The 137,758-nt window shown below is 36.7% G+C and overlaps 17 protein-coding genes, 1 long non-coding RNA gene and 1 pseudogene across 33 annotated transcripts in view; 11 read left to right on the top strand and 8 right to left on the bottom strand.

Moving 5' to 3' along the window:
* LOC110753388 (Glycosyl hydrolase family protein) overlaps window positions 1–1,127 on the top strand; it is a 4,659-nt gene extending 3,532 nt beyond the window's left edge. The window contains exons 5-6 of the mRNA XM_088246932.1: window positions 1–179; window positions 414–1,127. The exon at window positions 1–179 is cut by the window's left edge and continues 586 nt beyond it. Of these exons, the coding sequence (XP_088103058.1) occupies window positions 1–179; window positions 414–1,006 (772 nt within the window). The 3' untranslated portion in view covers window positions 1,007–1,127. The remainder of the gene's footprint in view (window positions 180–413) is intronic.
* Window positions 1,128–2,151: 1,024 nt separating this feature from the next.
* LOC110752954 (uncharacterized) lies at window positions 2,152–5,004 on the bottom strand. Its single transcript, XM_021953732.2, has 4 exons — window positions 4,685–5,004; window positions 4,039–4,598; window positions 3,730–3,816; window positions 2,152–2,510 (listed from the first exon to the last, which is right to left on the bottom strand). The coding sequence occupies exons 1-4, from the start codon at window positions 4,928–4,930 to the stop codon at window positions 2,234–2,236; spliced, it is 1,170 nt and encodes a 389-aa protein (XP_021809424.1). The 5' UTR covers window positions 4,931–5,004; the 3' UTR covers window positions 2,152–2,233.
* Window positions 5,005–9,229: 4,225 nt separating this feature from the next.
* On the top strand, window positions 9,230–17,056 carry LOC110752912 (P-loop containing nucleoside triphosphate hydrolases superfamily protein). Of its 3 annotated transcripts, none has more exons than XM_088246531.1 (10): window positions 9,233–9,389; window positions 9,520–9,690; window positions 10,252–11,685; window positions 12,706–12,894; window positions 13,056–13,151; window positions 13,247–13,406; window positions 13,521–13,653; window positions 13,736–15,496; window positions 15,620–16,405; window positions 16,570–17,056. In XM_088246531.1, the coding sequence occupies exons 3-9, from the start codon at window positions 10,323–10,325 to the stop codon at window positions 16,046–16,048; spliced, it is 4,131 nt and encodes a 1,376-aa protein (XP_088102657.1). In that variant the 5' UTR covers window positions 9,233–9,389; window positions 9,520–9,690; window positions 10,252–10,322; the 3' UTR covers window positions 16,049–16,405; window positions 16,570–17,056. The 3 variants fall into 3 exon arrangements, with proteins under 3 accessions (XP_021809367.1, XP_088102657.1, XP_021809373.1); XM_021953681.2 differs by having other exon boundaries at window positions 9,520–9,694; XM_021953675.2 differs by lacking the exon at window positions 9,520–9,690 and having other exon boundaries at window positions 9,230–9,389.
* Window positions 17,057–18,899: 1,843 nt separating this feature from the next.
* On the top strand, window positions 18,900–23,824 carry LOC110753111 (uncharacterized). The gene is made up of 6 exons (XM_021953925.2): window positions 18,900–19,281; window positions 21,105–21,196; window positions 21,343–21,519; window positions 22,008–22,106; window positions 22,484–22,726; window positions 23,166–23,824. The coding sequence occupies exons 2-6, from the start codon at window positions 21,122–21,124 to the stop codon at window positions 23,583–23,585; spliced, it is 1,014 nt and encodes a 337-aa protein (XP_021809617.1). The 5' UTR covers window positions 18,900–19,281; window positions 21,105–21,121; the 3' UTR covers window positions 23,586–23,824.
* A 311-nt stretch (window positions 23,825–24,135) lies between these two features.
* LOC110753121 (ubinuclein-2-like) lies at window positions 24,136–26,925 on the top strand. Its single transcript, XM_021953936.2, has 3 exons — window positions 24,136–25,648; window positions 25,758–25,805; window positions 26,236–26,925. The coding sequence occupies exons 1-3, from the start codon at window positions 25,445–25,447 to the stop codon at window positions 26,335–26,337; spliced, it is 354 nt and encodes a 117-aa protein (XP_021809628.1). The 5' UTR covers window positions 24,136–25,444; the 3' UTR covers window positions 26,338–26,925.
* Window positions 26,926–27,292: 367 nt separating this feature from the next.
* LOC110753088 (F-box protein At3g26010-like) lies at window positions 27,293–30,207 on the bottom strand. Of its 2 annotated transcripts, none has more exons than XM_021953899.2 (3): window positions 29,798–30,207; window positions 29,227–29,386; window positions 27,293–28,977 (listed from the first exon to the last, which is right to left on the bottom strand). In XM_021953899.2, the coding sequence occupies exons 1-3, from the start codon at window positions 29,991–29,993 to the stop codon at window positions 27,585–27,587; spliced, it is 1,749 nt and encodes a 582-aa protein (XP_021809591.2). In that variant the 5' UTR covers window positions 29,994–30,207; the 3' UTR covers window positions 27,293–27,584. The 2 variants fall into 2 exon arrangements, with proteins under 2 accessions (XP_021809591.2, XP_021809606.1); XM_021953914.2 differs by having other exon boundaries at window positions 29,227–29,349; window positions 29,798–29,929.
* A 5,481-nt stretch (window positions 30,208–35,688) lies between these two features.
* On the bottom strand, window positions 35,689–40,413 carry LOC110754015 (2,3-bisphosphoglycerate-dependent phosphoglycerate mutase 1). Of its 4 annotated transcripts, none has more exons than XM_088247657.1 (9): window positions 39,571–39,714; window positions 39,071–39,342; window positions 38,605–38,828; window positions 38,120–38,238; window positions 37,869–38,025; window positions 37,625–37,726; window positions 37,399–37,518; window positions 36,825–36,917; window positions 35,689–35,917 (listed from the first exon to the last, which is right to left on the bottom strand). In XM_088247657.1, exons 1-8 carry the CDS (start codon window positions 39,621–39,623, stop codon window positions 36,873–36,875), a joined length of 1,092 nt encoding a protein of 363 aa, XP_088103783.1. In that variant the 5' UTR covers window positions 39,624–39,714; the 3' UTR covers window positions 35,689–35,917; window positions 36,825–36,872. The 4 variants fall into 4 exon arrangements, with proteins under 4 accessions (XP_088103783.1, XP_021810706.1, XP_021810713.1 ...); XM_021955014.2 differs by lacking the exon at window positions 35,689–35,917 and adding an exon at window positions 36,484–36,717 and having other exon boundaries at window positions 39,571–39,713; XM_021955021.2 differs by lacking the exons at window positions 35,689–35,917; window positions 39,571–39,714 and adding an exon at window positions 40,196–40,413 and having other exon boundaries at window positions 36,484–36,917.
* Window positions 40,414–43,054: 2,641 nt separating this feature from the next.
* LOC110753363 (Pollen Ole e 1 allergen and extensin family protein) lies at window positions 43,055–44,593 on the bottom strand. The gene is made up of 2 exons (XM_088247360.1): window positions 44,317–44,593; window positions 43,055–43,589 (listed from the first exon to the last, which is right to left on the bottom strand). Exons 1-2 carry the CDS (start codon window positions 44,468–44,470, stop codon window positions 43,264–43,266), a joined length of 480 nt encoding a protein of 159 aa, XP_088103486.1. The 5' UTR covers window positions 44,471–44,593; the 3' UTR covers window positions 43,055–43,263.
* Window positions 44,594–48,442: 3,849 nt separating this feature from the next.
* LOC110753178 (putative glucan 1,3-beta-glucosidase A) lies at window positions 48,443–51,806 on the top strand. The gene is made up of 8 exons (XM_021954012.2): window positions 48,443–48,866; window positions 48,966–49,085; window positions 49,194–49,391; window positions 49,458–49,619; window positions 49,885–50,054; window positions 50,396–50,551; window positions 51,064–51,416; window positions 51,571–51,806. Exons 1-8 carry the CDS (start codon window positions 48,681–48,683, stop codon window positions 51,753–51,755), a joined length of 1,530 nt encoding a protein of 509 aa, XP_021809704.1. The 5' UTR covers window positions 48,443–48,680; the 3' UTR covers window positions 51,756–51,806.
* A 5,869-nt stretch (window positions 51,807–57,675) lies between these two features.
* Window positions 57,676–59,107, top strand: LOC110754115 (FCS-Like Zinc finger 5). Its single transcript, XM_021955138.2, has 2 exons — window positions 57,676–58,129; window positions 58,697–59,107. Exons 1-2 carry the CDS (start codon window positions 57,786–57,788, stop codon window positions 58,824–58,826), a joined length of 474 nt encoding a protein of 157 aa, XP_021810830.1. The 5' UTR covers window positions 57,676–57,785; the 3' UTR covers window positions 58,827–59,107.
* A 7,548-nt stretch (window positions 59,108–66,655) lies between these two features.
* LOC110754042 (uncharacterized) lies at window positions 66,656–68,268 on the top strand (annotated as a pseudogene). The gene is made up of 3 exons (XR_015833661.1): window positions 66,656–67,369; window positions 67,478–67,501; window positions 67,989–68,268. The product of XR_015833661.1 is annotated as an uncharacterized LOC110754042 (transcript).
* A 2,404-nt stretch (window positions 68,269–70,672) lies between these two features.
* Window positions 70,673–84,920, top strand: LOC110753236 (acetyl-CoA carboxylase 1). The gene is made up of 32 exons (XM_021954097.2): window positions 70,673–71,325; window positions 72,091–72,469; window positions 73,486–73,692; window positions 73,781–73,942; window positions 74,115–74,207; window positions 74,313–74,408; window positions 74,587–74,760; window positions 75,138–75,231; window positions 75,332–75,519; window positions 75,611–75,661; window positions 75,766–75,805; window positions 76,055–76,179; window positions 76,294–76,410; window positions 76,499–76,573; window positions 76,649–76,705; window positions 76,833–76,937; window positions 77,092–77,178; window positions 77,256–77,447; window positions 77,525–77,713; window positions 77,879–77,989; window positions 78,076–78,162; window positions 78,279–78,455; window positions 79,107–79,184; window positions 79,288–79,410; window positions 79,751–80,020; window positions 80,104–80,441; window positions 80,729–80,966; window positions 81,072–81,424; window positions 81,515–81,719; window positions 81,884–82,060; window positions 82,178–84,328; window positions 84,417–84,920. Exons 2-32 carry the CDS (start codon window positions 72,092–72,094, stop codon window positions 84,471–84,473), a joined length of 6,795 nt encoding a protein of 2,264 aa, XP_021809789.1. The 5' UTR covers window positions 70,673–71,325; window position 72,091; the 3' UTR covers window positions 84,474–84,920.
* A 1,230-nt stretch (window positions 84,921–86,150) lies between these two features.
* On the bottom strand, window positions 86,151–89,654 carry LOC110752980 (tRNA modification GTPase). Its single transcript, XM_021953771.2, has 9 exons — window positions 89,123–89,654; window positions 88,894–89,032; window positions 88,625–88,746; window positions 88,279–88,482; window positions 88,134–88,193; window positions 87,771–87,909; window positions 87,110–87,228; window positions 86,759–86,983; window positions 86,151–86,552 (listed from the first exon to the last, which is right to left on the bottom strand). The coding sequence occupies exons 1-9, from the start codon at window positions 89,612–89,614 to the stop codon at window positions 86,358–86,360; spliced, it is 1,695 nt and encodes a 564-aa protein (XP_021809463.1). The 5' UTR covers window positions 89,615–89,654; the 3' UTR covers window positions 86,151–86,357.
* A 1,156-nt stretch (window positions 89,655–90,810) lies between these two features.
* On the top strand, window positions 90,811–93,283 carry LOC148298054 (uncharacterized). The gene is made up of 2 exons (XR_015826359.1): window positions 90,811–91,689; window positions 92,053–93,283. It is a non-coding gene; the product is annotated as an uncharacterized LOC148298054 (long non-coding RNA).
* SULTR1;3 (sulfate transporter 1;3) lies at window positions 92,767–99,561 on the bottom strand. Of its 8 annotated transcripts, XM_021954171.2 has the most exons (17): window positions 99,130–99,390; window positions 98,953–98,990; window positions 98,725–98,827; window positions 97,389–97,533; window positions 96,719–97,075; window positions 96,553–96,601; window positions 96,240–96,447; window positions 95,936–96,110; window positions 95,735–95,800; window positions 95,533–95,646; window positions 95,311–95,427; window positions 95,093–95,219; window positions 94,490–94,776; window positions 94,212–94,402; window positions 93,678–93,763; window positions 93,501–93,577; window positions 92,767–93,377 (listed from the first exon to the last, which is right to left on the bottom strand). In XM_021954171.2, exons 5-17 carry the CDS (start codon window positions 97,058–97,060, stop codon window positions 93,234–93,236), a joined length of 1,983 nt encoding a protein of 660 aa, XP_021809863.1. In that variant the 5' UTR covers window positions 97,061–97,075; window positions 97,389–97,533; window positions 98,725–98,827; window positions 98,953–98,990; window positions 99,130–99,390; the 3' UTR covers window positions 92,767–93,233. The 8 variants fall into 8 exon arrangements, with proteins under 8 accessions (XP_021809863.1, XP_088101941.1, XP_088101934.1 ...); XM_088245815.1 differs by lacking the exon at window positions 99,130–99,390 and adding an exon at window positions 99,401–99,561 and having other exon boundaries at window positions 96,240–96,601; XM_088245808.1 differs by having other exon boundaries at window positions 96,240–96,601; window positions 99,130–99,392.
* A 12,255-nt stretch (window positions 99,562–111,816) lies between these two features.
* AST56 (STAS domain / Sulfate transporter family) lies at window positions 111,817–116,468 on the top strand. The gene is given in 13 exon segments (XM_021953650.2): window positions 111,817–112,191; window positions 112,293–112,341; window positions 112,444–112,651; window positions 112,795–112,972; window positions 113,253–113,318; window positions 113,414–113,644; window positions 113,731–113,857; window positions 113,953–114,239; window positions 115,340–115,533; window positions 115,641–115,729; window positions 115,939–116,015; window positions 116,115–116,252; window positions 116,255–116,468. Coding segments are annotated over 13 exon segments (1,998 nt in total). The 5' UTR covers window positions 111,817–111,858; the 3' UTR covers window positions 116,276–116,468.
* Window positions 116,469–117,101: 633 nt separating this feature from the next.
* LOC110753025 (zinc finger CCCH domain protein) lies at window positions 117,102–123,583 on the top strand. 2 transcript variants are annotated; one of them, XM_021953822.2, is made up of 3 exons: window positions 117,102–117,274; window positions 117,829–117,964; window positions 118,661–119,047. In XM_021953822.2, the coding sequence occupies exons 1-2, from the start codon at window positions 117,182–117,184 to the stop codon at window positions 117,961–117,963; spliced, it is 228 nt and encodes a 75-aa protein (XP_021809514.1). In that variant the 5' UTR covers window positions 117,102–117,181; the 3' UTR covers window position 117,964; window positions 118,661–119,047. The 2 variants fall into 2 exon arrangements, with proteins under 2 accessions (XP_021809514.1, XP_021809529.1); XM_021953837.2 differs by lacking the exon at window positions 118,661–119,047 and adding an exon at window positions 123,197–123,583 and having other exon boundaries at window positions 117,103–117,274.
* On the bottom strand, window positions 119,215–124,452 carry LOC110753007 (uncharacterized). Its single transcript, XM_088249591.1, has 11 exons — window positions 124,390–124,452; window positions 124,093–124,299; window positions 123,585–123,691; window positions 123,451–123,490; window positions 123,206–123,324; window positions 122,610–122,678; window positions 122,133–122,246; window positions 120,088–120,190; window positions 119,765–119,854; window positions 119,526–119,632; window positions 119,215–119,449 (listed from the first exon to the last, which is right to left on the bottom strand). Exons 1-11 carry the CDS (start codon window positions 124,450–124,452, stop codon window positions 119,347–119,349), a joined length of 1,122 nt encoding a protein of 373 aa, XP_088105717.1. The 3' UTR covers window positions 119,215–119,346.
* A 4,400-nt stretch (window positions 124,453–128,852) lies between these two features.
* On the bottom strand, window positions 128,853–132,783 carry LOC110753726 (agamous-like MADS-box protein AGL104). Its single transcript, XM_021954684.2, has 12 exons — window positions 132,437–132,783; window positions 131,693–131,746; window positions 131,545–131,577; window positions 131,415–131,433; window positions 131,242–131,303; window positions 130,909–130,936; window positions 130,665–130,726; window positions 130,476–130,575; window positions 130,328–130,378; window positions 129,884–129,993; window positions 129,607–129,802; window positions 128,853–129,206 (listed from the first exon to the last, which is right to left on the bottom strand). The coding sequence occupies exons 1-12, from the start codon at window positions 132,619–132,621 to the stop codon at window positions 129,066–129,068; spliced, it is 1,041 nt and encodes a 346-aa protein (XP_021810376.2). The 5' UTR covers window positions 132,622–132,783; the 3' UTR covers window positions 128,853–129,065.
* Between the last annotated feature and the right edge of the window lie 4,975 nt (window positions 132,784–137,758).

The raw sequence follows: 137,758 nt of genomic DNA, 5'->3' as shown, positions 1-137,758 counted from the left end.
TTCCAGTGTGGCTAAAGCTGCTAAAAAACCTGTTATTCTTGTGATTCTTAGTGGGGGTCCAGTTGACATAACTCCAGCCAAGTATGACAAAAAAATTGGAGGCATCTTGTGGGCTGGATATCCTGGTGAAGCCGGAGGAATTGCCATTGCTGAAATCATCTTTGGTGATCACAATCCAGGTAAATTAATTGACAATGCTTAGAAGAACCAATTGACAAAGCTGGATAACCGTTCTCTTGCCAGATATCTGACATCATGGCAAGAGAATATTTGACATCATATGTTGTCAAACTGTGAATATGGAACACTTACTTTTACGAAAGTCCACCTAATGAATTTGTTCAAATTCTAGATTGACAGATGATAACATTTTCTTGACAAAATGCTTGAATTATTTAATGTTTGCTATGCAGGTGGAAGATTGCCAGTGACTTGGTACACACAAGATTATGTCAAGATACCAATGACAGACATGAGGATGAGGCCTGACACAAAAACAGGTTATCCTGGGCGCACTTACAGGTTCTACAAAGGCGGAAATGTTTATGACTTTGGTTTTGGCCTCAGCTACTCCAACTACATTTATGAGTTTGCCTCCTCAATAGCTCAAAACAAGCTTTACTTAAATGAATCAACCATTAGTCCCAAAGTTGAGTCCTCAGACTCCGGCCGTTTCCGGTTAGTCCCAGATTTAACTGAAGAACTCTGTGAGAAAAAGAAGTTCCCAGTCAGAGTTGCGGTCAAAAATCATGGGGAGATGGTTGGAAAGCACCCTGTGTTGCTTTTTGTGGGTCAGAAAAATCCCAACAATGGAAGCCCAATGAAACAGTTGGTTGGATTTAAGAGTGTGATATTGAGTGCTGGGGAAAGGGCTGAACTTGAATTCATTTTGAACCCTTGTGAGCACCTCAGCCATGCAAATGAGGGTGGTTTGATGGTAGTGGAAGAAGGTTCTTATTTCTTGCAAGTAGGAGATGTAGAGTACCCTCTTGATATCATAGTTTGATTTATGAAGGGTTGCATCTTGCAACTGCCAATTTAGAATGGAAGTATGATTTCATTTTGAAAATGAAAATCTTTAATTATGGAAGCATAAATGGGAAACCAACCTTGAGCTGTTTATAGCTGTTCGTTGCCCTCCATTGTGTTGATTGAATTACTGCTTATCTCCCATGCACAATAGGGACAAGACCAAATTAAAAAAATATGTGCAATGGAGAGTAAATTGGAATTGAACTACTTGTATAGTACACTAGAATATGATACGGTACATATACGATGGAACATACAAGATAAGTACGTTAAAAAGTATGAGATATGTGACTTGCAAGTGAAGATTGAACGTGAAGAAAGTTTTGTTGGGACCCTCATATTGGTAAGACTAACCACTTAAAGAAAAATTAATTGCTTTGAATATCAAGAATATTAGGTGCAACAATAGGTGAAAGAGTTTTAAAGAGAAATTAGAGCAAGGTCGTCCAGAGTTAATAAACCAAGAAGAGGAGGTGTTTGGAGTGACAGAAATAGCATAAGAGGACTAAAAGAAAGGCAACAAAGTACTGAGAATATCAGTCAAATTTAATGAAATGATGATGTCTAGATAATCATTTTGCATAAAGATGATTGTGCATTGCTGATACATATAATTGCGAATCATTGATGCATGTGAATTCCATAATGAATTATGTATATAAACATCGCAAAAAGCGACGTGTGTGTCAAAAGTGAAGCTCTAGTTGGTAAATGATACCAGTATATATAGTCTAAATAGTAAAAACCAAATGGAGCTGGTTGATTGGTGCTGGAAAGAGTAGCAAGAAGTACTTCATGACTTTGCTGAACAGCACTCGTATATTTCTTCAAAAACCAAATCAATTAGTAGCATTGTCCAAAAGGCTAAAGGACTCGATGATCTATAAATATGCTCAAACGTTGATTTATACAAGGCATCTCACCACGTGACACATGTCTCAGGATCACAAAAGTTTTTCAAGTAGGTTTAGTTTCAGGTTGGTACAATATTTACGAAGTTTGTATTTACCTCTGTTTTCTCCAAAAACAATGCAGCTGGGGATTCATTGTTAAAATAAGTAGGATACGGTCCAATAGACTTTGGCAAACAGAAAGTTTTATCCTTGGTAGGATTCTGGCTTGGCCAAATACAACACAGTATTGTACGTATAAAATTGTAGGGAAAATAATGCACAACACAAATTTTAGTATACATATAGCGTCAACTTTGTGTTAAACATCTTAAATTAGGCGTGCTTGGGAAAACCATCATTGATACTAAAAGAATCAGAAGAGTTACATAGGCAATTAGAGCGTGAGATTCCCTAGCTAGAGAGCAATAGCTGACGCTTACTTCTCCTTTGTTCCTTCGGAAAATGGCAACAACAAATCCAGGATCATCCCTTGCATTCCATGTCATGGCTGGAACAGTCACCTCACGCGTCCCATCTGGGTGGAAGTGATCATGGAATTCCTGAGTGTGGGCACTAAAAACAATCCTGCAAACAAGGAAGAAATAAAACTGATTAGCTTACAGGTGAAGATGTGAATTCGGCATTCGAGGTACACTGTGAGTTGTAAATTGGAGAACGCATTCATGGATTAATATTAGAAGTGAAGCGCTGGAAAATTAAACATTGGAAACCCTAATTTAAATTTTCATTATGAGATTTGCCCATTTCACTTTTACACATGAGGAGGATCAATCAATGCCATAACATCAAACTGGCGTTACCCACCAGTCTGACATATGCGGACACTAGCAAGGGATACGTGTTAAACTGAGGAATATTAGGTGATGATTAAATCAGTAATTTGAAATGCAAGTGGACCATGAAGCAACATCTGATTGGCACATCAACAAGAATATTTTGGGAGGAATTCAGGAAAAGGTCACAATAAAAATGTCAAAAAGAAATCTGTACGAGCATAAAGTAAACTGAGGAACATTTCAGTATTAGAAACTTTGGTAACAGAAAATTAGTGGAAATCTGGGAAAATGGAACAATTCATGGATATACCAAGCCTGGTTAAACAAAGAGAAAGCCAAAGCGTCATTAAACCCCACCCCCCACAGAAAACATAAAAAATGAAAGTTTACTCCTGAGATTTGTGGAATTTATCCCCTCAACTTCAGAGCATAATATTGTACCATACCCCACCATCACAGCAATGGAAAGTCTGAGAAGGTTCCAATAAGGAACTTGCATAGAAATTTCTCTTTTAAACCCTATATGTTTTGCAAAACAGATCATGACTTCTTTCCTTTGTTTTCCAGTGTTTGGCGTGTGAATGGACAGTTCTGTACAAGCAGACACTGTGTTTTTACAAGGACAGTTCTGTACAAGTTTCATTTTTTGTTTCTCATACATGCAATTATTTTGTACTCTATAAATCAAGTTAATTATATTCTCCTTCTCTTATATCAACCAGAGAAAACAGTTAATCAGAAATTAATACCAGACCTAGAAATATGAGATATCAGAATACTCTGGAATGGTGACAAGTTAAGACCATTGCATATGTACACAATACACACAGAAGTTATGACAATCAGAGGAGTCATCTCCTTGAAGACTAAATCTGGTCTCGCTAACATGCTTTATTTAAGAACACACATGCGGCATTCACTAGACGATTGTAGAAAATGGAAAAACATGGTCCTAATAAGCAAGAATGACAGTATCATAAGAACTCTTCCCCTGAACATGAACTCACCTTGGTTTGAGAGCTTGAAAGATATATTCAGTAGCATTCGGAGGTAGCTTGTGTAACAAATTGTATGGCCCTGTACCAACACGTCCCCTAGAATCAAAGGGTAAACAATTTACAATTAGCATGAAGTAAAACTTCCAGCCATTTTACAAACTGAGAGTAACAAAACAAAATAAACAGCACAAACTGATAGCCAGTCTTTTACTACAGCTTCCATGAGGTCAAATGTAAAAAAACGCATTTGAACTAATTCCTATCAGACATAAAAAATGGAAGTGAAAAACAGAAACACAAACAATTGCTTGCACCTACCTGCCGTCCAATATGCTTGAACTCCTACTCCTATCATAGTTAGCAGCAGCTAAAGTTTGGTTTAATGGGAAGTGAAGCAAGAGCACAGGACCAGACCCAGATGACATAGCATTCTCTCTCCACCCAAACTCATAAACCTTCTTCCTCACTCGACCATTCTCATCCATTCCCTCAAGCTCGCTTCCCATCTGAAAATCCATGCTTTCACTCTCCACCACCTTCTCCACACTGAACCTCAGCTCATTGTTCCCGCAAAGCAAAGCCACGGCATTGAGCGACACGAAACTCACATTACCGATTTCGAAGGCTCCGCAACCGGCAGAGTCAAGACCCGGAAATCTACCCGAAACCCAACTCACCAAATCCGCACTTAGCTTATCGCACTCTCCGATATCTCGGTCGCCAAGAACAACGTGAAGTGGCAGCCGGAGAAATGGACCCAATACACGCTGGAACTGGTGAATCACCGAAATGTACTTGGAATTCGGCAATTTGTAACCTCGGGCCGAGATATCGCCCAACACTAACAGCATATCGGGCTTCAAAGTTCGGAAAGAATTCTGCTTGATAAAAAGTTCAGTCAACTCAGTAGTAAATAAATGGAGAAGGCGAGGGCAAAATGGGGAATTGCGTTTGCTGGTATTACCGTGAAGAACCTGGACAAGTAGTAGTCTCTGAAGAGGAGGTTGAAGTAGCCGGCCTCGGAGCCCAAGAGGAGGAGATTGGCGACCATCATGACCTTGAGGTCGTCTGGGTGGTCCTGGTTGGGTTCATGGCCATGGAGGTTAGGGCTAGGTACCCTTTTGCAGGAAGGAGATGAGACCCACTCTTCGTAGATGAACAGAGCTGAGACTGCGATTAGGGGCAACAATGGCTTCCACCCAACCGCCATTGTTGCTGCAAATTGAGGGCTTTGGGAGTTTGGACGAAATTGAGCGCTTTGGGCCTTTGAAAGCAAGCCAGGGATCGGTCCATAAATTTTTAATTCGTAAATACTTTAAAAACTAAAAAATGATAATATTTTTACTCGAACACAATATTGGACTTTTATATTTAAATCAAAACGTTGAAACGTTACATAACAACTAAGACTTTAAGTTACCAAAAAAAAAACAACTAAGACTTTACATTTCATTAAGAAATTAAGATGACATTAACTTTTAGGTCACAAGATAATATTAATTTCAACTATAAGGATGACACATGCTATGCATTTGCATGGAAGATAAAGTGTAAAAAAAAATAAGTGGATTGTCAACGAGTAATTGGTTGAAATAAATAATGAGAGTTAATGACATATTTACGTATTAGTATCGGAATGATTTCAATTCATGTTTTTCATGTGTTTTCTATTATATGGGTATTGGAATGATTCTAATTCATCTATTTCCCTACGTTTATTAATATATATAAGGAATCAAAAATTATGTGAGTTCTATATTAAAATCCATAATCAAGTACTCTTAAAATCATGAATGAGATCAACTAGGGGAGTAGTTGATTGAGTTCCATTCCTGATAAGTAAACATGCCAATTAAAAATTGTTAAAAAGAATGGAGGGACTATTTTATATTTTCTCATTGTGGTTGACAATAAGAGTTCTCCTAAATTAAACATTCTTGTAATCTCCATTGTTGGAATTAGGAGAAGAGATGTAAATGAGTCATTCTTGTTTTAAGTAATCTCAGTATTTACTATCAGTTAAGAACAAAGATAAAGGCGAGGCCCACACAATATTAACAATCGCCTTCCCAATTTTCATAAATCAAATTAGCTTTGACTCCAATTCCAACTAAACAATTAGTAAACATACTAATTATAATTAGCCTTGTTACCATTACACTTCCAAAGACTTAATAAACACTCTAATTTGGGTATGCATGTTTCAGTTTGCTTCGTCATACTCCAAGTCTTTTTCACCTCGTCTCCCTATTTCAATTCTAGATAAAGTAAACATGTCAATAGCCATGATATAAAATTTCAAATTTTAAATAAATACTTCCTAAAGCCTAAAATCTAAACTAAAAGATTTGTCATGTTATACAAACATGGCATATAATCCAAAACATTAGAGGGGCCAAAGCGCAATTTCCACATTTGTTGTTTTTGACTAATTTAATATATTTTCCTCGTGTGGGCATCCAACAACCACAATGTGTCACCACCAAACTATACGGTAGTTTTGTCACGCTCCAATATCATATTATTCTTAAATTGGCAATTACTAGTTACCACCGACCACCCTTACCATATATAAGATAACCCTGCTAAGAATTTAACCTTCCTTTATAATCACAATTTATCTTTCTGTTCGTAGCCACGTGCTATCTGAGCTAAAAAACAGTAGAAGGAATAGAAAAAGGTAGGAAATTTATTACAGCTGAATTATTTTTCTTTCATAATTTTTTATTTTATAATATGTCATGTTAGAATCGATTTATTTGTGGAAAGCGCTTTTGTTATTATAGAAAATGTTTTATTATATTTGAGATGAATACTGTCTTTTACTTGAATAATTCGCATGCGCCATGCATGTATGTAGACAATGTGATGAGAATTAGAAGTGAGAAAAGAAAGTTGAAATTCAATGTGATGATGACAATTTTAAGTGGGGAAAAAAAAGTTAGGATTCGGAGGAGGAGGGTGAGTTGGTTAAGAGTGAAAATAAAAGTAAAGGTAGGAAATGGATGGGAAGTTTTGCATACATAGAATTATTACTATTATAAATTTATTCTCTCTTTTTGTTTCAGTCGATTCTTAAATTTAATATCGAAGCTACTTTTCTCTAAAGAAATGCCAAAGTTACTTAAAAGAAAATGTTACTCATGGACTATATGGAACACTTAAAAATGGCCAAATACGATTAATTAGGGCTTGAGGCATTTGATACGATTAATTAAACATATCTGATTAGAGTTAACTATTTTTGAATAAAAACATGAAATTACATGACATCTAAACCCTAAGAAAGAGAAAGACTATACCGATTATACAAGGCTATATATCTATTTATGAAAGAACATAGGCATCAAGGATTGGCATTTGAAAATATTCTCTTTCCTGTACAAAAATTGAGAAAGAAAGAAGAAAGACATCTTCATTCATTGAAAAAAGAAAGAAGGGCTGCTGCTTTTATAGTGATCACATTACCTAAAGTGTTTATTCGACATACATTGTGGTGTTCTGTTTCTAAAATTTTAACAGGTTATACAAACTTATGGAATCAGGTTGCTTCTTTGAATAACGTTTAGAGTTACAAGAAGTTTTGCTGATCATCTTGTTGCTATGGGGGCACAACCGTCTTTGGGTTTGCATAGTTTTGATGTCTTCCCTATTTCTTTGGCTCTTATCTTGGATGATCATACATTAAGCTGAGTATTGACCCGAAGTATTATTTGTTAGTTTTTTTTTTTTTTTTGGGTTTTGGGATTCGTCCCACCTTATTTTAAAAAATAAATTAAAAGAGTTACAAGAAGTTTCATTACAGAAATATGAGAAAAACTTGCATACACCTTCGTTAATGAACGTTATGAAACGAGTGTCTCACATGTAGCCCATGCGTGTCTATAGCAAATGTGAAGCATACGTTTTATGAGTACATAGGACATGATAGGGTGGGAAAAATAATATAGAGTATGGTCCAAGGGGTGGCTGAGGTCTGCTCTGACCCACCCTAAATCAGAATAAAATTTCCCAAAAAATAGCCTAGTTGCTAGTTCCAAACCTCCAGACCTAAATGGCTCAGCCCCCCCAAACTGAGTTGCCTCAATTTTGGTCCATATGTCCATATGGTTTGTTTGAAAAATCGTAGTTGTAATTTCCTAAAAGACTTTTTATAATGTTTGAATTTATTATGTCAAAAAAAATATATATTTCCAATTGCATCTACAAAGATTCCTAGATTTCATTTGGTGCAAAGAAAAGAGTAATGCTATTCTTATCCCATTTGTACATCACATTTCCATACCACCTTATGTGGTAGATGATGTGGACATCCATATCAATTTAAATTAATTTAACATTTTTTTTTATTTTTTATGATTTATTGACACATTTTAATTGATGGTATCAGAATGTGGTATACAAATGTGGTAAGAGTAGCATTACTCCAAACGAACTTAATTGAGTGCAATATCAATAAAATCTGAACCAAATTTTTGTTAATATTTTTTTTTGGGTATATAAAGTCAACCTTTATTTATTTTAAATTTTGCTTTAGCAGCATGAAATAGTACCTGTTCCATTCTAGAACACGTTGAGATTCTTGAGTTTTGGTCACTGCTACCAATATGAGATATGTGGGTGTCTAAATTAATTGAATATGTAACCACCCTCAACAGTGCCATCATGAAAGTACAAGGGCAGAATAGTCATTTACCAATATTTTCCTCCTATTTATTATGGTCCAAATTTAGCTTCTTGCCCATAAAATCCCATTTTCTATAATAACAAAATTTAATGGATTCATGACATTTATACACGTTTTCAAGTGAACTTTAGTAATTTAGGTGTTTTTTTATCTAAATTTATCAACCAAGAAAAAAAGGACACATCCACTGCCTTCCCACGCGCCTCGCTTTGGCGTGTCGTACACACAATGCTACACTGTTGCCGTACCATGGGTCTGTGTTTTCCCTCCGCTTTAAAAGCACGTGGGATCGTCCTCCCTCCTTTGTGACAATGACCTTTATACCCTGCTGATTTCATAAATATTACACCGTTCCCTCCGCGGCCATTAAAATTAAAAATGAAATACCGCATAAACATCCAATCAAGGAATCATGCGTCGATCACAAAATCTCTGCCGTACACGTGGCTATTTGTTGGGGCCCACGGCCGAAACTGACCGAACTGTCGCTACTACTGCCTTGGAGCGTAAGATTCTTACGTGCGAGCGTGTTGCACGTAAGCTAAACCCTCGGATTACCCTAATCCACCGCTGTTAAAATCCCGAAATTACCCTCCACCTTATCCCTGAAGCTATCCTAGTCAAATTCAAACCCGCAAAACAGAGTCGGTTATAAGCAGGAGAAGGGAGGGCGGTTTTGGAATTTCAGATTCTCGAAGCGATAAATAAAATAAAATAAAGGGTAGAATTAAAAATTGCCGGGAACAAAATAACGGTGGCCGGAGAAAAAACCGGTCGGCGAAGGCTTTGATATTTCCTATATAAACCCGTCACCAGGCCCTTGTTTTCTCTCATATTTGCTATCTGTCTCTCCTTCTCTCTCTCTTGTTCTCTTGTTGCTCTCTCTCAAACCCTTACCCTATAGAGGCTTCCTCTGTTATTTATTTTATTTTTGGTTAAATTATCTTCCTCTCTTAAATATACACACGAAGCTCTAAAAGAGGTAAAAATTCTATCCGCTATATTTTAAAATTTAATTTTAATTTGTAAATATTGTTTGTTGCGATGCGGAAGATCAGTAGCATGAATAATGGAATTGGAGAAAGACTGAATCTTTTGGCTTGACTGATTAGATGAATGCATGAACATTTGCTGAACGAATTGTGGGTTCGATCTGTTTGGGTGCGAGTTGGATTTGAGGGTTGGTGTTGGGATTTGGAGTGTTTGGTTGTGGATGAAACCCTAGAACAAAATGCTAGGTCAGTTGGTGAGGATTGGGATTGCAATTGAGATTTCAATCTGAAGTAGGTAATTTGAATTTAATTGGATCAAGCACTGTGTTTTTAGATTTGGGTTTTTTCATTTTATCAGTTTTGCGAGCTCTGCTCTAGTTTCTGTTAGGGTTTCCTGTATGTATTGTCTCAAGTGATCGGTGCTTAAGTTTTCTGGTTCCATTTGTTGCCCATGCTGCTAGACATGATCTCTTTATATATGCTTATTTGACTATAAGTTCTATTGGGGACTTAATAGAATCAAAAACCATTTTCTTGTTCTTGAAAAACCAGTTTACGCATCTCGAATCCATTTTAAGTTTTTGAAATTAATGCGTTTTATGATTCTTTTTTATTCCTTTAGGCTTGATAACTGTATATTTTAACATGCAATGTGTGTGTCTTGTGGCTTGGTTATAATTAATTGTTTGATGCTGGATTACCATTGTTGATGGATTCTTATGCTTGTAGAAGTCACTAGACTTCTTGAACTCTTTCATTGTAGAAGTCACTGATTGCATTTAATGTGTATGCTTTGTCTGTGATGATTTGCTATCACCTAACTGGTTGCATTTCATTTGAATGTTTTCTTAGAAGGAAATCACGAAAAGCTCCGTTCAACTTTCTTGGAAATATAGTTTAGTTTGTATGTATTTACATATGAGATGGGTTCTCGAGGAAGGCCATTATTTGATCTCAATGAACCCCCTGCCGAGGATAATGAAGAGAATGATGGTGTCCGTTTCCAGCCACAAAAGGCACTTCCTTCTACAAACCCCCACAGTTCTGAAGTGCTTGCAGTAGCAGCTGTTGCACCAAGAATTGTTAATAATCATGCTTTTTCACACGCATCATCTGTGTCAGGTTTTCAACCTTTTGTCCGGCCTAAATATGCTCATGGCTCTGAAGGTGGTGCTGAGCAGAAGGCAAGAGATGATAATCCCAACAGTTCATCAATATCTAAGTCAAGTAAGGATGAGGATGTAAAACCAGTACCAACTTTAGCTTCTGCTTCTGCAAATGCTCCATCTGCGGAAAGAGAAGAAGGAGAGTGGTCTGATGATGCTGAGGGATCTGCTGAAGCATATGGAAGTGGCAGTTTGCATGAAGGTAAAACTTCACAAGTGCAAGGAAAATCTGGAGTGATTGTTGGATGTGCTTCTGCTGTTTCTCCAGATGGCAGTTCTTGCAATATGAAGATTTCAGAAAGTCTCAAGGATGAAAATAGCAGTCATACGTCTTTAGGATTTGATCATGATCAGAATAGCAACAGTAGCCGCAACTTAGACAGTAATGCTAAAGGTCAGGCATCCATGGATTGTCAGGAGGAACCTGGCTTGGTTCCAAAACAAGAGAAAGTTAAAGGCATTGAAGCAATCCATGCAGTCAAGTGTGCAACCAATCCAATGAAGAGGAAGATAAACCAACTAAATGAAGCAAAGCTGGGAAAGAAACGTAATAGACAGACAATGTTCCTTAATTTGGAAGATGTTAAGCAAGCTGGCCCTATCAAAAGTTCAACACCAAGAAGACAACCCTTTCCCACACCTGTAACAACTCGCACTTTGAAGGAGGTTCGTACAATTCCTCCACCTACAGAACGCGTTGGGGAAAAGCAGTCACAGTCGACAATAAAGGACCAGAAACAAGTTGATGTTGTGTGTAGTGAAGGAGGGACTGTGGTAGAGTCCAGTGAATGTAAGTCTGAATCTAATGGGGATGCTAATTATGGATTACTGCCCAGGACTAGAAAGCAAAATGGCGACACTGATCCTTCTGCAGAGGTCTTACCACCAATTCCAAGACAGAGTTCATGGAAACAGCCCACAGATATGAGGCAGCTGAAGAATTCACAGGTTGCTAATAGGAAGCCAGCTCTGGTCACTCAAAGTTCCATCGATTCCAAATCGGGAAACAAGAAGCCTCTTCCTGCAAAGAAGCAAATAGCAATCAGTAACACGTACCAAGACACATCGGTTGAGCGTCTTATACGAGAGGTTACCAGCGAAAAGTTTTGGCATCACCCAGGTATAAAGTAATGTTGTTTTTCTGTTTATGTTCATTAATGTTGACTAGTTCTTAGTGACATGGTTCCCAATTTTGTTACTCTTGGGAACTTTGGGCAATCTGTGTTGACAGCTTTCCTGATTTTCTTATGCCAGTGCTCCATGGCCCTCCAATTGTTACATTATGAGACTCATAGCACACAAAGGACTTGGAAGGTGATGACAATTATAGTGTGAAATCGAGATTCCAAATTGACATAATTCATTGATTTTCTCAATTTCACTTTGTAATTCTTATCACCATCACATGCCCTCTTGTGTGCAAAGTTCTCATAGTGTACGTTGTTGTTTGTTTTGGTGGATAGGGAGGGGTGGGGGGATGTTTTGATTGAAGTGTTAATGTTTTGATATATATATCTGCCGCCTTTGTTTGGTTTGTATTTTCTAATAAACGTGAATTTGGTCAACTGTGATTCCTTATATTAGTTTTTAAGAAGTGAAAGTTGATATTGTATTGCCCAGGCCCACATATAGTGGAGGGATCTATACAGTTTCATGTGGTGGGTATTCAATAATCAGGATGTCCTCTTGGGAGAGTATTCCTTCGTACTGAACCTATTGTTATTGGGACAACATACAATCTTTTCTGTAGGAATCTCCATCTCATGAGGAGAGCAAACAACACATTTACTATTTCTGGAAGGATATTTTCCTGTGATTGTCGGTTTCTTGTTTGTAAGTACATGAAGTATAAATTGAAATCCATAATTTGGCTTAGTAACTTGTGCATTTATATGTTTATTTATTTTCTAAACCTTGTCTTTGTGGAAAGGCTTGAAAAGCTTCTATTAATATGGAATATTTCATTCCTTGGTAGGCAGCAATGGTACTTAAGCTGTTGATTTCTTTTATGTTATGTATTCTCATAGCCTGGTACATACAATATTCGTCTTCTATTCCTTTGGGTTTTAACCGTTTTTTTGTGTGTGGTTTCTCAAACTTATTTTTCTTTCCACTGAATTTGCATTTTCTTGTGCACCAGGGGAGACTGACCTCCAATGTGTTCCTGAAAAGTTTGAATCTGTTGAGGAGTATGTCAGAGTATTTGAACCCTTGCTGTTTGAGGAATGCCGGGCACAGCTTTACAGCACATGGGAGGAATTAACTGAAGGTGTTTCTAGAGATGCTCATATGATGGTCCGTGTAAGAAGCATTGAAAGGAGAGAAAGAGGTACTGAGCCCAACTCCTAGTTTATGGATACACCTCAATACAAATTTTAGAAAAAGTAAAACAGGCTAACCATAGTTAGGTTGGCCTGTATAGCTGATAATACCTATGTTTTCTCTTCCTGGTTCTGTTAACTGATTAAGGTGTAACTTTTGCTGGCTTAGGGTGGTATGATGTAATAGTCCTTCCAGAAAATGGATGCAAGTGGACATTTAAGGAGGGCGATGTTGCAATTCTTTCAACCCCCAGGCCTGGATCAGGTCTGACATGTGATCATGTTTCTTGTCAAATTATTTCTATTGGATATTAATGTTCTGACGGCATTACTAACATTGACTCTTATTATGTCATGCAGTCAGATCCATAAGGAACAACTTGTCAGCTGAGGACAATGAGGAGCCTGAAATCAGTGGGCGTGTTGCTGGTACTGTGAGGCGACATATTCCTATCGATACTCGTGATCCCCCAGGAGCAATCCTTCATTTTTATGTTGGGGACTCCTATGATTCTAACAGGTTGCTTCATAATTCTATTTTTTTTTCTATGATTTTCCTCTAGTATTATTTTAGTAAATATGCTGAAATTCTTCCTCTCTTTCTCTTGCTTCATCTTTAATATTATTTTTCCAGCTTCGTTGATGACGATCATATTCTAAGAAAACTACAGCCCAAAGGAATTTGGTATTTAACTGTGCTTGGTTCTCTTGCAACCACCCAGCGGGAGTATGTTGCACTGCATGCATTTCGCCGTCTGAATTTGCAGGTGACAAATTTTTGGATCAGTAATGGCTTTGAATATTCTGTTTTATTTGCATGAATACTAATTTGACAGATCACTTTCACAGATGCAAACTGCAATACTTCAGCCCAGCCCAGAACACTTCCCAAAATATGAGCAGCAGTCCCCTGCTATGCCTGAATGCTTCACACAGAATTTTGTTGATCATTTGCATAGGACTTTCAATGGACCCCAGCTAGCAGCAATCCAATGGGCCGCAATGCATACAGCAGCTGGTACAAGTGGTGGAAAGAGGCAAGATCCATGGCCTTTCACTCTTGTTCAAGGACCTCCTGGAACAGGTAAGACACACACAGTGTGGGGAATGCTAAACGTTATCCATCTGGTGCAGTACCAGCAGTACTACACTTCTTTGCTTAAGAAATTAGCACCCGAAAGCTATAAGCAAAATAGTGAGAGCAACTTTGATAATGTTTCTACGGGATCAATTGATGAGGTTCTTCAGAACATGGACCAGAATCTCCTTCGTACACTACCAAAGCTCTGCCCAAAACCTAGAATGTTAGTTTGCGCTCCTTCTAATGCTGCAACAGATGAGCTTCTTTCCCGTGTTCTTGACCGTGGATTCATTGATGGTGAGATGAAAGTTTATCGGCCTGATGTTGCTCGAGTAGGTGTTGATTCACAGACCCGCGCTGCCCAGGCTGTGTCGGTTGAGCGGAGAACTGAACAGCTTTTGGTCAAGAATCGTGAGGAAGTCTTAGGGTGGATGCATCAGTTAAGAAATCGTGAAGCTCAGTTGTCAGTGCAGATAAGTAATCTTCAAAGAGAACTTACTGTCGCAGCTGCTGCGGTTCGCTCCCAAGGATCAGTTGGTGTTGATCCTGATGTTCTGGTGGCTCGGGACCAGAATCGAGATGCATTGCTGCAGAACCTTGCAGCTGTAGTTGAAAGCAGGGATAAAACTCTAGTGGAGTTGTCTCGCCTGTTCATTTTAGAAGGCAAGTTTCGTGCTGGTAGCAATTTCAACTTGGAAGAAGCTCGTGCTAATCTTGAGGCAAGTTTTGCCAATGAGGCTGAGATTGTTTTCACTACTGTTTCAAGCAGTGGTCGCAAGTTGTTCTCTCGTCTTTCTCATGGTTTTGATATGGTTGTGATTGATGAGGCAGCCCAAGCCAGTGAAGTGGCAGTTCTTCCTCCCCTTTCTCTTGGTGCTGCACGATGTGTTCTTGTTGGAGATCCTCAGCAGCTTCCCGCAACAGTTATTAGCAAGGCTGCTGGGACCTTGTTATACAGTAGAAGTCTTTTTGAAAGATTCCAGCAAGCGAAATGTCCGACGATGTTGTTATCTGTGCAGTATAGGATGCATCCTCAAATCCGTGATTTCCCTTCAAGATATTTCTACCAAGGACGCCTTACTGACAGTGAAAGTGTTGCTAATTTACCTGATGAGACCTACTACAAGGACCCTTTACTTAGACCTTACATATTTTTTGACATTACCTATGGGCGGGAGTCCCACAGAGGGGGATCTGTCTCCTATCAGAACATACATGAAGCACGGTTTTGTGTTCGGTTGTATGAGCATCTCCACAAGTCATTGAAAGCGTTTGGGGTGGGAAAAATTTCTGTTGGCATAATCACACCATATAAACTGCAACTTAAATGCCTTCAGCGTGAGTTTGAGGATGTTTTGAATTCAGAAGAAGGGAAGGATCTATATATTAACACCGTAGATGCTTTCCAAGGCCAAGAGCGTGATGTGATTATCATGTCCTGTGTGCGTGCTTCAAGTCATGGGGTTGGTTTTGTTGCAGACATCCGCCGCATGAATGTAGCTCTCACTCGTGCAAGAAGGGCTCTTTGGGTATGGATTTCTTTCTTCATTATTAGTCATTTATGCTTATTATAGTCAAGTTCACACCATCTACCTGCACATAGCCACCTACATATTATTAACTTTTTAATTTGAAATTGGATCTTTTAACAGGTGATGGGGAATGCAAATGCCTTAATGCAGTCTGATGACTGGGCTTCATTGATTACCGATGCCAAGGCCAGGAACTGTTATATGGACATGGAGACTCTTCCCAAAGAATTTCTGGTACCAAAGGGACCTTCTTACACTCCATTACCAGGAAAGCCTTCCTCTAATATGAGGGGTTTCAGGTCTGCTGGACCAAGGCATAGATCGCTGGATATGCACGTGGAATCCAGGTCTGGAACACCATCAGAAGATGACGAGAAGTTGGGTGCATCAGTAATTTCTAGGAATGGAACTTACCGGCCTATGAAACCTCCATTTGAGAATTCCTTGGATGACTTTGATCAGTCAGGTGATAAATCCAGAGATGCCTGGCAATATGGTATACAAAGGAAACATAGTTCTGCTGGGGTTGTTGGAAGGAGAGATATTTAGTTATTAATTGTTGTTTTTGAATCCTCTTTCTGCATCATGAGAGCTTTGTGGCATTCTTTATTTTTCCTATGGTGCAAGGGTTGCTCTTGGTCTGCCAGAAAGGTCTTGGGGCACTAGTTTCCTGTGCTGATATCTGAAGCTGGACAAAGGCTGAACTTTGTGCCAGATATCTTTCAGTTAATTGAGAAGTTCGGCATTAAGGGGGACTTGGCAGGGGCTATCGGCCTGTGCACAAAGTTGCTTTTGCAGAAGAACCGTTTTCGTTGACTCCATTCCTATGATTGCTTGCAAGGGGCTGGATGCTTTTGGGTAGATGGTGGAAAATCGTACCCTACCACCAGCTTACAATCTTCAGTGGTAAGAAATGTTTATTTATTTATTTTTATAAAAGAAATGTCATTTGATGTGCTGAAACTGAAACATAGATTTGTAATTGGAGTAATGCATATAACTCTGTAAATTTTCTTTTCCGTGTCATTGTTCATGATTTCTTCTCATTTATTGGATACCAAATAACTCAGGAATCCAAACAATGGCGTCAACAAAGCTTTTCCTGTGATGGTATTATCGCCCGCGCTGCTATTCAATTGTTGCTACTAGGAGATTAGGGGAAAGCTTCCTGATGATTCAGTAGCTCACTTCTCACAAACATACCGACTCATTCGATCTTGCTACAACAAGAGTTAGTGCTTCGATGTAGAAAGTTCCCATTTGAATGATGCTATGTACATTTTTGGACGTGCAGAATGCACATGATGACCACATAATAGGAAGGGGAATGTAAAGGTCTGGTGGGTTTTACTGAATGTTTTTTTCTCCTGTTGTTTGAAATGTTAGTGGAGGCATAAACACATGCCAAAAGATGGCATTGCTACAATTTTCTGTATAGATATGGGGGAGGAGTACAGAAATTGTATTAGAAAGAAAAATCCATTCATAGCTTGTAGTGTCAACTAACTTTGTACATACATCTTTTAATTGTGGAATCATATAAATTCTTTTGTTCTATGCGTCCTTGCCTTCAGTTTCTTTTACATCTCTGACCAAAGAACATGAGAGTTTCTCAGCTCAGTAGTTTCCGACTATTGATAAAGTTTGTTGCAGTACTCATTTGTAATTTATGAGTATTGATCAAACGTGGGTTTTATGTGTGGGTGATTTCTACTATTGATCCAATGTGTCTGTGTGGGCGATTTTTGAAGAAAAACTTAGTTGCAATTGGGATAGCATTATATGGTTATCCTTGGTTAATAATGCTATGCCACATGGAAGTGTTATCATGCGTGTCATAGTGTTATTGGTCGCGGATAGCAAAATAGTGCTATTTCCATTTCATGAAAGCCGTTCAATGATTTTTTTACTATTGATTGATCAAACAGCGGTACAAAAATCGTTTCTCCAGTCATGTGATGTGTGGACCAAATAAAAAGGGGACCCTGATTACATCATGGCATGTGAGGACCTAACTAGGATAGTAGTGTCACCCTTTGTCTTGTAAAGGACAGCACTGGCATATGGCACATGCAAGAGTAGCAACATGTTCATGTTATGGAGCATTTTTACTTTGAATGCAACCCCTGTGTTTACTGAATTACCAATCCCTAAAGTACTTCTTGTGGGCAATGGGCAGTTTGGGCCTTGTTCCTTGTTGAGCTGTTGTATTATTACATATTCAGATAAAATGAAAATGGGGTATATGTGTCTGATTAGGTGAATTATTGAAAAAGAAGAAAGAGAAAAAAAAGAGGGTTAAATGATATTTTGATCACTAGGTTTTACATGGAAATTCAATTTGGTCGTTGGGAATTTTTTATAGCCCAATTGGTCACAGTGTTTTCCAAAGTTTACAATTCCGTTATCTTATGTTAAGTGCAGTTTTTGTTTTTGTTTTTTGTATGAAGAACCTTCAGTCTTCTTCCTATAACTCAACGAGTTGGATATATTGTGCTATTAGGGTTTAATGATTGAGAAAAAATTTGGGTTGAAATTGAAATTGTGAGGTATAAGGAAAATAAAAAAGCCAAAGCAAATTAAAATGAAAATCAACAACTTTCGAATATATTTTGGTGCTCTATCAGCTTGATTACGTCTCATTGCCATTCAAAGTCATAATACAGTTGTCACTCAATCGATTCAAGTTTCAATATATCATCCATTTTGTGACCTTATACCTCACAATTCCGATTTCAACCCAAAATTTCCCTCAATTTGTTAAAACCTAATAGCACAATATATGCTAACTCGTTTAAAAAAAAACTGCACTTAAAAAAAAGTTAACATAAGATAATAAAATGTCTATAAATTGTAAATTTTGAGAAACACATTGATCAATTTGGCTAATTTTTTTTTCAGTGATCAAATTACATTTTTGTGTAAAATCCAATAACAAAATAGGTATTTAACCCAAAAAAAATAAGTGATAGTGCAATACTATCTGTTAGAATAATATTACCGTCGCAATTGAGATTTGACTTGTGCCCAAATAATTTTTTCAACATTGACGTCGACGAAAGTATCAATTATACGAAATTACATAAATACTAAGAAAAAAAAGCTTACTTTAATGAAATGTACTATATAATTTTTTTTGAAAGAAAGTGATGTTGTTATCAATCAATTAATAAGGTACAATTCGAGAACGATCCAGAATAATATCTAGGGCCTTCCTAATGAAAATGAATTATTATTTAAGAAAAATATTTTTGTCAACTGAAAACCTATAAAAGGTAGAGAATGCTTATTATACTAATATTTCGTTAATTATGTTTAAAAATATGAGATTTTTTAAATAATATTAAACACCATGATCCACGGCCATGCAGAGAAGATGAGGATTTGCTAAAAGGTCAAACCTACCCTTCCACAGTTTTAATGGCCACAAACACGACCGGGTTCAGGTAAGGATTTGCAGATGCGTCCCCAAAAGGCTAAGCCATAAAAAATAATGTTAACAAGAAGAAAAGGCTTTGGCTTTGGCTTTGTCTAAAAAGCACGTGTTTTTGGTTTGGGCATTTCAATTTTCAACCTGATTTCAGCATCGGCCAAGATTCGATCCGAGTAATATTCTTGTTCAAATACAATCAAAGAACCCACATCTCCAGCTTCTCTCTCTCTCTCTCTCTTGTTTTAAGAGTTGACCCGTTCTGTGGTTTGGGACTGATGAGGAGCTCCGGAATAGTAGCTTAGCTCGGATTTTGTGAGGCCCCCAATTCTTCTTCAATCTGTTTGAAAAGGTGGGATCTTGCCATTTTTTTCGTAGATTATGCCCGTAATTTTAGTGGGTCGGATTGATTTGCATTCCTTGTTCTTAAAAAAACTTTTTATTTACCATGGTATTGCTGATTTGGTATATTGCGTGCATAATTATGTTAGTTAAAAGGCGCTTTTTTGATTTTTAGTCATGTACTTTACCCGAAAGTTGGTTGAGATTAGATACCCCATGGTTGATTTTTTTTATTTGTATGGTTTTATGAAAAGAAGAATATAGATTTAATTTCATGAACAAATAGATAGGACACATTGCAAAAACCCACATGAGCAAATCCCAGCTGCACAAACAGGAGATTTTATGTCAATAGATTTTCCGGCTATTTGTATGTTAGATGAATGCCAATCCAAGACATTCTGATTAGGTAGATTTGGATATTACTACAAGGTACAAGTTAGTGGTGATTCCAGAGTTGTCATGTCAAAGCTATCACAAAAGGGCTTATTAGGTTGAAAATTTTACTTCAAATAGTGTACATTGGATGAGAGCAAATATAGTTCAAAAGGCTGTATACTTGTGAACAATTTCAGTTTAAGTCTGATTGACTAGAACATATGAATCTTAATGACGGATAAGGTTGAGACTGAAGGTTTTGAGTAGGATTTCAGTGCTTCCGAATGGTGACACAAATTCTTGTTAGTCATCTCGTGTTTATAGAAATGACTAAGCATATGCTGCTTCCAGTTAATAAAATAATGCCAATGTAATTTTGTTCGTAATAGAAAGGAAATGCATATATTCTTGGAAATAGATACTTGGAAACCATAGGATTGAATTATGGATTGACATTATTGATCGAATCGTGAAAATGTTGAACGACATAGGTTCGTTTACTTTTGCAGTCAGAAAAGTGTTTGTTCCAAAAAGGAGATGAAGGTGAGGCGTTCTATTGAAACTGTCTTATGATCCCATGTGTAATTTCTGCAAAGGTGGGAAATAGAGGATAATCTTGAGGGGGGAGGAGAAATTTAGGAATTTTGTGGTCCTGTCAGCTAAAAGGTCCATGCTAAGTGATGTAATGTTGTAATCCAGCATAAGTTTTATATAGAATGAATTTGTGGAACTCTTGGCAAGGTTCAGGGTGATTTGTAAATCTGACAGCTTGAGAGCAGAGAACTAGGTTTCAACAATGTAGTCATTGATGTTATTTAGATTCTTGGAAATAGATACTTGGAAACCAATTTTTTTGTGTCTGTGGAAACCAATTTAATTTTCTATAGTAGTTGGATTAGTAACTTCTCGGCTCTAAAAATGATTGAGTAATTGGCAGATGTAACTAGCATGTAAATCTAAATAACTTCTGACGAAATTAAAACATAATATAAATGAATGTGATCCCTCTTTTCAAAAAATGAATGTGATCCCATACATGATGAATTCTGTCAGAATGGCTATTCTTGAAAGGTGCTAGTCATTCTTGAATCATGCTTTTTGTTTTTTCAGAATAAGATTGGTTTAATTGTTTTCATTGCTCATTCAAGTGTTTTGTCGCTTATAAAAATGTGTATTGAGCCATGAGTTGAGTTGACCGTTCAATCTTAAAACAATAGTATAAATATGTTGATGTACTTCGTGATTGCAATATGCTAGTTTCCATAGTGTTCAAGTAACAAATTTAATTCTGGTTCTCTAGGGATAAGCTTAAAATAATTGTTTTGTTTTTGTAGGATAGAGATTGTGCCTTTTGTTTTAGCAGATTTTTGTATATGTAAGTGATGGTGAGGAGAGACTGAAATGGGAACAAGACATTAGTACTTAAGTTCTGAAGTCTTCATTGTTGATTTACAGATTCTTCTCTGAGAACTATGAGTACGGGAATAAAGAAATCCCCTTCAAATGGCTCGGAGAAGATTTTATCATTTGAAGAGCAGCAGGCAAAGGTATCTGCAGTAAAAGTGCTCCTTTAGCATTTCTATAAGTGCTTTCTGTAACTTGTTTTAATTCCTTAAGTTGGGGCATGATAATACTATCCTTATTGTTGGGGAGAAAATCTATTTACCCTGCAACACTGTTCATATGTGCACAGATTAACGAAGTGAAGAGGTTGATAGGAACATTGCCTGATAAGTTGTCCATTTATTGTTCTGATGGATCCATCTCAAGGCATCTAAGGGCAAGAAACTGGAATGTCAAGAAAGCTACGAAAATGTTAAAAGATACCTTGAAATGGAGGGCAGAATACAAACCAGAGGAGATACATTGGGTATGCTATCATTTATTGCTTTGTAGTCCGAATTCACATGCAGAATGTCTGCCAGATTCTCATCCTGCTTAAAACAGGTTCCCTACTCCGATAGTGTACTAGTAGTCAAATGAAGCCTGATATATTCTGCAGGTTGCATCCTTTGTTTTTCTTTCTTTGTTTTCAGTGCATCCTGAACTGGCGTATATGGTTGTGGTTCAGTGTACTCAACCTGAGTCAATTGACCTTTCTGGATTTTGTAAAATTTCAACCTTCCACACCTATTAGCAGTTCTTTCTGAATTCAACCCCACCTATCTAGTAAACTGTAAGAAAATTGATAGACACTCAAAGTCCAGCATAGCTATAATTACTTCAAACCCAGATAATTACAAGGGTCATCTGGAGTCGTTAGGGTTGGAGGTTGTGAATCCAGGTCAAGTTCTTCTAGTATATGATTACTGAAGTAACGATAGTCTTACACATTCATCATTTCCATTTGTAATACAGGAAGAGGTAGCTCGTGAAGCAGAAACAGGGAAAATTTACAGATCAAATTATTTTGACAAGCATGGGAGACCAGTTCTTGTCATGAGACCTAGTTGTCAGGTTTTATCTTCAAAGCCCTTCTGACACCTCCATGAATTATTTGTGATTTATAAGTTAGCTATAACTTAATATTTGAATTTGTCTCTGAGCTACATCTGGAATCTTATGTGCTGTAAAACTGTTGTTATTTGTCAGCTTTATTCATCTTATCTAACCAAAATATCCCATATTGAAGCAGATAGTTTTTCCAAAAAGAGATAATAAGCATATTAATCGTAGTGCACAATCAGTGACAAAATCATTGCCCATAGCATCTTGTCGAATTCCTGATAATAGGATATGCTATATATGCCTATAAATGTAATGCTTTGGAGATCTATAGTTCAGAAGAAAACTATTTTTCCTTATTAACATTTTGTAGTTTCTTTTAATTGCAGAACTCAAAGTCGACTAAAGGACAGATTAGATACTTGGTATACTGCATGGAGAATGCTATTTTAAATCTACCTCCAGATCAGGAACAAATGGTTTGGATGATAGATTTTCAAGGTTTCAATTTGTCACATATTTCAGTGAAGTTGACACGGGAAACTGCCCATGTTTTACAAGACCATTATCCAGAACGCCTAGGTCTTGCAATACTGTACAATCCACCAAAGTTTTTTGAACCATTCTTTACGGTAAGCCCAGTTGATTGCAAATTTTATTGTTTAACTTTTCACTAGATCTATACTTTGCAGATGATCATTTTTATAAAGCTGTAACAGTATCTTTTCGGAGTTGTACAGCTTTTGGCCTTTGGTCATATTTCCTTTTGGCACGTGAATTGCGAATGACGACCTAAATTTGAAAGTGGAAAAAAGCCAAACTTTTTTCGTGATAAATTAATAAGATCCATAGTAATAAAATTCGTACACTTGTAAACATGATTTTTTGGCAGTTTCATGTTATCCTGTGCCATTCCAAGGGGCTGGCCATCCCCTTTTCCCCTTTTAGTAAAGTCTCAAATAGAGAGGATGTCGCTTGGTACTTGGTAGATTTGTATTAATGTGGAGAAATCTATAGCCAAATATATCAGCTTGGTGGCTATGGTACTTAAAATAATGTCTTTTGTTGCAGATGGTAAAGCCTTTTCTAGAGCCAAAGACTTACAACAAAGTCAAGTTTGTTTACTCAGATGATGTCAACGCCAAGAAGATAATGGAGGATCTATTTGATATTGATAAACTGGAGGCTGCATTTGGGGGGAATGATACATCAGGTTTTGATATAAATAAATATGCTGAGAGGATGAAAGAGGATGACAAGAAGATGCCTGCAATTTGGAAAAGAGGAAATCCTGCTTTGGCAGCCTCAGAACCTGCCCCTACTAGTGCTGCTCTTACATTGGATTCTATCAAGTTAGATTCAGATTCTGATGCATCTGATAATGGAAAAACAGACAGTTCCTCGTCCCATGGGATAGAACCAGAAGTTGTCTCAGACCATGACGAACTGGTGGCTGCCGGTACCAGAAACGCTACCGAAGATGTACATTGAGTAAAATATTGGCTCAAGGTATATGGTGACTTAACTGAACTGCTGTATCTTGCTGACCCTTTTTGGCTGTCTGGTTAGATACTAAAAATTTAGAGGGATTCTATGAACTCGAGTTATCAATTTATTTGAGCATTTTGGAGACCCGATGAATGTATTCGCCTTGTGTAAGGTAATCAGAACTCATGTAGTCCACAATTCACATAAGAGATATAGTGTCTGTCTCCGTTCTTTGTGCCTTATTGTTCACTCTTCACTTAAAACATTTTCTCCACGCATGTGCATCTTTTTCCTTATAGAAAAAACAAGTTCAATTCAATTCAATTACAATTGGATTTGCTATATTAGAATCCAATCCGATCCAATTAAGTATGTAAAACCAATTCAAAACAAATCCAATTATAGATGGGAGAAAGGTGTCCATCGTACTGAGAACTATGAATCAAAGCCATATATATATATATATATATATATATATAAGTTAAAGCTTTTGCCAGTTGCTGGGAATTGCATCGCATATACTCTAGGTTTGAACACTATCACAAAAGCTTAAAATACCAGCCGCAAAGCTTATAGCACAAAAAAGAAAAAAGAAAAAGAAGATTAAAGAGTCTCATAGGAAACTCTTACACTCAGAATTTAATATCAGATGCTTATACATAGTAATGATAGTAAACTATATATATAATTGTATAAAGAATAAGTTCAATAACTAATAATCTATTCATTCAGCTCTAGCCTCTCCAGGAACCTAGGTCCTCCGCGCCCTCCTCATTGCTACTGAGCAAGATCCAGATCCAGAGCCTCCGTTAGCTCCGCCTGAAGTAACTGTCACTAGGGCGGAACCATCTCCTTGAAAGAGAAGAGATCTCTCATAGTTAGTTCCATATCAAATCATTACCAGTCATCTCAGTCAATGATTACTTAGTGATTAAGTGCAAGCTGTTATTGTTGTTACGGTTAGTTAAGTGATTGTTAGAATTAGTGGAGTTAGCCTATAACAAGTTGTACAGTTGGCAGCTCAGCCTTGGTCTTTATATATTTACAGTGTAACAGTTATTGTTAATTAATGGACAGAATATTCATTTCTCGGTACGGAGAGCCTTCTGTCTCACCGCTGTTCTCCCCTCATTTTCTTTGTTTTCTTGCTCTTTCTCGCTTTTCTAACACTCTGATTTCTTCTTTCTCTGACAATTATTGTTAATGGATTGAGAGAGAATATTCATTTCTTCTTACGGTATCGAGAGCCTTCTGTCTCGTGACTTTTCTCCCCTCATTTTCTTTAGTTTTCTTGATCTTTCTTGCTTCTGAAACACTCTGATTTCTTCGTTCTCTGTACTTTCATGGCTTCTCCTTCTGATTCTGCGGCCTCTGTCCCTCCCTCCACTCCGCTCCCTCCTCAGCCTACTGGTCCTCCGCTCCCTCCTCAGTTTACTGGTCCTCCGCTACCTCCTCAACCTACGTTAGCTCCGACAGCCGTGGCGACATCACCTCCTCGGATCCCAATTGACAGCTTTATGCTGAACTCAATGCCAAGGGATATAAATTTGCTGAGCCAGAGCATCCACCTGAACCCCCAAAGCATTCTTTGTCAGTTTAGGGTTTAGGTGGATGCTCTGGAGTCCAAGGTATGTGTAGCAGGGCCTTACTGAGGTGTGGTGTTTTAATTGCTGTCTTTTTTGCTGGGTGAAAAATGATTTACAAAAGTGGAATAATCATATTGAATAGTGGATTTTTCAGTAACTCGTGTTTTAGGTAGTGCCTTCTGTGGAAGATATTTCATATTTGTTCCGTTGTGAGAAGATTCCGAACCATTTATTTTATTTTTCCATTTCCCCTCGTGATGCTTGCACCATGTCACAATGGAAAGAGTAATAAGAATAACCTTTGTCTGCGGCTCTAATGGAAAGTGCATAATATGTTTTCAGGCATTGCAACAACAATCTCGAGCATCAGATGATTTTCAAGAAATTGCCTCTGGAGCAAAAGAACTTTCTCAAAGAAAATTTAGCATGGATGCTGCATTGGAGGATAAGATTTGTGACCTCTATGACCTTTTTGTTGATGTACTGACTCAAGCTTGCAAATTCCGTCATTGAAAATTTTGTTCCTTTATTTTGCAGATAAATTCCTTTATTGTTGCCTGATTCCCTGGTCTTTATTTCTTGGTTCTAGGGGCTGGATGAAGACGCAGGTCCCCAAATAAGAAAGCTCTATGCTGAGGTACTTCACCCTTTTCGCTGTATTTTTCCCTGTTTTGTGATTTGTATTGCCTGGGCTCTCTTGCAGCTTCCAACATGTTCTGTTTAAAGTTTCTGTACGAACTGCAATGTAACATGAAGGCAGTAGATCTAGGATTTGATTCTTCTTACTGCAGTATTGGGGGTTTGCAGTTTAGTTTTTGGTCGTTTCACTTGAATTCTTCAATTTGAATTACGAGTGCCTGTTCTCTCTCTCTCTCTGCCCCCACACACACACCCCCACCCCTACCCCCAATGTAATATTTTCTTTCACAAAGAGGTGTGATATCTGAATTCAACATAGCAACTTTCAACCAGTAATAGTACATCTCTGAAAGTGTTCTTTTAAAAGCTTTTTGTAATCACCTAAATGTATGAAGCTTTCCTGACTTAATTAGTCTCATATGATTCAGCTAGCAGGATTGTGGCCTAATGGTTTCATGGACAACCATGGGATCAAACGCGCAATTTGTCGGTCAAAAGAAAGACGGAGGGAGCATCAGGTTTTGATATAAATAAATATGCTGTGAGGATGAAAGAGGATGACAAGAAGATGCCTGCAATTTGGCAATTTGGACAAGAGGAAATCCTGCTTTGGCAGCCTCAGAACCTGCCCCTACCAGTGCTGCACTGCTGCTCTTACGTGGGATTCTATCAAGTTAGACTCAGATTCTGATGCATCTGATAATATAAAAACGGACAGTTCCTCGTCCCATGGGATAGAACCAGAAGTTGTCTCAGACCACGACAAACTGGTGGCTGCTGGTACCAGAAACACTACCATAGATGTACATTGAGTATAATAATGGCTCAAGGTATATGGTGACTTAACTGAACTGCAGTATCTTGCTGACCTTTTTTGGCTGTCTGGTTAGGTCCTAAAACCAATTCAAAACAAATCCAATTGTAGATGGGAGAAAGGTGTCTGTCGTACTGAGAACTATGAATCAAAGCCATTATATATATATATATATATATATATATCCTTGACAGATAAAGTTCAGAGTTTTAAGATGAAGAAAAACTCGAAAAATTGAATGATAGTAAACTATATATATAATTGTATAAAGAATAAGTTCAATAACCAATAATGTATTCATTCAGCTCTAGCATTCTTTAGGAAAACATGTTACTGTATTATGTGTATATTTACTATTAATCAACAACGAATCCAACTAGAATGATTGGATTCTAGAATGAAAGAGGAGGTGGTCGTCGTCATCAGAGTCATTGTCGCCGGTGGTTGGTTCGCCGATGGGAGTGTAGAGGAGGAGAAGATGATGAAGGGACTTAGAAAACGAAAACGTAGTGCCATCTTCGGAAGTTCTTCGAGCTTCCGTTTTTCGTCCGTTGGTGATCGTTGAGCCAATGCCAAAATCGAAAGGACCCATTTACCTCTCTTAACCAGAAAAAAATCATAATTTTGTATCCAACATTTGCTGACTCATTCTTTTCTCTTGAGTCTCATGCTAAAATTCGAACAAGTTTCCTCTTGGTGAATAGAAAAAGAAAATACATAACGTACCTAGAGAGCTACATTATTCTTAATTAATAGAATGAAAAAGAGTCAGGAAGGGAAATTAAGATATGCTCTAGATGGCGACGAGCATATATACATATACAGGAATTCCTGAATTCGCCTGCATGAGAAAACTGCAGAAAATTAACCACTCCCAATTAAAATACAAAGTCCAATCGCAAACAAATAAAAGTTTACTACTTTAATTCTTGCAATCTACTAGCTAGCTTCTAGTTCCTCCAGCTAGCAGAGATGGGCATGCTGCTGCTGCTGCTGCTGCTGCTGGGGTAGTCTAGGAATTGAGGTCGGCCACCATGGGAACACAACTGTGTAATAGCCCGGACGTTTTGCCCAGTGTTTAAATATCTTTGACCACTTTCCTGTGTGAACGTTCCACTTGATAATGTCATCGTCCACATGCAGATAAAAAATATCCTTATTACTTGGGTCAAAAGCAATCGGAAACATACTCGATTTGAACGGAATCATTTCAGCTTCAAAGGAATAAACCCCGCGTTTACTCAAATACAACTTTTTGCCAGCAGCTGCTCCTCCATCATCTTGTGATTGTTTCAACTCATATAGATACAGACTTCTGGAGAGCATGCTCATGTTGCACAATAGCACATATCCTCTGCACACACCCAAGTACTGAAGCATAAAACCAAAGTCTAGAGTCTCCTCAAATATGGTGAAACCCAGTTTATGATCAATAATACCATCACCATTATTGTTGCTGCTGCTAGTTCCATCATTGTCGTAGAATGGACCCAAACCAATAACAATAAAGTCGAATTCTGTTAGCCAATATAACATTCCATTGTATGTAAAGGATAACTCCTTGAGGCGACCAAAATCGAAGTGCCGTGGGGACGAGACAACTGATTCTCTCCACTCCCCAGTGTCAGAAGAGAAGATATCCACGTTTAATTTGAATGTATCACATTTCTTCTCACCATTTTCAAATTCGACAGGAGGAAGAATTCTCACAACCGTGTACCTACACTGAACATTATGCTGGAAGTTGTTTCCTTTCCAATCATCTTCCTCGCATTTATAGTCAGGAACATTGCAGATGAATCCTACCCGCACACTCTTGTGGCATTTACTTGGGGTGGGAGGAAGTACAGCATATTGCATGGTGTACGCATTGCAGATGTAGTATATGCGTTGATAATCCTCCGTCATGCAGCACAAAACCAAGTCATTATATGTCGCTACAACAACTGGTTTTTCCATCAAACGGTGGAAACGCATGAATCTATTGAGCGCCCAAGGTCGTAGATTGGGTGACGACGACACCATAGGACGGAATTCCACAGCTCTTTTGGTTATCAAAGTGCGTATCTTTGGAATTCCCTTATAACTTTGGATACTTACAAAGCAGCCAATAAAATAAGGATCTTCAATGAGGGTGCACCAACGCTTGGACACAGTTTTGCATTGAAAAACATATTTAGTGCATGCAAGTCGGCATAGGATTTCAGCCAATATACCATTAGGTAGATCATCAATTGATGTTCTTCTTTCTGCTGATAATGATCTCTTTGATCTTTTTAACTTACTCGAGGTCGGCAATCCAAGAGACAATCGGGTTCTCTTCCTTGCTTTGGTAGCAGTATCGCCTCTCGTCGACCTGCGCCATGCAATATATTATACATATAATTTACGCCCTATAAAGAAAATGTTGCGTGGAATCGACAAATGGTGTTCATTAACTAAAACGAATTTGTATGGCAGAACTAGGCCTGAAAAATTTATAAAGAAATGAGGCCTAGATCACATGAATGTTCCTAAAACTATTTATCCCTAGAAGGGATACAGAAGTGTGAATTCTAATCTGTTTTCAACTCTAGGAATAGAAATTGTGTAATTTGAAAGAAACCTGCATAGAGTGTTGGCCTTGAATTGGTTCTGCTCAACAAATCCAGATAAAAGCTTCATGGAACCATTGTCATGCTTAGAGCTCATAAGAGTATTGGTGCTGAACTCGGGTATCTTTGCAGATCTAGCAACATGTTTAGCATCACTAGATTTCTGAATTCGTGCAAGATTCATAAAACAAGAGTCTAACTACATTGGCCATCAAAATAAAAATAGTTCTGCATACATTAGGAAACGAAAACTACAAGCAGTCCACCCAGCACATAAGCAATAACAATTAAAGCATCAATCTAATGGAAAAGCTTGAACTGGTAAACGGTTTACCAAGAGTTCAAAACTCATAAAACACATCGCACACAACGCAAGTGATTTTCAACAGCAGCAATGAACATACAGACAGTTTCTTCCTGACCATGACTACCAAATTTTTAATAAGACCTATTAACATATGAAAATTCCTATTACCTTAACCGTTAATTCTAGTCACCAATAACAAAAGTGCGTAATGGTCATGAAACCAGATTCAAAAAGGGCACCTAAATTCCACAGATTGGAGAAAAGAAGTTTCTTACCATTGTCGGCAATTCTGTTTCTATTGAAGCTTTTACAAGCATTAACGCTCTGTTTCAAGCATTGGCCGTCGTTGGGGTCCGGCACAGGACAGGGGGCGGGGCCCTTGAAGCGGATGCGGAGCCGGCGGGACTGCGGGGCGGCGCCAGCGTCGGCAGCACAGAATTCATTGAGGAGGGGGTTTTCCGATTCAGCCATGAGAGATGAAATACCGAGAGATAAGATTCAGTTTCAAAAAAACAAATAAATAAACTCAGATATCGGAACAATGGAATGGTGATTCTCACGGCTGGGAGGCTTTTATGGTGGATGAGCTGGCTGGTTCCTTTTAGTTTCGGGTATACTGCAATTCTATTCCTTATTGTTAAGGGTTGAGAGAGAGAGAGAGAGAGAGACGTGAGATAAATAAATGGCTTAATTTCACAGTTCACGAAAATATCAGACTGTGACATGTTTACTAATCCTAATCGGATTAGAGGAACTGAATTGAGCAGGAATGATTAATTTTGAAAAGCCAATATCAATTAAATTGAGGAGGCATATGTGTATCATCATCACTCTTCTTAATACTTGACATGTGTCCATAGACATAACTATGTATAACTTTTTATTTTGTATTATGAAATTATGGTTATACATATGAAGACGTGTCAAATGTTGAAAAAAGTGGTGAACATACACCTTGATTAAAGTGGTGGACAAAAATGCTCTCGCTGTTGAATAGGCTATTGGAGATGCTCTTTTAAGTTGTTTCCTAAATTATCATGAATATGAATTGAAACTAATTTGATTGTTAAAATGCACTTATTCTAAATAAATTATTGAGTTTAAAGCGAATTGCAAATTTGGAATTTTAAAATTTGTATAAGGATATAATGGGTAAAAATTAGGGGTCATCATTAGGCTCGCGAGCCCATGGGCAGATGGGGGCCCGCCCGGCCCATTCAGAAAAAGCTTGGCCCGTTGTTGAGTGGGCCGGGCTTGGGCTTGGGTGTCTAAAGCCCGGCCTGGCCAACAGACTCGGGCCGTTTGAGCCCAAGAAAGCCTGGCCCACGGGCTCACATACGTATAAATAAATAGATATTAAAAAAACCCAAGTTAAATGAAATATGGAGAAAATCATTATCTATTATCATTGTAAGAATTAAAAAAATGAAGTATGAGAAAAAATATGAATTTATTAATGTGGGGTTGTATAACTATATCTTTATATTTATGGGGAAAAAAGGAAAAAGCGAACTATGAAGTTATGAACAAAGAAAAAAATGGAGACATAAACATATAGACAAATGTAAATAGAGAACTATGAAAAAAATGAGGAAACATAGAAACACACCAAAACATAGAAAAAAAATACATATTACAAAAAAAGACAAAATAAAGTAGGCTCATTTAGGCCCGCCCAAGCCCGATGAGATTTTTCAAGCCTGGCCCATGGGCTAGGCTCGGGCTTTAAATTTTCAAAAAAAAAATACGGCCCGACCCAAGCCCATTAAATTTGGGCTGGGCTAGCCCGGTCTAGCTCATTGACGAGGCCTAGTAAAAATGATGGATGCCTCATGGGCTAGTTCTCCAGTAATTAGAATAGGGGTGTGCAAGATCCAATCCAATCCTCCCAAACCGACCGATGATGTTCCCCATTATGAGTTACATTATAAATGTAAATTCATAATGTATGTGACCCTTCATGTACTACATGATTGGATCATATGGCTGATTTGCTTGTGAAAATTTAATCAAATCAAATCCAATCTAGTTAGTTTCATACTTATTTTTCTCATTAGGTAATTTTCATTAAGAAAGTTATAAACATTATAAGTAATTTGATTGATTATGTTTAATATATTATAAAATCAAAATAATTTTCTCTAACATTTCATTTATATTTTACATTGATGTCTATTAAAATGTTTGATTATATTCAACTTGACGATAAATGTTTCATATATCATTATTATTTTTGTTTCATTATGAAAACCGATCATCCAATCTAATCCAATATCAATTAGGTCGGATTGGATCATATTGGATTTAAGCCTCTGCACCTTTCAGAACTACCCCGTTTTATTGCTGACTTAGGCCTTTGGACCTATCAGAACTACCCCGTGTTATTGCTGACTTAGGCATCAGAGGGCCCTTGGCCACCACCACACCGGTGGTTTTTCGATTGATTTATTTTGTCTTGCAGGGAATCTAGAAGGAGGGACGAAGAAGAAAGAAGAATCATCTACAAATATTCTCCCGTGAGAAATTTGCACAAACAAGGAGGACAAAAACTACGTTTTTTACGAGGACCTCTTTGATTTTCCGGAGGGCCCAGAGAGTTTGAGAGAGGAGGACTTGAAGGAGCTATGGGGTGATGGTCCATTGGAGATGACCAATACCGACAAGGTGTACGAGGTCTTCAAGATGGTGGCAACTTGACAAACGACGCTGTAATGCAATTTCCGAAGGCAAAGGGAAGCGAAGGCGTAGTGGGCTGAGTAATGAATTAAGGGAGGCGATGGCGACTTCCAACTTAGTTTCGGGTATACTGCAATTCAATTCCTTGTTGTTAAGGGTTGAGTGAGTGAGAGAGAGAGAGAGAGAGAGAGAGAGAGAGAGAGACGTGAGAGAAATAAATGGCTTAATTTCACAGTTCACGAAAATATCATATTGTGGCATGTTTACTAATCCTAATCGGATTAGAGGAACTGAATTGAGCAGGAATGATTAATTTTGAAAAGCCAATATCAATTAAATTGAGGAGGCATGTTTATTTTAACCTATGTGTATCCTCATCACTCTTCTTAATACTTGACACATGTCCATAGACATAACTATGTTTAACTTTTTATTTTGTATTATGCAACTATGGTTATGCATATGAACACGTGTCAAATGTTGAAAAGAGTGGTGAACATACACCTTGAATTAAAGTGGTGGACAAAAATGCTCTCGCTGTTGAATAGGCTGTTGGAGATGCTCTTTTAAGTTGTTTCCAAAATTTTCATGAATATGAATTGAAACTAATTTGATTGTTAAAATGAACTTATTCTAAATAAATTATTGAGTTTAAAGCGAATTGCAAATTTGGAATTTTAACATTTGTGTAAGGATATATAATGGGTAAAAATTAGGGGTCGTCATTAGGCCTGCAAGCCCATGAGCTGGAGAAATTATAGAATGATACTGTATCACCACGTCAGCTAGTGATACTCCCATTCAAAATCTGCCACGTGTACTTTTTAAAATAAAATTAAACTATATTTTACAACTGGACTTTGGCTTACAACTTTACCCTTCCAACTTTAATGACCCCAACCCTTCCCTCCTCCATCTTCCCTGTGCTATGCCCCTGCTATCAACGCCGCACAACCCTCTTCCCTTCACCCTCTCAGCCACCCACCCCGGCCTTCCCTCCCCCTCCAATATTCCCACCCCCTCTTTCTCTCCCTCTCATTTTCGGTGAAAAGTTAAACCCATTAATAAAAATCCAAAAATCTTAAAAATATGTGCAAACCCATTAAGCATGAAACCATAAATCTTAAAAAAAAAACCCATCTTCTTTAGCTTCAAGGGTGTCTCCAGAGATACAATAGTAGAGTTTGACCGGATTTTGTTTATGGGTTTTGAGTCCTTTGACAATAGAAGTTCTTTAGATTCATTAACTATGAAGACGGTGAAGCCTGAGGTAGGTGGTGAGGGAGAAGGGAAGATGTGTGGTGTCGCAGATGGGAGGCATAGCGCAGGGAAGAAGACGGTGGACAGGGAAGACGGAGGAGGGAAGGGTTGGGGTCATTAAAGTTGGAAGGGTAAAGTTGTAAGCCAAAGTCCAGTTGTAAAATATAGTTTAATTTTGTTTTAAAAAGTACACGTGGCAGATTTTGAATGGGAGTATCACTAGCTGACGTGATGATACAGTATCATTCTATAATTTCTCCATGAGCTGATAGGGGTGATGGTCCATTGGAGATGACCAATACTGAGGAGGTGTACGAGGTCTTCAAGACAGTGGCAACTCGACAAACGACGCAGTAATGCAGTTTCCGAAGGCAAAGGGAAGCGAAGGCGTAGTGGTCGTTGAGCAACAAATTGAGGGAGGCGACGACGACTTCCAACTTATACTTCTTCTATACAACCTTGAGACGACGTCAAAACACTATCTTCTTGTCTACGATTACGCCAAACACCATTGCAAACCCTTTTCTCTATGGCAGTGGTGGTGGTGGGGTTGTACTAGGTTAGCGAAGAGTGCGAGGAGGAGGTGGATCTAGGTGGTGGGTATGGGGAGGTGGGGATGGGGGTTGGACAAGAATACCCTCAAAAGTTGAGGCACGTGGCATTCATGTGGTTTTTTTAAACAAAGACTTGGATGGAATTTGCTAAAAACTGACGTTGGAGGGGGGGGGGGGGTAAATTGGCAATAAAAAAAAAAATTGAGGGCTAAATTGGTAGGAAAAAGAAGTTCAGGGTGATCATTTCAACATGCGTGATAGTTCGGGATGTTTTTCCTCAAAAAAAACCTTATGTTAGGGTTTGTGGGTTGGATCTAATGTGGGGGTCTATTGTGAGTGTGGGTTGAGGAGAGGTCTGGAGGTGTGGATCGGGGGTGCTGTGTATGAGTTGGTTCTACTTTGGATGGGGGAGAAAGCGAGAGAGAGACTAGATTGGGAGGCAAAGAGGGGAGGTGGAAGAGGGAAGGAGAGGTGCAGTTTTTTTAATAAATAAAATACTCTTAATTTTTATTTATTTATGGAATTTAAGTTTTTACCTATATTTTAAAAAAATTCATGTGCCATTATATTATGGGTCATGCTAAGGAGACCAACTTTAGATACCAACTTGTGTACCAACTCTCTAATAGAGGTGGAGCCCACCAATACAATGGGTCCCACGCTCTATTAGAGAGTTGGTACACAAGTTGGTATCCTACATATGTGCCACGTCAACATTTTAACTCAATACATAAAGGAACCTCACAACATAGACCAATTTGATGTATAAGGGGTGTTGACGCTAAATCTTGAACAGATAGAGATGAGTGCAACTTACAAATGGGATGGACGATCGAGAGATCGATTGAATATTGGATGCCGATTCTTCCTGTCCTTGGATGCTGATCCTGAATAGAAAGAAGTCGAGACTCGTAAGGTCTATGGAACCGGTGTGGAACCAGCCTAAGACCCTCCGATGCTGAAGTAAGTTTGTTGTTTTAAGAGCTCTTGCTGTTGACCATATAGAAGTATAAAAGTCAAGCTGAAAAGTCTTACCCCTGTATTGTAGTGGAGGGGCCTATTTATAGAGGGCATTTAGTATGCTCTTAGTACTCATTTCCGATGTGGGACTCGTGGGAGGGCCCTATGAGGTTGACACGAGTATTTAGATATTTCTGGCGGGTGCTTCGAGGCTGATTCTGTAGAATCGGTATGGAATACCGATTGTAGGCTGTGTTGGGCCTGCAGCGGCTGTTCGTGGCTTTGAGGCAATGCCATCGGTGGCCAATGCCGATTGTCCGAGGCCTTGGGTACTTGGGCGAGTTTATGAGATCCACGTGTCGTTGCACGAGTGGAGGGTCAGATATGGTACAAACAGGGGGTACTGTCAAGGACCAACTATGTCACAAAAAAAAAAAAAAAAAAACATAAAGGACCAACCTAATTTCGTAAACTTGAAAGACCATTTATAAAATTAAGCCTAAATAAATACTTGCCTCTTCGCCATGCATGTGAAACATCTTTTTTTTTTCTTTTTTTTTTTTCCAGCAGAGAGCCTTTTTTTAAGGACTCTTTTTTTAAAAGTACAAGCGATAGTTTAAACTATAGGACATGAAGATTTCTCACACACACACATAACAACTATGATGCCATGTGGAACTCACATATCCAATGATATCATGCCATGTGGATTAAAGAAAAACTAATAATACTTTTTTCGTGATAAATTAAAAAGATAAGACCCATAGTAATTGTACATTTGTAAACATGATTTTTTTGGCAATTCCTTTTCATCTTGTGCCATTCCAAGCTGCTGGTTATCCCCTTTTCCCCATTTAGTCATAACTCATCAAGCCTATCATGTAATCGCCTTGTGTAAGTTAGTCAGGAGGAGCTCCTCGTCAAAACTCTCTGCAACCCAAGAACCTGCATGTTCTGTACGTGAGTATGAGTATAGCTGACAAAAGAAATGAGGGAAAACCAGAGTTGCATGGATATGATTAGGTACTATTTATTAACTTAAGAACCAATAGAAACATGATAAGTGATAAAATAAAAATAAAAAACCAATAGAAACATGATAAGTGGGATTGGATTTTAATCGGTTTCGAACAACCTAAAACCAACATCCAATCTGATCAAAAATAAAAAAACCAACATCGAATCCAATTTGGAGTCTTGAAATTAGCATTAGATTAAGTTGGTTGGTTCCATCGGTTTGGATTGAATTGCACAACCCTAAAAGGCAACAAGGCTTTTATTAGGATACTGAATTGATGCGTTTAATTATATCTATGAATAATACTAACAGCATTTAGATTCAGCGTGGGTAATTTGTCTGTGAAATATATATATATACTTGCTATGTAGAGATGATGAACTGCATGTTCTGTACGTGAGTGAGTACTCTCCTTGACAGTGTAACTCAACATCCTTTATTCATTTGCTGCTTGAAGAATAAAATAATAAAAAAAACCAACCAACAAATAAAATGGCCAAAAAGATGTACCCTTATTTCAATCTATCATTACATGATTACAAACTGAGAAGATTGAATAATAACACATGAGCTTGATTAAATTTGCTTGCTACACACATACAAAAAGTATACAGAAACAAGTAGCCAGGTCTCTGAGCTTGAGAGCTGTAATAACAATATATTTCGTATATACGTAAACCTTGAAATAAGCTGACACCAAACGGTACACTACTGAAAGATAAGCCCCCTGAAAAAGCAGAAGCAGAGAGAATGTGCACAAGCATATTCAAGATTTTATAACCAGAAGAAAACCTGTAAATGAGGTTCCCTACTTGAGAATAAATTGTGGGCTACCTAGTAAATGAGGTTCCCCCGAAAAAGCAGAAGCAGAGAGAATGTGCACTAATGAACCATCTCATCTAACTTCTGCCTGTAAAGAGCCAATTTCTGCAACAAAATCCAAATAGCAGAAGCTTTAGCGCCTTATTTTAGGATTAATAATTCTAGAAACTAGAAATAAAGAGAAATATAGTTGCAAGTGATATTAAACTCTGTCCATTTGCTCATGCATATACTGAGAACTATGAATGAAAGCCATTTTGAGATGTACATTAGGGTCTGATTAAAGCCATATATATGAGTCACAGCTTTCCTTGACAGATAAAGTTCAGTGTTTTAAGATCAAGAAATACTTGAAAAATTGAATGCACTAAACAGAACCAGTTGCTGTGTTTTGGGAGCTCCCTTTCTTTACTCAACAAATGGAAGAGAAAATTACACCACATTTTTTTTCCAGCCCAAGTACTCAAGTATTTTTCAAATTGCAACCATTTTGATCATGCTCATGAGTGTGCATGAGGAGACAAGCTATTGAGACTCTAACATTGAACTGCGGAAAAGATCCAACTAAGTGCAGGAAGTTGCATACCTTGGTGTAGGCATAAACCCCAGCCTCAGCAGGTCCGGCAGGACTTCCCCTCCTAATGAATTTCCCCTCTTTGGAAATGTAAAGCATGGGTATTCCAGTTGAAAGTTCTAAACTAATAACCTGCCAAAAAAGAACAAAAAAAATATATGATTCTTGTCTTTTGTTCTATAAAATGATTAGTCCCAAATATGTCGTGCAAATCTCAATGATCAAAATGGTCTGATACCTCTTGAGAAGTTAGTTTGTCAAGATACATTATTATGGATCTCAATGAATTCCCATGGGCAGCAATCATCACATTCTTTCCAGCTAAAAGTTGGGGTTCAATCTGCAGCGTAGTATTTATGCAGTCAGATGTTAGAGAATGGCATAATGTCACCGAGTGTTTTAGAACTACACATAACATATTGAATGTAATACAAACATGAGGACAATCATATAGGTAAGCATATGATCATGGTCATTCTTACTTGATCTTTGAAATAAGCAACAGCTCTTTGAGCACACATTTCCAAACTCTCGCCATTAGGAGGGGGTACGTCATAACTCCGACGCCACTCATGAACTTGTTCCTTCCCATATCTATCTGCTGTTTCCTGTTTATTGAGACCCTGTAATTCCCCATACCTAAAAACAACATGAATGCCATGCGGGAGTAAGTAGAGGAAGGGGATAAAGGGAAGAAGAATAACTAGACAAAAAGCAGAGATGGAATTACTACATTCTTTCATTCAACCGCCAATCTGCTACAACAGGAATGGATTGCTTTTTTGTGTCCTCACTAAAAATCTGACTCCATGCCGTAGCTTGTTCACTCTCATTATGCATTATAACTGGCACCTGCAGGCTAATTGATGGTTAACAGGCTGAAAAAAGAATATAAAATAAAAAAATCATCTCTCATCCAATGTAACATATTTAGGCCAAAAAAAGGAAAACATAGACTTAAAGGAGTTGAGCATTAAAACAACTGTGAAAATGCAGCTCAACTTAATAGTGTAGTTTTTTTCTCTTTTTTCCTACTTCTTTATATAGGATACAGACAGATGTTTTGTCTGCTTACCCCTGCCAATTACAACCAACGGTATAAAACCAATTCAATTATGCATGGACATCAGTTTCCAGTTTTCTACAATCATAAAGCTTCCAAATAGCCATTTAAGTTCTTCCTACTGACATTCAACAAAATCCTATACCCCAAATTACCTTCTTACGACGGTGCTGTGTCATGGCAAGCATGGCAGTCATCTGTGCACGAATCAGCGCAGATGTATAGATCATGTCGATAGGTATGTTGCTGATTCTCTTGCCAGCTTCGATTGCCTCTTCCACACCCTTCTTGGTCAGAGGGACATCAACACAGCCTGTGAACAAGTTCTTTTCGTTCCACAATGACTCGCCATGCCTAATCAAAATCAGAGCTGCTTCACCTGAAATGGATATGGAAACAACAGTTGGAAATTTTCACCAAGAGAAAATGTATTTCAAACTCATCCACATATGCCATATCAATTGTATAAAGTTAACCAATATGGTATTCATTCAGCTCTAGCCTCATAGGAAACGATTTTATGCAAACATGTTATTGTAGAATGAACAACAAACAATTACTATGCGTATATTTATTTACTATTCCCCAATGAATCAAAATAGAATGAGTAAAACTGCTTACCAGATTTCTTCCGAGAATCATTGGATTTGTTATGTGAGGGGGATGAAACTATATCGATCAATGAAGTCTGGGAAGTCGAGGCTCGAATTATACTAAGGTTTCTCTGACTGGAGTTATAGCATCCTCTTTTTGACAGTCCAACATCAACCTCAAAAGCCTTTGAAATCAATCTCACTGAACCTTTCCCAAACTCTTGATGTAGGCCGGAGGTATTAAAATGCCCAAGGGACTGAGAAGCCCCAATGCTTTGGTTAAATACAGCAGCAGCCATGCTGAAAATTCAAAATATCCCAAGTAATGGCGTAAGTACAAAAGTTATACATACGGGAGGACAAAACTATCTTCAAAACCAAATCATCATAGCTTTGGGGACAAAAGAAAAAGAACATCTTCTACATCTTCCTATGGTCAAAAGCAGGGATGAAAATAAAGGAAAAAGATTAACTGAAACAAAAAAGCAGTTAAAAGTATTGTCATGCTTCTAAGAAAATGACAAATACCTTTTTCTTCTAAGAGTTCTTTGGCATTCCAAATTCAAAATCAAAACCCACATTAAGATGAATCATAATCAATCAGCTCCTATTAACTTTGAAGAAAAAAAAATCCATAAACTTAAATACATGTAAGGAAGGAAAAAAAACAAATGCAGCTCTGAAAAGCATGTTTATAACATCATGATCAGGCGAATTTGACCAACACCTGGAAGGTTAATTATTAGAAAACTAGTACTGAATATGTAATAAAAGTTTAGAGAGAGAGAGAGAGAGAGAGAGAGAGAGAGAGAGAGAGAGAGAGAGAGAGAGAGAATGTGCAGATCAATATGGAAGGGGTCGAAGTAAGCAAATTTAATGCTCTCGAATAATCAACTTATTCCCAACGAATATTAGGCGAAACAAAAATACCAGAAAGGAATGGCTTTTCCTTAATTCTTCTAAATGTTCAAACACATTCATGTCAAAATCACAAATGAAAAAACAAAAAGGAAAGGAAAACGGAAAAAAAGAAGAGACCTTTGCAGAGAATCAAGGTATCAGAGAGAAACCCAGAAGCCAAAATGCCCAGAAGCAAATGCAGAACAAATAAAAAAAGCAGTTTAGAGAAGGGTAGTGGGTACTTAGAATTTACCTTGTTATATAAATGAAAAGCGACACAACCGAGGCAGAGAAAGTGCAAAAGAGAAAATGGGGACACAGTTTATTACGAGAGAGGTTGACGGAGAAGAAGATGATGAGTTGTTTGTGCAAAGTTAATAGCTACATGTCCTTCTCATTGATCTCCAAGTCTCTCAACGAACAAAACAGGAGAGGGAGAGACAGAAAGAGAGTTACATGTGTATTTTGTGTTTTATATAAATTTTTATTTATAGAACAAATCGTTGTAGTTTGTCGTCGTCATTAAAAGCCTTCTCAGGGAAACAGTATATTGACAATTACCCGAAGTTGGCAACAGATTGGTGGGCGTTTATGCCTCTGACTAAGTTGGGCTTGTTTGACTTCAATCTTTTGCTTTTGATTTTTTTGATTTTTTTGTCTAATATTAGTGATTTTATTTATTTATTTCAATTGTTATTATCATAGATAATAGAACTTTATTACATGGTTAATATGAGATAAGAGGATAAAGCACGGGCTAATTACTCGGATAACAAATTTCATATCATAATTTGGATAAAGAATATGTTAGAATATGTGATGCGCGTAGATAGAAACTCGTAAAAAAAAAATTGATGTTGATAATAAAAAAGAATTATTATTACCATTATTTTGTGTTTAAACTACATGATCCAAATTAGATTGCCTCATCTACCACAAGAGGGTTTAGCTTTCATGGGGCATGCATGAAAATGAGCCTTGTAATTTATAAATGAGTTAAGAGTTTGAGCGACAAAATGGGTGTCTTATTTTTTTCAAATAAAGCCAACAATATTTTTGTCTTTTGAGTAGTTGGAAGGGCCATGGCTTCCTAAATACATATAACTAGCAGGTGCAGCTAGCAACACAGATTTAAGGGGGAAAAATACCAAACAAAGCAACCCTTCAAAGTCGCCAATTTAAAAGTACCACCTACCTCCACCTCAACACACAACTCTCTCTCTCTCTCTCTCTTGGTCAAGAGCATTTTCTCTCTGGTTTATTTGGTGTTTGCATATATAACACGTGCTTGTTTTTGCTTATTCACACAGCTTATGCATGGTTACACCAAATACATGCAATGCAACCATGTGACACCTAACCCCTCCTCCATCAGCAGCATTCAATTATTTATATCAGATCTGGAAATGGACTGGTTCAATGTTGAACGGTTCCAGATTTAACCACGTGGCAAAATCAACAAGGAAGGAAGAGAGGGGTTCAAATCAGTGCGCTGGGTGTGCAAAGAATATTCTGGCATTGTTCCTCTCTTCCCTAATTGGAGAAACGTGTGGGTTTTATTAGACTTTAGAGTAAAGCTTCAAGTCAAGCTTGCCATCCTCAGGGGTTGTGTTTTAGGTTTAATTATATAAACCATTTTAGCATATTCTCTGGCTATTGTATTCCCGACTAACTCTTGATCTAATGGTACTTTTTTCCCAATATTAGAAGAGATTTCAGATTCGAATTCCTCATTATGCATTAATTAAACCCAAAAAAAAAAAAAAAAAAAACTATTGATGTTGTGGAAAAACCTATTTTGACCACTTAATATAGTTCGAATTTTTGGTAACTTTTTTTATCAACATATTCTAGGCATAAATGATTGAATAGGAGGATGGAAATGGTGAAGTAAACCAAGAATATTAGGGTTTAAAGATGACCAAAAGAGCAAAACTTGTAAGTTTTCCTAAAGGGTCGTTTTTATGTAAGTGTATTAGTCTTCCCCTTGTGACCTTGTTTCCTGCCTAATTGAGTTAGGCTTCAAATGATTATAAATCTCACAATGAAAACCAAGTTGCCCATCTTCATACCTTCTAATGCCTACTGCTTATTAAGGTACGTACGACTAGATGATTATAATCCATTTAGTCACTCAACTGACATTACAACCTCTGCTAAAATATTAATCTCTATATAATCATCAGAAGTTGCATTCAGACATACCATAGATATAGACAATTTTAAACAACATGAGCTGAGCCGTTTATAAAATGGCCAAGGCTCTGCCTTCGGGAGATTTTGGTAAGGGGGTTGAATGTCAATCCAACCATTCAATCATTAAAAAAGTTTAAGTCCAATATTTTCTCTCTTTTATTGTATAATAGGATTGAACCCCTCCCACAATACAACCCCTTCATTATAGCATTTCCATTCTACATTGAGCGCCATCTTTGAAAAAATAAAAGCCCTTTTGTTCATAATTTGGGAAGTCCAACTTCATTTTGAGGGTGTTAGAATCTTTGACCAAGACCCCAATGGCATTGAGACATCATTAAAGACTTCTGTGGAGAGAATACGAAATAGGGTTATGAACAATCATGAACATTATGAATATTTTTGGAATGAATTAAAGATATTGCTTGATATATAACTCTCTGTTCAAATATTTTAAAATAAAAAAACCCACTTGAACTTTAGTCAAGTTGGCTAGAGCAAATGTGCTTCATACTCTGCATCCGAGTTCGAATCCCCCTCTCGTAGTTTAAATTTCATTAAAATTAAATATCGTTTGCATCAAAAAGGAAAAACCCACTTATCCACCCACCGGGGAAAACCATTATTTATTTGTGTCAAATGTGAGACTTGGGCCGACCCATATTTATCAAGGCCCGGTCCAAATTTTAAAGGACTAAAGTCTAGCCGTTGAACCCATATAGACACAATTTACATAGACATTTGCTTGGGACGACTTTTCCTTTGCGCCTTAAAAACACAATTTGGAAAGCTCAACTTCAAGGTGCTAATCACTAGGCTTGGCGTGCTAATCAGATTGCATGCTTTAATCCTTCGCTGACAATTTCTATGCAATGTATCAGTACCATATTCGATTCAAATCCTTTGAGAAAATCAATTTAATCAATAATTAATAATATTATTTAACAGAAGCTATCATTTCCAGGACAGAACAGACCATGTAATATAGTTTAAGATAGTATTAGCAAATAAAATCAAGAATCTCTAGATGTTGAGATAAACAAACAAACAAATAGTAGCAAACATTGGCAGGGCAAGCCGAGCAAAGTATTAAAACTAGACACATTCTAGGAACTCAAACCACATCTACTCGTCGAACTCCTGCAATTGCTTGAGAATCTGGGCACAACCAGACACGGCTTCATTCTTCATGAACCCCATTGCATTGGCAAAACGGTTGTATGATGCAATGCCGTTGTAGCCGGTGAGGATAACACGTGCACGGTCACGCCCTGGGGAAGCTGCCGCACAGTCCTTCTGAGAGCTGCTAACAAGAACAGCATCACAAAACTGGTCCTCATGGTCCTCTGTGACGGGGATCTTGTAGGTTCCTGTTGAGTCAGTTCTCCCTTCTTTGGTGTATCGGATATCCATGGTCTTCCTGTCTCTGCATTCTAGTCTAACAGTGGCACCTGATACGAACATCACCAAATAAAACTTGTCAACGGAAATGTACAAATCATAGATTCATAACAGTTTCTTCCAATTCCTTATAAAATTTCACTTCAAATCATCAATAATACTTAGGATAAATACAACCAATCCCAAGACAATACTAAAGCAGCTATGCACTCTAAATTGATATCCAAAACCAGTTGTCAATTTGTCACTACATACGTCAAATAGGAGAATAAAATTGTATCAATAACCATCGAGCCACCAAAACTTTCCCCAATTTTAGTCACGAATCGATGTCATAGCAATGTGTTAGACATAAACGCAGTTGAGAGTGAACCTAGATATGATGAAACACTGTAGCCATTTGATTTCATGTCGTTAGCATTCTCAAATTGTATGCTAGTATGTACACTCCCACAATGCTTGCGCTTACTTGCAACAATTCTTTTTTCTCAGAACAATTTGATGGGTCTTAATTTTCATTAATTTTTCTGAGATGGGTTCTTTGTTTATCCGCACACAAGAATCCTAAAGCGTCAACATTTTGACCATCTACAGTCCAACAGGTCCAAACCCAGTAAGATCTGAAAGTAAAAAACCAATCTTTCACTTAAAATTACAAAGCAAAGAAAGAACCCTTCCAGATCTAGCGAGTTAGAAAGAAATACTAAACCATAAACAAAAAGACCCACATACCAAAAATCCAAAATGAAAAAACAAAACCAGAGTAAAAATGCTTACCGGGAATGTAGGTGGTGGCTGAGGTCTCAAACCCAGCACGGCAAGTGTCACAGTAGACCCTTCCTTCCACCGTGAATGGGGTCCTCATGGGACGCGTGGCGATGGCCAGAGCCGGAAGCACACACAGAGCAAACAGCACAATCAACTTCGCCATTGAGAAGCTTTTGAAGTTTGAGTCTTTCTTTTGTTTTTACAGAGATTTGAGGAGAAGATAAGAGTGATATATGAAGAGAGGAGAGTCAGGAGGTAACGTGATGATGATATTTGATGATAAAAGGCAACGCAACGAGTGGCATTAGTGGGAAAAAGTTCAGCAATAGACGGACAATTGATTGCCCTAAACCGCGTAAAGAGGGCTCTCCTCTACTTGCCGAAAATATTACACCGCTTTTCGAACGAATAGAAGAGTACCACGTGGTGAACATGCCTTGAAAGTGTCAGGTGGGGAAAGGGTATTGGCGATTGCAAGGAGATATGGGGCGAAAGGGCACAGAGGAAAGAACTGGGCTTGTGATTAAGGGCAGCTGGCGCTGTCGGTGGACACATGGGGGCTCATGCTTTTAGAAGCTTGTGAAAGCAGTAAAGTGGTGAACTGGTAATGCGCTGTGAAACGACCGCGTATTGACTATTGGATTGGATGTAGCGTGTTTTTTAAATAATGGAAATAAATCGGATAAAAATTGGAAATAAATCGGACAAAAACAAATGGAAATTAATAGAAAAGGGCCTGGTGGGCTCTAAAGCCCTTAGTGTGTGGAGCAAGCCCTCACCTTTCACGGTGTTTCAGGCCTAAAACAAACATTATGGGCCACATAATCACTTTTTGAGCACAAATACATTAATATATTCAAAATTTTGAATTAACGACTTCATCAATAAATCCCACCTGTTTGTTTGCATACGTGGGTTAGAATAGTTGCCCTTCTTACGCTAGAGTTTTATCTTTCTCCCAATACATTAGAGTGATTTAGAATATCGCTTTGTTATAAAAAAATCACTCACTTTCCAACTCTGATCACAAATGTTTAAATTTATATATTGCCACAATCGAGGTAAAATTAGAAGTTTGTTTGGTGGATCGGACATCACTGAATCGGACGGCTATTAAAAATTCCCTTATTATAACCCCTTACTATAACCCCTCATTCTACTTTCTCCGCTTATTGAACGCTTTTTTGAGTCCATTTATAAAACCTTCGTGTTATAGTGATGATGAAACTAGCCCAATCTATTTGTCCCAAAAAAAAAAAAAAAAAAAAAACTAGCCCAATAAAAACCGAGACAACCCAGGAAGGATCATAATGTTGATCCTTCTTCAATAGCACGTGCCATATTGATCATTGGCAGCAAATGAGAAAAAACAAAAAACAAAAAACAAAAACAGCATACAAGATTTGAAAATCTATGGAAGTTGTGAACGCTTTGTACAGCAACAGGCTTTACCTTTTTTTATGGATATATTCTAGACGGCAACCTATATCGTGGTGTTAAAGTGGAGACAATCTAATGGAAATTTGGGAAGCCACTTAGTTTTATATATTTTGATGCTGACAAAATGTTCCTGTTAAACAAAAGAAGATAAAAGCAAATCTAAGTTTATTTACTAAAAGATTTTCTTTGGCCTTGATTCCTTCTTCTCATTGATTTGATTAATGATCATGTTTAACAGAAAAAATGATCAATGACCTTGTTCTTTGCATCTTCTAGAGGATTGGCCATTTCAACTTGAACCCTTATACATCATAATAAAAAATAAAAAATTTGAACCGTATACGGCTTTAGTATTAATACAGGCCATTATCCGGTAATATTCACCTATCTCTTAAGAAAATATTTCTCTTCATATCACTATTTTGAACTTGTCAAATTTAATTCACGAGAAGTCACTTTAGTGGTATGTGAAATGAGAATTTGATTGAATGATCAACACCAACGATTTGCTTGCTTGACTTTGTGTTATCAGTTACTTTAGTCGCAAAAAGTGAGTTTGACTTTGTATCGATCAAAGATGATCGATGCTTCATTTTCATTTTCAAACCTCTTCATAATTAAGCAGTAAACAAACACCATTTCCCTTTCCACTCAACTGTCTGCCTATTTGTGATTTTAAATGGAGTTTAAACCCTAAACCTTTATAGTGGTCTAGAAGAATTAGTGGTCTAGAAGAATACATTACAAGTCAACCAAGGAACTTTTTGGTAATTAAGCAGCCAACTAATGAACTTTCCGAACCCACGTTGAGCAAAGCTTGGAATATATTAGAGCATTTCTAATGAGCTTCTAAATTGAACTTTTAGAGAGAATGTTAAAATAAGGAGATAATTAGAAGCTCCTACACATAAAAGAGCGAGAAATGGACTTTTAGTGGCTCCATTTCATTAATCACTAATATTTTAATATTATTTTGAACAAATTTTTTATTCATATTAACTCATATTTGTTATAATTCTCTAAACAAAAAGCATGGTTAAAGTCGAAATTTTATAAAGAACTCACAACTTCAGCATTTTATATAACAGTTGTCAACATCGGATAAAGTAAATGATAATCGGACAGGTTCAACCCCATATAAATGAATCTTAATTCGTTTGCCCTTTTTCCCCACTTCAAATTGGTAGGTTACCACCACTAAAGTTTTATTTATTTATTATTATTAGAAAAATAATAATAATTGTATTCATAAATTAGGCACAAATACCATCAGCACAAGGACAAATACGAATACCCACAAAGCACAATAACCACACATGATTAATCCAGATACAAAATTTCCACCGAAAATATAACAAGTTGTTATAGTTGACCAATTAAAGTCTTCATGTCAATTATTTTGCACAGAATTTCCAAAGATAACAAGTTGTTGAGTATGTGGAAAATAAATATTCTAGAACTAAAGCTTAAAGCATCCATAAGCCAGCAGATAGCCTTGCATTTTGGCTTGGCTAGTATTTCGAACTTGGAACATTATTTTGGTAACATGCAAAAGTTGGACTTTTCTTGTAAGCATGAAAAATAAGTTATCTACAACTAAAGCTAATAAAAGCTTCGCATTAAAGAAAAACACCTCGAATATTGAATATCCTAAACTTCAAACTTCTCCTAACTCTGCTTTGCTTGAAAAAGATGTTGAATCTTAAGGGTTTGGTTGGAAAGCTTCTGATCCAATTGGAATCGCTTTTCATCTCAAAACATAACAAGGAAGAAAAAAATTAGAAGATTCGGATCATACAAATTGACGTCATAGATGAACCCTACAAATGGAGGATTGGCAACCAATTGCGTTAAATTCTATGCATTGTTATATGAAAGTATGATTTGGATGGAGGTCTCTTTACGTTCGAACTTAGGGTGATAAACTAGTGCGCACGTTTCTGTGTTTTCTAATGCTTTAATAGGAAAAACAAAGAGAAGTTTTTTTGTAACCAGTGATTACAAGGTCAAAAGAGAGAGGGAGACTCGAAACAATTCTCATTCTAGATGATTATATAATTTTTTTTATAACAATTGAGGGAAGGTATTCGAATGAGACTTCTTCCAATATTAAATGAGAGAGAGAGAGAGAGAGAAAATCGTTTTGCATACCCGTGGTAAAAAAATTTAGAAGTATTTATGGATTATATAATTACTTTTTAATTTTTGTTTGGAAATCATAGGTGCTCATCGAAAGGGACTTTAAAGTCCGTTTGTAGGAAACACTTCAATTTTTAATAAAAATTTAAAATGCTTTTTTTTTTTTTAATACAATCGATATTTGGTGAATCAAACTTAGGACCTTGAGTGCTCTTAGCCACTTAAACTACACGCTCCTTATATTTTAAGTATTCTTACAAAAGTGGTTTCAGCATATGTGCTTATGAGCCGGCAATGTACTTATTTTTAATTTTTGCTGAAGCACGCTGAAATGCCCTTCAAATTTCTGTATAAACTCTGCTTTCTAGCATTTCTCTGTGATTATAGGGAAACCCTGCGCTGACTTTCTAGAAATCTTTGTTTAGGCACCGAATATTTTGGCTGAAAATGTTGGTTCTAAATGCCTCCTATTCATTCAACAAGGCAAAGTCTAACCTGATAGGTCTATGTACTCTGTATCCATCATTGAATTCTGCAAATATTGTAAAATAATTCAAAATGCGATGCGGCATTAAAATATAGAAAATATAGCAGCTTTCCAGGATTCTAAAATTGCACCTATGGCATCCTAAAAGAAGTTTTCAAAACTCCAAAATATTGGTCAGAGTTTTGTATTTTTTGGTTGATATTTGACTCCTATATATCTATTTCTCATTCCTCAATCTCTTATATCTTATATAAGTTTGCCGGCCATAGAAGCCTGGCATACGACACAAACAAACATAAACAAACCAATGGCTTTCAGCTCAAGGACATGGCTGCTAAGCTCAGTGGTCCTTTTTTCTATCATGTCTCTTTCTTGTGGGAGAGTGCCTCCTAATTCAGGTCCAGTAAAAGCTGTTAATCTTGGAGGCTGGCTGGTCACAGAAGGCTGGATCAAACCGTCTCTTTTCGATGGCATTCCCAACAAAGATTTCTTGGTTATTAATTTCTCTATCTTACTAATCATTTCATATCTTGTATAGAATCTTCAACTTCGGTTATAGTTTTTTTTTTCTTTTTCGTTTTAATTGTTTTAGGATGGAACTGGACTTCAGTTCAAATCTGTGACAACTGGGAAATATCTTGCTGCTGAGTTAGGAGGAGGAAGCACCATAGTTGCAAACAGAACATCAGCTTCAGGCTGGGAAACATTTAGGGTAAAATTTTGACATGTTTTTTTTGGTTGATTTGCATTGTCAATATATTCTAGTATATAGTTTGTGCTCACAGAAATCTACATGGTGCTGGTTATTATTTTGTTGCAGCTGTGGAGGATCAATGAGACCACATTTAACTTCAGGGTCTTCAACAAAGATTTTGTGGGGCTTGATGTCAAGGGCAATGGAGCTCAGGTGGTGGCTGTTTCGAAAACACCGGGTAGCTCAGAGACGTTTGAGATCATAAGGAAGCCTGATGATTCGAGCCGGGTTCGAATCAAAGCACCCAATGGATTCTTCTTGCAGGTGATTGATTTGGTTTGGTTTCATCTTTGTTGAGACAGAATGTGATGGTGTGATTGGGGGATGCAGGCCAAGACAGAGGATTTGGTGACAGCTGATTATGCAGGGAGTGGTAGTGGATGGGGAAACAATGATCCATCTGTTTTTGTGATTAGCTTTTCTGGAAAATTGGAGGGAGAGTTTCAAGTAACAAATGGTTATGGTCCAAAGAAGGCTCCACAAGTTATGCGGGTAAGAGATATTGACAGCACAAAACTTCATATTATGTTTCGTTATGTGAAAACAAACTTATTAGGACATAAGTACAGTAATGTTTTCTTGTCAGATTTATGTTCTCGTACATATGCTAATATGGTTGAACTGTAAATCTCGACCACATATTCGAGCAAGAATCAACATGATTAACGATCTAATTAGTAGTAGAAATTACAACATGTTTTTAGGGATATAATTTATATATATGTGACAAGATTCATTGCCTGAAATGTGTATTCAGGAGCATTGGAACACATTCATAGTTGAAGATGACTTCCACTTCATAAAAACAAATGGATTAAACGCTGTGAGAATACCAGTTGGTTGGTGGATTGCAAGTGATCCAACGCCCCCACACCCTTATGTTGGTGGTTCCTTGCTAGCGTTAGACAAAGCCTTCTTGTGGGCACAGTATGTTTTACTCTTCTCCTTTATTTATTTATTTACTAATTTTTAATAAAATACATATTCTGCATCTTTAACACATTTGCCCAAATATTCTTACTTTTAGAATATGGTTAGAATCATTGTGTCCAAGACCTTTTTAGCTGCATAGGTCCAGGACGAATATTAAAACAAAAACAAAAACAAACAAAACAAACAAAAGTAGTGGTTGTGTTTTTAGACCCAACCCAAAATCCAACCCAAACATGTTGAGATGGTCCAGTCCCACTTTGCAGAACCACTTCCTGTTTCTGAGTTGAGAAAAGTCACGAATTGGCTTAACACATAAATATGTTCACACTTTGCAGGAAATATGGATTAAAGGTCATAATTGACCTCCATGCAGCACCAGGCTCTCAAAATGGTTTTGAACACAGTGCTTCTAGAGATGGCTCTCAGGAATGGGGCCAAACAGATGAAAACATACAGCAGACAGTTGACGTCATTGATTTCTTAACTGCCAGGTAAATACACAAGAACCCAACTAACTTTAGAATAAAATTATAGATTATTATAAATAAACCCAATCCCAGGCATGTATTTATAAAAAAAACTCACACACTATTTAAACATAGAAACACACCCAAAATTAACAATTATATATTTTTTGGGTGTGTTTATAAATGGGTTTTGAGTGTGTGTAATGATGGATTTTGGGTGTGTTTATAAAGTGTTTTGGGTGTTGGGTTTTTTTATAATTTCAGCCCCCATTTTGGGTGTTTTAGTGAAACCCCCATAAAATTATAGGTACCGTCTTTATTTACAATTTTATATACCGTTTATATTGTCAAACTGTAAATACGGATGAATGATTCAGGTTAAATTTTGTATGATCAATGTGTGATGCAGATTCACAGTCTGACAATATAAACATTTCATTGTCTGACAATATAAACATTTATCTGGTAACATAAGTTTGATAAGAGAGTGTTACTCCATATAGCGGTCTAATCTTATCCTATGGTTACAATTGTAGGTATGCTAGGAGCCCAAGCCTATATGCAGTTGAGCTCATCAACGAGCCTTTCTCCCCAGGAGCATCTCTACAGAACGTGACCAAGTTCTACAAGGCTGGTTACGCTGCCGTTCGCAAGCACTCCTCCACAGCATATGTGGTGTTTTCAAACAGGCTAGGACCAATGGAGCCAAGGGAGCTTTTCCCACTTGCCAATGGCTTAAAGGGTTCTGTGATTGATGTCCATTACTATAACCTCTTTGTGAGCGCTTTTGACAACTTGACTGTCCAACAGAACATAGACTTCATCCACACCAATCGGTCCCAGGAATTGAATTATGTTACCACGTCAAATGGCCCTCTCACTTTTGTTGGTACGTGACATGACCTAACCGTAGTGATTTTCGATTTTGGCACTTCTAGTTTAGCTTATCGCATTAAAAAGGGAGTGCTAGCGATAACCCTAATGCTATATTGTTTGCTTGTGGATTTTAGAATGTGGGTTGTGACCAAATTATGGTTTTGCAGGTGAATGGGTCGCTGAGTGGAAAGTTACAGGGGCAACAAAGGAAGATTACCAAAGATTTGCAAATGCTCAATTGGAAGTTTGGGGGAGAGCAACATTTGGGTGGGCTTATTGGACTCTTAAGAACGTCAATAAGCATTGGAGTCTTGAGTGGATGATAAATAATGGTTATATAAAGCTAACTTAGATTGTAACATCAATATATGCATGGCGCCTCTATACGGTAGGCATAATTCAATTTGGGTCCCTCTGACGTCCAAATTATTCAGAATCAATAAGAACCATTGTGCTGCTAGGATCTATTAATTGTCTGACATGACAGCAATAAAAGGCATTTTATGACTGTATCAATAAACAGTAACAGTTTTTCATCAAAAATAAACAAACAGTAACAGTTTCTCAAAACTAAAAAAACATAAACTCATGTTTATGGAATTGAAGGGTTGAAGCATACAGGTGAAGTGTAAAAACCCAGCAAGCAAAGGGAAAAACAAGTAGAATTCTATAGTGCGTTAGATCAAATTAGTTAGTTTAATCCAATAATTAAGAAATAGGGTCTTATCTGAATGACTCGGAAACCAAATTCATTACTCAAAATAGGAGCTCTATTGGGCTAAGTTAGACAGACCCTACCAAAATAGAAGCTATATTGGATTATCTTATGCTCTTTCATCTTATATATGAGTAATTTTTTGGTGTGGTGGTAACACCTAAATTAATACCGTACTCTAAATTTATGACATATCAACAATATATATCGTTTATCTATATTATAATACCTATAGATTGTGTGATTGCGTAACGATCACACCTTATAACGAGACATTGCATCAAACACTTACAAATAAACATGTAGGATCCACTTCTGTTTGATGAACTTTACAGTTTTGTATCGTAATGGTTTGGATATACACAAAAAGGCGACTCACCTAGCAGCTCTATACACAAAAATCTAGCCAAGTTGCCAGTTGGGGCTGTTTTGGATTTGTCATGATTTCAGTTACCAAAATTCTAACATATTCCTTTCTTTCACTCTCTTGGATTCCTTTGAAGTATCTATTTATTTATTGATACCTCTATAAGATCAATCTTGTACTTACTTATATTCATGAGCAGTGGAAATAAATAAAATAGAATAAATAGTTTATTTTACCTAAAGAGAAGCAATTGGCACCCCCAGCAGAGTGAAACATAAGGGGTAATATATATTATATATGGTACTACTGAATCACACATGATGAAAAACTTTAGGTGCTTCCAATTATGTGTTTGTTGTGTGCATCAAACCTTTTACCCCACAAATGGGATTGAAGCAACAAACTCAAGTGGTGTCCCCATTGCAATTGGAAATGACAGTACAGGCAATAATTTAGCTATAGCCTTTACACAGGCATCAAAAAGTTTTTCTCATGCCCAACATATGTTGGTGGGAAACACATCTTTTATTAATCCATCAAAAACCAAATTTAGAATCTATTTCTACTTAAGTTTTTTTTTTTTTTCATCTTAGGAAAATTCATATACATGCAATTATTTATCTGAGATTCAAGTAAACTCCAGATATGTGTAATTATTTGTAAACCACAAGTATAAGATATTTTTCCGTAAGTAGTTGAGCGAAGATATAATTTTGGAATGGTCGGTTTTGGTCCCGTGCTAGTGTTATGTTATGGAGGATATTTTGGTTATGTTGGTGGGTGCTCTACTCTTCTTAGTAGACATTGAAATGGAAGCAACTTAGTTGTAAATGCCCACTTGGTGAAGATATTCGTAGGTGCTAAGAAAGCTCTTTGCTTAACAAGTTTTAGGCCAATTATTAAAAAGAAAACTATAGCTAGCATTTGGACGTCTCAACTTTATGTGAGCTGTTCACATGTTGTGTTAGGCTCCTCCAAAGTTTAGATGGACCACTGGTGTAAATCGGTCCCACATTCAAGAGGCCTGATGTGTATGTTCATAGTGATTTCTACATCTGGCAATGATTATGAGTATTGGTCAATTGGGACACATCCAGCTTAACAGCCATAGAAAATCTGGCACAAAGAGCTACAAAACTTTCTTCCACCGTGAAGTGACAGTTACCTCTTTTGTCAATAGTGCCATTCAATTTCTCCATATATATCGCACTCTTACAAGGATTGGTATAAGACTATAAACCCAATTTCACAAGAGGTTTCGAGGGATAAGGATTTGTTACTATACTTCGAGGGGTATGGGATGAGTAGAGTCAATTCAGTCGTTTTAGGTTCAAATTCACAAAATATCTAAGTTCAATTAATATATAATTAAAATTTTGTAACTAACGAGGGAGTAAACTGCAGTCATTTTTTCTGCTACCGAAATAAAATTAATAATGAATTTATGGTGTGAGATAAATATTCTACCACTAAAGCTACAAATCTTACATCGATTTTTTTTTTATAAATAAAATAAAATATAGAAGTGTTACAAGAAATTCATTTTCAACCCATTAGCAATAAGATCATTTTTTTCTTGGAGATAATTATAATTTTCATTTGTTTACTTATAAGAAAAGCATAGACAGAAACACACTCTGTCTTGGATTAGACGTGCATGAAATGAATTGAGCAATCTTAGAAGTCTCAGCAATAATGCAAGTCAGGGGAAGTCAGAATGTTCTATACAGAATGTTGTCGACAGACAAAGTCATTCCTTTATTAGCTACATTAATTGTTAAAAGAAGAAGAAAAAAAATCCTAAGCAAAACCTTGTTTGTAGTCTGTAGAGCCTTTTTTTTTTTTTTTTTTTTTTTGTCAAGGAAACTCTATTCATTAATAGTGGGAAACATTACAAAATGAGAAAAAACTCAATTTAAATGCAGCCCAACACCAACAAATAAAGCCAGCCCATAGATACAAACCATAAAACAACAAAAGCCCATAAAATATTACACAACGAAACCCTAGATCTAGAACAAAGGAGCCGCCGCACCACTGAGCATGCCAACAACACCACCAAGAGCAGATCCACCACCACCAAGGAGGAGTAACCGATACCAGGGGGTATCAAAGAGGCCAACGGAAGATGGGGGTGAGCACTGTAGAGCTAGAAAGGAACAATATCTAAATGAAAAGTAAATCCTAGAGATATTAATTCCTTAAGAAAAAGTGACCAAATAGAATATTACAATTTTGCATATCTTCCCCTTCTGCTAATTAGGCTCTGGGCACGATATGTAAATAATCTTATTTGAATGTCACTTGCTATAGCATTTTGTGCATTTTGTGTTAAAAGCATATTCTCCACATTAAAAGAATAGGCTGAATTCCCATATAAAATATATGCCACTTTATATTCGATATATCTTCACTCTTCACTCTTCACTGTTCTAATAGAATGCAAAGTATGGAGAAGACTTTAAATGAGACCTAGTCTATTAAAACCTCTATTAAAATGGTGACGATTTCATGAATAATATATTTACTATCGCATCATAATGGTGACGATAATCACACAAACAACAAAAAGCGTGTAGTTTGAACCGTTAATAGCGAATACCGTGCATTTGTGTTCAAATCTCTCTTCCTCAATCTCACTTGTATTAAATGAAGAAAAAAACCCTACAATGATTCACACTTTTGCTCTCCTAAATCCTAATAAATAGAGATAAGATCGATACAACTATTTATGTGTTCATTAAGAAATAAAAAAACTACAACCATAAAAAATAGTTTACATATTAAATTAAACTAGTTAAAGTAAGCAAATTTGTACAAATATCACCCTTTTAGCCCCTTTTTGTAAACCCTAATTCTTAATCTCTCTCTCTCATCCTTGGTCACCCTCTCTTAGTGTCTCTCTTAGGGTTTCCTTATCCTAAAAGTCTTACTTTTATAGGACCTAGGTAACAACTTCAACTGAAGTAGGAAGCTAAATCCTTTTTTAACCACATTGCAATGGTATATTTACATTTTATTGGGACCTCCTTCAAGATTGGTGCATCAGTTTACTTGAATACCACGATATGAGCAGAATTAAAAAAAAAGGTATTATTTTGAGCTGCTTTGATATTTCAATTGTTTGTTGTACATGGCAAGTGGGCAGACCAGGGGTTAAGCAAACCCTGTAAATAATTGGACTGAGCGTGCAAGCTCCGAAAATGACATCATAGGTGTGGTAACTTTTTTTTTGTTAATATTTGAAATAAATGAATCAATAATTTACTACTCTAAGCACCGATAATGTTCTCAACTTAACTATTTGCATAATTCAATAGGTTTGAGATTTTACGACAAAATATATTTTGTATCATGTATTGATAGTGAAACCACATATTATATATTTTATTTTATTTTATCAAATTTTCAATATGAGAATTTACATTATTTGTCGGTATTACATTTTTCAATGAATAAATTTTCGAAATTTTTGCATCTGCATCGATCATCAGCCCATCGGTTCGCATGTAGAAAAGAATTAATATATATTTATAAACTTGTGTACATCATATATTAAGTATATCCAAAAAAATTAGGTGTGAAAAGTAAACACACTTACTCTCTTAAATATATTAATATATACTTATTATACTATCAAGTGAGAAAAGTAAGCACACTTACTATAATGGAACACGTAATTAATTACCATTACTCTATTGTAAGGACAAATTTACACCGTAAGCTCAACCAAAAGGGTAACAATATTGCATATATATATATATATGGAAATATTTTTGCTCACCACTTTAAGCCAAGGTTTACCATCACCATTTTTCTCAACACTTGACATGTGTCCATAAGTATAACAATGGTTCCATAAATACAAAATAAAGTGTTAAAGTGGACACGTGTCAAGTGTTATAGTGGTGATGGTACATCTTGGGTTAAAGTGGCGAGCAAAAATGCTCTCCCATATATATATATATATATTAACCTAAGGCCAAAAACACGGTGATTGGGATTGGATTGCATTATGAGGTAGAATTGGATTGTATTGGATTACAAATGATAACACTAATTCAATGATGTGTTTGGATTACAAATGGTAACAATGTGGCTTAGTAGGATTAGAGACATGCTCCAATCCAACTTATTAATCCCAACATTTTGGTAGGATTCATAATTCTATCATATTTGGCTTTAGTAGGACTAGACATAATCCAATTCGTGTTGCTTTTAGGCCATCAAACATTTGACTAGAATTATAAATTCTATCCAACTACTTAATTCAACTTACCAAACGAGGCGTAGAAGGACTAATACTTTTCTCCCTAGCTAGCATACTTGTTCTTTCTCCACACTCTTATTATTTTCTTTTTCAATTTAGAATGGATGTTTCTAATTTCTGATTAATCAAACACAAAACGTATTCTAATAGTTTGAAGTGAAGGATTAAAAATAAAATAAACTAGCTAGACCAACCACTTTTCTTTGGCCTTTTTTTTATGGGTTTGAAAATGAGTTGTTTTGTGATTATTATTTATTTATTTATTTTTATACAAGTTTGATTGCGAATTCATATGACTATTTCGGAGGCATTGTACAACTACATATAGCATTGAACCTTAAATTACCATGAATCTGATCATTTTAAACCTTAAAATCTTATTAATTTGATTATATTATTGTGTGTTGCATATGCAAGTACTTAGGATAATTCCTTGTGAAAAATACAATTATTCTTTTTTACTGTTTACCCCTCTTCTCGAACATTATTTTTCACCGTCCAATAAATTAACTCCACCATATCCAAAACAAAACCAAAATCCTGACAATTGTCAAGCAAGTATTACGTGTCAAATAGAGAGCATGTTCAGCAGGACCTTTTTAATGTGACAAGCAACAAGTACTGCAGCAGCAGCCAGAAAAAATCAGTGTAAGTGACTGCAAAGCTTTGGAGAACGAAAAGAAAAAAGAAAGAAAAAAAAGCATCCGAAGCTCTCATTTGCCCTAAAAATAAACAAATCAAAATCAAATAAATTATACACTAATTACAATTAGGGTGCTGACGTGGATTTCCCATTTATGCAAACAATAACAACTCACTCACAAGTCACAACTCTCAATCAAATCTCTCTTAATCACTGCAACAACCAACGGTCCAGATTCACTCCACAGTTTCTGGCTCCTCTTTATCTTCCCCTCCTTCACTTCGCTCTAGGCCTTCCTATTTCTTTACCTCTCTCTCTCTCTCTCTCTCTCTCTATAGCAGTTGCAGCCTTGTGGGTTGTTAGAGAAAGCAGCAGAGAAGAGAAAAAATGTTGTTGGGGAAGAGACCAAGGCCTCCAATGAAGAGGACCACAAGCATGTCAGAGATCACCTTTGATCTGAACACCATCAGTACTGAGGCAGCTCAATCTCAACCGTCCGATCCCAACAACCCTTTTAACCCTTTGGCCTTATGGGGGGGTGGTGGTGGTGGTGGAGGAGGTGGGCTTGATGGGTTGGATCAACGGCTCATGATGAAGATGGCCTCACCATCACCATCACCAAGAAGCCACAGAAAGAACTCGGCTGATTTTGTAGAGACTGCCCACTTCTTGAGGGCTTGTGGTCTCTGCAAACGCCGCCTTGTTCCTGGCCGTGATATTTACATGTACAGGTAATAATTCTTCTTCTCAAATGAAATCTTAATTATTGCAACCAACTAGTTCTTAGTCTAGTGGTATTTCTATCGACTTTCTTGGTCGAAGTTTCATATCTAAATCTCTATCCTCCGGTGAAAATAAAAATCTTAGCATCCAATTCCTCTCATACTTTCAGTTTTCAATCAGTCTCGTGTGACCAGTTTTGTGAGAGAAACGTTTGTACCTAAGAATTTCTCATCTTGTTTCTCCTCGGAATTTTTATTTAGAAAGAAAATATTCTAGGAAGTACTTTAATTATGGAAACCCAGTTGGTTATTTTCGGACAAAGTACTTTAAGTACAGGATTTGTTTTTCACTTTCTGTCAAATTAAGTTATTTTCACGGACTCTTCTTACTTGTTGTTTTTACCTTTTTTTGGTACTATTACTTCCCAGATTGTTTTCTGATCTTTTTTGGCTTATTTTGCCAGGTTTTTCAATAAATACGCCAAAATTAGGAAACCCTCTATTTACTTGTGTGTAACTTTTTTTTTTTTGTCCCTTTGACTCATTCTTTTTTTACCTGTATTTTGATTTTTGCAGAGGTGACACTGCTTTCTGCAGCCTAGAGTGCCGGCAGCAACAGATGAACCTTGACGAGAGGAATGACAAGTGTTTTTCCACCGCCGGACGCCAAGTCTCCACCAAAGGCGAAACCGTCGCCGCCTTGTAGAGTCCGTCGTCAACCCGGAACACAGCACCGTGTTTGCGAGCTTTGCTCATATGAATATATAAAATAGGTTTTGGGGGGGGGGGGGGGGGGTGGTTTTAGGTACGTTGCATGAAAATGGGAAAACCTTGAAGCTTTCAGTCTTCATTAATTATGTGCTTGTTTCAAGCAAAATTAACTTAGTGTTGTACTTCATCTTCATGGTTTCCTCCCTCTTGTTTTGTTTTAGGTAGTAATGGAAGTAAATTGCAAATTTACAGAGTTAATTTAATCTTCCTTTAGTATATTATCTCTCTCTTCTTCTTTTTCTTCTCTCTCTTTTCTGGGTTTTTATCGGCATATACATGTTATGTTTATGTAATATATATGTACGAGTGGTGCTGCAATTTAGTGAGTAAATCAATGCATGTATGGCCCTTTTGAGGCTTGAGTTTGGATGGTAAATTTTCTTTTCGTTGGTGATGAAGAATTGGATGGTATTGGATTCCAATGGATAAGTGTACGTTTAAATCAATGGTAATAATTCTTTTTTTTTTTGTGGTACAAAGTAATGTCATTTTCTCCCTTGCACAAAAAAACAAAGTCATGGTTATAGTAAAAATGAAATGAAATTACAATTAATTAATTTCAGGAATTCTTTTCTTTACTCCAATGATCATTTCATTTGTAAATTGATTTACATCGTACTACGAATCATATGCACTTATAATCTGTGTGGCGATCATAATTTCCCATTATATATAGAAGTATATATATTGTATTTTTCTTATCTAACTTTTATTTTCATCAAATAGATCAAATAGAAACTTCATTAGATAAACTTCAATCATCTAATCTTAATGTGACTCGAGTTAGAATTTTATATATGGTCAATTTTCAACCACTAAGTATTTATCATGTTCACAATGGTTGAATTAAAAGGTTGAATTAAAAGTCATGCAGAACATTATTCTTTCTAGAAGGATGAACACATCGAGAAAATCTCATTTAAACTCCGCTTTGACCTCATAAATTTTATTGAACTTGACTCTTTAGAGATTTTATCTGAGGTTCTAAAAGCCCTAAAATCTAATGATGATTCTTCATCATAAACAATTAAGCATATCAATAAATAAGGTCAAAGTTGAAGAAAACTGAATAATCGTTATCCTCCATACTTTAACACAAAAAATAAAAACTAAAACTTAAAAATGAAATGATTATCAAACGAGACCTAAGATTTAAAGTATGCAATTAAGAAAATAATACACTGATGGCTTGAAAATTGATACAAAATGAGATTCCTTGTTACTCTAAGACATAGACGCAGGGCCACAAGTGGTGGAGTTGGGTGAAATTTGATGACCGTAATATTGATATGTTTAAGAAGATTCTGTGTGCATGACATAATAAGAGTCCATCATTAGTGCTTCTATAGCAAGCGAGCGAGGAATCTGTGGCCGAGTCAGCTTTGCATGGAAATGGGCCCACACTTTGCAAAATACAAGAAAATTAACATTACCAAATTGATTTGAAAGAGAGATTCATTTTGAAATTGGAGGCTTTATTATCTCCCACTCCCATACCAGTCTTCTGATTCGATCTGGACTGGGGAGAGGACCCAACCCAAAGGTGGGACCACTCTTATAAATACACTGGTCCCACATTTGTTTTGTCTCGTGGGCCCCAACTATTGGCTCCACATGATTTCTTGATTCAATAAGACCAGCCATGTGAGCAGAGAGAGAGAGAGAGAGAGATCGACAAAAACTCTCTGTTGTGTTTTTCTCGCGATATTTCGGGCCTATGAATGAAGAACGAGTGGATTTACAATGATATGTATGATGTGAAACTACTAAGTTTTCCTTGGGGACCAGGGACAGCTGTTTTTGTTTTTTGTTTTTTGTTTTCATTTTTCTGGTTCAATTTTGAACTTCCTTGTTTGAACATCTGAAAATCAGTATTTTTGGCATTTTCAACTCCAACAATATTGAATTCATTTTGAAATAATATTGATTGGCAGATTCTAGGGTTTGAGGTTATTGTAAGCAAAAGCAACTCATGCAAGGGCATTTGTCAAGTCGTAATAAAAAGTGATTTTAAAAAATTAATGCACCTACGGAATATGTCAAATAACTTACCTCTTAAGTTGTACTCGGTTTAAATGATCTAAAGCTTGCAAATTTAATAGTAAAATATCTAAAGCGCAAAATAAGAGCACGACTCTTTGATAATGTGAGAGGATTCAATACATCACGTCAGTATGTCATGTAGTGTATCTGTTACACATGACCATTTTTCTCATCATCTTCTTTCATGAATTAAAAAAAAAAAACTCTATTTGTTGTATTTTTTTTATATATAGTTCACGTATGCATGACACTATTCTCTAACAAGATATATAAGATATTTATGTTGTTACACTGTTAATATGTAGTTCACATTCGTGTAATGGCCATATTTCTTATTTGTAATCTAATGATCAAAATTCTCTTTCAAGAATTATTCATTGAGAAAAATAAGTTAAATCCACATTTTCGTTTCACTTTATTTAATGAACTTTGTTTTTTGGTTTTTACACATTTTTAAATGATCAAATAACTTCCAATACAAATTATATTATTATTTTTACAGGGTCGAATTAAAATACATACATAGAAAAATGGTTTAGCTTAGTTTCGTGATTCTAACATCTCCTTTGAAGTATGTTTCAATATTCTTTATGGATTAATTTAATCCTTCATATTTTAGCATACATATATTGAGGCTGTCTCTTACCTCAAATCAAAAGCAATAGACTTGATCTTCAAGAAACAAGCTGTTCAAAATAAATTGCTTAGGACATGACACAAGAAGAGTACTTTACAGCAGTTAGTGCAAAGTCACACAAAAAAAGCTCAACTGCAACCCTAATTTAATCTTCAAGGAATGCAATATGCTTTTATATCTAACCCAAAATCTCAAAATCTCAAGTATTCATATCATATACATGACACGTAAAATGTGAATATCGAACTCAAAATCAATTGACAACCGATGACGAGGGTACAAGATTTTTAAGCATACTGCAAAACTTCCATTCTCCAAAGAAGTTTCTTGCTACTCGAATGAACTTATTTTATATCCAAAGAAGTTTAGATTCAGTCAAATGGTAAACTCCAAAGAAGTTAATATATACTTTGTGTACGTACTATAAAGCTAGGGCACCAATTATAAGATGCACAAAGATGCATAGGTGTACCCCAAAATAAAATAAATTATTACTGAACAATGTTTTTATATAAGATCTAGGACAGCTGAAGAAGATATTACTATATTTCTTTTGAAGGGTCAATGGCCCTCAAATTGGCTAAATGGGGGACAGAACTATTGGGATCGAATAATATCAAATGCGTTTTGGAGATATTTTAATGCTCTCTCTCTCTCTTTGCTTGTACACATAAAACAATTGCTTCTCACTCTTCAAGTATGTGCGGCATGCAAGTATACATACCTGTACTTTCATAATTACATTATATTATTTGCTTCCCAAATGTGTGTTTCTGTGTGCTTCTTCACATGACCAATCTTGAAAAACAAAAGCGTAAGCAATTAAAATAAATAAACACACAGAGTGGCAATATTGTAATCTGTCGACACCTCCCTGACCTACTTGATGATCTTTCAAAAAGAAAGTAACATTTGTAATAATGGAGGTTTTAGTTTCTTATGGCAAGTTGTGCCTAGTAGGCATAATCACTCGTAAAACACACATATCAGGTAAATTCAAATATTTTTGTATACGTGAAGTTTCATTTCGTACTTCAAATTTGTTTACAATTCATCCTATATATATTCGCCATTTTATTACTAAACCACCCGTGTTGATTAAGCCTCTTAGAAATCAATTTCCGAACTTTTGACTAGACTTTCCAAATTTTGTTGACTAGATGGTGTGTACAAATGAAAATGTAGTATCTCTATCTATGTTATGAAAGAATGGAATATTGTCACGTGTAAGTATCATAACTTTTATTTAGAATGTTCAATTGAAAAATAGAATAGGGTTCTTCGTTTTGCTTTCAAAGCCCAACGCCAATAACTTTTCTTTGCCGAGAAACAGGAAACCAGAGGCACGCATTGAACAAGTTTTGGAACAAACTATATATATACTTTTGGAACAAGTTTAGTGAAAGTTACTTTGTTCTCAATTTCTTGCATCAAACAGCACCACAGTCCAAATGTTGAAGCATAATAATAATTTAAGGCCATTTGTGCAAGTGGGCATGTGTCTGCATCTCTGTGTCTTTAAATAATTCGACATTAGCATCAATCTACTTAATTAATGTGTTTGATTACATCGTAGTCTTCAATTAAAAAGATATTAGGTGGGTGGTGTTCCAACTGGAGAAGTTTTTGTTGTGACAGTGACACTGGCATGTGGTGTAATTAATCTACTTATATTATAACACGTGTAATATATAGAAAAAAAGATCAGAAAAAACCTAAACACTCTCTGAGAAAACCCTAAAGAAAAAAGTCTTAGTTACCACCCCTTTGGGGTTTGGCGGCCTCCTTCCCAAACTCCTCCCTTCTCCTTCCCTCCCTTTTCCCTCTAGATTGTTAGTTTATTTTGTGATGTGGAAGCAGTCGCCGTGAAACGATGTTGTCATGCATGATATAGTCATTGTATTTTGGCCTACGTACACAAGGAGTTGCTCCCTTCGACATAGTTTGGAGCTCTAAAGAAGGGAAGATGTCTGGTTGCATTGGGTTCGGGTTTAGCAAGAGCAGGACTATGGGTTTAGCCGGTATGACGCTATGATTTTCTTCGGGTTGCCCAGAAAATGTTGAGCGGTGGTTGTGTTTCTTAGTTTTGTTTTAGACTAATAATTTTCAGAAACTCTTTAGTAGTTCTGTGATTTGTTTTCTATTTAGGATTTTTATTTCTTTTTAGCTTTTGACTTTCGATACGGATTTGCCATACCGTTGCTCAGCGGATTTGTATTGTAGGTTTGAGTACATGTGCCTTTGGTTGCTGGATCGGGGATTTAGTCATTGTTTGGGTTATGCGTGATTCTCTCCAGATCAATTCAACATGTTGTTGTGTTTGGTCACTAAAGAAGAATTACCCATATCCGGCACATAGTTACTTTGTACTTTTGTTTGTTCATCAATAATATACTATCACTTATTTTAATAAATAAATAAATAAATAACATGTGTATTGATGTATTAATGCTATACCATAAGTCCATAAAACTATGTCATTTTCACTTATATTAATAACATCATGTTGGAAGGTGGTGGTAAAATGTGACAAGCAAAAAGAAAAAACTTCTTTGAGAAAACCCTAAGAAAAGGAACCCTATCATCTCTCTCCTTCCCCCTCCTCTCTCCTCTCTCCTCTCCTTCCCTCCCTTTTCCTCTTTATTTTGAATTGTTATTTTGTTTTGTGGTGCAGAAGCAATTGCTATGAAACATTGTTATTGTCATGATAATCGTCATCTTTTGGCCCATGTACACAAGAATTTGGCTCCAGTTGTTATCCTTCAACATGGCTTTGTAGTGTGATAATGTTAACAAATGTCTCGCAGATAAGGGACCTAAAAATAGACTTATAAGGAGTTGTGCTACTCCCCCTATTACTAACTGACTTTGTTGTAGAATTTCAACTTCCTTCAATCGACTTTGTTGAAGAATTTAAAATTTCTAAGCTTCTCGTATGGTAACTTTTTAGATTTAAATATTGTTGTTTTGTATTGCATTACATTTACTTGTGGTTTTTGTTAAGTTTTTATTTATGTATAGAGATGCATTTAAGGGTAACAGTCATTACGTTATCTTTTTATCTATATATATAAAGCAAAAGGCAGAGAATGGTGAAACATTCAAAATACCAGAAAATGCCCTTGGTTAATGCAAACATTAAGAATTGAAATTATTAATTAAATGAGGATAATATGGTAAATTCACACTTTTTCATATTATAAAAAATTAAAAATAAAAGAAAAATCAGATAATTGATCCTATTTTAATGGAACACAACTACCCATTATCTTTTGTAATTCTAAAATAAAATTTTAATTTTAAAAAAAAGGCCTCTCGCAGGCGCGGAAGCGCGTGCAGAGAGGCTAGTGTTTATTAATGAAATTCACTTGTATCGTCAAATTTAATATGTAAGTTTCGCTGCCGATTTTCAAATCCTGAATCCACCACTGTTTATCTTCCATAGTAGTGTACCCTCCTTGTGCTCCTTTATTTTGCATTATTATATAATTCAAAATCAGGAAATTAATTTTTTACCACAGAAAAATTTGGTAAAAACAGCAAATTGCTGATTGTTGGAATAATGAAGATCAATGTAAATTTTCCACCCAAATGATTTGTCATTATTGCTCTAAGAATGGGCGTGAAAAGGACATGTTATGGCAGAGGACCCCATGGGCCATGGGGCCTTGAGAGTCGCAAGCAACCATTAATGGCTTTACACGTAAGCACCCCAGTTGCAAGAGTTGGTCGATGATCAACGTCAACCACGGTTTTCTATTAATGCTTTTGGATTTAGGGCTTCCTACTATCTGTTTGGGTGCGGCCCACTTTGTGGACAGCAACTTCCCATGGGGGCATGGACTTTCTGAAATTTGAAGAGTTCTCTCCATTTTCCACTTCTCATTTTGATTATAGTTTCTTGGGATGAATCAATTTTCTCTTTCTTCATAATTATCAGCTTTTATTAGGAGAAAAATCTGGATGAAACCACGAAACCGTACATGTAACATAACTTTTTAATCATACGCCAAATCTTTTCTTACAAATCCGCATGGATGGTTGGTTGATAAAAAGATGAACTGTAAACTCAGACATTCTAAGTCTAAACTCGTAAAAGCATTCAGATTTACCTGATATGTACAGTGCAAGTGATTTTATGTCCAACAGTTTACCTTAAATATTCGTATCAAATCGGTGAAGCAATAGATAATATCCTGTAAACAACTGTTTTGGTGCATCAAATTTGGTAAAAGGTGAGAAGCCGTAAGGGAATGTTGGGTCTCTATCAGTAGGAGGATGGCAATTTTGCAGTGAGACCATCTATTTCTGGGTTGGCAATGAACAATGCATTGAGGCCAAGAAAGTGACAAGTCTTGGAAGTAGGGTTGGGAACAAGGGGGTGGGTGGTTGGAGAATTATTGGCTTGGTGTGATTGGTTCAAACAATAATCTGGGGTCCCAACCACACAAGTTTATGAAATTAATGTTAAGGCCCATGCTTCATTGAGCAAACCCAGCCATAAGGTGTACAGATGAGCAACAAAAATTGGTTGGTCCTCCATGATCAGCATATTGTCCACAATCCAAAAACAAAGTAAAAAAAAGTAGGGCTTTTCATGATTGTATATGGTCCATATAGACTAGAAAGACATCTATCACTCCATTAAAAGACTATATATGTTTTTTTTACAAGCGATATTGAGAATGGGGAATCGAACCTAGGACCTTGGATGCATGAATACATAATACTTTTAACTACTTGAGCTACAAGCCTCTTACCATTATTACAATACTAGATGTTGAAAGTGAAAATTGTTTGACAAAATCTACCAATTACTATGCTGGGATTAAATTTCAATTTTCCATTTGTTTATTTATTATGCATTTCTTTGATACACACCAATATTGATATTTGAGGCCAACCTCGAATTTAGGCAATTCAAAACATCAAAGGTTGCGTGGACATCACAGCCCAAACCCTAAAAACTCGTCTCTTGTATGGTACATACCATTCAAAGGAGATGAGAGAGATTGATGCTACAAGCCCAAATAAAACAGGCCACTGAGATTTCATCTCCATTTCTTGCGGGTTTGGGCAGCTGGGCTGCTCTTTTCTTCTTTTTCTTTGTTTTTGTTTTTTCAAGAGAGTTTCACCTTGAGAAGATAGCTAGCTATAAACAATATAAGATAGTTAGGATGGTTCAAACTGATCTCCCATTTTGAGTGGAATTCAAACACTGCCCGAGCGATTTTAGGGAATTTAAACTTCAAAACAACTTTTATCACCATAACTTATTCAAAACCGAAAAACAAAATATAAAAAAAGAGAGAAATGGAATGCTAGACTCTCAGCATTTGTTGTAGCTATAGACTCTCTCTCTCCCTTCTTCTTCTCGAGAAAAATAATGGAGAGGCTCGTCTTTGTTTCATGCATTCTAACCACATGTCTTGCGTTGGCGAGCTGTGCACGAGTCGTAGATCCATCTGCCCATGCACCATCATCAATGGTCATGGCAATGTCATCAAGCACATCCTCCTCTTCTTCATCAGGCACACCTCCGGGCACGGATGAGTGCTCGGACATCATATTCGGCATGGCGGATTGCGTGCCGTTTATGACCGACGGTTCTAAAGACATGAGGCCAGATGGCTCGTGCTGCCCAGGGCTGGAGATGGTGCTGAAAGCTAGCGATGACTGCATATGTGAAGCCATAGAGAGCTGCACTGATTTAGGCATACCTTTGAATATGACTAAGGCTATGACTTTGCCTGCTGCTTGTGGCATCTCTGCTCCTAATTCTTTTAGTCAATGTGGCAGTGAGTTTTTGATCTTTCTCACTACATAGTTTTGCACATGTTATTGATTTCTTTTTTTTGATGATATAATAACATGTTTGAATGTTTTCCCTCTTATTTGTTTTGCAGTTCCCTTGCTTCCTGGTGTTTCTGGTACGTTTTAATTAGAAATGATAGACGTCAACAAGAAAACAGAATGACTATATTAAATAATTTTGTTTTGATTTTATGCATTCTCATTATCTTCTTTCTCTTTTTTTGGGTTTGTTATGCAAATATAATGCTCTTCCCTTTTCAGGTAAAACAAAAAACAAAGGATCAAACTGTTTTCATCCGGAAAAATACAAAAAAGAAAACAAAAATGATCATATGACTACTAGTTCAATGATACTTCTCTTTTCAATATCCTAATATTCCTTTTTCAAAAATAAAAAATAATGAATGTTATGTTACTTTCTTTTAAAAGTTGCGATTGTACTTTTAAAGAACTATGATTGTCTGATTAAAAGACAAAAAAACTACGATGATATATCGTACCATTGAACAGCATAATATGTACAAAAATCTAACATGACCATTCCTCCAAATGTTTTGTAAAATCTCGATCAGAATTTGTTTTTTTTTAATTTTTAAATTGCAGTGAGCCCAACTCCAAAATCATCACCAAAGAGCCCTCCAAAGAGGGCACCGGCAAGTTCCGACGATGTAGTTCCAGCACCCTCCTCCCTCCGTTGTCACAGCTCCCAACGCGGTCTCCGAACTCGGAACTTATTCTACATCTGCCTCACTTGTGCTTATTCTTAGCATGCTTTTATGCTTCATTCTACTGTGTTTCATTTTAGGCAGAAGGTTGTTCATAGTTGTTTCTTTTTGTTTCTATCCTCATGGCTACTAATCTTTTTTCCTCTTTTTTTGGTCGAACATGGCTACTAATTTTAGTATGATTGTATTTAACTGGATTTGTTTAACTTGGGTTAAGTAGGTTTTGATTTCTAATAATTTCTTTTTTCCTTTTTGCTTGGCCTCCATTCTTTTTCTTGAGATAAGCTCTATCATAATTGTTGTATGTAGCAACAATGATCACAACAGAGGAAGTAAGGAATTGGATCAATCTCATTCCTCATAAGTAAATATCCCACTTAATTACAAGTTATCTTAAACTCTCTATATAGCCGTTTGCTAGAAAACTAACCATTTTTTAAAAAAAGAATTTAAAAACCTAAGATTAAACCATGAAATTCCACTATAATTGACATTCACACAACAAGGCCATTTGATGATCAAAATCGAAGAAAGCCTAGTCTTGTTTGTTGGTAATGTCAAAGTAAGGTGCTGTGATTTTTATTTTATTTTGGTTACAAACGTGCAATGAGGAACTTTTTCATGGTTCGGGACTCTCCCCTAACAAAAAGAGCAATATCGCAAAGGAAAATACTTCCATTCTTACCATGTAAGTAGGAGCTCTTACATTTATGCCAATAGAAATATGATATTTGTGCAAAAAGTTTCTTTTGTGTTTTTTATGAATTATTTATATATATATATATATATATATATATATATATATATATATATATATCAAAATATGATTAGTACCAAGGAGGAGTTATCGACATGTTGGAAAACAAAACGCATTTGACCAAAAGGTTGACCCACTCAAAATAAATATAAAAGACCAAAAAACCATTAACTACGCCTCAAAAATTAAAGCTCTATCTCCCAACCCCCATCTCCCAAGCCCACAATATGTGTGAGACCATCGATCACTTATTTTTAAGATAAAATCATAGTGTTGCAAATAAAATTTGAGAGATTCAAGTGACACATAATAATAATAAATAAAAATAACGGAGTCAACTTTTGATCAAGTAATAACAAACCGATAAATTATTTGATTTTCATATCAATCAACTATTCACAATCGAACAAACCTCGAATAAAATGATCAATCACTTTCGGACAGATTGAAGTTACTAATAGGAGTGACTGGAAGTTGGGACCCCAAGTTCTTAAAAATAAAAAAAAATAAACCACAGTATCATGGACTTAAAGGGACGGGCGGCTGCGTCCTTTAATTCTCTAACCAAAAGGAATAAAAGAAAATTAAAGCAAACAACATCTTGAGTAGGTATGGAGTTAGGTTGAAGCGTGGGTACGTGGGGTTTGACCTGGAAGCATATTTAGCTAAAATTTGAGGCTTCACAAGTTAAGTATGAGAAAATGATCAAAGCTAATTGAGATATACTTAGGTACACGGTTCTTCAAACCCTTGGAACACGTGGTCGTTCAGTAACCAAAATAATTGTCTTCCACGTATATATATATATATATATATATATATATATATATATATATATGTGGCCATAAATTCAGTTTGTACAAATTTATATATGTTGGGTTTTAATGCATGTTAAGTTGGGGAAAGATTTGGGTTTTGAATTTGAGTTGGGGAGAGAAAAGGGTATCATATCATAATCATATTATTTTGAATATTAGTAGAATAGGAAAAGTTGAGAAAATTGTTTTCTGTAATTGTAATCTTCCGTGACATGTTTATAATATGTTATGATTTTATCTATATTATAACACATATACGATTATTAAAAACTTGAAGCTTTGCAACCTAAGATTAAAAAAACGATACTTTTCCTAACTAAATATAGTTCAAAAGAAGAAAAAAACTATAACAAAATGTGAACCAATTGATCAAATCAAAATTAATTGTAACTTACTTTATTCTGAATCATTTCATCAATCAACTTTCTTTGCCCTAGTTCAAAAGACCCCCTAATTCCTTTTCATCATCCAATCTAAGCCATGATTATTCAATACCAAAGATAGTTGAATTATGAAAACATCATATTCATGATGTGAAAGTGACTCTCTTCCATGACTTTTATATTTTTCCAATTTTATTAAATTTAGGGAAACGAAGATAGATAGGGAGGTAAGTATAGCATGGATAGACCTAACCTCCAACCACAACCCAAACACCACCATCCAAAATTAATATCAATCTTTCACCTACACATAAGTATTCTTTCTTTGGTTGTAAATCTATGCTTATGTACATTTCTTTTGGAAAATATATTCTTGATTTTTGTGTACTCTTAGAACTGTGTGTGAGAAAACATATTATATATAAATTTATATTGAGAACAGATTATGATAAAAACTTGGAGTATTGGCATTTATATCGGACAGACTGATTCATCGAAAATAAAGGAAGGGTGAAGGGTTGGTAGACTGCACCACCCAACTCAACTCACAGTCAAGACACGCCAACGCCAAAAATTAATTCCTTCATTCATGAACCGTGATGTAATGTCTGGTTTTGTATTTAGTGGCCTAAACCCATAAAAAAGAATCGAAATTTGGTTGAACCCAAAATCCAAATGGGGATTTAAAGAAAAAAAATTCACACGCAAGAAGAAAGAGAGAGGGGGGGAAATCATTTGACTGCTTTGAGAATAGAAACGAGACCCACCTTGAGGCCTTGATCATAAATTAGTTGAAGAGACGAGAGAGAGAGAGAGAGGAGAGAGGAGAGAGAGACGAAAAACAGAGGGGGTAGCTGGGAGTTGCTGCTAACAAAGGAAGAGGGTGTGGAATTGGCAGGTACCACGTGCAGCTCTTATTAAAGCCGTTAGAATGCAAATAGATACATACAGCAACAGCTCACAAAACCCAAACCCACAAACCCACACACCTACCTCTCTGCAATTCCTTCAAACACTTAAATAGGTTCCCAAGGTTGGTTTTGTGTAGCACTTTGTGTATGTGTCTCTGTGCCAATGATCACATGATCACATTCACATACAAACACAACACACTGAATTGAATTCAACCACATAACGCATTTCTGGGTTTCTGTTTTCTCACACAACTCTGCCTCTTGATTCATAATGCTTTGTACCCAGATAGCAATTTGAGCAGTTCGATCAAGATTTCAGCTCCTCTTTCTCTTCCTCATTAAGGTATGTGAGTCATTTACTTTAAACCCTTTAAAGTAATTGTCTTGTGGGCACTTCTGTTTGAATAACGTTTTGGTGGCTCGGGTATTGCTTGTTTTGGACATTTGTTGTTGGGAAGTAGTTTGAGTATAGTTGGAATTGGTTTTGAAACTTTCAAAGATTGTATTTTTGTGGGTTGGTTGCACTTTTATCAGTAAGGCTGTGTTTGCTGTGGATTTGGGAATCTATTCTGCAGTTTTCTGGAGTCTATGGTTTAACAAAGGTTCATTCTCTTTTTTTTTTCCCCTTCTCTGTAACCTGACAACTATATCCTTAGGCTGTGTCTAGTTGCCTGAACTGGAATTCAAAGTTTCAATTAGTGTAACATTGATTCAGTGTTGAGATTTTGTTACATTTGAAACAAGATTACAGAGAAAATGAGAGTTCATGAATAATGATGGCATGAATCAGATATAAGCATCAACTTCACTTCCATGTAACCAAACGCAGCCTTAGTATAACCAGGTAGATGTTCATATTTGCTATTATCTTGCGCTTAGGATCATGCATTTGGTGTAAGACTAACGTGATAACCACTACACCACAGCAACCCGTTGATGACATTGTATGAAATAAAAGGATCATGCATTTGGTTTAACTTGTATGAAATAAAAGAGCCAATGAAGAAAGGGCCATTTCAGAATTACAAGCTTTATTGAATTAGTTCCAGTACATTTGTTCCCTAAAATTTCATTTACCTTGTTGAGGACATTGTTTCTTGCTCTGCAGCATGTCAGAAGCTCAAAGGAGATTGGTGACAACACCTAGTTTTCCTCGTGGAAATGGGTATGTAAATGGGGTAGTACCACTCAGGCACCCTGCTACAGCATCTGATGTTGATGAGTTCTGCTATGCCCTTGGTGGGAAGAAGCCAATCCATAGCATTTTAATTGCAAACAATGGAATGGCAGCTGTGAAGTTCATACGTAGTGTGAGGACATGGGCCTATGAAACATTTGGCACAGAGAAGGCTGTTTTATTGGTAGCCATGGCCACACCAGAGGACATGAGAATCAACGCAGAACACATTAGAATTGCTGATCAGTTTTTGGAGGTTCCTGGTGGAACTAACAATAATAACTATGCAAATGTGCAGCTCATTGTAGAGGTGTGTATGCTAAGCTCTTCCCTCATATACTTTCATGTTTTCCAGTTTTTTTATTATTTATTTTATCAAAGTGTTTGCGAACAAAGCAGATATTCAACTAAAATCATGAGGAACCTTCTGAGTGAAAGAACTTTGAGTTTATTTTGCCACCATTTCTTTGACTGCAAGAATTGAATTTTAATATAAATAAGAAGAAAGTATAAGAACTAGATACTTACTACAAAAAATGAATTCTCAAATGAAGAGGCTACATTGTTACTTTTCTCAGAATTCATAGAAAATTTATTAGTAATTATGGAAGGTGTGTTTTTATACTTTGAGCTGTATTTCTTGTTGTTACCTTTCAACACCAAAAACCTGGTTTTCTCCATTTGAGCAAAGTTTTTGCTACATTGTTACTTTTCTCAGAATTCATAGAAGATTTATTGGTAATTATGGAAGGTGTGTTTTTATACTTTGAGCTGTATTTCTTGTTGTTACCTTTCAACACCAAAAACCGGGTTTTCTCCATTTGAGCAAAGTTTTTGACCTCTAAAGTGGTAGTTGCTCGCAAATAGATGATCGCAATCCCCATACAAACCTTCTGGCTCTCTTTGTTTCATTAGCTACCAAATCTGGAGCAAACTGAGCTAATTCTGGGAACTTTAATTCATATTATGCCATAGTCATGTCATCCAGTCAGTAAACTTTTACTGAATTAGCTACCAAAAATGTCACTCACATCTCAGGAGATAAATATGTTTAAGTCTCAAGGGATGAAAGTTTACTTACTTTATGGATCTTGTAAATTGAAAATTGGGTCCTTAGATAGCTCAATCCATAAAACGATTACACACACAAACACAAACACTAACCCACTCTCCATTTAGAGTATTTCTACATTTTCATAGAAAAACAAAATAAAGAGCACATGGCACAACCTGGGGTATTACTTTACCTGTAGCTCTGAAACATTTCAGAAATTTCTGTAGATCTTGTTAGTATTTCACCTGAATTTGTTGTTCTGTACTACCCAGATGGCAGAGATAACACGTGTTGATGCAGTTTGGCCTGGTTGGGGACATGCCTCTGAGAACCCTGAGCTTCCAGATGCATTGATTGCAAAGGGAATTGTATTTCTCGGGCCGCCAGCTGTATCTATGGCAGCATTAGGAGATAAAATTGGTTCATCATTAATTGCTCAAGCTGCAAATGTACCCACCCTTCCATGGAGTGGATCACATGTATGAATCCTGAAAATTGTGTCCTATTTTTCTTTTTGTTTCTTTTGCCAGGTAATGCCATCTGATTCTGTTAATGTCTGTTTTCCAGGTAAAAATTCCTTCAGAGAGCTGCTTGGTTACAATCCCAGATGAAATATATAGGGAAGCGTGTGTTTATACGACAGAGGAAGCGGTTGCGAGTTGTCAGATTGTTGGTTACCCAGCAATGATTAAGGCATCATGGGGTGGTGGTGGTAAAGGCATAAGAAAGGTTTGTGTCATGACTCATGCATGACAAAATATATATAGGCAATTTGCGTCTGAATTGTTAGCTGAGCCTGAAACAAGATTCATTTACTTATCCAACATGTTAAGGAATTTGGTTGGACCCTTTTCATGCCTCATTCAAGAGCTTAGCTAAGTTGAATTTCTTAATTTTCTAGGTCCATAATGATGATGAAGTTAGGGCATTGTTCAAGCAAGTTCAGGGTGAAGTTCCCGGATCTCCAATATTTATAATGAAAGTTGCATCCCAGGTCAGATAATCCATTGCCTTTTGATTTAGATGAGCATCATTGCCGAACTTCAGACCAGATATTGCCAATTTTTACAATTTAATTTATTTTCTTTTCTCTCATCAGAGCCGACATTTAGAGGTCCAGTTACTATGTGATCAGCATGGAAATGTTGCAGCTTTGCACAGCCGTGATTGCAGTGTTCAAAGGCGGCACCAGAAGGTAATATTTCTGACATAGTAAACTTAATACTATGCGTTTCCACATTTAGCTTGGTCTTCTAGGGAACTTTTCTTTATCCTTCTAAGATTTTCTTTATCCAGTACTTAGTAGTGCGTAGTCTCGTCTACTGGAGATGTTTCCCCTTGAAAACCTAATTTTCTTGTTTTATGTTCTATAGATTATTGAGGAGGGTCCAATAACTGTAGCTCCTCAAGAGACAGTAAAAAAGTTGGAGCAGGCGGCTCGAAGGTTGGCTAAATCTGTTAATTATGTCGGAGCAGCCACAGTTGAGTATCTATACAGTATGGACACTGGCGAGTACTATTTCTTAGAGCTGAACCCTCGATTACAGGTATGTTATTTCGGTTCTCTTAAATTTTTTTCAGCTTATGATTTTATGAACTCATTGTGTGTTCATTTTTTGAGTTTGTTTTGTTGGCGGCACTGAATAATGCAGTGATGAATGAAATGCGTATGCCTGAAGTGAATATAGAAACAAAAATATGCTTGTTATGTGTTAACCAAGCCATTCAGTCTTCATGCAACCTCTTACAAAAGGGTTGAACATCATATGTTCATATTATCATTTACTGATTAGAATTTCATATAGCTGTTTTACTAATGCCTATGGGCATTGATCAGCTGTGTTAGCTTCTGTTCTTGCATCTGCTTTTCAAGAAAAATAATTTTGTGAGTGAAACTAAATGTCTAAGATTTAATTCAATGTAGGTGGAGCACCCAGTCACTGAGTGGATAGCTGAAATAAATCTTCCAGCAGCCCAAGTTGCAGTTGGAATGGGCATCCCTCTCTGGCAAATTCCTGGTATCATCTTAGTTTCTGGATTTCTTCGAATATGTTTTGATTTACTTATCATATTTCTTAATTTGTTCACATTCTCTGTCTATATGATTCATTTGATTAGAAATAAGGCGATTTTATGGAATGGAACATGGTGGTGGATATGATTCTTGGAGAAAGACCTCAGCTGTTGCCACCCCATTTGATTTTGACAAGGCAGAATCTACAAGGCCAAAGGGTCATTGTGTTGCTGTGCGTGTAACAAGTGAGGATCCAGATGATGGCTTTAAGCCTACTAGCGGGAAAGTACAGGTTAGTTATGATGGTTCCTCAGGCTTACTCTTACTTTATTTGTCCTAATGCAATACATGACTCTATATTGAGTATGTCTTACTTTATGCAGGAGTTGAGTTTTAAAAGCAAGCCAAATGTTTGGGCATACTTTTCTGTTAAGGTAAATATCTTGTAAGTGGATAATGACAACTTCCTCCAGAAAAGAAAAAGAAAGAAAGAAAATATAGTTCTCAGATAAATTCTGATTGATGTTTTGACATGCAGTCTGGAGGAGGCATTCATGAATTCTCAGACTCTCAGTTTGGTAAGTATTAACCTACTGCAACTTGATTTTATTTCTTTTTCTGTCTAAATAGCCAGAATATAATGTGAATAAAATAGGTCCATACAGTCTGAGAAGCTGAGTGACCGTCAATTATACTTGGGCAATGGCCATTCGGTCGGTGGGTTCATATATAGATATTATGCATAACTGGTTTGAGAACTGTTGTTTGTTAAATTAGTCATCCATCCTTGCTACTAACATAGTTAAAAATTCTCTCTTTTTTGGCAGGACATGTTTTTGCATTTGGAGAGTCCCGAGCTCTAGCTATTGCAAACATGGTTCTTGGGCTGAAGGAAATTCAAATTCGAGGAGAAATTCGTACAAATGTTGATTATTCAATAGATCTTTTACATGTAAACTTCACAACAAATCTATGATACAATTCTATACCATTGTTTTAAAAGATATTATAAAGAACATAGAATTTTGATGAAACATCAAGTAATGCTATGAAGCGTGTTCTGCAGGCTTCAGACTACAGAGAGAATAAAATCCACACAGGTTGGTTAGATAGTAGAATTGCCATGCGAGTTAGAGCGGAGAGGCCTCCTTGGTATCTCTCTGTAGTTGGAGGGACTCTGTTTGTAAGTTCAACTATCTTATTAACCGTTAAATTTTGAATATTTTACTTGCAAAATGCATCACTTATTATTCCTATTATGCCCTATTCAGAAAGCATCTGCCAGTAGTGCAGCAATGGTTTCAGATTACGTCGGTTATCTTGAGAAAGGACAAATTCCACCCAAGGTATGGTATTAAAAAAACCCTTCTAGGTACATGTTATAGGTGTCAACAATTAATATTTGTCAATCCTGATTGCAGCATATATCACTTGTCCATGCTCAAGTATCCTTGAACATCGAAGGGAGCAAATACACGGTATGTTTTCCAACGATGTCGTTTCATTCCAAAGGATTTTTCTTTTTTGTCTTGGACACGTTTGGACATTTTTGGTTGGTAGAATATTTAGTTATATATAATCAATGCCATGGAAAACTATTTCTAGATTGACATGGTGAGGGGGGGTCCCGGAAGCTACAGATTGAGGATGAATGAGTCAGAGATCGAAGCAGAGATACATACTTTACGTGATGGGGGTTTGTTGATGCAGGCATGTACAAATTTTCTCTTTATTGTTTTTATGATTCTAACATCACAGATGATTTTACTCTTGCTCATTATTTATTACTTGTTTGTTCTTGGATTTTTAATTTATATGAGTACTTTTCATTTGAGTAAACTCTTGCTCATAACTCTTCTTACAGTTAGATGGAAACAGTCACATTATATATGCAGAGGAAGAAGCAGCTGGAACTCGCCTTCTTATTGATGGAAGGACTTGCTTGCTTCAGGTGCGCCCATTTCCCTTCTTTTGTCTTCCCCCACATTCCCTTCTGCAAGCTGAGTTGTTGACCTTTGTTGAATCTAGAACGACCACGATCCATCAAAGTTAATAGCAGAGACACCATGCAAACTGCTGAGGTACTTGGTTGCTGATGGTAGTCATGTTGATGCTGACACACCATATGCTGAGGTTGAGGTTATGAAGATGTGTATGCCTCTTCTTTCACCTGCTTCTGGAGCTATCCACTTTAAAATGTCTGAAGGCCAAGCAATGCAGGTAAATCATGTTCCAAGTAGGAAGTAAATACATTCTTCTCTTGATAGAAGTTAAAAAATAAAATTGGTTTTGTGTAGGCTGGTCAACTTATTGCGAGGCTTGATTTAGATGATCCTTCAGCTGTAAGAAAGACGGAACCCTTCCATGGGAGCTTCCCAGTCCTGGGGCCTCCAACTGCAATTTCTGGTAAAGTTCATCAGAGATGTGCTGCCAGCTTAAACGCAGCCCGAATGATTCTTGCTGGTTATGAGCATAACATTAATGAAGTGAGTTCTCTTTCAACATAAACATAATATCTTGAACACCTTGTAATCTGTGATTTCTTGCCATTTTCTTGGGCCTTGTAAATGTGGGAATACATTGTCTGGTATCATTTGGTAGATTGTGTTATTCTTAAACTTGTCTTATTGAATAGTTCTCATCTATCTCAGGTAGTGCAAAACTTGCTCAATTGCCTAGATAGCCCTGAACTCCCTTTCCTTCAATGGCAAGAATGCTTTGCAGTTCTGGCAACCCGCCTACCCAAAGATCTTAAAAATGAAGTAAGCAAAAATGGGGTGGTTTTCCATCTGATTTATGCTCAAAATGAGTCTTTACACTCATGTGATTCTCTCATATAATTTTACAGTTGGAATCAAAATTTAAGGAGTTTGAGTTGATTTCTAGCTCTCAGAATGTTGACTTCCCTGCCAAATTGTTGCGTGGTATTCTTGAGGTGAGTTCTATATTTCAATTTCCTTATTTTGATTACTATTTTCTCTTAGGATGATCAAATATATCGAGCCGGCATCCATGGAAAATTCAGACTTATGTTTGTGCATTTTTCTGCAGGCCCATCTATTCTCCTGTCCCGATAAAGAGAAAGGAGCCCAAGAAAGGCTTGTTGAGCCTTTGCTGAATGTTGTGAAGTCTTATGAGGGTGGAAGAGAAAGTCATGCCCGAGTTATTGTTCAATCCCTTTTTGAAGAGTATCTGTCAGTTGAAGAATTATTCAGTGACAACATTCAGGTTAGTCTCTCATTATGGAAGCCAACTTTTTATGCAACTTAGGCTAAATATTTGAGACTGCGGGTACTGTTTTATTTGTATCATGAGACATTCATGGCTTTAGTTGAAACATAAGAATGGAGCGTGGCTGCTCATTACAGTTCATTGATGTAGCTGTCTTCGGCTCATAAAGGGCATTTGTTCTTATAAGTGTTATCCTGACTTAAACTTGTCTCACTGGGTTCTGGTTATTCATCTGCATGTAAAAAAATTAAAATAGAATAATGCTAATATAATCACATAAGCAAAAGGCAAACCTCTCTAGTTGCTGTCTTGTTGCACATCCTGGTGTTACCATAGCCACCTTTGTTTTTGACTGACTTTTATATATTGTTTTTCAGTTGTGCTATTTTCTTTTTCATTTTTTTTGTTTTCCTTAAATCTCTAACCTGACTAATGTTTAATTACGACATAGTAGTTAAAAATTGTCTTGAATACTGGTCATTGAACTCCAAATGTGTATTTAGCTTCACAGTTTTACAGTTAACTGTACCCTGGTAATTAGGAACTTGAGGCTGCTCCAAGAGTTTGAATGTTGTAAATTTGTAATCTTTCTTTCTTTTTTCTTGTCTGAATCTTCGTTCATGATAGCTAATATTTTATCTGCTTCAGGCTGATGTAATTGAACGCCTTCGACTTCAATATAAAAAAGATCTATTGAAGATTGTGGACATTGTGCTTTCTCATCAGGTATTAAAATCAAGTACATGCTCAGTTGGCTTGCCTTCCCAGGTCTCATTTAATTGTTTGTTGAAATTATTTTATACCCATATAATGTGTCTTGTGCTTGCAGGGTGTCAAGAATAAAAATAAGTTGATACTACGACTCATGGAACAACTGGTCTACCCCAACCCTGCTGCATATAGGGACAAACTAATTCGGTTTTCTGCACTTAACCACACAAGCTATTCTGAGGTTGGCCGTTGCACTGAGTTAATCAAATCCAGCTTCAACTAATAACTTTTTATATATGGATATTTCTTTCTCTGTTTATAAGTTTTTCAAAATCCAGACTCAGTTCTCCAGTTATCGTCAACAGTGGTTATGTATGAGCCATAGAACTGAGTTATTCAAACCGTGCTGAGTTATTAGTTTTTAATATGTCGATCTTCCTTCTGCTTTCAAGTTTTACAAAATCCAGTCTAAATTCTCCTCACATCAGCAATCAATGTGTATTTACTTTTCATTAGATTTATATTCTCATCTTCTTTTTTGTTTCCTAATATTGTCCTAATGCTGAATTAAATTTGTGCAGTTGGCACTAAAGGCCAGTCAACTGATGGAGCAAACCAAGTTGAGTGAACTTCGTTCCAGCATTGCCAGAAGTCTTTCTGAGTTGGAGATGTTTACTGAGGATGGTGAAACCATGGATACCCCAAAGAGGAAAAGTGCCATAAATGAACGAATGGAGGATCTTGTGAGTGCTCCTTTGGCAGTTGAAGATGCCCTTGTAGGTCTATTTGATCATAGTGATCACACTCTTCAGAGGCGAGTTGTAGAGAGTTATGTGCGTCGGTTATACCAGGTACCATGGTTCAAACACTTTGAGTTCCTGCTTACTTAATTTTTGACCGTAATTTCCTTGCTTAACTTTGTTTTTGCCATCAGCCATATCTTGTAAAGGGGAGTGTCAGGATGCAGTGGCACCGATCTGGTCTTATGGCTTCATGGGAGTTCTTGGAAGAACATACTGAGAGAAAAAATTCCAATGAAGATCAATCATTTGATAAATCGGTTGAGAAACACAGCGAGAGAAAATGGGGAGTCATGGTTATAATAAAATCTCTTCAATTTCTGCCAGCAATTATTAGTGCTGCATTGAAAGAAATGTCTCATCAACTTCATGAATCAATTCCAAATGGATCTACTGAACCAAGTGGCTTTGGTAATATGATGCATATTGCTTTAGTTGGCATCAACAATCCAATGAGTTTACTTCAGGATAGGTATTGTACCTGCCCTTTTTATAATCATTGAAGTTTCAACTTTATATTCAACATGTGATGAATATTTCGGGACAGGTTTGAAAAGCTAAGCTTGCGCTGTATTCTGATTAGTTTGTAATCTTACCAAGTCTTAGTTTTAATTGGATCTGTCTACACTCCAAATTTACAATGGTCCTATTTCTGATAATAAACAGTTTTAATTATTTCTTTTTATCTGCAAAGACATGCCAAATAGAACCTACAGTTAAAAACCTTATTGACGACCATTGTTGATTGATGCATGGCAGTGGAGATGAGGATCAGGCTCAAGAAAGAATTAAGAAGTTAGCCAAAATACTTAAAGAGCAAGGAGTAGCCTCCAGTCTACACAGTGCAGGTGTCAGAGTAATTAGTTGTATCATACAAAGAGATGAAGGGCGAGCCCCAATGAGGCATTCCTTCCACTGGTCGTCAGAGAAGCTCTATTATGAGGAAGAGCCTTTATTGCGTCATCTGGAACCTCCTCTATCCATTTATCTTGAATTGGTTAGTAATTTTTTGGTTCTAGCACCAGTGTTTTGGGTTAAGAGTGAGAAAAATTATATGCATGGACTCTTGCTATGAAGTTACTCAACTTTTGTTCTGATCCAGGACAAGCTCAAAGGCTATGAGAATATACAGTATACCCCATCTCGGGACCGTCAGTGGCACTTGTACACTGTTGTAGACAAGCCGCTACCAATCCAAAGAATGTTCCTCAGAACACTTGTAAGGCAGCCAACAACAAATGAAGGATTCACTGGATTTCAAAGGCTAGACGTGGAAGCAGCTAGTAAGCAATGGGCTTTGTCATTTACTTCAAGGAGCATTTTGAGGTCCTTATTAACAGCAATGGAAGAGTTGGAACTTAATGCGCACAATGCCAATGTCAAATCCGACTATACTCATATGTATCTTTATATCTTACGTGAGCAACAAATTGATGATCTACTGCCTTACCACAAGTAATTATTTTCCTTTTCTTATTCAATTTCTTTGCTTCTGAGATAATATGGTGAACTTTTTAGAATCTTACATTTGAATAATTGTGCCAGGAGAGTAGATTTAGATGCTGGGCAAGAAGAAACTGTGGTGGAGGCGATTTTAGAAGAACTTGCACGTGAAATCCATGCTTCTGTTGGTGTAAGGATGCATAGGTTGGGTGTCTGTGAGTGGGAAGTGAAGCTGTGGATAGCATCCTCTGGACAGGCTTGGAGGGTTGTCGTGACAAATGTGACTGGTCATACCTGCACTATACAAGTATGTTTATATATGATGCACATTTTATTTATGTTTTCTACCACCCAGTTACCTTTTCCAGCTAAATAATTGTTGAAGTTCGGTAGTAAAGCATATGGAGTCTCCTTTAATAATTTGTATGGATCATGAGTCATGATTGCATTACTGATCAACATGATATTCAGATCTATCGGGAACTAGAGGATAACAGCAAATGTAGAGTGGTATACCATTCAGCTTCTCTTCAGGGTCCCCTGCATGATGTACCAGTGAATGCGCACTATCAGCCTTTGGGAGCTATTGACCGTAAACGTCTGTTGGCACGGAGAACCAGCACCACTTACTGTTATGATTTTCCACTGGTGAGATTTGTGATATGGGTTTGGTTTTTTTTTTTTTTTTGTTGGTAAATCAATTTTATGTTTTTCCGTGATTCAGAAGTATGGTGAAACTAACTGGAGATAAATGTTATTTTGCAGGCATTTCAGACGGCCTTGGAACAGTCATGGGCATCCCAATTACCAGGTGGTAAAATACCCAAGGATAAAGTTCTTAAAGTCTCTGAGCTCAAATTTGCTGACCAAAAAGGCACCTGGGGTTCTCCACTTGTCAATGTAGAGCGTCCACCTGGGCTCAATGATGTTGGTATGGTAGCCTGGTCTATGGAGATGTCTACCCCTGAGTTCCCTTCTGGAAGGAAGATATTGATTGTTTCAAATGATGTGACCTTTAAAGCTGGATCTTTTGGCCCAAGAGAGGATGCATTCTTCTTTGCGGTAACTGAGCTTGCTTGTGCCAAGAAACTGCCTTTGATATACTTGGCAGCAAACTCAGGTGCCCGTATTGGGGTAGCTGAAGAAGTCAAATCCTGCTTTAAAGTTGGTTGGTCCGATGAAACAAGCCCTGAACGTGGCTTTCAGTATGTGTATTTGACCTGTGAGGATTATGCTCGGATTGGATCATCTGTGATAGCACATGAATTAAAGCTTGCAAGTGGAGAAACCAGATGGGTTATAGATACCATTGTTGGAAAGGAGGATGGCTTGGGGGTTGAGAGCTTGACAGGCAGTGGAGCAATTGCTGGTGCATATTCGAGGGCATACAAGGAAACCTTTACCTTAACATATGTGACTGGCAGAACTGTAGGGATAGGCGCTTATCTTGCTCGGCTTGGAATGCGGTGCATACAAAGGCTTGATCAGCCCATAATTTTAACTGGTTTCTCTGCATTGAACAAACTTCTTGGCCGGGAGGTGTACAGCTCTCATATGCAACTTGGAGGACCTAAAATTATGGGAACAAATGGGGTTGTCCATCTAACGGTTGCTGATGATCTTGAAGGAATATCTGCTATTTTGAAGTGGTTAAGCTATGTTCCTGCCCATGCTGGTGGCCCACTCCCCATTTCATGTCCCTTGGATCCTCCAGAAAGGCCTGTTGAGTACTACCCTGAGAATTCCTGTGATCCTCGTGCTGCTATTTGTGGTACTTTAAATGGTAATGGGAACTGGATGGGTGGTATTTTTGACAAAGGCAGCTTTGTTGAGACGCTAGAAGGCTGGGCAAGAACAGTTGTTACTGGAAGGGCGAAGCTTGGAGGAATCCCTGTAGGAATAGTTGCTGTTGAGACACAGACGGTGATGCAAGTCATACCTGCTGATCCAGGCCAGCTTGATTCCCATGAGAGAGTCGTTCCTCAGGCTGGGCAAGTATGGTTTCCTGATTCTGCAAGTAAGACAGCCCAAGCATTATTAGATTTCAACAGAGAAGAGCTCCCACTTTTCATTCTTGCTAACTGGAGAGGCTTTTCTGGTGGGCAGAGGGACCTTTTCGAAGGGATCCTTCAGGCTGGATCAACCATTGTAGAGAACCTTAGGACTTACAAACAGCCCATTTTTGTATTCATCCCTATGATGGGTGAGCTCCGCGGTGGAGCATGGGTGGTCGTGGATAGTCGGATAAATCCAGACCATATTGAAATGTATGCTGATCGAACTGCTAGAGGTAATGTGCTTGAGCCAGAGGGGATGATCGAGATCAAGTTCAGGTACAAGGAGCTGCTGGAGAGCATGGGTAGGCTTGACCAACAGCTGATCCAACTGAAGGCAAAACTTCAGGAAGCCAGGAGCTGTGGGGCACACGAGATGGTTGAACCCCTACAGCATCAGATAAGATCACGTGAGAAACAGCTTTTGCCTGTCTACACTCAGATAGCCACTAGATTTGCAGAACTGCATGATACTTCTCTTAGGATGGCTGCAAAAGGGGTAATCCGAGAAGTGTTGGACTGGAATACTTCTCGATCTTTCTTCTACAAGAGATTGCGTCGGAGAATTGCCGAAGAGTCACTCATCAAGACATTGAGAGATGCTGCTGGCGAACAGCTTTCACATAAATCTGCAATAGATTTGATCAAGAGCTGGTTTTTCAGTTCTGATATTTCAAAATCCAGAGAAGATGCTTGGGTGGATGATGGCGTTTTCTTTACATGGAAGGATGATCCAAAAAATTATGAGGATAAATTAAAGGAGTTGCGGGTCCAGAAGGTATTGCTTCAATTGGCAAATATTGGTGACTCGATTTCTGATTTGCAAGCCCTACCTCAGGGTCTTGCTGCCCTTCTAAGCAAGGTAAACAATAATGTTATATTCTTTTTTAAAAGCATCTTTGCATGTTATATCTTTGCCACCTGGATGTAATGATTTGAATCTAATGCAGGTTGAGCCATCAAGCAGAGTGCTATTGATCGATGAACTCCGGAAGGTACTCGGTTAATACAAAAGTTGGTGCTTCACATCTGACGACAAATTGCTTGTGTTGTATCTGCTTGAATCATAGCCATATCTTGATAAGTAGGTGCATGTTATTTATCTGCCCTTAGCATATGTAAGAACACAATGACTGCTTGCCTATCAGATGCATCAATAGATTTAGGTTGCTGATAGAAGCTTCAGTGTATAATAGAGGCAGAAGATTTGTAGGGAGCAGTCTGGCTCCCAAGTGTAAATTTTGTAAGTCATGAGTAAGATAAAAGGAAATAGATAGTAAAAAAGGAAACAACCAGCATTTGCAGGCTCTGTTTCATTATTTTCCTACATGGCTGATCAATGCTTGGAAACAAAAAATTACAACATAGTTTGTAATATTCTGTGAGAACTGTCAATTATTTCACTTGTAATAGCAGATTCATGCTCATCATCATTGTGTAATTTTATTCATTCATATCGGACTTATAGTCTGAAAAGATCCTTCTAATAACACCATGTCACTACGGTCCATGTCAAGTCATCTTTGTAGGCCAGAATTATTATTATTTTTTTATGCATGGGGTGATGGACGTGGCATCTTGGCAGTAGCCTTGGGTTAAAGTTGAGTCTTCAGAATACATATATATTCCAAAGCTTGATCTCACTATTTCAGCCTCATTTTTAGTTAAAAGTAACAATGTAATTCATCTCAAAATCTAACAAAACTCAAATCCAAGGAGTACCTTGAATGTTTTCCTTTTTTTTATAAAAGGGTACATTATAAACCTTGAATTTGTCACACGACTTGGATTCGGATTTAGACGGATAAAAAGTTTAATGAAACTACTCCAGTATGCATAAAGGGAGAGAAGAAATTGAACACCTTGGGAAAAACAAATAAGCGTAAAATGTATTTTAGAGTGCCAATAACAGTTCTTTCGACCAAAAAAAAAATTGCCAATAACAGCTCTCAATAAAATAAAAGAACTTGGAAGGGGATTGCAAATGCCAGTCAATGCTAGTCACTCGATTATTTCTTCACCTTGTGCTTCATTTTTGCCTTCTCTTTTTCTTTTCTTTTCAACTCTTCACGCTTCTTCTTCTCCTTCTCTTTTTTCCTCTTCATCTCTTGTTCTTGCCTCTTCCTCTCCTTCTCTCTCTCCTCCTTTTCTTCTCTTTTCTTTTTCTCCTTCTCTATAGCTTTCCTTTTCTTTTCTTTCTCTTTAAGTTCCTCCTTGGTCAATTCTCTTCCTATTTTGAAACACATTTTGTTTTAGAGGCTTACAATTCCCTTTGTGAAAGATTTCAGATCAATGAATATATATATATATATATGGTGGCTTGGTTATGTATTTTTCTGGGTTGGTTTTGAGTGACAGCCGTCTCATTTTGTTGTTCTTGCAGACTCGAGGCTTTTCTTGTCAGCTATAATATTTGCCGTCCATAAGGGCATTTTGGTGGTGGCATTGCTACGTTGTATTCAGGACTTCCAAAGCCATTGCTGATGGTCTTTCATGTCCTGATACATTCTCTCTTGATTATTTATAATATTTTATGGTCAATTATCCCAAGATGACCTTGTTTTAATGGCAAAGCCGAAAGCTAAGATCCCACATTGAGCCTATTTTCACCATTTCTTAGAATCTTAGATAGACATTACAGACAACAAATGATTCGGCACCGCAAGCAAAATTAACACTGGAGATTTCATAAAAAAATAATCTTATAAACTTTTCTACTGTGCATATTACATTCCAAGGAGGAGAATAGGGCAGAATCAGGCTGAAGTGTTTCAATGGAGAAAAGCATAATGAAATTTTAACTTGGCTAAGAAAAAGTTTTCTTCCTCATCCTGTCGAATCTAATGTGCTACAAAACTCTCTATGGTTCAATACTTTCGTTTGGCCATATTCTATTTACCAATACAGAACTTGCCAAAAATGTTGGACAAAACCTCCTCTGAAATGTCTTCTCCACTTATTTGACCAAGGGCGATTGCCGCATCCCTCAAATCAATTGTCCAGAAGTCCAAAGGCATTTCCTCTTCTATTGAGGATTTCAACCTCACGAGGGCCTCCTTGGTTCGAACAAGCTGCTCGCATTGTCTCTGATGATTCATCAAAATTTTAATGCAACAATGAATCAACTGCTAATCATAAGATAATTTTTTTTATTCTCATAGGACTAGTCAAAAGATCAATCTGAACCAAAGTGAATGTATTTTCTACCTTCAAATCTGAGTAAACAAGAGATAACAATGCAATTATGGAAGTAAAAAAACAAAACACACACGCTGATGTATAGGTAGCTAACCTGGTTTACAGTCCATCTGCGGCTCCCCACAGAACTTTTGTTGAGACCGACAATGTCTAATATTGCCGTCTCTAAACCTTGGATTCCTTGACCAGTGATAGCAGATGTCAAAACATGCTTACTGAATGAATTGATATATTTTTCAGCCCACTCCATGCAATCAGATGGAACACAGTCTATTTTGTTAATTACAAGGATCATTGGGGTGGAAGATCCAGTTGATTTCTGTAATACCAGACATAAAACAACGATTTATTGTATATCCTAATCGTAAATTTGCATAATCAAACAGAATGATTGATAAACAAAAGGAGATGTGCATATTATATGATACAGAGAGTGAAAGGAAACCTTATTAGATTGAATTCTATTCAGAAGTTCAGAGTCTTCTGGAGTCCAGCCATCAAGAGCACTTATTGCCATAATAATAACATCAGCACCCATAGCAACTGCTTCAGACCTCTCCACACCTGTGATAAAGACAGTCAAGGAAATTCAGATACGCAATACCCAATGCTAGATAAGGTCACCATACATCAAGCAATAAGCATATCATTCCTCAAAACAGAATAAATCTAAAACAAAACATATCATTGGTTGTCTGTGAAAAATATCACCATTTCACTTGGGCAACTGGTCTGTGGTTTAAATCACCAAACTCTATGAGATAAATGTATGGAATGTAAACTATTAAACTAATAAACTAGTAAAGTTTTCAATACAAAATCGGAACTGTAAATGTGCTGTGTTAAAACAAGTATAAGGCAATGCAGATTCTTGAGGGATCCCATGGACAGTAAACACAACAAACTCAACACAGAAGAAAATGAGTTATTTCACTAATTCCCAATGACCCTACTAGTTCAAAAGGATCAATATTGAAAATAACCAAAATCTTATGCTAATGGAAAAGAAACCTAGATATGAGGTGAACTTGGCTTCTTGTGCATCTGGCATGAAATCAACCCAAAATCTCTACACATCAAGATTGTACAAAGATGGATACCCTTACCAATTTTCTCCACAATGTCATTGGTTTCTCTGATGCCTGCTGTATCAAGAAGGGTTACAGGAATTCCATGAACTGTAATACTGGCTTCAACCACATCCCGAGTGGTGCCAGCAATTTCTGTAACTATTGCTCTCTCAGTCTGCACGCTAAAATAAAAAAGTGGCACTCAGTAACATCTCATACATCAAGTAATTACTAAACATAACAAAATATTTTAATGGGATCCTAAATACATCCAATACTTGAGATGGATGCTGCATAACTCCAGCAATTCATTAAGCAAATAAGGACTCATGTAGGAATTAATGGCAATCACCCCCTCCCCCCAAAAAAAATCGAAAAACTAAAATTGCCACCACATACTTTGCTCCATGCATTGAGGAGACTTGACTTCCCAACGTTTGGACGGCCCAGAATTGCTATCTGCAAATTGTATTTAGAATGTCATAAAGTAAAGCCAAATGAGGAAGAAAATGTGAGAATGAGAAATTCATTTTGAAAACTGCACCTGTATTCCAGATTGCAGGAGTTGGTCATAATTGGCTGTCTCGAGTGCACTCTCAACATCTTCTGACATGGAATTTATTTTCATCACAACTTGGTTCGTATCAAGTGGTGGCATCTCATCATCAAAATCCAAACGGGCTTCAATTTCTGTAAGCAACTCAATGCACTGAGCTCTTATAGATTTTACCATGGAAGAGAAGCCACCCTGTCAAAGTTCAAATGTTTTTTTAAAAAAAAATTCCGGGTTAATTATCATTTACCCCAACTAAGGCTAACATAAATATTAGTAGCAACCAGTTTCTGAAAGCAGGAACGTATAAATTATACAGACAAACAAATACACATGCCTGAATTGCAGCCAGTGCTGCATCTGCTGCAGCTACGGACTTAGCCGAAATGAGCCTGTCAACATTTTCAGCTTGAGTTAGGTCCAAGCGGCCATTGAGAAATGCACGCAGAGTAAACTCACCTGAAAGGAAAAACCAAAGCACACATCTTTAGTCTTTCGTTTACTTGTATTCCAAAAGTTCAAAATTTTCAAGCTAAAATTCCAAAAGCTCAAAAATTTAAAGCTGAAATTCCTAAAGTTAAAACATTCTGAGCTAAAAATAACGACCTGGTTCGGCAAGCCTTGCTCCAGCTTCTACACAAGCTCTCAGGACGCGAGTGAGGCACACTTGGGTTCCATGGCATTGAAGCTCAACCACGTCTTCACGCGTATAAGACCTTGGGGCCAACATGGGCACAGCCAAAACCTGAAAGCAACCAAAACCCATGTCCTGTATCATTCACAGAATTCAAATTTCAACTCCATTCAGTGAAAGTGAAATTGAAAAGTACAGTACCTCGTCGATGACATTGCCGTTGGGGTCGCAAACGACGCCGTACTCAACCACATGGCTGGTGGGCCGCCACGTGCCCACCGTCTTCTTCCTCTTCTTCTTCGTCTGACGGAACACGCGGCCAACAATGGCCACCGCAGACGGACCCGACAGCCGCACAATCCCAACCGCGCCAGGTGGTCCCCCCAGTGACGTCACGATTGCCGCGATTGTGGTTGTGGTCTCCAGTTGCCGGGACCCACTCGCTGATCGCTCGTCTTTGCTGAGAAGCAGCGTTTGAGGCTGGGTCTTTTCTGGGTAAGAGCTAGTGAAAGAAGAGCAGTGGCATAAGGGTAAATAGAGTGGGGAGCGAGGGTGGAGTTTGAGACGCTTGGGGGTGAGATGGGAGATTGAGAGAAGAGAGAGTGAAGTGGAAGCTATGGCGAATAGTGGTGGTTTCAGTTTGGGGCTTCTGTGCAGAAAATGGCGGAAGGTGAAAGTGGAGAGCAGAGCCATTTATGTCCCGGCGATTCCGAGTCTTCAGAACTCTGCTAGTTTTCTAGTAGTGGAATTGGATTGGGTGGGTTGATCAAATCCACTAACCCACATGCATGGGCCTTGGTTCGATTCTAGATGAGCCCAAATTGGATTAAGTGGGCCCACTAAAAGTCCAGAATGAGTAGAAATTTTTTTGTGAAACGGGGATAACACTATTTTACTATCCCAGTCAATCACGATATACAAAGTGGAAAAGTTATCATACACCGTGATTGGCGGGATAGCAAAACAGTGTTATCCTCATTCCATGAAAGTATTTCTCCAAAATGGGCCCATGAGTTGTGGAGTCCAAGTCACTAATCATACCAATTTGCACACTTCTTCCTCCTTTTGGAAAGGACAATATGGAAAATGGGAAGTCATCATCAATCATCATCTCCCATTCCTTATCCAAGTTAACTTGGGGAGTTCGTAATCTAGGAGAAGAGAAAAACTTGCATATCTTGGTAGTATGCAATAGTTATGTTTCAGCTATCGATGGTTAATGTCCGGTGCAATAACAGTTGGGTTTATTGGGTTCTTTTTTACCATGAAATGGAATTTTGATTAGCAAGAGTCCGGTTACATTAAAGATTTTCTCTTAAGTGACTATTTCTCTCATTATATGTCTCTCATCATATGATCTAACACGTGATGACATAGATACCATTAAGTTTTACTCATGATCAAGGTTATACATAAAAATTGATGATTATCCCTTATTTATGGGAAGGGCACCATATAAAAATACATGGTTCTAAACTTTTTTCCTTTTCTTTGGTCAAAAGAAATACCAAAGTTTAGGATATTGACTCGTAAGTGAAGAACAAATGCTAGAGAAATCAGCAATACCTTTGACATTGTTGGATTGATGCAAAACCCACCTAATGTGGAAAAGTTGAGTTTCTATAGCTTTTTGTCCAAGTGAATATAGTGGAGGATTTTAGGTGGGGTGGAAATGGGAGCTTAATTTCTTCACAAAGTAGTCTAACAGCTGTTAAGCAGCAGTATAGTTGAGCATTGCATAATTCCATATAACTTACTAATGTTCAAAGCTAGGATTTCTCCTTCCCACAAAATCTAGAACACATTCATTTTTTGGGTTTACTTCTCAAATAACAGCAAGGTTCTTTTCTACCTGAGAGAATCATATCTTTTAAAGAAAGACATAAAAGAATAGTATCTTGTGCTGCAACAAAACCCTCACTTTATATTCCAAGACTTTTCTCATAATTTGAATCAACCCAGAAATGAATATAGCTTCCTTTGCATCTACATTCATCCAAATCCATCAGCCTAACCAAATCCTCTTGTTCCCTTGTGTCCAAATCTCTCAACAACAAAAAAGCACTTTCATTCACTCACTGCCAAACTGCTTGTGTCATCATTCTTTATAAATATGGTTTATAACACTGAAAATGTAGCATCACTTGTTTAATATAATTGTTTATTAAGATATGATTAGCTAGCTAATTAACCCAATTACATGTTGGTGGGTGTTGGATCATATTTAATTAAGGCTTGGCCATGGAGTCAATGGCGCAAATAAGAACTTGGCTTGAAGAAGGGATATTGGGAAATTTCCAAGGTGCAATGTAAGCATAGAGATTCTAAGGATTATCTTATCCCTTATGCAAAGTGCAAAATCATCTTCCTCTTTCTAGTTTTTTATATTTTATTAGGATTATCATTACTTTTTGGGGATGAGGAGGATCCCACTCTCCACTTAATTTACCTGCTGCTGCACTTTTATCCCATCACTTAACTGGACCGATTCTTCTTTCTTATTCCTCATTCCAATGTCCATATATAGACTAGAGACGACACTCTCTTCTTCCATATCTTATTTAATTTCTCTGATGACACCAACTACACTTTTCAATTTCATCAAGCTTGTTCCAGCAATTTGGTTAAATGGGATGAGAGAGAGAGAGAGAGAGAGCCATAGCCAGCTGCTACAAGTTTGGGAGGAAATTTCTTTTTTTCCTTGCCCTGCAATCAGATTTTGCAAAAGTGGAGCAAAATAGCTTGCTAGAGTTCTTCAGAGCATGCAGGTAAGGCAATTTGGTTTGATTCAAAGCATGTATCTGCAATAAATTAGAAAATGAAGATTGTAGACATTACACAGAGTGACTTATGCATTCAGTAAAGCCTGCAAAACAAGCACAAAAATCATAGTTTCATGATCTTTTTCTTTTAGTTTCTGGTCACCTAATTATCTCAAAACTTCAACATGCAATTCAATAATGAGTGAGTCCACCCCTACCCATTTCCAAATTAAAGGATTCAGGTGACAGTTGATTGAAGTTTTTTTGTTTTTTGTTTTTTGTTTTGTTTTTTTCTCTTTTTGTTGAGATTAGATGTAGTTTAGGTTTTATGCAGATAGTGTAATATTCTCATGCCACTTGGAAACACAGGAATATTGGTACATATATCTAGCTTGGTTGGAAAAGCTTCTGCTCCAGGTTAGTTCTTCACCTATTTCCTGTGAAAGCATAATAAAGTAACAGAAAAATCCCAAGCACAGGTAGAAGCCCACCATATAATGAAACAATTTGCATTTTTTGATGACCCATTGGTAGTTTGGCCAAACCCATTTTCTAGTCCAGTTTGGCAACCAATATTTACATATTGGCTCCAAGTATTTATATGGGTTGGACTGAGTTGGGGTTTACTTCTCATTTCTATCACCTTCTGGGCTAATTGCCTAGTCAAATTATTGCTAGTAGAGCTCACATGTAAAGATGTGTATGTTGGGGATGGTTTTTATGTGTTGACCAATACTAGTCCCTCATTGGTTGAGCTAAGTGTCTAATTATGTAGGTATATATAGTTGTAAGTTTTGAAACCTTGCAAGTATGGTGTTAAGTGTGGAGCATTAGCCTCATAGTAATAGTGACTAACAGCCTAGGGTTTTTTGTTTAAAAAAAAATTATATAAACAAGCTATATTGGGGGAGGGAGAAATCGAACCTAGGACCTCGAGTGGAGAGATAAATGCTCTTAACCACTTGAGCTAAGTTTAATTCTTCCCTTTTTTTTTTTTCAAGCAACAGTTTTAGTATAAACTGAAAAACAACACCATTTAGCCAGAAAGGCTGTAACATCCATGCTCTTGAATTCTTGCCCATGTAGAAGAAAAGCATACAAATCTATATTGAACAACAAAAACAAGAGTGTTGGCACTAGATATTTGCCAAAAGTAAGAATGCAAAATGCATTTTATCAAAATTCTTCAATACGTCGGGGATACAAGGCAGTGAACTAGAAATCCAAACTACACATAGCACGATGGTTGAGGTTACAATCTTAACGTAGGGGAGAGAGAGAGAGAGAGAGAGAGAGAGTCAACAGTTAGATACTCATTCTATGCACATTTTCCTGTATTTTAAACACCCTTTACCGCTTGGAGTGCGCACCATTGTGCACCTTTTTATGTTGTTATCTTTTACTTTTTACTTGCATTGGACCCAGGCACGCCAAACCACTTTCATAATTTGATTCCCCACCATGCACTACTCAACTGCACCTCCAATTCAAAAGTGCATACTTGTGCATCCCATTTCTCTCTCAAACAACAATCACATTCCATTTTGATCTCAAGCTTCTTCCGCCAATTTTGGAGAACAGGATGAGACAGCCTCTGCAACCGTGAGAAAAATCCTGTCTTCGCCGATCAAGTTTGCGACATGGGATGCATGAATCTTATCAATCACCACTGGACCAGGATTTGCAAGAACAAGCTGCAGGGCAAGTTTGGAGGTAAGGCAACTTGAACCAATTCATATCGCATACAATAGCAGTGTGATTTTTGTCAACAGAAGTACAAGATGACATAAGATGATTTAAGCATGCATGTGATTTACCTGAATGTCTCTCTTTCGGAGACTACTATGCAACTCTTCTAGGGCATGAATGCCACTGGTGTCGATATCAGTCACGGCTGCAGCAAACACAAGACACCGTGAGAAACGAGTTTATGAAACCAAGAGTGATGAATCACCCAATAGCTGTTTGGTTTTAAAGATCAGAAAACTGCTTACGTGACATTTCAACTATCAAAAACTCAATGCTTGGTAGGTATGCTTCTTTTAGCAGTTCTTCTTCATCCGCCAACCATCTCAATATCCTGCAATTAGGAAGCTGAACTTCAGCACCATAGGACTGGCAGTATGACTAAAAAGATTGTAAAAATCAAATTCAGACTATTTCTAGGTTCTTTCTATGTAAAGGTCATATAGACTACCAGAACTAACATGACTTATATACACCATACTGCAAGTTTTGAGTACAAAATCTTTAATAATTCGAAGAAACAGCTTAGTAACAGTTCAATCTTTAACAGCCAAAGGAAAATATACTCTCTCCTTTTCTCCTTTAACACTTATCTCCCTGTGGGAACTCCCTCAATCTATGATTCTTTTAATCATAATGAATTTAGATCAGCTGCCAATTTAAGGCAATCAGAAGTTGCCTTTACAATAGATGACAGGTCATAGAATTACCTTCTTCTTTTTCAACTTAAGAATTACCGCAAAGAACTAATTGAACCGAGGATACAGAGAGAGCATATGTACCTCTCCTTAATGTAGTTGGAGTTGGAAAAGTAAATTGCAGAATCAACTCTCACAATCATAACGCCTGGAACCTTGGTTGCTTCTGGATATTGTTGGATGTTTCTATACACAGTTGTGCTAGGAATCTTCCCAAGTATTGCAGTCCGTGGTCTGGTAACTTGTAAGAGGATTTTAGCGAATGATATTGAGACCTGGACACAAACATATGTTAACTTATATCACTGATCTCTGCATGATACTATTGGAAACACAAAGTAGTTAACAATGAGGATTTATACCGCTATTAAGAGGCCTATCTCAACAGATGCAAAGATTACACCAAAGAAGGCTCCCATGCAAGCCACAAAATCAAATTTATCAATCTTCCATATTAGGATTGCTGCTTGGAAGTCAATTAGGTTGATCACAGCAGATATAATGATGGCTGCGAGAATGGCATTTGGGGTGTACTTAAAAAGAGGTGTAATGAATTGCAAGGTCAGGAAAACAACACAGGACATCACAATATTAGAGACTGCAGTTTGGCAGCCTGCCATGTAGTTCACTGCCGAGCGAGAGAATGAACCTGCAAGTACGAGCAATTAATCAGTTCCATGTCCTTAGTCACATGTCCCGCTAGGTACTACGTTCCAAGGTTTCAGGTATGCTTATTGCTTAACCCTAGAGTATCATCTTCAAAGTATTATGCATTAACTATATATTATAATCCATCTTCAAAGTTTTTAATGGTCAAACTTTTGCATTAAAAAATATCTTAGCCGGCTAGAAGCCTAGAACAAGAGACTACAGCACAAATATGCGTTCCTAATTATTGGTATTGGTGTTCATCACTGTCCAATTGGTATCTAATTTATATAATATAAATGGTACTTTCTTCTCACCTGTCGACACGTAGCAGGAAGTCATTGAGCCAACAATGTTCATGGTTCCTAGAGCTACCATTTCTTTGTTTCCGTCTAGTTGGTAGTCCTTCATGGAAGCAAAAGTTCTTCCAATTGCTATAGCTTCCTGACAATTCACGCCAATAAGAAAGGGTTAGATTCAAAAAGAGATATCAATTTTTCTCTTGGTAAGGGAAATGGGTTATGAGATTGCTCACTGTTAATGCTATCATCCCAGCCACAACACCAATCTTAAAACCCTTTGCGAGATATTCCCCAGTAAAAAATATTTCATTCACAGATGGAGGATTGATTCCTTTTTCGATATGTCTCACCTTCATACATAGATAAACCATTAGTATTGCTTCTGTAACTGCCAATCAGAAGTACTATAATAGTATGAGAAACGAGGAAGAGAAGATTATAACATAGGGACTTACAATTTCAACCCCCTTCTTTTCTGCATGAGTTATGTACACAAAAAAGGTGGACAGGATAACCGATATCAGCGGGGCAATTGCTGGGACCCAGAAGAGATTCTTCTTCTTCTTTCCCTGCTCCCCAAAACATGTGAAAATCAGACAAGAACTAACAAGCTTGAATCATATTAAGTAAATAGCGGCAAAGTTTGGGAATTCTTACAATATATTTGGCAAACAAAAGAAACGTTAAAAATGATGCTCCAATGACCATTGTCTGCCAGTTCCACTGCAAAATTTTGTCATATAGGATTCAGTAACTTGATGTTGTAGTCAGTCAAAAAGAAAAACTTGATGTTTCAGGTTTCAGATCCTAGTGGAAAAATACATAAACAAATGAGTTAGAGAGGTAGATAGAGCTTACCCCATGATGGGCTGAGTGAAATACTGATTGCATTACAGAGACAATATCAGTTTTCTTTGTGAACTTCCTTATGCCAAGAAAACCCTTAAGCTGTTGGAGTGCAATTGTGATGGCAGCTCCGCCCATAAATCCAACAATGGCAGCATGAGATAGGAAATCAATCAAGAACCCCATCCTGATAACAAAAAGAAAACCAGTATAATATTATCCACTAAAACCGGAAAGCTAAAACACCTTCAGAGATAGAATAAGAATTAAGATGTAACTTCCTTTTGAGAATCAGAAAGCTGAAGTAGACAATTACCTCAAAATCCCAAGGGTAGCTTGGGTGATTCCAGCAAAAAAGGTAGCCGTGAACGCCAGCCTCCGGTAATCATCTGGATTTGTATTGGGGTCAATCTCATTCTGGAGCAAGGTACCCAACAGGAGAGACACCACAGCCACAGGTCCGATGGCTATATCTCTTGAGCTGCCCATGATAGCATAGATCAACGGTGGAACAAAGCTCGAGTCTGTAAAGGTTTGGAACAACAGAAGAGAAGTCTCAGTCTCACAACAAGATCCAAGGAAATCAGTTATAAGAGAGGAAGGTGTTGTTGAGTAGCATAGATGCTTACACAATCCATACTGGGGAGCCAAGTTTGCAAGTTTTGAATAGCCAATGTCCTGATTTTCCAGTTGAGAACAATCATTAGAACCAACCATGAAAATGGAAAATGACATAAATTAGCTATTCTTTTATTGCTCCCTTCTATCTGTTCATCTATTAAGCTGCTAAGTTACCTGAGGGATGCAGAGACTAGCAATAGTCAGTCCAGCAATTAGATCCCCCCTAAATTTCAACAGATTATATCCTCTCCCCCATTCAAATATGGGGAAGATGGCCTGCACGCCAAGGATGAACTTTCGCGACTTTGGCTGATGCTTGAAGGGCCTTAGAGGATCATCTGAAAAGAATGTTTCTTTGATGGTGTTTGTGAATTCCTTGAAGAGTTTTTGCTTCGGGGGAAGTCCTACTTTGTGAATGTAAGGTGTGCCTTGTGAATGATTGCGCGAAGATGACAGACTTCTAGTGTCCATCTCTTTTGTTTCGAGTTCTTCGTTGCTTGAATGAACTGAAGCCATGAATGATCAGTTCACCTGTAATGCAGGAAACAGCAAAAGAAATCATGAGCAGACAGATAAGGACACAGACTCCTATTTATAAACAAAATGATAGAGAAAAATTGTGAAGGGCTGAAATAAACCACTAGGAGCAGTTTTTAGCTGCATGCAGAATGTATTTTTTTGACACCCTCTACCTTCAACGTTTTAAAGATGGTGAAATATTTTTCTGAGTGAAGACCTATTCAGTTAATGCACATATCAAAAGAATCCATGGCTAATAATATGACAACACTTAAGAAACAAAACTTGTCCGCCAAAAGTGATAGTTATAGAAACTGAATCTAACCCAATGAGAAGAATGGATGCCAGAGAAGGCTTTGCGCAAACAATTGTTTGAAAGTACACACAAGGCTTACGTGAATGCTGAAGGAAGCTAAGAAGCTCTTCCTTATATAAGCACTTAAAAAGGGCTTCTGGTCAAACTTTTCAAGCTGAAAGTCACAAGCACAAAAAACGCATTAAGGTGTGAATCTGGATCTCTTACATGACAAATACATAATTAACAACAAAGTTTCAATCCCAACCAGCCGACGGTTTGATTATTCAATTTCTGGTGATTGATGTGAGCAAAGTGATCATCATTTCTTCCATAATTGTAGTGCTTAGGAGTATAATATGTTTTCAAATATTGAAATATGGTGTTGACTTAAGTGCACAGATGGCAGCAGCTAGAAAACCAGAAGCATATATCCATTCTCTTTAATTCTTTATTAGGCCTTGTTTTTCGACCTTAAGTCCATCCCAACAGACACTGCAAGTCTAGAAGTAGATGTTCGGTGTCTTAAAAGAAAAAAACAAAAAATATAGAATCAAATTCTTACTTATGGTCCCATTTTGAGGTAAACCCCTGTTATTCTGGTGCAGTAAACCTATGGCCTAACTTGCTTTTCACCTAATGTTGAGAATGTTGTGAGGACCACAAAAGGGTTTGACTGAACAGAGACAAAATGGACAAGAATGTAAGAAGGGAGGAAAGAAATAAAGGGTTTACCGATCTTCATTGAGAGAAGAGGCCAAGTTGTTGATATAAGCAATACACCTTGTTATAGACAGCTAAATGCATACTTTTTTTTTCATTTTTTATATATATATTGGATTCTTCACACCAAGTTGAAATTACAATCACAATGTTGATTGATGCTGATAAGAAACAATAGAAGCAGCAGCATCCAAGGCTTTAACTTTAAAACTAGTGTCACAGAGGAAATATGCTATTCCCAAAAAGGATTAAAACCCTACTTTATCTCTAAATCTGCATAAAAGTTCAAGAATCAATTATGCCACTTTGGAATTCCTTAAAAGCTAACTTGACCAATTCTATTGAACTGCATAATAATCTTTAAACTATTTGGTTTTGATATTAACATCACCCCAATAAAAATCTTTAATCAGAATCTTTCTTGTTCATGGTATCCACATACATTGCTCATTCAAAAGTTTAGTTTAACAGATTGCAGAAAGAATAAAATCAGAAACAGATGTTGACAAATATGAACCAAAGACCTACATGACATTGTTTTTCCTTCTCTCTCTTTTTTTTCTTTTTTGATGCTGGGTCTTTTTCCAAATTGCATATATGTATTTTGTATGGAGAATAAAGTCTAAATCAGAGTCTCTCTTACCTCCTACATATGCTTCTCATGAAAGCCACTGATAGTGGGGGGTACAATTACACCTATCCAAAAGGTCTTCCTTTCTGAAAAAATGCACTTGAGCTCAAAACTCCTGTACAAAAAGGGCAAAAGAACCAAACAAATGAATAAAATATTGCATTAAAAAAAATGGTTAAAAGCAAAAAAATTACTATATAATAATGCACAAAAAGGCAGAACCCAGCATGAGCTCCCCACCTTCTCTTTCTTTCCCACACTCAACGGTCCTCATGTTTCTGAGAAAAAAAAATTTCAATTTATAAATAATGGGCAATCTTTGAAGAAGCACAAGAGGAAGATTTAGATTGATAAAAAACCCAGTTTTGTTTTTGTCTAGGTTCAATGAACCCAAAAATTGATTGTGAAACTCCATACCTGTACCACCTGTTCAGTGTTCAGGCATTGTTTAACAAAAAGAAAAAGTCCCCCAAAAAAGGGAAGCCCCAGTAAAATAGGAAACTTGTTTGGTTGCCGAGAAAATTATGTAACCAAAGTACCAAACTGAGCAGCTAGGAGGATCCCCAAAAATTACAAAGCTGAAATTAAAGCCACCAGGACAACATGAAATCTTTTATATTTTGGCAAAAATCTAGAAACCCAATTCACATTGGTTCCACACAAATTGTAGTTGTATTATTGGACCTACTATTGGCATTGTTGAATTTTGGGAACATGTTTGTTGAGGAGTCAACTGGGGGCTCGATATTTACGGAACTGCCACGCTTCAAAATGGAAGATAAAGGAAGAAACGACTTGTTTGGCTGCTGGGTTTTGCTTTTCCGTTGGTAGCCCCTGCCGTCCCTTACTTTAAAAGAAACGTGTTTTGTTTGTTTTTGCGTTTCTTTCGTAGTGACACGTCTCAAATTCAAAGCCCTCCCTGCGCCCGTGTTTTCTTATCCTCGATTTTATAATTTTTCTTCGGAGTGGGCCCCGTGCCGCGGAAGAAGTTGAACAAGGACGTTTGTGAGTCTAGGTTCGGGATGTGGCATATTGAATGAGGACTTTTCGCCAGTGGTTGACTAGGAACATTGGGAATTGATAATTAGTACCATTTAATCATCTGGTGTCATTTTGGGTAAGCACTAAGCATGGTTATTATATAATTTAAATTTTAATCATTTCAATGGTTATTAGATAATTAGATTTTATATACTGTATATCACTCGTTCTCCCAAAAAGAAAAAACATACGTCACTAGGTAACGTTAATCTCTTGTCAATTTTTTAATGTTAATTTAACCCTCAATTTATTTAGACAGTTGTGATGCATATAGAACTAATTACGATATAAATTATACGTAGGAACTCTACAAGTGTGTTTATATGTTTTTTTTTTAAATTATAAAGCGATAGTCTAATCTGCTTTACATTAATCTAATTTACAAAAAGGGATATTCGAATTTGGGTATAAAGAGGTGGGCTAAATGACTTGGCCAACTGACCTAACCCACCCACGTGTGTTTTTTTTTTTTTTTTCAATAAACTAAAGAGTTGATTTGAATTTGAGACTTACTTCAATATTGAAAAAAGAAATACCTCTCTTCCTCCCCTAAACTTTTTTTACCAAAAAAAAAGAAAGAAATATCATAAGACAAATAGCTAATTGATTGTGGAAGCAAATATTCCGGCTTCTAATCACAAAGTACCACGTGGACAAGAAGAATATAAATGGGCTCAATAATTGAGCCCATTTATTTGGCCAATTAATTGATACAAAAAATGGGGATATTATCTTAAAGGAGCTGATTTTCTCACTCCTCTTTTATCCACTTATACTCCCTATGTTAGAAATTGTATGTTGCCACTCCTCTTTTGTCCACTTACACTCCATTTTTTTGTTATAGTAAAAACTATTAAAAAAACAAAAGGGAGTGTAAGTGGACAAAAGGGGAGTGGGAAAATCACCACCCTATCTTAAATATGGGATATTATCTTTATTTGGGAATATAATCACCAATTAAAAGATAATATCATCAATTTATGATATTATTTTATTTTGGTGATATTATCATAAATTAGGGATTTGATTCTAATTGAAATCCAATTGAACTAATTTAGGCATCGGAAGGCCTTTGGCCAACACCCCCGGAGGTGGTCTTTTACTCCTATTTGTTTTACAGGAATCGAGGAAGAGAGAAAAAGAAGCTCAAAAGGTGAATGATCTACACATGAATATCCTCTTATGAGAAATTTGCACAAACATTGATCATGTTAGGTATGTATGTATGTTGGAACGCGATTTTTTTTTTTTGGTTGAGAAATTCTGGGATTGTATTCATAATTCATCCAAAAAAGTCATTAGCCACAAAGGACCAATATAAACTAGTTACACAAGGGCCATTTCAATAATAGAGTGATTTAACATCAAAATTAAGACAATTTGGTGCACCTCCACTTGATCACGCATGATCGAAGAAACTCTGGCGTAGGCATCCAAACTAAGATTGCAAACTCAAAACAATAAAAAAATATATAAAGCTTGGAAAAATCAAGCCATAACAATACAAATAAAACTCTCACAAAAGAAGAGGTGAAAACTACACAGAAAACCTAAAGAGTCTCTGCGATTTATTCAAAACATAAGAAAAACCGCAAAAAAAGATGGTTGTGGAGATACAAGGCCGGAATGCAGGTGGAGATCCAACGCTGAGACGCAGCCACCTGTGATGAGTAGAGGAAAATCATAACAAAACGAAGACAAATAGGGTAAACCTTCTGTCTTTAAAAATGGGGAAAAAAGTGAGAAGGGAGGAAGAGAGAAAGGAAGAGGGGAAGAGAAGAGGGGAGAGGGAAGGAAGAACAATGGCTTTCTCCCACCTCAAAGTGAAAAACGACGCTAAGAGTGTTTTTCGTGAGAGAGAGAGAGAGAGAGCTAGGGGTTTTGTTGTGTACTTTTCAAGTTCAATTTTTGGAACGCGTCTATAATAGATTTAGTAGCACACATGCAATTTTTCCATTTTATTCTTTGGCTAGCCATAGTCATTTTCAGTTCATAATTTTTTTTTTCCTTTTTGGTACAATTTCAGTTGGTAATACTGATGAATTTGAAATATTTTTTTTCCTTTGTCATAGACAATTATCTGCCAAACTGCGTTGACATTTGAACTATGTTGACTAAAGTACAACTACTAATTTATACTTCGAAATGGCTTTAAATTTATTTATTTTGGATAACATCGAATATACATGTATTGGCCTCAGATAAGTGTATTAACGATCTAATTATCTTTTGTTTTTTGTTTTTTGTTTTTAAGTAAAGAAGACGAGCAGGAAAGATCCGAAGAATCTTCTGTCTCAATTATATAAACGAATAAGAATAAAATCAGACATAAGAAAACATCTGTCTCTCTCTCTCTTATTCTCGAGAAGTTGATATCTCACCTAACAATAAAATAAAGAATAATAAAGACGGAAATAAAATAAATATCTATTATTACATGGATAGTTATATAATGCAACCACCCCTATATTCTCCTTTCTAAAGAAGTTATTTTTATCAAGAAAGATAGAATAAATTGTATTTTCAACTGTACTTATGTTTTTTTTTCTTCGGTCAAGAAATGGTACTTGCTTTTTAGATATTCAAGGTACAAATCCTAAAGTTTCAAGTCAAAGTTTTTGACAAATAGAAGGCCGAAGTTTATAGAATGGAATTTGCCCCCGTGTTCTATTATTGCATGGAGCTTTTCAACTTAGAACATTTATTTTCAATGGATTGAATTAGGCGTCAAAATTTATAGTATAAATTGTTTACAATAGTTTTAAAATTTTATTCTCGAATATCAGCTTTCTCGAACTCTAATATATTTTCTTTATATTTTTCTTTAAAAAACATAAAGAAACCAAAATATAAGTATTACTAAACATGCGAGACCACCCAAAATTAATTGGCAACATGTGGAGTCAGTGGCGGATCCAGGAATTTTCCTTGCAGGGGTCAACATCTAAAAGGTAAAAAAATTCTATACAAAATAGAACTAAAATAAAATAAAATGAAAATATTATAATTATTAATTAATAGAAAAAACCACATTACAATTATCCACATTAAAAAAAATAATAACAACAACAACAACAAAAATCAACCACACCATTCACTTCTAAAGTAAAGAAATCAAAGCTACATTTTTCCACAGGAGGAGACTTTAGTTTGGCCCTCTCGATATCCTCTCTTGGGTTTTCACGGATCGCTTCTTGGGGCTCATCACTTGAGCCTCCAAAGATCACACACTTCTCTCTTGAACTCCTCTCGTGATCTCGCTTGCGTTTCTTTGGGTTCTCCAAGGGCTCTAGCTGCTTTTGCATTTTTTAGAATAAAAATCTACTATCTTTGATAGCTTTTCATTCTCTTCCTACGATATTTGAAGCTGGCGTCGGTTCTCCTTTGTTGTATTTGCCCTATCCCTTTTCAATTTTTTGATGTCACGCTGATAATTATCAACCAAATTCCGCTCTATCACCAACTGAGCTCTCAGTACTTGCACATCATGAGATTTCGCAATGAGGCGATGCCCCACACTTGCGATAGATGCCGCTGATAATCATCAACCAAATAATCCAAAAAAGCTTATCGCTAATTTTCCAACCAAAAAAAAAGAACCCAAAAAACATACAAACTAGCGCTACACGAATTGGGCTATAATTATTTTGACAGAAGGTAACTGGCCCTACACGAATTGGGCTATAATTATTTGGACCTACCTATTTAATTATGCTATTTTTAAAAAAATTATTTGACCTTCTCTTTCCTTCTTTTGTTGATACTCATGTATGTCTGTTTCCTTTTTTTTTATTTTTTTTATATCAGTTTACCCTCATGAGTCATGACCTCCAGCCAGAAGCAGCAGCTGCTGCTTACCACCACCACCACCAAATGAGACACTCTTCTTCTTCTTCCTTCTCATCCCTCCTCTCCATCTCTCAGCCTCAAAAGCCCAGCACTTATAGCCCCCCCAGCTGCACACAGGTTGCCCCTTTGGGGCATTTCGTCGAACACTTTGCGAGGGTCAAGTTTGGCTGCTCTAATGGAGGATTTCAGAGGTTGCAGGGGTCAATTGACCACCCTTGCTCCTCTGTGGATTCGCCCCTGTGTGGAGTAGCTCAACTCCTTCTAAGTCTTTTTAGGGTTTTCTAACTTTCTAATGTGAGACTTTTTATCTTCACATTCTCATAATTATAATGAATTTGTACCCAATGCCCCATGAAAATTCAAAAAGGTGGGTTCATAAAAGAAGGGGTCGCGTATTTCATATGGGGTAGAGTCGCCTGCTTCAATGTTAGACTTAGACTTGGACAATGACAATAGTTTTCAAATTCCAAAAATAAAAAAAAAACAATAGCTTTCAAATTAAATTATAACTATATATATGATAACCTTTCCTCTTTAATTAAATTCCTTTTCTCACAGACACAAGTTCATTATTTTATTTTGTTAATAAAGAGACAGGTGATTATACATCTAGTTTTTTTTTTCAATTATAATAATTCAGGAAAATCAAAGAATGGAATTTAATGAAATTCATTTGCTTACAAGAAAAAAAAATTGAAATCTAATGAAAAAATTTCCTCTTTGTGTACAGCTAACAGCTGGTCTGAAAGAGATCAATCTGCAAAATAGTCGGTCAGTCAGAGAGGCTTCATTCCACACCATATATATGTATGTGATGTGAGTGAGAATCAAGTCTACGCCTTCCTTTAAAACCAAGGGTCGTCCTAGCAGTCTATCCACTTAGTGTTTCCACGTTGATTGTGATGTAAATTCATGAGGAACTTTTCTAAATCAAAGAATCGAATTAGTAACTATATTTTACAAATGAATATCTAAAAAGTAATGACTTATAGTTTCCACACAAAACGTGTTTGTCGGATAGTGTAACGGTAAAATTTTGTCACGGAGTCATGAATTCTACATATGCTGACGAGAATGAATTATACTAAGAAGATAATCTCGAGAGTCACGCTCAGCTAGCTATTAGTGTAGTGGTATTTTCCGAGTTCAAATCTTTGTCCTCTTGTTCGAGAATTTTTTGCTGTGTTTTATGGGTTGGGCCCCTTAACCTGCTCTTCAATGAATTGATGACAAAATTAAAATCTCTCCCCAAAACCCTAGAAAAAAATTATTTCCAGAATTATGTCACATTGTCAATGTGGTCAACCTTTGGCCAATCCGAGTGTGGAGCTTGTTTAGGGCAAACATATCAATGTTGACTCTCACAGGGGAAACCTACCCAAAGCAGATATCTGTCATTTCACTTGTTTTTTTTCATAGAAAGTCTAAACTCAAGTTATACGGTTCACATTGTGATGGCGGCAAATGAGAGATTATTTTTTGTGTCAAAATAAATGTTGATAATTGATATCATCTCATGTCGATGACCGAAAGTTGCTGGCCATGAATTGACTATAAATTATGAGCCTATATCAGGTGAGTTGAGAGCACTTGGAGTCTTGGAGATGACTTTTTTCACCCCAAATGAACTTGAAGATTAATACCTCCCGTAGAATTTTGCATATGGTTGTCTTTCATTTTTCGTGGCCTTTCCCTAATTGGAAACATCACCACTTTTGACGGACGAGAGAGAAGTCGTGCCCCTCCTCTCATTTTTGTAAATTTCAAGGACGTTGTAGACTTGTAGTTAATCGACAAGGACCATAACTTGAAACTTATTTGTGTTTGGTTCATTGGATTTTTTTTGTATCGTTCCAATTTTATTCGATATTAGTTACCAAATATTTTTTCTAATTGGATATCCTCCAAGATGAGAAAATTAAGGAAATAGAGTTGAGATTGAAGGCATTCCAAATGTTGAAATTCGGCTTAAATTTGAAAGCCCATTTTTATGGGAATGAGAAAGGCCATATTTGTGTGGCCTTGAGAAAGTGCACTTGGCCCACTTGCTTGGTAGCTTAGGATTTTAAAGTTAGTCATTTGTCCCCACTTATATTAGCCATCATATTTTCATTTGAGGGAGAAACACTTACATGATACAGGAATAGTACTATTTTACTATTTTTGGTTAATCACGGTGTGGTTGATCTAGGTTGGAGTCTAGGTCTAGGTCGGGGTCCCGCTCTGATACCATGTTAAATTTTAGAGACACGGGCCACCGACCCACTACTATCAACACTGATAGTGTCCCCAACTTAACCACCTACAAAGCCCAGTAGGTGTGGAGTTTTATCACAAAAGGCCTAGGTGTTATTCGTAGTGGAACAACTTATTATAAGTTGTAATTTATTTAGTCAAGTTTTCAATGTGGAACTTTATATTCTTCAACAAGTTAAGTTTTTTTTTTGTCTACTCAAGGTGTTGAGAAAGAACAACCAATTTGTGAGAGAATTCTCTTTTTTTGGTGTAAGAGAATCTCATATTCTTGCTCACAATGAAGAGACCCAAAAAAAGCTATTACAGAGAGGTAAAACTACTACAAACATAAGGTACCAAAGAAGAGAGAGTGTGAGTGATTTAGGTGTATGTGGGATTTGGGTTTGTGAGAGCTTAAACATTATTTTGTAATCTCCTTTGGTTATTAGTGAATTTCCGCCTTCGAATTGGATGTAGAAGTGCAAGTCGAATTAATATAAATCATTCGTGTGTTGTTGGATTTATTTATATTTGCTATATTTTTGCATCTGCGTGACATCTGTTGATTGCCATAAAAGTAAAAATAAAGAGTAAAACATACCTACAAAGGGAACATGGGAATCTAAAAAAGAATATGCAAAGTTGTACTTTAACAACCTAGGCAACATGTTGTCTACCCATTTGTGTCGTTATAAGAGCATGTCTAATGCAAGGGCAAGGGGCAAGGTGCTGTTTTAGCCCCTCAAAATGGTACTATTCACAAAATCTAGCCTCTCAAATTTTTTGTGGTTCCAGTGGCGAGGGGTTAGGGACTAAAACTCAAAACTTGTTATTTTAGTTTATTATTATTTTATTAGTGATAAAATCAAAGCTTAAGAAAAGCAACAAAAAAATTTATTTTTGGAAATGTTAAAAACAACTAGGGAGGAGGAGTGAACCAATCATAGAGTTACGAGGAAAAAAAATGGGCCAGCAACTAGCTGTTGGAATGTTGCATTTGATAGCGCCACATGGCAACTCCTCAATGGTTGTTGGAGTCAGCTTTTGCTACTCCTTTTTTATAATATCAAAAACTAACAGTGGGACCCTTATCATGCTTGGGCCAGCATCATCATCGTCGCCACCACCACCAAAGTCATCATCGTTGTCGCCGCCACCCTAAGCACCACCACCACCACCCACCGCTGCCGCCACCACCCACGTTGCCCTCATTACCAGCCCCAGCACCACCGTTACCCCCACTACCACCCCCACTATCAACCCCACCATCACCCCTATTGTCACCACCACCATAACCACCGCCAGCATCATCACCATCGCCGCAACAGTCGTCGCCGCCACTCCCACTTCCACCACTATCACCCCCACCTCCTCCATCACTACCTCCCCTACCAGCACCCACAAACCACTATCGCCACATCCATCGCCATTACCACCGTCATCACCCCTAAAATCTACTAAAATCAATAATAAAACTCTAAAATTGAGTTAAAATCTATACACGAATTCAGTCAAAATCTATGTGGAGTTTATAGAATTCAGTCAAACTTAATTAAATTCAATTAAACTCCATCAACTTTATAACTCTTTTAAAATCATTTAAAATCAAAATTGAATTATGAGAAAATTTAATTTATCAAAAAAGAAATATCACAATTATACACTGTTTAAATGAGAAAATTTAAAGGTATGAAGCACTTCACAAATGATAGAATTCAAAATGATGAAGATGAATTAGTGTTTAGAATTCGTGTAGTTTCTTGTTTGGCTAATTTAAAAGTTTAATGAATTTGAACATGAAAATTTAACATTTATCTTCTTTTAGTAGTGGCGGTGGTATCATGTGTGATATTGATGGTGGGGGTGCTAGTGGTAAGTGGTGGCAGTGGTGACGACAATGATGGTGGTATTGGTGGTGATGGCTGGCTAATGTTTTTTTCCTTCTTAATACTCCACCCTCTTGAAATTGAAGAATTAATGACTATTTAAATGAAATTTAAAGTTGGAATTGATCACTCCCAAATTCTCAATTTTTTAAACACGTTTATTTAAAAACAAGAGAATTGGTGTATGTCAATTTAGAAATTCCAACTCTCATCTAGATTTCAAGTTCATTTCCTCTCTCAAATGCATGGTTTAAATTATTGTATGTATTCCAACTAAAAATTAATCTTGTTGCATATCTTTTTCAATGCTGAAAGACGTTCAAAAATTTGAACCGTTTCTCCGCCATTTGATTAAAAAAACAAAAAAACAAAGAATCATTGTACATGGGGGGTTATAAAAGACACATCCCGGACAAGTGATAGCCTAAACTTTTGTAGTGTTTTAAAGTAGGAAAAATGTTGTCGTTTCGTTTTTATATCTAGCCTTTGTAGGCTTCTGCTTGTATCCAGTCTGGTTCAGTTCTGATCTTTCTTCTGCCTACTTTTCCTTATGGATTTTTTTTCTTCTTCTTTTTGCTGCTGGAATTAACAATTTATTAAAAAAAAATCCATTATAAAGTGGAGGCCTGAAGCATTATGAGCTTAGTTTCTTTTCTGATCAAAGTCAGTCTCAGACATGCTTAGGTTAACTAAGGTACAATGCTTCTAACTTTTAAGTGCTTTTCAAAGGCTTGTATAAGTGCTTTTTTACTTTTAGTAAAAGCACCCAAAAAAGGGGACTAATATTACCCATCACGTTTGTGAATCTTCCCTCAATTGTGTCCAAGATCATGAGCTTGAAGCATATGAGAGAGGCAAAAGGGTTTCATCTCCAGATTTAGTTTGTAACTTTCTCAGGAAGGAGAACCATTTTCTCCTCCAAATAAGCATGAAACACTACTGTGTTTTAAAAATTGACTTCCACTATCTACCAACAATCAATTGCAACACAGGGCATCTTTGAAATATTGGGAATGCATGGACCTACTTGTTAAAAAGAGCAATAATTATCGAATAAGCTAAACGACGGATAAATCTTGCAATTCCCAGAAGAAAAAAAAAAAATTCCATGTTGATCAGCCTAAGAGGGACTGTCTCAATTGAAAAAAGAGAAATGTTAAGTCGTAAAATTGTGAGTTGTATAAAGCCATTGTTGTGTCAAATCATGTTATATATGTGTGATTCAGATTCATAGTATGAACGATATAACATGCAAGATACGTAGTAATCAAGAAATCAATAATCTTAAAAGATGAGGTAGAACATTAGCCGAGATGATCGATGAGCAGCTGGACATGCGTAAGCCCAAAAACAAATAAAATCAAACTATTGCAGGTTTGGACTCTTCGAACTCCGATTTGGTGCCATGACCCCCAAGAAAACGACAAGAAGAGTCAAATTAACATGGTTTTCTAGGTTAAGTTAGCATTTTAAGTTTTAAGGGTAATTTTGATTTTTGTAATTTTCTAGTTAACTATCATCCCTTGTGGTTCTAGGATTTGAGGGAGTATTGAAATCAACTTTAGATAAGAGATTAGAGGTGTTATTACTTTTATTATTATCAGTAAACTTTGAGGTTCTCTTAATTTTATAATAGATTCTTACGATGCGTCAAAAGAACATGGAATTAGGTTTCGTATGCCAAGTGGATTTTAGCACATTCTGCACTACTTTGAGAGACTGAACAAATTGCAAGCAACTTCATAAAAGCAAATATAAGCTTCCTTACAGATAAAGAAGATGCAGCTTTCAAATGATAAGGACAAAGGCTTCAACTGCATTAGGAATTAATGTGGTCATGAGAGGTCAAAAAAGCTGCACAAAAACAAGAATCAAAGGTGGTGTGGCCACTGGGAAGTCGGTCGTGAAGTGCTAAACTCTACTATGTTGGAGGACTCTATTGACCTATGATTGACAGAAAAGGGGACCATAGCACAAAGTCATATCTAGACCAACCTCCTCCATACAATCTTGTATTCTCTCAGAAGTGGGCACAAGTTCATATATATCCCAACTACATGATGGTGCTGCTGCTTTATTCACATGTTGATGGCCAAGTTCATCGGTTTTCATCCAATTCTTGCTTGTGAAAAGTCCAAATAAGTCCTTGTCCAAGTATAGTTTGGTGTTCCACAAACCATACCTCAGAAATGGGAAAATAATTGTGTGTAATCTTTAGATATTAGTATCTAATAATAAACTATTTGTGCTACATTTACTAATAAGCATTTCATTGACCGAATATCTCACGTAGTTGAGACCAATTGCATAGTAGATCTCACCTACATGAGAGATGTCATTAGTAAATGCGGTACATATAACACTATGCTCTCTAATTATCAATGGTGTTTGGGCCTTAGACTGGATGATCCGGTCTTGGTCTAAGCGTGTTGCATGATTGGTAAAAAAGAAAGATATGTACATGATGAGAATCATGTTATATGGAGATGCGAAACACATTAAGCACTTAGGAGGTGATGGTTTTCGGTTTCTGATTGCTTAACTATGGTAGGTTTGTCAAATATGTCTGCTGGGTTAACTCTGCAATATCATATGGGGAATCAAATTAAGGGACCATTATGACACCACCATTCACACTATATATATGCTGCAAATGGGATGGTAGATGTTGATGAAAAGTAGGAGCAAACCAACCTTCTTCAATAATATAACATTATAGTTAGATAGTATCTACATGTACACCAAGCCATGGAGCCTAGCAGGTCAATATCTGTCCATTTCTTCTGGGTATTATTATTAGGACTTTCTGGTCATTTGAGGTAGGTACTAGGTCATGAGAAAAGGGTTTTAAGTTGGTCTTGGAGCTCTTGGTGTAGTTTAGCCAAACAATTACAGTGGGAGATATTGTTCAATCTACCTATTTGATCCTTCATGATGAGAAAAATAGATTGTACCTGCATTACCTGTACTATTGTCTCTTGGTCTTTGTACTTTGGGAAAAAACTTTTTCTTTTTTCCTCTTTCTAAGACACCATGAGCTATGCAGTAATTCAAAAGATCATGAATCTTTTTAGAGTTGTAGGTATTAAACAGTACAAGTTGTTGTTTTTTTTTTTTTTTCCCTGCTGGAAGCTGCTTGCTTTTTCTATGGAGAACACCTGTACTAATAGCTTTCTATGGAGAACATCTGTACTAACAGCCTGCCATGGGATCATAAACAGACAAACTCCTGTTTGCTCTCATTCAGGAAAACATAAGAGAGTTCACGGGCTAGCTTCTGTTGATTTTAACTACTAAGGCCACAGAGCTTTGTTTTATATGTATAAGCAAATGCTGGTTAGTCGGATAAATTAGAAGAAAAGTAAGGTTCCCATTTAAGAAATTAGCAGTATATACCTGTAATTCAGCTAGATTAGATCATTCAAACCACAATAACGGTTCTCCTTGTCGTGTCATCGAAAACTCTCCGATGCTTAAGTCACCGATGCTTAAGTCAGTAAACTAGTCGTTTACTAGATTTCAGCTGAGTTTTGACCAGACAATTCTGCTCAATAAATGAGTGACTTTTCCCCTTTTATAACTGTCCATTTACTTTGTTTCTTAGTAAAAGGGTTTACTGTATAGCCATACTAGTTACCTTCTCACAAACATTATGAATGTAACGACAATGCTGTTAGTAGAAAATCTAGTGACTTCCCATCATTAATGGGAGTTGATTTTGCAGGGATATGAGATGACTCTTTGTATTATCCACTCTACCAGCAATAACTTGGATACTGGCTATGAGGTTTTGAGCTCCAAACCCCAACAAAAAGAACATATTAACAATAGTAATATTAAAATACATGGGTCATACATACCTAGAAATCATCAATCATATGAATGAGAGCATCATCAATTCTGAGGAGTTCAATTTATGAGTACTACGCTAGCTGCAATTAATGTGACATCATCAATATGTATTGACTTCTATGATTCTGTTAAATCTTTCTTAAAGCACTTGTATATATATATATATTCAAATTTAATGACTACATTACAATCACATATCTCTGTCATGGGTTGGTAAGCTAGAACTGCAGGTACATAATATGCTACTGAAGAGAGTTCACCCAAACACTTCAAATTAACCACCATGGGTTCTCTGCCAACTGAGGTATTCAGTGTGGAGCTGCAGCAGCATCCGCATCATGTTGAGGACAATACCGGTCGGGTCGAGAGAGCTCAGTGGTTGCTCAATTCTCCTGAGCCACCAGGTCTATGGCAGCAGCTCCTTCATGGAATCAAAAACAATGTTTTTCCTGTAGGAAATAACTACTCTTCTAAGCAGAAAACTCCAGCTAGCCGTGTGTTTTCGTTCTTTCGGGGTCTGTTTCCGATTCTTAGCTGGGGAAGGAAATACAAGGCATCAAAGTTTAAAAACGATGTGATGGCAGGCTTAACACTGGCTAGCCTTAGTGTTCCTCAGGTAAGTCTTTTAGCTTAACTTATACTTAGAAAAACATTATAATTGTCATTCTAATATGATATTCTTCTTCCCTCTTTGTGTCTTTTTATGAATTCTGGCAGAGTATTGGATATGCTAATCTTGCAAAACTTGATCCTCAATATGGCCTGTGTAAGTTGTTTAGTTTGGTTTCTTTATCTGCAGATTTCTGTTCATTCTCTGGTATTAATTTTTCTTGTTGTTTGTTTATTTCATTTGGGTTATTGCATTTAGACACAAGCATTGTGCCACCTCTGGTTTATTCTCTAATGGGGAGTTCAAGAGAGCTAGCTATTGGGCCAGTGGCTGTGGTTTCCATGCTGCTGGCCTCCTTGGTTCAGAAAATAGAAGATCCTGTGGCCAATCCTGTTGCTTACAGAAAGCTTATCTTCACTGTGACCTTCTTTGCTGGAATTTTCCAAGCTGCTTTTGGAATCTTTAGGTATGCTTCTTACAGAAAACTTGTTTTCCTTGTGACCTTCTTTGATGGAACCTTTCAATATGTATTTGGATTGTTTAGCTAGTTCTTTTCTGGAACCTTGTTCATCCAAACAAATAGACCAATTTTTTTATGGTACTTAACAGGTTGGGCTTTCTTGTGGATTTTCTTTCACATGCTGCCATTGTAGGATTCATGGCTGGTGCAGCCATTGTCATTGGTCTCCAACAACTGAAGGGTCTACTTGGGATCAATCACTTCACCACCAACACCGATGTGGTCTCCGTCTTGGAGTCTGTTTTCAATTCAATTGGTCATGAACCAGTAAGTTTTCTGCAAGATCCATATCCTAGAAAAAAGATTTAGGTACTTCACATGGGTTGTCTCACAAGGACAGACACTTCCAGCAGTGAGAAAATACTAATTAAGTGTACATAATTCAGTGTTTTTTGTTTTACTCTTGAAGAAAATCGAAAACCATTTCATGTATTTCATATGAAAAATGGCCAAGATATCTAGATTCTTGTTTTCTCAACCTGTTATGGTATGTGCTTTTGTCAATTCACACAAAGTTGACAGATCTCTCTATCTTTTGTCATGGCAGTGGTACCCTCTGAATATTGTCTTGGGTTGTGCATTCCTGATTTTCCTGCTACTTACCAGGTTTATTGTAAGTATTGACAAATTTCTAGTCTCTCAATCTGCCCTTTAGCCAATCTTTTCTGTTTTAGTCATTTAGCCTTCAAATAACTTTCTTATCTGCAGGGCAAGAGAAACAAAAAGCTCTTCTGGTTGCCAGCTATAGCCCCCCTTATATCAGTTCTATTATCTACTTTGATAGTGTTTTTGACAAAAGCTGATAAGCATGGAGTGAAAATAGTGAAACACATCAAAGGGGGTCTAAATCCAAGTTCAGCTCATCAGTTACAACTCAGCGGCCCACATGTTGGACAAGCAGCCAAAACAGGACTTATTTCTGCTGTTATTGCTCTTGCTGTGAGTTATCCTTTACTTTCACTGTACATTTCTTCTTGATCACGTTGTAGATTTTTAATGATAATTTGAAGTTTTGATTTAATCAGGAGGCCATTGCTGTCGGTCGATCTTTCGCTTCCATCAAAGGGTACCATCTTGATGGGAACAAGGAAATGATAGCCATGGGATGCATGAACATTGTTGGATCTTTAACTTCTTGCTATGTGGCAACTGGTGAGTTATATTATTTAACTCCTACTTGTCATAGGTGCAGTTCGAAAATCGGCATTAATTAGTAAAGAGTAATTGATGGGTTTTGGCTTCTGCAGGTTCATTTTCAAGAACTGCTGTAAATTTTAGTGCAGGGTGTGAAACTGTGGTATCAAATATAGTTATGGCCCTCACTGTAATTTTATCAGTGGAATTGCTTACTAGGCTCTTGTACTTCACTCCCATTGCCATCCTTGCTTCAATCATCCTATCAGCTCTTCCTGGACTTGTTGATATAAATGGAGCTTACCACATTTGGAAGGTTGACAAATTAGACTTCCTTGCTTGCATTGGTGCATTCTTTGGGGTCTTGTTTGCATCAGTAGAGATTGGTCTTCTTGCTGCGGTAACTTTTCACTCTTGTCACTTTAAAGTCCATCAATATGCATGAAATTCTATCTAGGATGGGAAGCTAACTAAAATTAACCAGACAAATTTTTATCTAACTTTTGATGCTAAAATGTATAGATAGAATAATGAGAGGTAGTTTTCTGATATGTGAAGCTGAATTTAAGCAAGAGGTAGGCTCCATCCATGATTGAGAGTGATAATGTAGGGGTGAGGATCTTGGTAGACTAGTGGAGGCTTATCTTCTTTAATGTGAATTGGGCCTACCAGATGACCTAGGTAGAAGAATATCAGGTCAATTATTTTGGATATTTGTCACTTTTTAGATAAAATATAGAATATATTGAGACTCACTGTTGATGAAAATCTAGCATGTAGCAATGTGGGGAATGAGATCATATTGCTCACTATGCAAAATTCTATATAGTGAGGTTGTCATATATGGACTCCTTATGTGGATTTTTATATTAGCCACATGATTATTTCATTAAACTAAAGTGAAGTTACCATTCAGATGAATCATATGGCTAATATAAAGGTCTACATCTATGGTCTGTATATATTACCCTCACCATAGAACCGACTCTGCTCACTATACTTCATTAAAATGAGATCTCATGAGCATCTTGTGAAGGCCCATATATGAATCCCATTGAGATTTGAATGATTTAAACATCCAATTTCAAGGAATATGTTCATCTGGTAGATCTCATGAGATCAAATCACCTTCAATTGACAAATCTAAAGTTTCCCATTCGAGATTGTTATGCATGTGGGGCCATGTAGGACCCATTTTAGGGTCCATGTAGACTCTTACACTTGTACAATTTGAGATGCAAGAACCAGCAAGTGCTACAGTACCATTTATCTTGCTACCCACTATATATACATCACTTGGCCATTAATAGCAGTAGTATATTGCTTGATGCTTCATTTTGTTATATATACTGAGTCCACTATAGACGGAGGAGGTTTTTTTCCTTCATGGATTGATTCTGGTGGAACCTATATCAAAATGTCAAATTTTGAATATCTTGCAAGTATCAAGCCAAATTATTCACTAGGGGAATAAGATTGTGAGTTTTTTATGGACTGCAGGTCAGCATCTCTTTTGCAAAGATATTGGTGAATTCACTTAGACCTGGCATAGAAGTTCTAGGGAGACTTCCAAGAACAGACATCTTTTGTAACATCAATCAGTACCCCATGGCCACAAAAACTCCAAGCATCTTGATAATTGGCATAAACTCTTCTCTGCTTTGTTTTGCTAATGCTAACTCTGTGAGAGAAAGGTATGAGTTTAATCAATTAGACTGGCATGATCAAGAGCTCTTGAGGTGACATAATTAATTTGATCAACTTGCAAATAAATAATGCATTAGGGCTATGTTTATTTTAGGGTAATGAGGTCGGTGACAAAAGAAGAGGATGAGACTGAAGATCAGAAAGAAAAGGGAAGAATTCAACATGTAATCCTTGACATGTCTAGTAAGTTCCTTCTATTTGTAGTTCTAAAGCTTGATAAAAATTAATTAATATGGGAAGCGGTTGTACATGTACTCTTTCTCTCATTTTTATCTATTGAGCGATGCTCATTTGATAAGATGATTGTGAAAGAATGACGTATATATTCCACCTCTCAACGAGGTATAAATTTAAAATTTTGGCTGACTAATGTCAAATTTCTCTTATGATAGATGTGATAAATGTCGACACTTCAGGCATTCTTGCACTAGAAGAAATACACAAGAAGTTGTTTTCGTATGGCATAGAAGTAAGGCATCAGTTCAAATTTTTTTTTTTTTTTTGAAGTGTCTGATATATATGTAAACTTGTTATGGATTTCAATGATTTTGTTTACGTTTGATTGCAGTTAGCTATGGCCAACCCAAGATGGCAAGTGATTCACAGGCTAAAGGTGGCCAAATTGTTAGATAGAATTGGCGGGGAGAGGGTTTTCCTCACTGTTGGTGAAGCTGTAGATGCGTACCTCAATCCCAAAGTGGCAGGTGGGAGCAGCTGCTGATGGTTTGAGAGGCCTTATTGGATATTAATTACATCATAAACCATTACTAAACCCTAAGAATATGCATGGCCGTATGTGCTGTGACTGTAAAGTAGGGAATTAAGTAAAGAGATGTTTGAGTATTTTCTTGTTATGGCCATATACATGGAGGTTGGTTTAGTCATTAATGTTTACAAAGGTGGGAAGGAAAATTGCAATGAACTTGTAGGTCGAGTAGATAAGAACGGTTACTTATGCACTCGAAAAAACATGCGCTAGTACTTGGATTAAGAATTCTTCTTACCCTTTGAAAAAGTAGAAAAACATTATTTTCTTCAAAGAGGGGAACAAAGACACCATTCAATCAAAAGAATTAGAACATTGGTGTAAAAAAAAACCAGAACTGACCAACCCAAATTGCAAATCTAAGTAAACCGAATTGGCCTACGATCCTGTTGGGTTGCTTTACGATTTAGTTAAATCATTACAGACATGATTGATGCCGTTTATAATTTAGGCGCTAAACCGAACCACGTCCAAGCCTAAAGGCTACTTGTATTATAGCTCATTCAAGATATGTATTTTCTATTAACGGGGTTCTAGCCTAATGGAAAATAACCTTGACTTATAGACCTGTTGTCTTATGTTCAGACCTTAATAACAAGTTGGCAGTGTGCGTGAGAAAACACCCTCCTCTTCCTAACTTTAACAACAAAAAATTGTATCTTCTTAACCTTAACTATGGAGGCTTAGTTAGTCGAACGACACGTCGTTCTCATTAAGTTCGCTCCAAGTTACGACACCGAATCAGGAAATTCCCCGCGTCAAAGAGTAACAATAAACTACCTAACGCCGTTATTTTCCGTAGTCTCAGACTCTCAGACCCTCTGTTTGGAAGGAAGAAAAATCCGAGAAAACGAAAGAGGAAAAAAAAAATGGGAGCAGAAGCGGAAGAGCAAGAAAATAAGCAAGGCGAGAATCCGAGGTCCATGACGAAGGCCCAGTTCCTCGCCTGGAAACGCCAGAAGGTCTTTTTCTTTTCTTTTTTTGCAAAATTTCTCTTGCTTTAGATTTCTAGGGGCTAGGGTTTGTTTTTCTCTCATTCTTTGCCTTTCTGGTGTTGAACTGTATCTGCGTTACATAATTTTGGGATTGGTAGGTTCATGTGTAATTAAATACCACTCCTTTTTGTGTACAAATACAATATAAGATATTGCTTAGAATATGCAAATAGAGAAAATTTTCTTTCTTTTATGTGCAATTTGTGTGTGATGGATTTCAAGGTTTGTATTGATTGGTAATTGTAGATTTAAGGACTTGTGTGTAGAATTAGTGTGTTTCTGCTAGCAGCATTGCAAGGTATAAATTGTCACGGTCTTCCCGGCCTTGTAGTAGATTTTAGGTACTGATCACTTGTTATTCTTAAGAATCTAATGTTGTCTTCTATGGTTATAGGCTCTTGCCTGTGCCTCTTTCAGACTTGCAATATCTATTAAGAGTCTTGTTCTTGTTTTTGTTTTGTTTGGGTTGGTGGAAGTAACGAAATTTTTCTGTATTCTCATATGTATACATGTTTTTGTAGGATGATGATGCATCTTCCAGAAGAGCTGAAGCAGCAAGGAAACGTGCAGAGGACATAGCTGCAGGAACAGTGCAACTGAATGGCCGAGAGCTTTTCGTGCATGAACCTTGGGTTTTTGATAACACTCTTTATTGAGGTTAGTTTTTGTCAAGAGATGGATCTTGTTTTCTTTTTGTTGAATAATTAGAATTAGTGACCTACTTTTATATTACTATGTAATCTTGATTTCTGTTATTGGGTTTTTAAAATGAAAATAGAGTGAGTAGACAGAACCAAGTTGAGATAATATCAAGGATCTATCCTTTGTCCTGATGCATCTTCTTTTCCTGGGTCTTGTTTGTAAACATTGGATATATTTGTATATCTTTTATTTGTCAACCACACAATAATATGGCAAAGTCCATACCAACTAACTTTTGGATCTATTTTTAATTAGATTATTATGCAAAAACTCTATGTACAGAAGTACAATAGCAGGCTAAAGAGTTGAAAGCCAACCACAATTAACCAAATTTACATCTTTGCAGCAGAAAACCTTGGTAAACCGAGAAATAAAATCATTTAATTCTTGAAAGTAGAATCAGGAATAATCAAGTCTGAAAATTGAATATGAGTATCCCTAACAACAAACCAGACTACAGATACTTAACAGCACTCCTGTATAGAAGAAAACATATGTTCTTCTGGTTTGCATAACTTCCATGCCAACTGTTATTTCTTTGTTTCTACAAATTGTAAATCAAACCTCCCCAGGCAAGCTTGATTCTTGAGGATTATATGGACGATTGTTAGTATGAACCGATTTAAACCTGTTATTCGTTTGTTTCGCAAGGATCTGTGGTTTCACGTCAATTCTATCACCCACCTACCATGTTCATCCTGGCTCCTGCACCGGTTAGCTGTACCTTAATGCAGCAGCTTACTCACTGTGGATAAAAGCCACTTCCCCAAATGAAACACTGCTATACCGGAGTATACCTTGAGTTTTCTTCTTCATGATGCACTTCCCTTCCAATCAATCAAATGTTAAAAGCCAAGAGGCAATTGTTTATTGATCTTCCTATTTTCATAACAAGGAATGTTGTACCAATTATCAGTACTCTTTAATGGATTTTAACCTATTGGCACCTCCTCTTCCTTACATATAGGGGGATGATGTGTTCTTATTCAAGGGTTTTTTTTCTCTCTTTCTCATTCACATATTTATTACATTTTTTAATTCCATGTTTGCCATGCTTCTCCATTAAATTCTCAAGTCATTATTTTTATATATAGATTTTAAAGTATCTGATTTCTATGCATATACATGAGAACTGGAACTAGATAGAAAACTTAAAATAAAAATATAAAAACATTTTACAAAATTCATAAAGGAATGTGCCCTTAAACAGTTATGATGGACTATAATGTCAGAATTACACTGTCTATTTATTAGTTGACCTTAATACAGTAAGATATATTATAGCAAGGCTTAACCCTTGCCAGACAAGTTAAAGGTGACCAAAACCCACTATCTCTTCATTGGAGGAATTGCTTGCTTGCTTGAAACATTCGAAGATGGGGATCAATAGGCAGGCTGATTGCCTCAAACGCTGGGTCATAAAGACTATTTTTTATTTCCCTGAAACCATAAAAACTGTAATCAGTTGGAAGTTACCAAGAAAAACAAGAACATCATTCAATAAAATTCTGTAGACCTTGCATTAGAAGGGGAGAAAAGGTTAGACAACATATCCATTTCTTTTTCTTGAGATTCAAAAGTACTCCTGTTGACTTCTGTACGACTAGAAGCTGCTGAATTCCTCTGCATTTGATCCGACCAGTGAAAGATGTTTTCATCAGTGATAGTACAATGTCAGTTCTGAAACTCTTGCCCGCAGTTAAGCCTTTGCAAAACCATGGGAAGTAATGCAAGGTAATACTGAAAAGTTGATACCTTGGAGCGTTTGGCCTGCAACGATGACTCTCCTAATTGAAGTTGTTTGCCGCGTCGTTTGACAGCATAGTCTTGTGGTTCTGGTGTCCCCTGCTACAACAATTTCCTTTTTCTTTCACAAAACACTTATTTACAAAAGTTACACAAGAAAAAAGAAACTACCTATTGACAGGATTTTTGTCCAATGTGCATAGCAAAAATGTGCGACTAAGAATTCTTAAGTGGATAGGAGAGAGACCCCTAATTTACAAATGTAGAGTTCTAGCTATATATACCGCTTTGAAGTTTCGAAAATCATCGAGTGAGGAGAGGAAGACTCTTACTTGTTCAGTTGGGGAGTTTCGGAATTGAACACTCCTCTGAGAACTGCTATCACTTGGAATAGTAGATTGATTCAGTATGTCATAAAGTTGGACAGGAGCAAACCTACAAAAAGAATTCAGTAAGAGCATGAAGATGAAAGCACCAAGAAAACTAAACCCCTTTACATAGGTCCAACAGAAAACTAAACCCTTCTAGATAACTAGCATGTCAACTTGATCTTAAACATGGCACTTTTTTTCTTTCAAAAGGAAGCAGTTCCTTTTTTCCTTGAAAGAATACATAATATAAGCAAATGAGGATCCTTTTTTCCCTGAGGCCTAAGGAAGAAGAAGGAGGAAGAACATTATTGGAATTAAATAAGCACATACATAGTTGTATGTTCTATAATAACATGGAAATTAAATTATGAAATTGCATAATTGTGTACCTGTTAAGCTCATAATTTCATACATATACATGCCCTAATTACTTACTTCTTTTGCTTAGTTTCTTAGATTTCTAAGTTATTTGCCTCCCTTTGTGTGTTTTGTAGGCAAATAGGGCAAGAGAGCATAATTCATGCAATTCAAGCATGTTAAGGCCTAATTTGGATGAATGGATGAAGAGCTTAAAAGACAAACTCAATTTTGGCTACAGCCCCCTGCCAGTCCAGTTTCGTAGGTCATATTGCAAGCTTTGTTTCAGCAACCTACACAGCTCGGATTAGGCAGCATTCTTCATGAAAGTTGTTCCAATGGGTGTGTACTATAACATATCCAAAATTCAGCCCCATTAGATAAATATGGAGTCTGTTACCTAGCAAACACAGTGCCATGCTCAGGATGGATTTTATCAGCGCGCAAAATGAGTTAGCAATTTGTTTTGGCCTTAACTTCCTCCTCCGACCTTGGATTGGCCCAAATGATATATGGCTGGAAAGAAGACATTCTGAACTTCAAGTTTGAGTGCTTAAAGTCTTAATTTGCTTAAGGGAAGCCCAATTCGTAAGCCCTTGAAGTTGCTGGTCATGCTGACCTCAGGATGAGCTATTATTTCTGGTTGGAAGCTTGGTCATGGTGACATGAAGATGAGCTAGGGCTGCTGGTGGGATTTATTAGTGAAGTGCATCAACCATTTCAGATTTTATAATGGAAGTGTTGTATGCATTAGTGAAGTGCATCAACCATTTCAGATTTTATAAAACAAGTGTTGTATGCATTAGCCATACTTAATTCAGATTTTCAGCTTCCTTAGGCCTATATATAGTGAGGTTTCCCAAGCTTGTAAACAGACCCCAAGGGGGGGAGCTCTCAAACACTTCTCTAGAGCTCCCTTCCCTTCTCTCCCTCAAATTCTCTTAGTTTTGCTTTCTAGTTCTCAATTCTAGCTTTCTTTAATGTTTTCTTAGTTGTAATTTATTTTTCTTGTTATGTAAATTCTTTTCTTAAGTTTTCAAGTTGAATTAGTTTCCAAGTTTCAATTATGGTTTTTGTTCTTATTCATTATGCTTATAAGTTAATATGCTAGTCTGAATGATTGATCACCATTTAGGCTTGCATGTTAGCTATCTTGGTTTGAATTAAGAGTATACACCATGCTTTAATTTGAATTGAACTATGAATAGGAAGAGTATGTATGGACATTCGACAACGGGGATTAGATACATACTTGGTTGTTTAAAATGTTCTTCTATGCTTAATGGGTTCCTAATGCTTAATTTTAGGTTAGACAACAAATAATCAAATTAGGGAATTAGGAACACAAGGTTATGACCACACACCATGGCTTAATCATACTTTAGCTAGAATCAATCCATTAATCTAAATTGAACTTGGGAACTTATTTGCTTGAGTTACTTATTTCTTTCTTCCTTGTTTTATGTTCTTTGTTTTTGTTTCTATTTTGTGTAGGGAAACTAAATTGGATCATTCAATCACCAATCCTCGTGGGATCGACCTCGCACTTACATATGCTATACTACCAAACGGCTCGTGCACTTGCGAGTATCACAAGTTGAGGATGCAGCTTAATCCATTTTGGTGCAGCTGTATCTACACAACAGTACCCAGATGCGATGATAGGTCCACTAACTATGGAGTTGTGTTGCTGTGGATAAGCTACATTAGATGCCCTTGAATCTTGGTTAGGTTGTTCCTGATGATCTGATACTTGCCCCAGCCTAATTAAATTCCAACAACCCATAATCATAAAAATAATATTTGTTGTGCTTACCATTTTTCCAAATGCTTAAGAAAGTATTTCTCTTTCATATATAGAAGACTTCAAGTTTCTATTTGCTCACCCAGACTACATGAAAGGATCAGGTTTTATAGAATTAGAATGGTGTGGTGGCACCACCTGGGTGTGATTATCTTGTGTTTCAGGCAAAGACTGGACCCTAAATTTCAAAATTAAGATTGAACTATATTACAATACTCTGCTCAATGTTATACAACTGTGGTTATCTATATTCAATATCTATTCCAGTGAAGCATTATCAATGGTGTAGGAGCAAATGAAATTGGTAGCATATATATACTACCTTGCAGCAAACGAAGACTCCAGGATCCAGGGAGCCAGCACATTCTGGCTCTTGGTATGCTTAGGAGGCCTAAACTCCGAAGATATACAACAAGTTCATAGTCTTTGATCAACTGTTAACTTCCATGATGAAACTAATTTAAAAGATTAAGAAAGATGAAGGCTGGATCAGATACCCGAGAGGTGTAGAAAGCCCTGCAGATCGCCTAGGGTGATGACATTGTTGTGAACCAAAAGTATTTGGTGGCTGCACTTGGTTCAGCTGTTGTGGCTGGTTCAGTAATTGCTGTGGTCCTTGGGGCCTGAATCAGATACATAAATATAGAGAAGTTAACAATGTGTTCATAAACAATGATTTTGTGTTCACCTTGCAAAATTTGAATTTTGTGTACCCTGTCTGTACAGCTCCATAGGGTATGCAGTTGGTCCATTGTTGGTTACACGCTCCATTAGCTGGCATAACTTGATTATTTTGGGTCCTAAATTCAATTATCACATTGAAATTAAGCATGTCAATGCATAAGCATAACTGCATACTTGCATACTAAATGTTATAAGAGCAGTCAACCGAGATGGTGATTATGGCAGGTCATGTACCAGAACCCTGATGGGGTCCAAGGCCTTGGAGGATCATTGAGTTGCTGGGGGTACAAAGTGGCTTGATGCTGGTTGCTCAGGGATGGCCTTTGATCTGCAACTCCTAGCCCGGCCATCATCTGCTTACAGCAAACAAGTTGTGTACAACAGTATTGTGGTCAAATTGCTTGGTGAAATATCATGAAACTGATATCTTTTATTATTATTTTACAACAGATTTTGAAGGGTCAAGACAGAGAACTTACTGTGTTTATGCCATATTGACTGTGACCCAAAGTTAGAGACCTGTGCATCAAGTAATATATGTTTGAAATCAGAATGTATGCAGTAGCAAGCTTTAGCAAATGAAAAGTTTCCAAAAGAGTAGTATTCGACTTACAGAGGCACTTGCTCCATTTGGGGATGTGACTGAATTGCTACATTTGGTTCTGGTTCTGGATGGTGAGGCTCCACCACACCATCACGGATAGTTACTCCCATATGCATCTGCTCATGATCAAAATGTCAAAGACAGTCGTGGATAATTGTTAGCCGTAGGTGCATATGGATCACATAGTGAATCTTGCATGCTTTGGTAACGGTTTGAGTTCTCGTTGCTTAATTTACTGAAGTATAAGGCTAAATTGTAGCAATGATCCTTGAATTGTATCCCAAAATTCATTTTTGTGTCTGAATTTCAATAATAGTTGGTGTTGTTTTTAAAATTAGGTTTCGCATTGCACTATGGATCCTAATTTGAGGACGGCAACAACTGTTATTGAAAATGAGGGACGAAAATACAAATCGAGATACAATTCAAGAACCATTACTATAATGTAGCCCAAACATGATAAAAAACCATGTTAATTCTAAATTGGAGGACAGTAAAATGCTTGAGGTATACATACCGGTCTTGGACGATGTGGCTGTATTGGCATGGGCAAATTGAAGTAAAACGGTATTGTTTCCCTGTCGTTTTGAGCAAACATAAGTGGAGGGTTAGAGTACTGATAGCTTGGAAACCCTACAGCTCCCGGCATGAAAATTTGGTTGGAATTTGCTTGATTTAGACTGAACCAGTTATTTCCAGCTGATGATCCGGGCTCGAGATTATCCTATGTAAGAAGGCAACAAGAATAATCATCAACATCAACTAAACAAAACCTGAAAACATATCAAAAACAATTTTTAGTCTTAGATTGCACAAAAGTGAACCTATGTGCAATAACATAAACTCGAAGTGAGGTCCGGAAATGTTCTTTTATCATATAGTCTAACATGTAATGTTGTTAGACTTGCGGTTAAAATCAGTACTTTCAAATAAAAAATGACGTAATTAATGATTTAAAATGATAATCTGACCGTACATATCAGATTATAATATCTATATCAAATTACGTTTTAGTGTCTTACCATTCTTGGAGGATGCGGTTGTGATGCTCCTTCAAGTTCAGGATTAATGGCCGTTTCCTGTGACGGAACGTTGGAAACTGAAGGGCCTGACTTTTCCGGATTTGGTTGAGACTCATTACTTTGCAATGCGTGACTGAGTTCTTCAATCTGATCAACATCAATACAAAAAATATGACTAATGCTCCCTTTGAAATGTGATTAACAATGGCATCATCAATGCAAGCATGCTAGTTTTTTTTTTCTGAAAAACTAAAATCGAGAGATACAAAATGAGTTAACGAGGCCAGCTGCATACTGTTATGTGACGGTGGCTTTGCGGCATCTCAACTAATGGAGTTGAAGATGAAGCCCCCATTGATGCCAAGTTTGCAGGTTGCTCATGGAGAGGATCTGATAGTCCGCTAAAAGGAGTGAAGGCTGACACCGTTACGCTCTCCCTAGACCTTGCCCGATTCATAGGCTGAGAGCTTCCACTACTTAATGATCCTAGATCAACATGTTCCTGCTACAAGCATCACATATTATGCCTTAAAATAATTAAGCATTGGACGTAGGAAAAAAGTAAAACTATTTGTATCACATTTACTGATCATTGTTAGCGATATTTTTCTTACAAATGATATCCAACTAAGTAGCATTATTATCACTTACAAAATATGTGTCATATTTTTGTTGAGAAATGTTAATTAAATTGAAAATGGTAAAGTGTATAAGTTCACCGCAGCCTTATTCTTCTGGTTTGAAGGCATTTGCATGTTGTGATTGGTGACAAAGTGATCATCATCATCGTCGTCGTCGTCAAAAGTGAAGTTAAACTGATCAAAAGGAGCTCCTCCTTCGCCAGCCGACGACTCATTCTCCATCTGATTCTTTCTGATCCCAATTTATATATGCTACAAATTAATCTATTGTATAATTTATATTTTTATAAATGGTCATCAAATTATAAATTTCGTGGCATTTATGGGACTAAATAAATTTGCTATAAAAAAAAGATATTATAAATAATCATTTAAATAATATATAACCTATTTAAATACAAAAACAATTAATGAAAGGTCATTCAATTTTGACTTTGCGCACTTTCCACAGGCAAAAAAAAATTTAAACTTGAGATAAGTCCTAATATGGGACCCATTAAAAACATCTGACACACTTTTAATAGAGGGAATAACTTGACTTTGCTCAAAAGGCAGCAAATTTAAGGTCAGTCGATACATGCAACAGCAGGGGCCGAAGGGCCAGATTTTCTTTCCAAAAACCCCCTATTTGATAAAACCAAAGAAAACATGAGTTTCCAGCAAGAAAAGAAAAGAAAAGAAAAGAAAAGAAAAGAAAACATGAGTCCGATAACTCAGCAAAATCTTTGGGCATGTCAAAAACTTGGCACAGCTTTAATCAAATCACATAATTTTGAGCCAATACTCATGCAAAATGAAAGTGCAACTCAAAGAACAAGAAGGACTATAAATTAAATTGGTGCAACCAGGATTGTGAAAAGTTCATGCTAGAGTGACCAAAACTTGAAAAGTTCTTGTTTGGCTTTCTTGGTTTTAGCTTTAATTTTCTATATATTTTTTTTGTTGTGAGTACAGGGATATTATAAAATATTCAATTTAGAGTGACTGTTTGGATATAAATGTTATATAAAAGAGAGATCCAAAACTCAAAAAAACGTGTAGATTAAATCAAACTTGCATAAGCCAAACCAAATCAAAAGGTACTCTTTTTCATATATAAATTCCAAATTAAGTTATTTTCTTTTATTTTTCTAGGAGATTCTTGTGAATTACCTGCGAATATGCCTCCTCACGCGCCACAGAAAGCTAATAAGCAAGATAAATAAAAACCCTGTACTCCTGTACATGATGAAAATGGACACAACAAAGTAGAAAGGGATTACAAAATGTTCTTTTCTGTGTAATTGGAAATGTGAAAACACAACAAAAATACAAAAAATAAAAGAGGGGGATGGGGGATGTGAAGAAAAAGGAGAAGACTGAGGATGGGGAAGGAGAGTAAGGAAGTGAAAGGAAAGTAAATACCAATACCTCTAGTTGTTAATGGGATTGGAAGACAGGCACACAAAGATAAAATTAACGACGTTGTTTGTATCTTCAAATGGCTTAGGAGCTACAGCTTATTTATAGGCAAAAAACCAATATGTGTCAAAAAGATAAAGGAGGTCAGCTGGTGAAAAAAAAGAAGAAGAAGAAAAAAGTAACAATTCCGAACTTGGGAAGTGTTTTAAGCATTAGTGTAACCTTTTTTTTCTTTTAATTTCAAATTTTATTAATAATTTGGTAATTGGTGAGAGGCATATACATTAAGATACTTATAATTAGGCCACAAAAGAGCCTCCTTTGTTTAGTTAAGCATGACAAAAGGGTTTAGTACAGCATGACAAAAGGGTTTAGTACATATTAATATGAGTGCATGTGTGTTCAAAATGGTGTGTTGTTCGTGAGCTTTTTACCTCTTGTATATACACTCGGTGCAAGAATTGCCGGGAATCTGGGAGCGGAAATAACACTTTCCTTTGTGTAACTTCATCAAATGATTAATCAACTTCCAATACGTACACGTGTGCGTAAAACATTTTGTGTAGTATATCACATAGATCAAGTACTTCTAGTACTTATGCCAATGAATTTCCGCATAGATTCCTAGCTTCTTTGTCGGGATCAATTTCCGTTACATATGGACAAATATTCTTATATGCCGATTGGGTCTCCAAGGCAGAAGGAAGACTTGTAATATAAGTAAGGAGGGGTTTACTCGTGTGTCCGGCGGTTAACATTTTGTAACTCATCATTTTATCATTAGTATGCTTGAGTTTTGAATGGAAACTCCCTTTAATTTGTCAATTCACACAATCTAAAATACTGAAGGATTGAATGATGCTTAAGGACATATTTTCCAAATGAATCATGGTTAATTATATGAATAACCATATATAATTAAGGAATTCTTTTTTACATCACATAATGTGTGTGTGTGTGAGGTTACTTGGAGTGGTGGAGCATGAAACTCTTTCAAAATGTTAATTAGTCTTCTGCTTCGATATTCAAATTAAGCTTCCCCCCCCCCCCCCCCCCCCCCCCCCCCCCCTAATTATTCAAATTTTGAGTGAACAATTCATGCTTATTTGAATTTTCATTTATAATAATTAATGAAATACAAATCAATATTTGTGTGGTAATTTGCATGCATGTACATGTGTAATTTGGCTGCAGTTGAACTTGACTGCAAAGTGTCGCTCATGAGCAAGAAGGTGAACCAAACACGATTATTTTCACACCTTCATTTGTTTTACATTTGAAAACAATTAAAATCATCAGATTTTCGTAACTGAAAGAACTCAGAGTCTCCTGGTTGGCTTTGCCACGCTACAGGACCTGCCATTGGCCCATGGCCAAACCTTAGTTGTATGCCTGCATGGAAATTTGTCTGCTAATTGTTCTGTTTTGCCACTTGTCGACCAAGTTGTAGGTAAAAAAGATGCCTTCTTCCAGTCAAGGTTATAGTTCATAGAGATAAACATGAACGATGTCAGAGGTATATGGGACTTTTATAATTTTATTTTTGTCTTTCGAAAATAATTTATAGAAATTTATATAAATTATTTTTGTACAAAAGTTTACATAAAGTCGAGTGCTTCTTTCAGTCCAGAAAGAAAAAAAAAAGTTCAAGTGAGGCTAGGTTTTATGCTAGGCAAAAAGAAAAGAAAGGGAAACATATACCCGAAGAAGCCTAAGCACCAACTCAGTCCATTGAAAAAAAGCTCCCTGGATGGAACTTTAGAAGTGTTCTTGCAGCGTGCGTGACTGCTTTGCTATTCAAAGGAATTAGAAAATAGACTCTCTCATCTCTCTACATGAAGGTTAGTACAAAATGAGGAATTGGTATATGATTTTATATTAATCTTTGATATATGCTGCTGCTGTTGCCTTTTTTTATTTTTATTTTTTATGAATTGCTGTTGTTCTTTGGTTATTAATCTGAGAGAGAGAGAGAGAGAGAGAGAGAGAGAGAGAGAGAGAGAGAGAGAGAGAGAGAGAGAGAGGCTGGTGGGGGTGGTTTCTGCCATATTCATTTTATCTTGTGTCTTAACACAACTTAAAAATGCCCCTTTCCTGTAAAATTCCTGAATCCGCTTAGGATTCAAAATCGTAATAATATATATGCCCTTAATTGAAACCATATGGATCAAAATAGGATATCATTCAAACTACACACACCTTCCAATAAACACTTAAACGTCATAATCCAACCAAGCAACCAAAACAGAAAGAAAAAAAAATTATAAAACACAAAAATTTGTTAGTTGTTTTAACAAGAGTTTCAGTGGCAGCTCGTGAGCTGCTAGATTCTCCTACTTACATGTATTGCTACAAATTATAACAGCACGCTAAGGTTTTATATTATTTATATATATGTATATATTTATATGCTGCGGCATCACACATTAATGTCCATTAAGCTGAGGGACTTTGTTTTCATGATAATCTGCACCTTCATTGTAAGCTTGAACATTGGGGCTGCCCACTGGGATCTCCACCTGCTCGTGTGGCATTATTTCTTGCATGTTCGAGCCTACCATTGTATGCTGCTTAATTGCACCAACATTCAAATTAATTGACTCAATTAGAACGCCAACCCAAGATTATAAATAACAAATCTATATTCATGGCTCATACTACTAGAAAAACAGCCTAAAGCCACGGTGTTTAGGTCACGGCAGGAAAATGTTGGCCCTTTCTAGTTTCACAACCACAAACACTATCTTGTAAAACGCATTAGTAAATTTTCTCTTGTCAAACACTCTAAATATGTTAAGATGTTAAACTGTGAATTTGAATAATTGATTAGGTAAAATTACGTCCGCACACAGTCCTGACTAACCTAATATGCTAGACATCTGATAAGATCATCACACCTGCTTTTGGCAACCCTTATTGACAATATTGAAAGATGAAATAGAGTGTATGTAGAAGAAAGAAATGAACCTGAAATTGTGGCAACAAGCCTGAGGGCATGAGGGTGGAGGGGTGCCCAGAGGAATTAGTGTAAGCCTGAGACCATGGTGGAAGCTCCCCATCACTGGCATTTGTGACACTCACATGACACTCTCCCATGCTACTTGGATCTGCATTTGAACTTGTTCCTTGAGAAAACGGATCATACAGTGTCGATGACAAGTTCCTATACATTAAGAAAAAATTAAGGTATTTCATTATAATTTAATTAATTAATTCACAAACCTTAATTCGATTAATTAGGTACCTAAGTTGATGATCCAAGGGAGTAGATGCATCGTAAATTTGGGCTTGGTTGTGGCCACCGCTAGACAACCAACCTGCAACCTCATTCTCGAAGGAGCCTGGCAACACTTGCTGTATATCCACAAAATTATGAAAAATGACTTAAATTGTTTATAATTTATGCAATTTCAAATGCGGAAAAGCATGAAACCTCTATGCACTACGGTACATATTTAAGAATTCAATTAAAAAATTCAACAAATCATCAAAACCGATTAAAATTATATAAGATTGAACCGGATCCATCAGTGTAAGCTGGTTGCCTTGGATCTTGAAGGCCCCAAGAGACATATTATATTCAAAGATGACATGTAATTACCCCTTAAATACTCGTTTTTAAGTTTCAAGGTGAAATTAAGCCGATCTTAACACATAATGACTTTTCTTTAAACATCGATTCACTTACCTGCATTCCAGATGAATCATAGGAAGAAAGATGATTACTCAGCAAATATTCCTGCAAAATGAAAATAGAGATCATGAAAAATTAAGTTATCTTCCTCATAAGAAACTAGAAAAATAAATTTAATTAAATGATGAGGGGGTGTCTCAACCTTTCTCTGCATAACACGCGTCAATGTGTCCATAAGGCTTTTTTCGCAGGATTCAAACTCCGCCATAGATGTGATTTTTAATGGGTCAGGCTCATATATCCTATATAAATTTATCAGCCAAAGAAATATAAATTTTATAGCTTAAAGAAGGAAAATTATATATTTACTTATAGGTTTTTTATTTTATACCTTATCTGCTCCTCGGCCATTTGAAGTTGTTGCTGTAGTCCTCCAATTTCCCGTTGAAGTTCCTATAATTAAAGAGGAACTAACCATGTCAAGGTCAAGAATCATAAGAAAAAATAAACATATTTTTTGTTTTCTTCTCAGAAATAAAAAAAATAAAAAACATGTAAAGGTCAAGAATCATAAAAAAAAAACAAAGTAACATAAGCTTACAAAAACAACCTCACACAAGCAACAAAGTTTGTACCTCAATTTCAGAGCTAACAGCCGTAGGACTACTTCGATTCAAGCATTCAGAGTTGAGGCCACACAAAGGAAGAAACAAACAAAATCAATCAAGCTATTTATAGAAAACCGTGAAACTATTCGGTGTGGCCGTGGTGTTATAAATCCACCTATTATAACTCATATGCATTTATTAATATATTATAAAGTATAAACTCGATATCATCACGCGTTATAATGTTGGTAGATTTATAATACCACCACGTGGTGATGTTACGGTCACACGCAAATATTTCTCATTTCTTCATTACTTGTATTGAAAATAATTTAAGAGCATGGAGAAGAGGGGACAAACTTGGCAAGTTGTAGAGCAATTTCATTTTCACTTCTTATTTGCTGAAGAGTCCTACGCAAGTACTGAAGAAAACAAACAATATGGTATATGTATATTTATGTGGAGAAAAATGAATATGCAAAACCACAAGAGAAAATACAATTGAATACATTGCTAGATGTCGTGTATCTGACCTCTTTGTTTTGAAGATTACTGCAAAAGGACAATAAAAGATTAAATTATTGAACAAATTCAGACCCAAATAAAATATTTAAAAATGAAGAACTTTGAGACTATTAATTCTAGAGGGGAGAAAGAGCGTACGGATGTTTGTTGTGATCGGGGAAAATTATAGCACTGAATTAACCAAAAAAACCATAATAATCAAATAAAATTAGCCGTCTAATTATTAAAAAAAAAATTCTGTGGGAATTAACATCAAGTAATTTCTTTAGGTTTCAAGAACACGTACTGCTCTCTTTCTTGGTCAGGAAGATCAATGTAGCGGGTGAATACATCCTCAATCCTGATTTCCACAATAATTATTTTATCAGAGCAGAACTTGGATTGAAATAAAACCATAAATATATATTAACTCTAGAGTTAATACCAAAATGATCCCTGTAATTTATAGATTTGGTATTTGACCCTTAATTTTAGTTACATTAAGGAAAGAAAAACCCGTACATGCATGTAAATTTAAAGTTAACTAGAAGTTGTACGGCTAGTCACATTTATGGAATAAAAAAGAAATTAATGCAAAATGATTTGTTTTTGCATTACTTATCATCATCAACATGTAGAAACAAGGGGCGCAAATGATGTTCAACATACTCTAGTCAGAGATCCTATTCTCAAGGCTTAATAAGGTGGCAAATACCAGAAAAAAATATGAATTTTCATGAATGGTTTTCGAAATTATCCACTTCTATCTCCAAAAACAATCACAGAGTAAAAGAATTGCTATCATAATCTGTAAAAGCTAGACAAAGTGGAATTTGTTATATAATAATAAATGTGATATTCTGAAGAAGTTCCCACACATGATCATCAAGTTTAACTATTTGAGAAGGACACAAATCATGCTAATATGTTTAAGGTCAATATGAAAAGAAAAGAAAAAAAATCATTCTAAAAAGAACCCAAAAAAAAAAGCATACAAAAAGCATGCAAGAATAGTTACATATGAAAAGTGAGAGATTTAGGATGGTAAAACCTTCGCTTGCCCGAAAAATGGCTGACACGATCGGAGGGAGAGAACATGATAAGAGCAATGTCAATGTCACAAAGGATGGAAAGCTCATAGGCTTTCTTAATGAGTCCATTTCTACGCTTTGAAAATGTAACTTGTCGATTGGTGGTGTTTTCTATTCTCTTTATCTCCAGCTTAACACGACCCATCTTGATCTGTCAAGCTTCTAAATCTATGAGGGGAACAAAAAAAGAAAGAAAATCTAAGAGAAGTTGTTTTAAGAAGGAAAATTTATGAAGTGTATCCTCTAATTCCTATATATGAACAATGCATGGAGAAGAAGAAGCTTAAAAGAAGGGTGGTTGGGTACGAGAGAGAGAGAGAGAGAGAGAGAGAGAGAGAGAGAGAGAGGGAGGGAGAAGGGGATTGGTTATAAATGGGTGGGAGGAGAGATAGGAGGACATTGAGAGAGATCAAAGGATTGGATGGTCAATAAACTAATGGGACGATCATTGGTTAATTATGATTAATTCTTTGAATTGGGTTGGATCTTGGGCCCATTTTAAATACACAGTCATGAGGATCAGCATCACTTTTTCCAATTAGACAAAGTCGCCCACAAAAGAGTTTTCCTCTTTTTTTAAAATTAATTAATTTATTTATTTTTATACATTGCGATATCGGAGAGGGGATTCAAACACAAGACCTCGAGTGCTGAATAACTGCTCTTAATCATTTGAGCTACAAGTCCCTTACAATTTATTTTTTTGTTGAACACAAAAGAGTTTTCTGTCATATACACGAATTTATTAGTTAAAATTAATGATCACTATTTACAATAAATTTCCCACACTCCCTCATACACTTGAATATAACGCAACAACAATTATTTATTGGTTTATAGAATTTCTCTCATGGGTCTAGCATAGTGGAAAATGGTCTTAAACTTACAGACCAGTAGTCTCAAGTTCGAACTCGAAGCCCCATAGCACAATGACCGTACGTGTGTAAGAAAACCACCTCCCTCCATTCTAACTTTGACAATAGTAAAAAAAAAATCCTCTCTTTAATATTGAAAGATGTCTATGTGAATATATAAAATAAAATAAAAAGAGATGCAAGAAGATTATTTTAAAGTGTAAAAAGCATGCATCTCCTAATCGAAAACATTAAATCTAACAAACTTTACATGTTAGGGCATCTCCAATAGCCTCTTCAATGGCTTTGGGACACTAAAATAGGTGAGTCGGCCACATCAACAAAATCTTCTCCAACAGTCTTATCAAACCCCCTCACCAAATCTGGGACTTCTCCTTCACTCTTCAGAACAGATGAGTGAACTTGACTTTTTCAACGCATTTATTAGAGGCTGAAGGAAATCGTGGACAACTTCAATTCAAAACTAATTTGCAATGAGGGAGTAGCCCAACTCCTTATAAACCTAGGTTAAATTTCTTAATTTTTCATGTGGACAAACATTCTCAACAAATGTTAATGCGAGCAACCCTGTTTTTGGGTCAGATTATTTCTAAATTATTTAGGATTCGAAAGGCCAACCAAGTTTTGTGTAAAAAGACAAGGCAAATGAGCTAAGCCCATTGCTGGGTATTTGCCAAAGACTGACCTTTTTTTTGTTTTGTTTCAACGATTTAAGTGTTAAATGAATGTTGGCTGCTGCATGCCCTGCCAATGTTATTCGAATAGCAACTCTAATAAGCTAACAGTTTCGAAGTTCAATGTGCTTTTGTTTGTTGTTGGCTGGGCCTCGTATAAATTTTTAACTATTTGGCTTCCCAAGTAATTAAAAAAGATTAACCCCTTTGAATTCCTTGGGACCATGCACAATGCCTTGCATATTTTTTTGATATCTGCAGATAAATACCAAGTTCCAAATGTACATTTCTACACGTTCCATTGTCAGGAGAATAGAAATATGCATGTGAAAATTTTGGAAAATAGGAGTATTTTGGACTAGTCGCCTAATAATCCTAATGCCACTCTAGGACGAAAAAATTAAATCAATAATGTTGGGGCATCTCAGGCCAATTTATAGGAACTAGGAAATGAGAACTTCTTATCCACAGAAGAAAGCTGGTGTCCGGAGTCCAAAAAGAAAAAAACAGTATTATAAATTGAGTTAACTACTCCTTGTATTTTGAATTGGATAATCACATTAAGTCATGATGAAAATTTCATTCAGATTATTTGTATTCGAATAACATGCTTTTTTTTTTTTTTTAAGGAAAAGGGAGGGTTAGAACCAAAACTTTTAATACAGGTTAAGGGTGGGAAAAATTCCGAAAAACTGACATAAACTGACCAAATCAAACTAGCCCTAAAAAAGAATATGGGCGTTATAATCAAACTTTTAATATAGGTTAAGGGTATGAAAAATTCCGAAAATCTTACATAACCAGCCGAATCAAACTAGCCCTAAAAACGAAAATGAAGGTTATAATCAAACTTTTAATATAGGTTAAGGGTGGGAAAAATTCTGAAAAACTGACATACTAGTTTGATTCGGTTTTTAATTTAATTTAATTTTTAATGTGTTTTGGTAGAATAACCGACCAACTCGGTTTAAACTTGACTTCAACGCTTGATTAGTGCATAATTATATATCATTTTGTACCCTTCTAGCTTATGATTTCATTATGTTTTTTAGTTAAACTCGTGCTTTTAATCTTTTTTGTGTTTGTTTCAATGTATTAAGCTTTGGGACTCATTTAATGCATTTTGGAGTCAAGTTAGCTCAAAACTGTGTTTGCAGATCAGTCAACTTCACAGATTAGACTGTACGTGCTCATGATTTTGAGTCTTCTAGGGGAAGTTATGCAAGTTTTGGCAGCTTAATGTCAAATTCTGTAGCATATGCGTTACTGTGCCAAAAATGATATTTGAAGGCTTTTCTGATTTTTTCTTGAGTTGGGCTAGATATGGTTAGAAAGATAAGACAAAGAACTTCAAGATCCAAATTTTTTCAGAATTTTCTGAATGGAGGAACAAGCCCAAAACGAGCCTACAAGCAAACTGCAATGCATTGACATGCATGACATATGCATGAGCTTATTGTTTTTTGTGGGGAAGTTAGGTAAAGTTAGTGAAGTGGGTGTTGTAGGTAGAGGCAATACTCAAATCATATTTTTACTTCTCTTAGGCCTATAAATACTGAGGTTCTCCAAGCTTACAAACACACCCCAAGGGGGGAGCTCTCAAACACCTCTGTAGAGCTCTTCTCCCTTCTTTTCTCCTCAAATTCTCTAAGTTTTCAAACACATCCTAAGGGGAGGAGCTCTCAAACATCTCTCTAGAGCTCCTCTCTCTTCTCTCCATTTTCTTCCTCAAAATTTCTTAATTCTCAAACACATCCCAAGGGGAGCTCATCTCCCTTCTCTTAATCGAATTCTCTAAGTTCTCAAACACCTCTCCCTTCTCTTTCTCAAAATCTCTTAGTTCTCAAACACACTCCAAGAGGGGGAGCTCTCAAACACCTCTCTAGAGCTCCTCTCCCTTCTCTTCTTCTCAAATTCTCTAAGTTTTCAAACACACCCCAAGTGTTGCGTCGATTCAGCTGCACCAAAATGGATTCAGCTGCATCCTCAACTTGTGATACTCGTAAGTGCACAAGCCGTTCGGTAGTATAGCATATGTAAGTGCAAGGTCGATTCCACATGGACTGGTGATTGAATAATCCAATTCAGTTTTCCTACACAAAACAGAAAAAAAAAACAAGAAAGAAAATAAATAAAACAAGAAAGAAAGAAAAGAAAATAACTCAAGCAGATAAGTTCCCAAGTTCAATTAGATTAACGGATTGATTCTAGCTAAAGTATGATTAAACCATGGTGTCTGGTCCTAACCTTGTATTCCTAATTCCCTAATTTGATCATCTGTTGTCTAACCTAAACTAAGCATTAGGAATCCATTAAGCATAGAAGAACATTTTAAACAACCAAGTCTGTATCTAATCCCTGTTGTCAAATGTCCATACATACTCTTCCTATTCATAGTTCAATTCGAATTAAAGCATGGTGTCTACTCTTAATTCAAACCAAGATAGCTAACATGCAAGCCTAAATGGTGATCAATCATTCAAACTAGCATATTAACTTATAAGCATAATGAATAAGAACAAAAACCATAATTGAAACTTGGAAACTAATCAAACTTGAAACTAAAGAAAAGAATTTACATAACAATGAAAAGTAAAGTGGAACTAAGAAAAACTTAAGGAGAATTTCAGCACAAAGATTTCATTACAACAATTGAAAACTAGAAAGAGAAACTGTTGTGTAGATTCAGCTGCACCAAAATGGATTCAGCTGCATCCTCAACTTGTGATACTCGCAAGTGCACGAGCCGTTCGGTAGTATAGCGTATGTAAGTGCGAGGTCGATCCCACGAGGATTGGTGATTGAATGATTCAATTCATTTTCCCTACACAAAACAGAAATGAAAAAGAAGGGAAATAAATAAAACAAGGAAGAAAGAAAATAACTAACTCAAGCAGATAAGTTCCCAAGTTCAATTAGATTAACGGATTGATTCTAGCTAATGTATGATTAAGCCATGGTGTGTGGTCATAACCTTGTGTTCCTAATTCCCTAATTTGATCATTTGTTGTCTAACCTAAAATTAAGCATTAGGAACCCATTAAGCATAGAAGAACAATTTAAACAACCAAGCATGTATCTAATCCCTGTTGTCGAATGTCCATACATACTCTTCCTATTCATAGTTCAATTCGAATTAAAGTATGGTGTCTACTCTTAATTCAAACCAAGATAGCTAACATGCAAGCCTAAATGGTGATCAATCATTCAAACTAGCATATTAACTTATAAGCATAATGAATAAGAACAAAAATCATAATTGAAACTTGGAAACTAATCAAACTTGAAACTAAAGAAAAGAATTTACATAACAATGAAAATTAAAGTAGAACTTGGAAAGACTTAAAGGAAAATTTCAGCACAAATATTTCATTACAACAATTGAAAACTAGAAAATGAAACTAAGAGAATTTGAGGGAGAGAAGGGAAGGGAGCTCTAGAGAAGTGTTTGAGAGCCCCCCCCCTTGGGGTGTGTTTACAAGCTTGGGAAACCTCACTATATATAGGCCTAAGGAAGCTGAAAATCTGAATTAAGTATGGCTAATGCATACAACACTTGTTTTATAAAATCTGAAATGGTTGATGCACTTCACTAATGCATACAACACTTCCATTATAAAATCTGAAATGGTTGATGCACTTCACTAATAAATCCCACCAGCAGCCCTAGCTCATCTTCATGTCACCATGACCAAGCTTCCAACCAGAAATAATAGCTCATCCTGAGGTCAGC

Source organism: Prunus avium, chromosome 1 (assembly GCF_965620075.1).
Source record: "Prunus avium chromosome 1, drPruAviu1.hap1.1, whole genome shotgun sequence".
In the NCBI taxonomy this organism is placed as follows: Eukaryota; Viridiplantae; Streptophyta; class Magnoliopsida; order Rosales; family Rosaceae; genus Prunus; species Prunus avium.
This window is presented reverse-complemented; position numbering and strand designations above follow the sequence as displayed.

Bases quoted from the DNA above. Each gene is read 5' to 3' on its own strand.
- LOC110752954 (XM_021953732.2), bottom strand. From the start codon at position 4,930: ATGGCGGTTGGGTGGAAGCCATTGTTGCCCCTAATCGCAGTCTCAGCT. The intron at 4,599-4,684 runs GTAATACCAGCA...TTTATCAAGCAG, and splicing joins ACTTGTCCAGGTTCTTCACG to AATTCTTTCCGAACTTTGAA. The intron at 3,817-4,038 runs GTAGGTGCAAGC...CTTTGATTCTAG, and splicing joins TCAAGCATATTGGACGGCAG to GGGACGTGTTGGTACAGGGC.
- LOC110752912 (XM_021953675.2), top strand. From the start codon at position 10,323: ATGGGTTCTCGAGGAAGGCCATTATTTGATCTCAATGAACCCCCTGCC. The intron at 13,152-13,246 runs GTCTGACATGTG...TATGTCATGCAG, and splicing joins AACCCCCAGGCCTGGATCAG to TCAGATCCATAAGGAACAAC. The intron at 15,497-15,619 runs GTATGGATTTCT...ATCTTTTAACAG, and splicing joins GTGCAAGAAGGGCTCTTTGG to GTGATGGGGAATGCAAATGC.
- LOC110753111 (XM_021953925.2), top strand. From the start codon at position 21,122: ATGAGTACGGGAATAAAGAAATCCCCTTCAAATGGCTCGGAGAAGATT. The intron at 21,520-22,007 runs GTATGCTATCAT...TTTGTAATACAG, and splicing joins AACCAGAGGAGATACATTGG to GAAGAGGTAGCTCGTGAAGC. The intron at 22,727-23,165 runs GTAAGCCCAGTT...CTTTTGTTGCAG, and splicing joins TTTTTGAACCATTCTTTACG to ATGGTAAAGCCTTTTCTAGA.
- LOC110753121 (XM_021953936.2), top strand. From the start codon at position 25,445: ATGGAAAGAGTAATAAGAATAACCTTTGTCTGCGGCTCTAATGGAAAG. The intron at 25,649-25,757 runs GTACTGACTCAA...TCTTGGTTCTAG, and splicing joins TCTATGACCTTTTTGTTGAT to GGGCTGGATGAAGACGCAGG. The intron at 25,806-26,235 runs GTACTTCACCCT...CATATGATTCAG, and splicing joins TAAGAAAGCTCTATGCTGAG to CTAGCAGGATTGTGGCCTAA.
- LOC110753088 (XM_021953899.2), bottom strand. From the start codon at position 29,993: ATGGCTGAATCGGAAAACCCCCTCCTCAATGAATTCTGTGCTGCCGAC. The intron at 29,387-29,797 runs GTAAGAAACTTC...TGAATCTTGCAC, and splicing joins AAACAGAATTGCCGACAATG to GAATTCAGAAATCTAGTGAT. The intron at 28,978-29,226 runs GTTTCTTTCAAA...TGCATGGCGCAG, and splicing joins AAGGCCAACACTCTATGCAG to GTCGACGAGAGGCGATACTG.
- LOC110754015 (XM_088247657.1), bottom strand. From the start codon at position 39,623: ATGTGGGTTTTGATTTTGAATTTGGAATGCCAAAGAACTCTTAGAAGA. The intron at 38,026-38,119 runs GTAGTAATTCCA...TGTTGTTTTTAG, and splicing joins TGGCGGTTGAATGAAAGAAT to GTATGGGGAATTACAGGGTC. The intron at 36,918-37,398 runs GTATGCAACTTC...ATTTTGTTGCAG, and splicing joins GGGTTTATGCCTACACCAAG to AAATTGGCTCTTTACAGGCA.
- LOC110753363 (XM_088247360.1), bottom strand. From the start codon at position 44,470: ATGGCGAAGTTGATTGTGCTGTTTGCTCTGTGTGTGCTTCCGGCTCTG. The intron at 43,590-44,316 runs GTAAGCATTTTT...TGTTCGTATCAG, and splicing joins AGCCACCACCTACATTCCCG to GTGCCACTGTTAGACTAGAA.
- LOC110753178 (XM_021954012.2), top strand. From the start codon at position 48,681: ATGGCTTTCAGCTCAAGGACATGGCTGCTAAGCTCAGTGGTCCTTTTT. The intron at 49,392-49,457 runs GTGATTGATTTG...TGGGGGATGCAG, and splicing joins CCAATGGATTCTTCTTGCAG to GCCAAGACAGAGGATTTGGT. The intron at 50,055-50,395 runs GTATGTTTTACT...CACACTTTGCAG, and splicing joins AAAGCCTTCTTGTGGGCACA to GAAATATGGATTAAAGGTCA.
- LOC110754115 (XM_021955138.2), top strand. From the start codon at position 57,786: ATGTTGTTGGGGAAGAGACCAAGGCCTCCAATGAAGAGGACCACAAGC. The intron at 58,130-58,696 runs GTAATAATTCTT...TGATTTTTGCAG, and splicing joins CGTGATATTTACATGTACAG to AGGTGACACTGCTTTCTGCA.
- LOC110753236 (XM_021954097.2), top strand. From the start codon at position 72,092: ATGTCAGAAGCTCAAAGGAGATTGGTGACAACACCTAGTTTTCCTCGT. The intron at 72,470-73,485 runs GTGTGTATGCTA...TGTACTACCCAG, and splicing joins ATGTGCAGCTCATTGTAGAG to ATGGCAGAGATAACACGTGT. The intron at 78,456-79,106 runs GTTAGTCTCTCA...TATCTGCTTCAG, and splicing joins TATTCAGTGACAACATTCAG to GCTGATGTAATTGAACGCCT.
- LOC110752980 (XM_021953771.2), bottom strand. From the start codon at position 89,614: ATGGCTCTGCTCTCCACTTTCACCTTCCGCCATTTTCTGCACAGAAGC. The intron at 88,747-88,893 runs GTCGTTATTTTT...TTTTCCTTTCAG, and splicing joins AGCAAGGCTTGCCGAACCAG to GTGAGTTTACTCTGCGTGCA. The intron at 88,483-88,624 runs GCATGTGTATTT...GAACTTTGACAG, and splicing joins CAGCACTGGCTGCAATTCAG to GGTGGCTTCTCTTCCATGGT.
- LOC110753025 (XM_021953837.2), top strand. From the start codon at position 117,182: ATGGGAGCAGAAGCGGAAGAGCAAGAAAATAAGCAAGGCGAGAATCCG. The intron at 117,275-117,828 runs GTCTTTTTCTTT...ATGTTTTTGTAG, and splicing joins TCGCCTGGAAACGCCAGAAG to GATGATGATGCATCTTCCAG.
- LOC110753007 (XM_088249591.1), bottom strand. From the start codon at position 124,452: ATGATAAAAGAACATTTCCGGACCTCACTTCGAGTTTATGTTATTGCA. The intron at 123,325-123,450 runs GTAAGTTCTCTG...TGCTGTAAGCAG, and splicing joins GTCAATATGGCATAAACACA to ATGATGGCCGGGCTAGGAGT. The intron at 122,679-123,205 runs GTACATGACCTG...TTCGGAGTTTAG, and splicing joins TGGACCCCATCAGGGTTCTG to GCCTCCTAAGCATACCAAGA.
- LOC110753726 (XM_021954684.2), bottom strand. From the start codon at position 132,621: ATGGGTCGTGTTAAGCTGGAGATAAAGAGAATAGAAAACACCACCAAT. The intron at 130,727-130,908 runs GTACAAACTTTG...CTTTAATTATAG, and splicing joins CTGTTAGCTCTGAAATTGAG to GAACTTCAACGGGAAATTGG. The intron at 130,576-130,664 runs GTATAAAATAAA...AAATTTATATAG, and splicing joins ATGGCCGAGGAGCAGATAAG to GATATATGAGCCTGACCCAT.